The sequence below is a fragment of the Bos grunniens genome, chromosome 1 (assembly GCF_055505025.1).
Source record: "Bos grunniens cultivar Pamir isolate PY7600 chromosome 1, Bosgru_T2T1.0, whole genome shotgun sequence".
NCBI lineage: Eukaryota > Metazoa > Chordata > Mammalia > Artiodactyla > Bovidae > Bos > Bos grunniens.
In genome coordinates this window covers 125,187,224-125,331,402 of record NC_141165.1, presented here as the reverse complement: position 1 = coordinate 125,331,402, position 144,179 = coordinate 125,187,224, and positions in this window count along the sequence as shown.

Genomic DNA, 144,179 nt, shown 5'->3' with positions numbered 1-144,179 from the left:
ACATAATTTATTCAAACACGATAATCAGTGAACACAAAAATAATTCAGTGAAGAGTATTAGAATATAGAATATGCACATAATCTCAAAATATTACCTTCCAAATCGCTTATTAATTGAAAAAAAGACAATATATATTTGAAAGACCTTGAGGATAAAATTTAGCCAAATGATCCAATTTTGCATCATTGAAAATGGAGCGTACTGATGCTATGTGTTTTCTGTGATGATGATTGAATAGGGATGGCATTACCAACCAGGTATTATGATTATCTAACTTGAATCTTACAATGAGGAAGGCAATTGACCTAGATTCTTAAACATATACATGTCAGATAAGGTAAAATGGGACGGTACTACTCTAGAAAAAGAACAATGAAGAAACATGACAATAAGATCATAATTTTTGATTTAGAGGTCAAGGGGAAGGGCAGATGGAAAAGTCACTATTGGTAGAATTAGTTAAATACAGTCGTTTTAGTTTGTTATTATACTAATGCTAAATTTTGCATATATGATAATTGTATTGTGATTTTATAGGAGAATACTCTTGCTCTGGGAAATGCATACAGAAGTATTTATAGGGGAAATGCCATGACACTCTCAAATTACTTTCAGAAATTCAGCACAAAACAATAGAAAATACGTATAGGAACTGATAAGGCAAAATACAAACACTAAATCTAGGTAAAATGTATAAGTGTTCATTATACCATTTCTTCAAGTTTCTGTACATTAAAATTCTTTTAAAATAAAGTAAATTGGAAAAAGTACAAGAGATAACATGGTGAACACCATGAAATAAACCTTAGAAACATGCTGAAATTATTAAAAATATTAGGAGATAAATCTTAGAGAAATGGGAGGAGTTTCAACTAGACAGACAAACTTGCATCAGCTCTTGAATATCATAGAATTTTGACACATAAAAAGATAATGTTCAGTAGTATCATTTCTATCAACAATAACAGCTACATCTTATTATTAGCATGTTCAATACATTAAAACATCTAGGAAAACTGAGATAAATTAGCTAATACATTGAAAGAATTAGTGACAGCTTTTGCTAAGGTAATACTAGGTTCCAAATAAAATCCAAGTAAGTTTTCAAATACTATGCACCTTAGTTTTAAGGTACAAACCAGCATATTCTACAGCAAAGTGAAGCAATTATAGTTTCTGTTATACATAATACCTATACAATTAAAAAAAATGGATTACAAGTAGCCATAGTTATTTTACCCAGAAACAATAGCTTATATACAGTGTGAGTTTTCAAAAATTGGATACATCAATTATCTTACAGATTGGCTATGGTTATGCAGATGATTTAGTGTATTCCCTACATAAATTCAGATTTGTTTTTATAAGTAAGTGTTTTCTTCCATTGCCAAGTGCAATATTTATGTAGGGGAGGTTTTATATTCATGCATAGGGAAACTGTTGCTTTTAGTCACTATTCTCTTAGATAATATGGGGCTTTCTAATATTAAAGTTCCCCTCCTTCAACACAACCACCAATCACAACTACCTGTTACTACAGTACTGAATGGATTTGTTTGGCAACACACCCTTTAAACTCATCCCTCTAAATTTTCTCATAATATGTTAATTTGTGCTCTATTAAAACCAAACTATTTAACACACATACACTCTTCTGCTACTAAGGATCACCTCTGCTTTGCTGCTGCTGTTGCCAGTTATTTTCATTGAATGGTCTAGAATAAAATGCCCACCAAAATGTCAGTAACAATCAATCAGAGGTCTGACCTTGGGAATTGATGGCCTGGAAGATGGCCTAGGTTATTGTGGATTTTTATGTGCTTTTTGTATATAAATCTTGTGTATCTTCCTAGCTAAATAGCACAAGCTCAGATACATATTATAAATTCTTAAAATCCCAGTTCCAGTACTGTAAATTACATGTGAAAAATGTTTATTTCTCAAATACTTGAATATGTTATTTTCCTTCAGTATAATATTTGGCAACTTGCTACAAAGTTGAGAACTTGTTCCTACCTCCCAAACTGGCCTGTTTGGAGCACCCCAAGCCAAAAAGTATATATCTGTGAGGAAAAATTCCCTTATATATTTGATTGCTTTTTTTTTTTTTAATTTCTTGAAACTCTCCATATCCAGGGAACTCTCAGAATACTTCTAAATGAAGGTTGATTCTCTTGGAAGATACACATAAAAGTTTTCCTTTATCTATTCTTCCCAAAGATTCTCATAATAAAAATGCTTTTGAACTCTGAAGAGTTTAATAGCAAATATCCTGTTCCAAGAAGCTCACCTTGAGTGAAGTGGATCTTAAATTTTCCTAGACCTCCAAAAAGGTTCAGTTCAGTTCAGTTCATTTCAGTTCGGTCGCACAGTTGTGTCCGACTGTTTGTGACCCCATGAACTGCAGCACACCAGGCTTCCCTGTCCATCACCAACTCCTGGAGTCCACCCAAATCCATGTCCATGAGTTGGTGATGCCATCCAACCATCTCATCCTCTGTCATCCCCTTCTCCTCCTGCCCTCAATCTTTCCCAGCATCAGGGTCTTTTCAAATGAGTCAGCTCTTCACATCAGGTGGCCAAAGTATTGGAGTTTCAGCTTCAACATCAGTCTTTTCAGTGAACACCCAGGACTGATCTCCTTCAGAATGGACTGGTTGGATCTCCTTGCAGTCCAAGGGAATCTCAAGAGTCTTCTCCAACATCACAGTTCAAAAACATCAATTCTTTGGCATTCGGTTTTCTTTATAGTCCAACTCTTAACATCCATACATGACCACTGGAAAAACCATAGCCTTGACTAGATGGACCTTTGTTGACAAAGTAATGTCTCTGCTTTTTAATATGTTGTCTAGGTTGGTTATGGTTTCCTCCCAAAGAGTAATGTCTTTTAATTTTATGGCTGCAATCACCATCTGCAGTGATTTTGGAGCCCAGAAAAATAAAGTCAGCTACTGTTTCCACTATTTCCCCACCTATTTGCCATGAAGTGATTGGACCAGAGGCCATGATCTTCGTTTTCTGAATGCTGAGCTTTAAGCCAACTTTTTCACTCTCCTTTTTCACTTTCATCAAGAGGCTTTTTAGTTCTTCACTTTCTGCCATAAGGGTGGTGTCATCTGCATATCTGAGGTTATTGATATTTCTCCCAGCAATCTTGTTTCCAGCCTGTGCTTCCTCCAGCCCAGCATTTCTCATGATATACTCTGCATATAAGTTAAATAAGCAGGGTGACAATATACAGCCTTGACATACTCCTTTTCCTATTTGGAACAAGTCTGTTGTTCCATGTCCCGTGCTAACTGTTGCTTCCTGACCTGCATACAGGTTTCTCAAGAGGAAGGTCAGGTGGTTTGGTATTCCCATCTCTTTCAGAATTTTCCACAGTTTATTTTGATCCATACAATCAAAGGCGTTGGCATAGTCAATAAAGCAGAAATAGATGTTTTTCTGGAACTCTCTTGCTTTTTCGATGATCCAGCGGATGTTGGCAATTTGATCTCAGGTTCTTCTGCCTTTTCTAAAACCAGCATGAAAATCTGGACGTTCACAGTTAACATATTGCTGAAGACTGGCTTGGAGAATTTTGAGCATTACTTTACTAGCGTGTGAGGTGAGTGCAATTATGCGGTGGTTTGAGGATTCTTTGGCATGGCCTTTCTTCCAAAAAGGTAAATCACCCAAAAGTGATTTCTCTCTTTCTGTCCTTTCCCTCCTCCTCTTCCTCCGTTTCTCCCCATTTGTTTATCAATGCCCCTTTTTAAATAAATGGTTTGGATAACTTTCTACTCTAAAGAAATGCACACAGAGCAAATCAGTCTGAAATAGTGGAACTACCTGAGTTTGCTCCCCAGTCCCAGTGTGTTTTGCTCTAACAAAATTTCATGATCTTTATCATGTAAAAGAAAAATAATAAACAGAAACTTTAATTAAATAGAGTCTGGAGATCAGAACTAGGGGGGTGTTCTCACACCCTGGGAAGACAGCAGCAGAACCCAAAAGGAAGAAAACTCTTCTCCATGGACTCTGTTTACTCTTGCTTTTCCCAGTTTCCTTTTCCTCTTTGTAAATGTTCTTCTTCCCATGCTGTGCAGGAACTTGCATGTGGTTCTCCATAGACCCCAAGTAGCAATTTTCAGCTGATCCTGAATAAACTTATCTTCGCTAGAGAAACAACTGACAACCTATTTGTTTTAGATCAACAATCACTCTGTCAATTTGCTTACCTCTGAAATCAGTGGTTTTAGATTTGTCTGTCACTACTATCATTGTTATTGTCATCAGGGAATGCCATCCTTTCCAAAACAAACACTATCACATTTTGATGGCTAGCTGCTGCTTTCTATAGTGGAAAAATGTGAAGGCTGCCCCTAATTTCATGATTGAGCACTGCTAAGCAAGCAGATTTTTCAAAGTGGTCACAAAATTTTACAACACTATCAAATGTATTAAACTAGGTTTAGTGAATATGATTCACAAATCTGTTTTTCCAACAATCTTTATTATGCAGACTTACAACAGAAACCAAGCCAAATCTAGCTCTTAGCAACTTTCCTGTCTTGCATTCAGGTCTTTAATTTAGTTTCAATTGCTAAAATAAAAGGAAAAATAAGATTTTTGACTTTAAAAGCCAAATTTTCAACATGGATATAAAATAATTCAAATTGGCCATGTGGTCACATACTGTGTTCTACACTGTAGTACATGTTGCTCCTTCTATGATCCAAAGATTCATTCTGTAGCATTACTGCATAAAGATTTATTTATTTATTTATATCATAAAATCCACAAAAGTTGAGGGGCCATTTTCCATCCATTATGCCAAAATATTTACACAAATAGGTAAGTGAGTAAATAAGTAAATAGTTCCACTTATGATAGAAACCCTAGTTGTACACAGGGAATATTCACTAGCTCACAGAGCTGAAGTAGGACATAAAATACCAGAAACTCAAAATAAACGATCTAGTGTGGGATTTGTCAAAGGCCACTGTTCCTCATGTTTAGCACAGATGGACTTAATTTAATTCACTAAAAACAAACTTTGCAAACAAAACCATGCATTTCCCCACTTATTATACTTTTAAATATAAACAATAATACATGATTCCTGAAAAATGATCAAATGAGTTTTTATTTTCACCTCATGCTGATCTAAAGTAAAATTTATTTCTCAATTTAAAATCAAACATTTTCCTCAGAATTTAATGACCATAGTGCACAAAAACAGAGTAACATGTAATGACTCTGGTATAATCATTCTTTTGTGGTTCTCTATTTTTATAACTAGTTGTCCACTTTTTTTAAGATCATTTTTATTACTAATTACTAGTTTCTAATAGAATTATAGAATCCAGGGTAATACTTTTTTTTTTCCCTGCTGTGAAGAGTATTCTTTTCAACCTTTAAGTTTATAAAAGAGAAAAAGATTATGTATCTAAAAAGATTATATATTTGGTTACTTTCTAAATTATTTATATATGTTCCAACTATTTCAAAATTTTATGGTAGAAATGAATGCTTAGTTCAGCACCTTTCTCCTTATTCTCCTGGAAAATACAAAAAAATGACAAAGGGAAAAAGAAAAACAACAACCAAAAAATTAAAACACTCTGGGAAATCAATTTAAAAAACCATAAAAAAATAAACCTTCAGATTCCAAAATAAGCACAAGAGAAATGAGATCTGCCACAAGTCTTGGGGAAAGAAGTGGAATTGAGAAGGAGGGAGAGGAGTGACAGAGCCCAGTTGAATAACAACTTACAAAGTACCAAGAAATAAATATTAATAACTTCTGAAGACGAGGATTTCAGTGCGAAACTGGTCTGTGATTTGCAATAATGAATGTAAAAACCAATATGGGGAAGGCTGGTGCCAGAAGCAGTTTTGTACCTCATTTACTGCTAAAGCAGGAGCCTTTCCAAAGAATCAGACAATATAAATCTACTTCAAGCAAGGAAGTATTTAGCAAACAAAGCCACACATAGATTTAAACAAAGAAACCTCTTGACTATCACTAGCTTCTGAAAATTCTTATTTAATTATATCCAAGGGAAAAATGTAATGTGGATATAATCAACAAAAGTACTTTGAGTAAAACCATGAATGTGAAGGAGTATCAAATCTTACCATCAGATGAAGAGTATTTACTAAAGACCTGTTGCCAAGCAACAAGTGAAAATAATCAAACATTTACAATTAAGTAACCAAACCAAATAAAACTCAATAAAGCTCTCATTCATGTAACAAAGGACCGTGATTCAGAAACATCAGATTCAAAGAAGGGAGCATTATAATAAGAATAAATGCAGACATGGATGAAATATATTAATCAATCACTAAAGGGGGAAGGAGGAAATCAATAACATAAACTTTGAACTGGATAGAGCATAAGACAGAAAAAACAATACAAGAAACATATGGAAAGCCATAACTATAAATATCTACATAAATCAAAAATAAAGACCAAAACCAAATAAGAAACTATCCAACTCAATAAGATTAAAACTATATATAACATAATAATTTAAACAAGTATAATAAAAAAGAACACTAATATACATTATAAAAAATAAAAAATACTATATGCAAACAAAAGCTGACCTGTGAAAGAGATTTACATAAGTATTACACACATATATATAATATACAATAATATAATAATAATGTGATCATCCATTACCCACCCTTAAGAAAAATGTGGAGTAAGCCCAAGAGCACTTGAACACAAGAATGATTTGGGAGGAAAATCACAGATGAGAAAACATTTTAAATCTTTTTTCTCAACTCTGCAAATGCACTTCTTCCTGAATATCTAGGGCAATAGTTTATCAAAATACACTACACAGAAGATGGAAGAGATAAACACATGAATATTTGTATCAGAATTGAAGAATATTGTCAAAGAGTATACACTCCTCCCGAATCATCAGGCCCAGGCAGAGTCACAGAATGATACTATATATCCTTTTTAGTTGCATAATTATAATACTATTTAACTAGTAAGAACATATAAGAATTAAAAAAAAAAAAAGCATTTCCATAGTATTTGTAAGAAAAAAAATCTTCATAAACCTTTGCTTTTATTCCTGAAGACATCTAGTAGCATATTAAAACTATAATTTATTGTGACATATGTGGATTAGTCCTGGAATGAAAGCATGGTTCAAAACTAGGATATGTATTATTATATTGTATCATTATGGCAGATGAATGGAGACAAATTATATAATCATTCTCAAAGATGCCTTTAAACACAAAGTGTTGAGTTGACAAACATGAACTATACAAATTATATCAAGTTTTCTGATATTTCAAAGGTTACAAGCAATGCTATGACATAAGAGTTTAAAACATGCCCATTTTGGAGAAATCAGAGATTATTGGACACAGTTCCATAAAATGCACCCCTTCCCCTTTTCTTGCTTCCATGAGGATGCATCTTTATTTCAGATTTAACAGACAAAATTTTATTAAGCAATGTATGTGGAGACATCAACCACACAAAGGAGCCATTTCCATTTATGGAATTCTTCATTTTATATTCTATTAATCGCACAGGTTACATGATTTTCAAACCAACCATGCTCCCTAAATCCATATATGCCTGGATTATTTACAAGTAAAAATCTGGGTAGATGTGTTCTACTAAAAACATTTTATTAAAAAGTTTAATAAGGAGGTTTGAGCAGTGATCATTAGCTGTTTTACAGAGATAGCTGATTGAGATAATGTATACCTCTCTTGTATCTGAGAGGGAGAATATATAGGCCTACTATTAGCAACTTCCTATCCAGATGCTAAAAAGACATTTGATAACATTCACAACACTTTATAAACTAGAAGTATAGGTATTCTCAGAGAAGGCAATGGCACCCCACTCCAGTACTCTTGCCTGGAAAATCCCATGGATGGAGGAGCCTGGTGGGCTAGAGTGCATGGGGTCACGAAGAGTCGGACAAGACTGAACAACTTCACTTTCCCTTTTCACTTTCATGCGTTGGAGAAGGAAATGGCAACCCACTCCAGTGTTCTTGCCTGGAGAATCCAAGGGACGGGGGAGCCTTGTGGGCTGCCGTCTATGGGGTTGCACAGAGTTGGACATGACTGACGCGACTTAGCAGCAGCAACAGCATAGGTATTATAAAAAATAAAGAAAGATGGTAACGATAACCCTGTATGTGAGACAGCAAAAGAGACACAGATGTATAGAACAGTCTTTTGGACTCTGTGGGAGAGGGAGAGGGTGGGATGATTTGGGAGAATGGCATTGAAACATGTATAATATCATATATGAAACGAATCGCCTGTCCAAGTTCGATGCATGATACTGGATGCTTGGGGCTGGTGCACTGGGAAGACCCAGAGGGATGGTACGGGGAGGGAGGAGGGAGGGGGGTTCAGGATGGGGAACACGTGTATACCTGTGGCGGATTCATGTTGATGTATGGCAGAACCAATACAATATTGTAAAGTAATTAGCCTCCAATTAAAATAAATAAATTTATATTAAAAAATAAAGGTAAATCATCAGAGATTCAAAAAAGATAATTGTATCTTTGAGAAATAAAGAGAAGGAACTATAATATTTTAAATGAGACAAATGATTATTATATGAAACTATTGCTTTCATGCATTTCAAAATATAGTAGATTAAAATACATTTCTCAAAGCAGCAACAAATTATAATTTACAAATAAATTTAAGATCTATATAATGAAAAGTTTAAGACATTCATGTAGAATACAAACATTTCAAAACATACTTATGCAAATTTTGAGCAACAACAAAAGGTTCAGATCCATTCCATGCAGTTAATTCAAGACAGAACATATCTATTTTTCTCTCCCAAAGCTCATTAAGATTTTTTAATATCTCTATAAAAGACCAATAGATTTCTCTAGAATTGAACAATTTGTTATTAACATTTATATGTAAAAATGAGCTAAACATAGATTGTAGGAAATCTTTGAAAAAGAAATTGAATAAGGGAAGACACACAATACTAAATGAGAAAACATTTTAAGTTCAGTTCAGTTCAGTTCAGTTCAGTGGCTCAGTCGTGTCCGACTCTTTCTGACCCCATGAATTGCAGCACACCATGCTTCCCTGTCCATCACCAACTCATGGAGTTCACTCAAACACACATCCATCAAATTGGTGATGCCATCCAGCCATCTCATCCTCTGTTGTCTCCTTCTCCTCCTGCCCCCAATCCCTCCCAGCATCAGAGTCTTTTCCAATGAGTCAATTCTTCACATGAGGTGGCCAAAGTACTGGAGTTTCAGCTTTAGCATCATTCCTTTCAAAGAACACTCAGGACCGATCTCCTTTAGAATGGACTGGTTGGATCTCCTTACAGTCCAAGGGAATCTCAAGAGTCTTCAACACCACAGTTCAGAAGCATCAGTTCTTCAGTGCTCAGCCTTCTTCACAGTCCAACTCTCACATCCATACATGACCACTGGAAAAACCATAGCCTTGACTAGACGGACCTTTGTTGGCAAAGTAATGTCTCTACTTTTCAATATGCTATCTAGGTTGGTCATAAATTTCCTTCCAAGGAGTAAGCATCTTCTATCAAGCTTTAAATATTAAACCAGTGTTGCAAAAGCTCATGAATAATTTGATACATTAAAAATAAAACATAAATCCCAGAAATAGACTAAGGAAAAATTATTGACTAAAATCATTGGAGAAAAGTAGTGGAAAATTAAATACATTCTAAAAATAAATAAATAAATTCTATTTATCAATATGGATAGGTCTTCATTAAGAAAAAAGCAACAAATGATTAAAACTGTATATCAGTCAGTTCAGTCACTCAGTCATAACCAACTCTGTGTGACCACATGGACTGCAGCATGCCAGGCTTCCCTGTCCATCACCAACTCCGGGAGTCTACTCAAACTAATGTCCATTGAATCAGTGATGCCATCCAACCATCTTATCCTCTGTCCTCCCCTTCTCCTCCTGCCTTCAATCTTTCCCAGCATCAGGGTCTTTTCAAATGAGTCAACTCTTCACATCAGTTGGCCAAAATATTGGCATTTCACCTTAAATATCAGTCCCTCCAATGAACACCCAGGAATGATCTCCTTTAGGATGGACTGGTTGGATCTGCTTGCAGTCCAAGGGACTCTCAAGAGTCTTCTCCAACACCACAGTTCAAAAACATCAGTTCTTCTGTGCTCAGCTTTCTTTACAGTCCAACTCTCACATCTGTACATGACCACTTGGAAATTCATAGCCTTGAGTACACTGACCTTTCTTGACAAAGTAATGTCCCTGCTTTTCAATATGCTGTCTAGGTTGGTCATAACTTTCCTTCCAAGGAGCAAGTGTCTTTTAATTTCATGTCTGCAGTCACCATCTACAGGGATTTTGGAGCCCCCCAAAATAAAGTCTGCCTCTGTTTCCATTTTTTCCCCATCTTTTGCCATAAAGTGATGGGACCAGATTCCATAATCTTAGTTTTCTGAATGTTGAGTTTTAAGCCAACTTTTTCACTCTCCTCTCTTACTTTCATCAAGAAGGTCTTTAGTTCTTTGCCTTCTGCCATAAGGGTGGTGTCATCTGCATATCTGAGGTTACTGATATTTCTGTCAGCAGTCTTGAGTCCAGCTTGTTTTTTATCGAACCCAGGATTTCTCATGATGTATTCTGCATACAAGTTAAATAAGCAAGGTGACAATATACAGCCTTGACTTGCTCCTTTCCCTATCTGGAACCAGTCTGTTGTTCCATGATGTATGTCACCTCATATTCATGGATAAATTACAAATGGATGAATGATATAAATGAAACTTTAACCATCAAACTACTAGTTGAAAATATGTGAACAGATATTTTGTTAGCTTTGAACATGGAAATGCCTTTCTAATTATGACTCAAAACCCATAAAGGAAAATAATTATGTATGACTAAAATTTTTCAATGATAAGATAAACATAAACTAATGACTTACTGGAAAAATTACTGGCACTCAAAATAAGTTCACACTGCTCTCAAAAATTTCCTTATTTATAATAGAAATGTAAATTACCCTTTAATCTGATAAAATGTCAAAAGTTTGGGACCAGTTTGTGAGGCATGGGAAAATGGACAATCTCATATATAGCAATTTTAAAGTTGTGATAATCTTTCCACTCAACACAATTTTTATTGTTGTTGAAGATAGAGAAAGTTCTCAGTGTACTCACGAGATGTCTTAAGGATACAATAATATATTTTATGTGAAAAGGAGGGAGGATACTTTATTCCTATTTTCTTATATAACCTAAATGTGTGAGGAATATTAAAAAAATATATATCAGCCAAAAACAGTTAGGATCCCTGGTAGCTCAGATGGTAAAGAATCTGCCTGCAATGCAGGGCACTCAGGTTCAATTCCTGGGTTGGGAAGATCCCCTAGAGAAGAGAATGGCAGCCCAGTCCAGATAGAACTGAGCAACTAACACTTTTACATTTCAAGAAAGATTAGCTATGATGGATTCCTGAGTTGGTACTGACAAAATAGTTGACTAAGGAGAGAGGAAATATTTCTCTTTCTATACTTTATATTTAACATATGATGTCATTTCCTAATTCATAATTCCATGATTTCTATATCCATTAGCCAGCATTTTTGTTCAAAAAGTTATTTTGTGGTTATTATTATTATGTTGTTGATGTCTTTATAGACTTTTGTTTCTAAAATGTATTATTATATATTACCATCACTGTATATTTTATATATGTGGAATATAAAAATGTTTCTTAAATTTATTAAAAACCAAAATTAAGAGGGACTTAAACAATGAAAATTAATTAAATTAAACTGTAATTAATATAATTAAACTTTAATCTCAAATTTTATAAATCTAATCAACATACATAAGAATGGAATATATTAAAATATATTTCAAAGTAATTATAAGCACCTTCTAAGTAACCTTGAAAAATGTATTCTCCCCACCTCACTTATTTAACTTATATGCAGAGTATATCATGAGAAATGCTGGGTTGGAAGAAGCACAAGCTGGAATCAAGATAGCTGGGAGAAATATCAATAACCTCAGATATGCAGACGACACCACTCTTATGGCAGAAAGTGGAGAAGAACTAAAAAGCCTCTTGATGAAAGTGAAAGAGGAGAGTGAAAAAGTTGGCTTAAAGTTCAACATTCAGAAAACGAAGATCATGGCATCTGGTCCCATCACTTCATGGGAAATAGATGGGGAAACAGTGGAAACAGTGTCAAACTTTATTTTTGGGGGCTCCAAAATCACTGCAGATGGTGATTGCAGACATGAAATTAAAAGACGCTTACTCCTTGGAAGAAAAGTTATGACCAACCTAGATAGCATATTGAAAAAGCAGATACATTACTTTGCCAACAAAGGTCCATCTAGTCAGGGCTATGGTTTTTCCAGTGGTCATGTATGGATGTGAGAGTTGTCTGTGAAGAAAGCTGAGCACTGAAGAATTGATGCTTTTGAACTGTGGTGTTGGAGAAGACTCTTGAGAATCCCTTGGACTGCAAGGAGATCCAACCAGTCCATTCTAAAGGAGATCAGTCCTGAGTGTTCTTTGAAAGGAATGATTCTGAAGCTGAAACTCCAGTACTTTGGCCACCGCATGGGAAGAGTTGCCTCATTGGAAAAGACTCTGATGCTGGGAGGGATTGGGGGCAGGAGGAGAAGTGAGTGACAGGATGAGATGGATGGATGGCATCACCAACGTGATGGACGTGAGTTTGAGTGAACTCTGGGAGTTGGTGATGGACAGGGAGGCCTGGCATGCTGCAATTCATGGGGTCTCAAAGAGTCAGACATGACTGAGAGACTGAACTGAACTGAACTGACATTTGAAATTACTTTGTTTTGCACCTTAGTGTTTTTCTCACAAGTTAATAAATGAAAACTTTTATTAGCTTTTATTTAAAAAATATACATGTTCAAATATCATATTTGAAATATAAGTGTTAAAAGTGAGGACATGATATTAATGAGGCAAGTACCTTTTTTGTCTTAATTGGTATATATTTAGAAGATGTTGCTCATTTTTATCAATTAGGTGGGAGGGGGTTTCAGGATGGGGAACACATGTACACCCATGATGGATTCATGTTGATGTATGGCAAAACCAATACAATATTGTAAAGTAATTAACCTCCAATTAAAATAAATAAATTAAAAATAAATAAATAAATAAAATAAAATATCTTATGAAATGATGGCCCTCATCTTCCAATGAAAATTATTAAAACTGCATAAATAAATGTATTAATTTATAAATCATCTGAAGACACAGGCCTGCTGAGTCCCAGGCAGATAGTAGTTATGTGCCCTGATTTGTCCACTATCAACATTTTCACCTATATAATATTTTTCTCCCAAAGTAACCCAGAGTGTCCAAAAGAATCAATTACTTTCTTGGGGCCTTTTTTTTTTTTTTTTCCCAGCAGAAAATATTCTCTTTATTTATATATAACTAAAACTTTCATTAATGAGGTTGTTTTGTTAGTCGGAGTTCCCAGAAAGTTAGGAAAACACTTATCAGCAGTAGTTTATTTAGGAATATTAACCCAGGCAACAGAGATGCAGTGAAAAGGAAGAAAACAGAGATGGAGAGAAAGTCAGTACAAAATGGTAATATTGAGTTTGCATGGTTTTCCACTTGCCAAAATCTCATAAGCAGTTTTATAAACTGTATTTCACAACTGTTCACCTCAACCCCTTTCCTGGAAGAAAAGAAGAAAGCATTTATCCTCATCTGCCGTTCATCAAGGGTTTTAACACTTCCACAGAAGTTAACTACTCTTCCCTTTCTGGCTCTGGTGGTTCAAATGGTAAAGAGTTTGCTTGGAATGCAGGAGACCAGGGTTTGATCCCTGGGTCAGGAAAATCCCCTGGAGAAGGAAATGGCAATCCACTTCAGTATCTTCACTTGGAGAATTCCATGGGCTCAAGAACCTGATGGGCTACAGTCCATAGGGTCACAAAGAGTTGGATATGACTGATCACAACTAACACACACACCTTTTCTGGCTATGAGTGAATACAAGTGTGTAGGCCAGAGTTCCTCTTCTTATATGAGAGCAGCCCAAAAGGGAAAGTGGCCTGGTTGAAGTAAGCTGCAGTCTAATTTTACTTGCACTAAACTGAGCAAAGTTTATATGAAACTAGTCAACACTCAATCGGTTAGAGTAAATAGTAGGGCAAGAGGATTATGAAATGGCATACAATTGTTTTTGTATTTGTATGTTGTTTCATTTTCCTAGAATAAGATTTCCCAATATGAATTCAAGTTGCAAGCTCTTACAGTAAAGGGATCTACTAGATTATTTGAAATACATTTTCTGAATTTTGAAATTCCTATAAGTATTAAAATATGAACATTTTAGGGCATATTTTATTTGAAGCTCACAAGTAAACACTCTACCCTCTACCTACCATTCTTCACATCTGTTGGAATCCCACTGACTGGAATAAGTAAGTATCTGAAAGCCCCTTCACACCAAGGACACAAAGCTCTGAAACCCAGGTAGCTAACAGTACCTGTCTCTTGGTACTTAGTGAAAAATAAAAACACTTGCTTTTAACTATAATACATGATTATGAATGATTAGTACCTTTGCTACTTCAGAGGATTTGAGGTATTCTTTAATATTCATGTCCATTTTTTATTCTAACATTTTTGAGTAACTGTGTATAATTCTATGAATATAAAAAAAAAAACAAAGGATCCTGGAATTCCAGCAATAGGATGTAAAATTATTTTGAAGCCTACCACAGTGTTAACTTATCTTATAGCCCATGCTAATTTCTACCCTTGATTTATAAGTTTAAAAAACTATCAGAAATGTAAAAATGATAAAATTATGCTTATGCTACCATAGTTCTCATTTAAAAAGCGTATTTTTGCTTTAATGCATCTTTCAATTCAAATGAAAGACTTGAACAATTTCAAACTAGAGATATTCCAATATGTCATCCCTATCCTTCTAGAAACAGATCAACATTAAAACTTTTGTTCTATTTCTGTCAAGTTTTATCCTGATTGAGGAGATAGGTATCGCTCTTCTAGGCACAGAGCTTTTGATATTTAAAGTAATCAATGAACTTAAGGTGATTTTTAAGGAATGCTTCATATATATTACATTTAAAACTCAAAACTGCTTACACAATGAAGAAGCTAAATCTTTTATGGATATCAGTGAAAAAATACAGTGGGAGTATTAGCAGGCAGAGAATAAAAATAAAATTGAGGGGGGAGGAGCTAAGATGGTGGAGGAGTAGGACGGGGAGAACACTTTCTCCCCCACAAATTCATCAAAAGAATATTTAAATGCCAAGTAAATTCCACAAAACAACTTCTGAATGCCGGCAGAGGACGTCAGGCACCCAGAAAAGCAACCCAAATCTTCGAAAGGAGGTAGGAAAAAATATAAAAGACAAAAAAAGAGACAAAAGAGGGAGGGATGGAGTTCCATCCCGGGAAGGAAGTCTTAAAAAGAGAGAAGTTTCCAAACACCAGGAAACCTTCTCACTGCCGAATCTGTGCCGAGCCTTGGAAGCACAGAGGGCAACATAACAGGGAGGAAAATTAAATAAACAATTAAAGCCTGCAGATTGTGAGCCCTATGGTAACTCCCCCAGCGGAGAAGCAGCACAGATGCCTGCACACACCACTAGCAAGCGGGGGCTGGGCAGGGAGGCACGGCATGGGCTGCATCGCTTAGAGTAAGGATCTGGCCTGAATACCCTGAGCGCTATCTGAGCGAAATAATTTGGGCTAGCAAACCAGACTGTGGGATATCTACCACGCGAAAAGCCAGCCCTAAGCTAAGACACCACCAGGCCCCCGCACGGAGCAAAGGACTGAACAGAGATAGCCAGCTGCAGACCATCCCCCTCCGGTGACAGGCAGCCAGAGCCAGAAGGGGGCAATCGCAGCCCCAGAGAGACATTATCTAGAAAACTGTAAGCAGGGTTTTTTGCTAACTAAAACTTCTTGGGGGTCTGGACGGTCAACATCCGCCTGAGAAGGTGTGCCCGTTGTACACCTAGATAACCGAGCGGCAGGGAGGCGATAAGTCACAGCAATCGTGCTCCCCAAACACCTCATCACCTGAGCTGCTCAGACCTGGGAAGGACACAAAATGCAGGCCCAACCGAGTCTGCACCTCTGAGGACTACCCGAATGCCTGAACCTGAGCTGCTTGGACCTGGGAGGTGCAGGTAGCCCAGGGCCGGCCATGGATGGTTCCCTGCAGAGCAACGTAGAGCCTGAGCAGTGTGGGCAGGGAGGCTACACGTACCGTGAGCGGGGGGCAGACCCAGTGTGGCTGAGGCACTGCGAGCACATGCCAGTGTTATTTGTTTGCAGCGTCCCTCCCTCCCCACAGCATGAATGAACAAGTGAACCTAAAAAAAAAAAAAAAAAAAAGTGTCCACCACCGTCCCCTTTGTGTCAGGGCGGAAACCAGACACTAAAGAGACCAGCAAACAGAAGAAACTATAACAGAGGGAACCGCCTTGGAAGCTACAGGCAATAGATTAAACCCTGTGGTTAGTACCGACCACATAGGAAGGGGCCTATAGATCTTGAGAAATATAAGTCAGACCAAGGAACTAGCCAAAAATGTACTGACCCCACAATACTCAACAAAACCAGAGAAAGTCCTAGATATATTTTTACTATTTTTATGATCATTCTTTCTTTCTTTTTTTTAATTTTAAAAAAAAATTTTAAGTCCTCTATTATTCCTTTAATTTTCACTTTTATAACCTACTATTACTTTGCAAAAAAAAAAAAAAAAAAAGGACCCTATTTTTTTTTTAAACCAAACTTCATATATATATTTTTTATAATTTTTGTGACCTTGTTTTCTTTTTCTTTTTTTTCTTTTCTTCTTTTCTTTAGCATTGTATTTTTGAAATTCCAATCTCTACTCTAGATTTTTAATTTTAGTTTTTTGGTATTTGTTATCAATTTTGTACCTATATTTTCTTTATAATTTTTGGACTATGTTTTTGTTTGTTTCTTTTTCTCTCTTTCTTTTTCTTCTCCTTTTTTTAACATTGTATTTTTGAAATTCCAAACTCGACTCTAGATGTTTAACTTTTGCTTTCTGGTATTTGGTATCAATTTTGTACCTATATTTTCTTTATAATTTTTGCGACTTTGTTTTTGTTTTTTCTCTATTTCTTTTCCTTCTTCTTTTCTTCAACATTGTGTTTTTGAAATTACAAACTCTACTCTAGATTTTTAATTTTTGCTTTTATGTATTTGTTACCAATTTTGTACCTTTAGGAACCCAATCTTCAGTACCCATTTTTCACTAGGGAGCGAGATTACTGGCTTGACTGCTCTCTCTCCCTTTGGACTCTCCTTTTTCTCCACAGGGTCGCCTGTGTCTCCTCCCTAATCCCTCTCTACTCTACCCAACTCTGTGAATTTCTGTGTGTTCCAGATGGTGGAGAACACTTAGGGAACTGATTACTGGCTGGATCTGTCTCCCTCCTTTTCATTTCCCCCTTTTATCCTCCTGGCCACCTCTGTCTCCTTCCTCCTCCTTCTCTTCTCTGTGAAACTCCGTGAACATCTCTGAGCGGTCCAGTTGTGGAGTGCACATAAGGCAGTGATTACTGGCTAGCCCACTCTCTCCTCTATTGATTCCACCTCATCTCATTCGGGTCACCTCTAGCTCCCTCCTCCCTGTTCTCTTCTCCATGTAATGCTGTGAACCTCTCTGGATGACCCTCATGGTGGAGAAACTTGCATCTTTAATGCAGATGTTTTATCAATGGTGCTGTATAGAAGGAGAAGTTTTGAAACTACTGTAAAAATAAGACTGATAACTGGAAGCAGGAGGCTTAAGTCCAAACCCTGACTCCAGGGAACTCCTGACTCCAAGGAACATTAATTGACAGGAGCTCATCAAACGCCTCCATACATACACTGAAACCAAGCACCACACAAGAGCCAACAAGTTCCAGGGCAAGACACCAAGCAAATTCTCCAGCAACACAAGAACACAGCCCTGAGCTCCAAGACACAAGCTGCCCAAAGTCACCCCAAAACCATAGACATCTCATAACTCACTACTGGACACTTCATTGCACTCCAGAGAGAAGAAATCCAGCTTCACCCACCAGAACACCGACACAAGCTTCCCTAACCAAGAAACCTTGACAAGCCACCTGGACAAACCCACACACAGCAAGGAAATGCCACAATAAAGAGAACTCTACAAACTGCCAGAATACAGAAAGGACACCCCAAATTAAGCAATTTAAACAAGATAAAGAGACAGAGGAATACCCAGCAGACAAAGGAACAGGATAAATGCCCACCAAACCAAACAAAAGAGGAAGAGATAGGGAATCTACCTGATAAAGAAGTCCGAATAATGATAGTGAAATTGATCCAAAATCTTGAAATCAAAATGGAATCACAGATAAATAGCCTGGAGACAAGGATTGAGAAGATGCAAGAAAGGTTTAAGAAGGACCTAGAAGAAATAAAAAAAGAGTCAATATATAATGAATAATGCAATAAATGAAATTAAAAACACTCTGGAGGCAACAAATAGTAGAATAACAGAGGCAAAAGATAGGATTAGTGAATTAGAAGATAGAATGGTAGAAATAAATGAATCAGAGAGGAAAAAAGAAAAATGAATTAAAAGAAATGAGAACAATCTCAGAGACCTCCAGGACAATATTAAATGCTACAACATTCGAATCATAGGGGTCCCAGAAGAAGAAGACAAAAAGAAAGACCATGAGAAAATACTTGAGGAGATAATAGTTGAAAACTTCCCCCAAATGGGGAAGGAAATAATCACCCAAGTCCAAGAAACCCAGAGAGTCCCAAACAGGATAAAACCAAGGTGAAACACCCCAAGACATATATTAATCAAATTAACAAAGATCAAACACAAAGAACAAATATTAAAAGCAGCAAGGGAAAAAAACAAATAACACACAAGGGAATTCCCATAAGGATAACAGCTGATCTTTCAATAGAAACTCTTCAAGCCAGGAGGGAATGGCAAGACATACTTAAAGTGACGAAAGAAAATAACCTACAGCCCAGATTATTGTACCCAGCAAGGATCTCATTCAAATATGAAGGAGAAATCCAAAGCTTTACAGACAAGCAAAAGCTGAGAGAATTCAGCACCACCAAACCAGCTCTCCAACAAATATTAAAGGATATTCTCTAGACAGAAAACACAAAAATGGTGTATAAACTCGAACCCAAAACAATAAAGTAAATGGCAACGGGATCATACTTATCAATAATTACCTTAAACGTAAATGGGTTGAATGCCCCAACCTAAAGACAAAGACTGGCTGAATGGATACAAAAACAAGACCCCTACATATGTTGTCTACAAGAGACCCACCTCAAAACAGGGGACACATACAGACTGAAAGTGAAGGGCTGGAAAAAGATTTTCCATGCAAATAGGGACCAAAAGAAAGCAGGAGTAGCAGTACTCATATCAGGTAAAATAGACTTTAAAACAAAGGCTGTGAAAAGAGACAAAGAAGGTCACTACATAATGATCAAAGGATCAATCCAAGAGGAAGATATAACAATTATAAATATATATGTACCCAACACGGGAGCACTGCAATGTGTAAGGCAAATGCTAACAAGTATGAAAGGAGAAATTAACAATAACACAATAATGGTGGGAGACTTTAATACCCCACTCACACCTATGGATAGATCAACTAAACAGAAAATTAAGAAGGAAATACAAACTTTAAACGATAGAATAGACCAGTTAGACCTAATTGATATCTATAGGACGTCTCATCCCAAAACAATGAATTTCACCTTTTTCTCAAGCGCACATGGAACCTTCTCCAGGATAGATCACATCCTGGGCCATAAAACTAGCCTTGGTAAATTCAAAAAAATAGAAATCATTCCAAGCATTTTTTCTGACCACAATGCAGTAAGATTAGATCTCAATTACAGGAGAAAAACTATTAAAAATTCCAACATATGGAGGCTGAACAACACACTGCTGAATAACCAACAAATCACAGAAGAAATCAAAAAAGAAATAAAAATTTGCATAGAAACGAATGAAAATGAAAACACAACAACTCAAAACCTGTGGGACACTGTAAAAGCAGTCCTAAGGGGAAAGTTCATAGGAATACAGGCATACCTAAAGAAACAAGAAAAAAGTCAAATAATTAACCTAACTCTACACCTGAAGCAACTAGAAAAGGAAGAAATGAAGAACCCCAGGGTTAGTAGAAGGAAAGAAATCTTAAAATTTAGGGCAGAAATAAATGCAAAAGAAACAAAAGAGACCATAGCAAAAATCAACAAAGCCAAAAGCTGGTTCTTTGAAAGGATAAATAAAATTGACAAACCATTAGCCAGACTCATCAAGAAACAAAGGGAGAAAAATCAAATCAATAAAATTATAAATGAAAATGGAGAGATCACAACAGACAACACAGAAATACAAAGGATCATAAGAGACTACTATCAACAATTATATGCCAATAAAATGGACAGCATGGAAGAAATGGATAAATTCTTAGAAAAGTACAACTTTCCAAAACTGGACCAGGAAGAAATAGAAAAATTTTACAGACCCATCACAAGCACGGAAATTGAAACTGTAATAAAAAAATCTGCCAGCAAACAAAAGCCAAGGTCCAGACGGCTTCACAGCTGAATTCTACCAAAAACTTCGAGACGAGCTAACACCTATCCTAATCAAACTCTTCCAGAAAATTGCAGAGGACGGTAAACTTCCAAACTCATTCAATGAGGCCACCATCACCCTAATATCAAAACCTGACAAAGATCCCACAAAAAAAGAAAACTACAGGCCAATATCACTGATGAATATACATGCAAAAATTCTTAACAAAATTTTAGCAATCAGAATCCAACAACACATTAAAAAGATCATACACCATGACCAAGTGAGCTTTATCCCAGGGATGCAAGGACTCTTCAATATCTGCAAATCAATCAACGTAATACACCACATTAACAAATGGAAAAATAAAAATCATATGATTATCTCAATAGATGCAGAGAAAGCCTTTGACAAAATTCAACACCCATTTATGATAAAAACTCTCCAGAGAGCAGGAATAGAGGAAACATACCTCAACATAATAAAAGCTATATATGACAAACCCACAGCAAACATTATCCTCAGTGGTGAAAAATTGAAAGCATTTCCTCTAAAGTCAGGGACAAGACAAGGGTGCCCACTTCTCCATTACTATTCAACATAGTTTTGGAAGTTTTGGCCACAGCAATCAGAGCAGAAAAAGAAATAACAGGAATCCAAATTGGAAAAGAAGAAGTAAAACTCTCACTGTTTGCAGATGACCTGATCCTCCATATAGAAAACCTTAAAGACTCCACCATAAAATTACTAGAACTAATCAATGATTATAGTAAAGTTGCAGGATATAAAATCAACACACAGAAATCCCTTGCATTTCTATACACTAATAATGAGAAAAAAGAAAGAGAAATTAAGGAAACAATTCCATTCACCATTGCAACGGAAAGAATAAAATACTTAGGAATATATCTACCTAAAGAAACTAAAGACCTATATATAGAAAACTATAAAACACTGGTGAAAGAAATCAAAGAGGACAATAATAGATGGAGAAATATACCATGTTCATGGATTGGAAGAATCAATACAGTGAAAATGAGTATACTACCCAAAGCAATTTATAGATTCAATGCAATCCCTATCAAGCTACCAACAGTATTATGCACAGAGCTAGAACAAATAATTTCACGATTTGTAAGGAAATACAAAAAACCTCGAATAGCCAAAGCTATCTTGAGAAAGAAGAATGGAACTGGAGGAATCAACCTACCTGACTTCAGGCTCCACTACAAAGCCACAGTCATCAAGACAGTATGGTACTGGCACAAAGACAGAAATATAGATCAATGGAACAAAATAGAAAGCCCAGAGATAAATTCACACACATATGGACACCTTATCTTTGACAAAGGAGGCAAGAATATACAATGGTTTAAAGGCAATCTCTTTAACAAGTGGTGCTGGGAAAACTGGTCAACCACTTGTAAAAGAATGAAACTAGAGCACTTTCTAACACCATACACAAAAATAAACTCAAAATGGATTAAAGATCTAAATGTAGGCCCAGAAACTATAAAACTCCTAGAGGAGAACATAGGCAAAACACTCTCCGACATACATCACAGCAGGATCCTCTATGACCCACCTCCCAGAATATTGGAAATAAAAGCAAAAATAAACAAATGGGACCTAATTAAACTTAAAAGCTTCTGCACAACAAAGGAAACTATCAGCAAGGTGAAAAGACAGCCTTCAGAATGGGAGAAAATAATAGCAAATGAAGCAACGGAGAAACAACTAATCTCAAAAATATACAAGCAACTCCTACAGCTCAACTCCAGAAAAATAAATGACCTAATCAAAAAATGGGCCAAAGAACTAAATAGACATTTCTCCAAAGAAGACATACAGATGGCTAATAAACACATGAAAAGATGCTCAACATCACTCATTATCAGAGAAATGCAAATCAAAACCACTATGAGGTACCGTTTCACGCCAGTCAGAATGGCTGTGATCCAAAAGTCTACAAGCAATAAATGCTGGAGAGGGTGTGGAGAAAAGGGAACCCTCTAACACTGTTGGTGGGAATGCAAACTAGTACAGCCACTATGGAGAAGAGTGTGGAGATTCCTTAAAAACCTGGTAATAGAACTGCCTTATGATCCAGCAATCCCACTGCTGGGCATACACACTGAGAAAACCAGAATTGAAAGAGACACGTGTACCCCAATGTTCATCACAGCACTGTTTATAATAGCCAGGACATGGAAGCAACCTAGATGTCTATCAACAGATGAATGGAAAAGAAAGCTGTGGTACATATACACAATGGAGTATTACTCGGCCATTAAAAAGAATACATTTGAATCGGTTCTAATGAGGTGGATGAAACTGGAGCCTATTATACAGAGTGAAGTAAGCCAGAAAGAAAAACACCAATACAGTATACTAATGCATATATATGGAATTTAGAAAGATGGTAACAATAACCCTGTATACGAGACAGCAAAAGAGACACTGGTGTATAGAACAGTCTTTTGGACTCTGTGGGAGAGGGAGAGGGTGGGATGATTTGGGAGAATGGCATTGAAATACGTACAATATCATATATGGAATGAGTCGCCAGTCCAGGTTCCATGCACTATACTTAGATGCTTGGGGCTGGTGCACTGAGACGACCTAGAGGGATGGTATGGGGAGGGAGGAGGGAGGAGGGTTCAGGATGGGGAACACATGTATACCTATGGCGGATTCATTTAAATATTTGGCAATACCAATACAATATTGTAAAGTTTAAAAATAAAATAAAATTTTAAAAAAATTTAAAAAATAATAAAATAAAATTGAAAGTTAATTAAAAAATAATAAGTGACATCTAAATTTTAGGTTAAGGGAAAAGTTTTGTTATTTTTCTGATGTTCCAGCTATCTTATATTATCTTAGCAATTAACTCCAAACAAATAAAAAAGTGACAAATTTCTAATGGTATAACTGAATGTTTGACTCAGTGTATGTGTGTTTTCAAGGTTAAAGAGAACAAATATAAAATCAATCAATGATTCAATGAGGAGGTAAAAATTCTGCAAAAAGAGAGAACAAAATGCTCATAATTATATAGAAATAATTGGGTTTTGAGGTTAGAGACAAAAATCATGGACCTTAACTTCTATGTTAGGAGAACTTTTTTGGCCTTATGTTCCACAATATTAATATGGCTTAGAGCAATGTAAGTGTGATACCTCAGTTCACTCAGTCATGTCGAACTCTTAGCAGCATGCAAGGCTTCCCTGTCCATTACCAACTCCCAGAGCTTGCTCAAACTCATGTCCACGGTGTCAGTGATGCCATCCAACCATCTCAACCTCTGTTGTCCCCTTCTCCTCCTGCCTTCAATCTTTCCCAGCATCAGGTTCTCCCCAGTGATTCAGGTCTTCATGTCAGGTGGCCACAGTATTGGAGTTTCAGCTTCAGTCCTTCAAATGAATACTCAGGACTGATTTCCTTTAGAGTGGACTGGTTGATCTGCTTGTAGTTCAAGAGACTCTCAACAGTCTTCTCCAAAACCACAGTTCAAAAGCATCAATTCTTTGGCACTCAGCCTTCTTTATAGTCCAACTTTCACATCCATAAATGACTACTGGAAAAACCACAGCTTTGACTAGACAGACCTTGGTTGGCAAAGTAATATCTCTGTTTTTGAATATGCTGTCTAGGTTGGTAATATCTTTTCTTCCAAAGAGCAAGTGTCTTTAAATTTCATGGCAGCAGTCGCCATCTACAGTGATTTTGGAGATCAAGAAAATAAAGTCTGTCACTGTTTCCAGTCTTTCCCCATCTTTTGCCATGAAGTGATGGGACCAGATGCCATGATCTTTTTTTGAATGTTGTTTTGAGCCAGTATTTCACTCTCCCCTTTCACTTTCATCAGGAGGCTCTTTAGTTCCTCTTCACTTTCTGCCATAAGGGTCATGTTGTCTGCATATCTGAGGTTATTAATATTTCTCCTGCAATCTTGATTGCATCTTGTGCTTCATCCAGTCTGACATTTTATATTGTGTTCTTTGTATAGAAGTTAAATAATCAGGGTGACAATATACATCTTTGATGTACTCCTTTCCAAATTTGGAACCAGTCTGTTGTTCCGTGCCCAGTTCTACCTGTTGCTTTTTACTGCTATACATATTTCTCAGGAGGCAGGTAAGGTGGTGTCTTATTCCCTTATCTTGAAGAATTTTCCACAACATGGCTTTGGCGTAGTCAATAAAGCAGAAGTAGATGTTTTTCTGGAACACTCTTGCTTTTTCTATGATCCAATGAATGGTGGCAATTTGATTTCTGGTTTCTCTGCCTTTTCTAAATCCAGCTTGAAAATCTGGAAGTTTGCAGTTCACATAACACTGAAGTCTGGTTTGGAGAATTTTTAGCATTGCTTTGCTAGCATGTGAGATGAGTCCAATTGTGTGGTAGTTTGAACATTCTTTGGCATTGCCTTTCTTTGGGATTGGAATGAAAACTGATCTTTTCCAATCCTGTGGCCACTGCTGAGTTTTCCAAATTTGCTGGCATATTGAGTGTAGCACTTTCACTGCATCAACTTTTAGGATTTGAAATAGCTCAACTGAAATTCCATCACCTCCACTAGCTTTGTTCATAGTGATGCTTCCTAAGGCCCACTTGATTTCACATTCTAGGATGTCAAGCTCTAGGTGAGTGATCACACCATCATGTTTATCTGGGTCATTAAATATTTTTTTGTATATTTATTCTGTGTATTCTTCCCACCTTTTCTTAATATCTTCTGTTTCTGTTAGAACCATACCATTTTTGTCCTTTGTTATGCCCGTCTTTACATGAAATATTCCCTTGGTATCTCCATTTTTCTCAAAGAGATGTCTAGTATACAAATAAATATTTGCATAGTACCTATCACACTTAGTATGAAAATATAAGTGTGATAGGTACTATGCAAATATGTATTAAACAAATTAATTATTTCCTCATCTTATCATTAATTACCTCATTGATTTATACACACTCACACATATAGGTGCCTTTACACAAAGATGACAAAATTTTCTAGGCTCTGTTGTCAATATACATAACTATTATAAATATGGTAATATAATTATGTCCAAGAAGCCATTTCCTAAGCTTCTTGAATGTAGTCATGTGAAATATTACCGAAGAGGAAATGCTTGAAATGTGGTACCATACTGCAGTTAAAAGAAATGTATTCCATCAGGGCATTGGTAAAACTAGTAAGACAGTAGAATGGGGAGATTTAGGAGGTTGTGGGGATATATCAACAAATTTCACCATCTGATAATCTTGATAATAGAGGCGAAAGTCCTGGGAGGAAATATAGACACCTTATCCAGTTAATCAATCAGTTCATCAGCCTTCTGGCACTGACATTAATGGAAGGACACTAACATCAGTGTAATATGATGATAGAGTCATGAATTTGGAGCAAATTGATAATGCAGACAAATGTTAATTATTATTTATTTATTTTTTTACTAATCATACTTTTCAACATATTCTACTAACCAAGTTCACTCAATAGTAAGAAGAGTGGTACTGAAATCCTATTGCTTATTTTCCAAATATCAGTTCAGTTCAGTTCAGTCACTCAGTCGTGTCTGACTCTTTGCGACCCCATGAATTGCAGCATGCCAGGCCTCCCTGTCCATCACCAACTCTTGGAGTTCACTCAAACTCATGTCCATCGAGTCGGTGATGCCATCCATCCATCTCATCCTCTGTTGTCGCCTTCTCCTCTTGCTCCCAATCCCTCCCAGCATCAGAGTCTTTTCCAATGAGGCAACTCTTCGCAAAGATGGCCAAAGTACTGGAGTTTCAGCTTTAGCATTATTCCTTCCAAAGAACATCCAGGACTAATCTCCTTTAGGATGGACTGGTTGGATCTCCTTGCAGTGCAAGGGACTCTCAAGAGTCTTCTCCAACACCACAGATCAAAAGTATCAATTCTTCATTGCTCAGCTTTCTTCACAGTCCAAATCTCACATCCATACATGACCACTGGAAAAACCATAGTCTTGACTAGACAGACCTTTGTTGGCAAAGTAATGTCTTTGCTTTAGAATATGCTGTCCAGGTTGTTCATAACTTTCCTTCCAAGGAGTGTCTTTTAATTTCATGGCTGCAATCACCATCTGCAGTGATTTTGGAGCCCAGAAAAATAAAGTCTGACACTGTTTCTCCATCTATTTTCCAAGAAGTGATGGGACCGGATGCCATGATCTTCGTTTTCTGAATGTTGAGCTTTAGGCCAACTTTTTCACTCTCTGCTTTCACTTTCATCAAGAGGTTTTTTAGTTCCTCTTCACTTTCTGCCATAAGGGTGGTGTCATCTGCATATCTGAGGTTATTGATATTTCTACCAGCAATCTTGATTCCAGCTTGTGCTTTTTGCAGCCCAGCGTTTCTCATGATGTACTCTGCATGTAAGTAAAATAAGCAGGGTGACAATATACAGCCTTGAAGTACTCCTTTTCCTATTTGGAACCAGTCTGTTGATCCATGTCCACTTCTAACTGGTGCTTCCTGACCTGCATATAGGTTTCTCAAGAGACTGGTCAGGTGGTCTGATATTCCCATCTCTTTCAAAATTTTCCGCAGTTCATTGTGATCCACACAGTCAAAGGCTTTGGCATAGTCAAGAAAGCATAAATAGAATGTTTTTCTGGAACTCTCTTGCTTTTTCGATGATCCAGCCAATGTTGGCAATTTGATCTCTGGTTCCTCTGCCTTTTCTAAAACCAGCTTGAACATCTGGAAGTTCACGGTTCATTTATTGCTGAAGCCTGGCTTGGAGAATTTTGAGCATTACTTTACTTACTAACGTGTGAGATGAGTGCAATTTGAGCCTTCTTTGGCATTGCCTTTCTTTGGGCTTGGAATGAAAACTGACCTTTTCCAGTCCTGTGGCCACTGCTTAGTTTTTCAAATTTGTTGGCATATTTAGCGCAGCACTTTCCCAGCATCATCTTTCAGGATTTGAAATAGCTCAACTGGAATTCCATCACCTCCACTAGCTTTGTTCATAGTGATGCTTTCTAAGGCCCACTTGACTTCATATTCCAGGATGAACTATGGACGGAGGTTCGTGACATTGTACAGGAGACAAGGATCAAGACCATCCCCATGGAAAAGAAATGCAAAAAAGCAAAATGGCCGTCCGGTGAGGCCTTACACATAGCTGTGAAGAGAAGAGAAGTGAAAAGCAAAGGAGAAAAGGAAAGATATAAGCATCCAGTGTAGAGTTCCAAAGAATAGCAAGAAGAGATAAGAAAACCTTCCTCAGTGATCAATGCAAAGAAATAGAGGAAAACAACAGAATGGGAAAGACTAGGAATCTCTTCAAGAAAATTAGAGATACCTAGGGAACATTTCATGCAAACATGGGCTTGAAAAAGGACAGAAATTGTATGGACCTAACAGAAGCAGAAGATATTAAGAAGAGGTGGCAAGAATACACAGAAGAACTGTGCAAAAAGATCTTTCCAAATATAATCATTTGAAAAGATCCATCATTTACATGTTATATTTATCAAATCAAAATAATATATAAGGAAAGCACTATTATTAAGATACACTTTATAAAACATAAAAAAATGTCAGAATTGCCTCAGAGTTTTAAAGGGCTATCAGATTTGAATATTTGGAGGAATTTTAGTAGAAATTTTTATTCCAAACTGCGTTATCCAATTAAATTCTTAATGGTCAAAGAGACAAAAATATGAATTTGGCTTATTTCTACACTTTTCTCTTGCAGCTCACATTCAACATCGTCTCATTAGCTTTCTTATACCAATTTGTAAATTGCTTGTCTTTGCACTGCTTCTTCTCTCCTTTTTAATAGAATTAATTGTTTGTTACAGGCAAGTTTTAAAAATCAAATCTCTACTACTACATGTTCTCTCATTTCTTTTTGCTAAACTTCTCATTATTTTAACACTTCTTTAATTGATTATTATCACCTTTTATTAAATGAGAAGCATAAATAAATCTCGTTTTCAAAGTTGGATTTAGATTATAGAAGCTTAGAAATACACCACGTTTGCAGTCAATGTCTTACCAGACATAAAATTTCTTTCTCACTAATATATGCATTAATATATAAATCAACAATTCAGTTCAGTTCGGTCACTCAGTCACGTCTGACTCTTTGAGACCCCAGCTGCAGCTGGACCCCTGTCCATGTCAAATCCCGGAATTACTCAAACTCATGTTCATTGAATCAGTGATTTAACCCAACTATCTCATCCTCTGCCATCTCGTTCTCCTCCCATCTTCAATCTTTCCCAGCATCAGGGTATTGGAGTTTCAGCTTCAGCATCAGTTGTTCCAATTAATATTCAGGACTATTTCCTTTAGGATGGACTGGTTAAATCTCATTGCTGTCCAAGGGATTCTCAGTCTTCTCCAACAGCACAGGCAAAAACATCAATTCTTCAGGCACTCAGACTTCTTTATGGTCGAAATTTCACATCCATACATGACTACTAGAAAAACCATACATTTGACTAGATGAACATTTGTTAGCAAAGAAATGTCTCTGCTTTTTAAAATACTGTCTAGGTTGGTCAAAACTTTTCTTCCAAGGAGCAAGCATCTTTTAATTTCATGCTGCAGTCACCATCTGCAGAGATTTTTGAGCCTGCCAAAATAAAGTCTTTCACTGTTTTTATTGTTTCCCCATCTATTTTCCATGAAGTGATGGGACCAGATGCCATGATCTTAGTTTTCTGAATGTTTCATCAAGATGTTCTTTAGTTCTTCTTTGCTTTCTGCCATAAGGGTGGTGTCATCTGCATATCTGAAGTTATTGCTATTTCTTCCAGCAATCTTGTTTCCAGCCTGTGTTTCATCCAGTCCAGCATTTCTCATAATGTACTCTGCATGTAAGTTAAATAAGCAGGGTGACAATATACAGCCTTGACGTACTCCTTTTCCTATTTGGAACCAGTCTGTTGTTCCATGTCCAGTTCTAACTGTTGCTTCTTGACCTCCATACAGATTTCTCAGGAGGCAAGTAAGATGGTCAGGTATTCCCATCTCTTGAAGAATTTTCCACAGTTTGTTGTTATCCATGCAGTCAAAGGCTTTGGGGGAGTTAATAAAGCAGAAATAGATGTTTTTCTGGAAGTCTCTTGGTTTTTTGATGATCCAATGGATGTTGTCAATTTAATCCCTGGTTCCTCTGCCTGTTCTAAATCCAGCTTGAACATGTGCAAGTTTATTGATCATGTACTGTTGAAGCCTGGCTTGAAGAATTTTGAGTATTACTTTGCTAGCATGTGAGATGAATCAATTGTGCGGTAGTTTCAGCCTTCTTTGGCATTGCCTTTCTTTGGGATTGGAATGAAAACTGACCTTTTTCAGTCCTGTGACCACTGCTGAGTTTTCCAAATGTGCTGGCATATTGAGTGTAGCACTTTCACAGCATCATTTTTTTAAAGATTTTAAATAGCTCAACTTGAATTCCATCACCTCCACCAGCTTTGTTTATAGTCATGCTTCCTAAGGCCCACTTAATTTCACATTCCAGGATGTCTGGCTCTAGATGAAGGATCACACCATTCTTATTGTCTGGGTCATGAAGATCTTTTTTTGTATAGTTCTTCTGTGTATTCTTGCCACTTCTTCTTAATGTCTTCTGCTTCTGTTAGGTCCATGCCATTTCTGTCCTTTATTGTGGCCATCTTTGCATGAAGTATTCCTTGGTATCTCTAATTTTCTTGAAGAGATCTCTTGTCTTTCCCATTCTATTGCTTTCCTCTATTTCTTTGCCTTGATCCCTGAGGAAGGCTTTTTCATCTCTCCTTGCTATTCTTTGGAGCTCTGCATTCAAATGGGTATATCTTTCCTTTTCTCCTTTGCCTTTCATGTCTTTTATTTTCACAGCTATTTATAAGGCCTCCACAGAAAATCATTTTGCCTTTTTTTTTTTTTTTAATTTATTTTTCTTGGGGATGGTCTTGATCCCTGCCTCCTGTACAATGTCACAAACCTCCATCCATAGATCTTCAGGCACTCTATCAGATATAATCCCTTGAATCTATTCGTCACTTACACTGTATAATCATAAGGGATTTGATTTAGATCATACCTGAATGGTCTAGTGCTTTTCCCTACTTTCTTCATTTTAAGTCTTAATTTTGCAGTAAGGAGTTCATGATCTGAGCCACAGTCAGCTCCCAGTCTTGTCTTTGCTGATTGTATAGAGCTTTTCCATGTTTGGCTGCAAAGAATATAATCAATCTGATTTTGGTATTGACCATCATCCCAACTATATAAATGATTAAATACTTTTGTTTTTCTATTTTCTAAACAATTTAGTCATTAGTATAGTTATTAAATAGCATAGTGACTATAGTAATATAGTTATTAAATACCTCTAAGTTACCCATTTTATAGCTGATATCTGAAGTACACTCAGATTAAGTGACTCACTCAAGAGAGTAACAATCCAAGGACTTAGAAGTAGGATTGGAACTCAGGAATTTGTGGTTTTAGAACCTAAATATTAAACACTCTGCTCTGAAATTTCAAAATATATTTTTAAAATAAAGAGGAATGAAAACAATATTTTATAAAAACTCATGTTTCTAGAAATCTATTCTCTCTTTCCTTTACTAGTTACATGTAAAATATTTTCATTTTTTGGTCATCTAATTTTTTTTTGAACCTTGATACTATAATTCATATTTGCCTTAGACTCAGAAACAAGCAAATACTGACACACAAGTGGCTTGCTGCCAGATGAAGGGCAGAAGGCCTTTTATGGATGTCAATGTTGAGTCTTCTGAGACAAAGAATCAGTAGGCAGAGAAATCCACTGGGACCAGAAGATGGATTTGTGCTAAAGATCAGCATTTATAGTATAGTGTAAACAGTCAGAAAGAAAAACACAAATGCCAGGGGTTGGGATAGACTAGGACTCAGATTTGAGTTACATGGGCGTTATAAGAGTATGTGTCCCTACTAAAAGAAATGGGAAGGGATATGCTTAACTAAAATATAGCAATACAAATTATTAGTACTAACAATGTTCTATCAAGGCTTCCTAGTCTATGTATGAAAATAATTCCTCATCAGTATTTTTCAATCAAAACCACCAACAATATTTATTATAGTCCTTACCAGTGAATTTTTAGCCACTGTTGACCCACCCCCTCTCATGGTGAAGTATTTCATCACATACAACATGATATAAGTACTTCCTCAGATAAAAAAGACTTACTCAAGAATCTCTACTGGAATTTTTCTATAAAACACACATTACTCTCCCCCTCCCATACCAAATAGGTTTTTAAAACCATTATAGTAATACATGCATGTTTGCTTATAGAAAGTTGAAATTTGAATTATATAATAACATGTGAATAGGCATAATTTTAATTGATCCGCTATATTTTAAGAGGCTGATTATTCAGAGGAATCACAGTTAAGTCTATTGTATACACACACACATAAATATGTACACCTGAGAAGCTATTTGTTTCATTTTACTTTTTGAAATAATCAATATAAATCCTAGTGTGTATATACTTGAAGATTCAAATTTACTTTGAAGCAATTTTAAAATAAAATGCAAACCAATAAAATCTTGTATTGTTTTTTTATTTTTATTGTATTTTTTATTTTTATTGTATTGTTTAATTGGAGGTTAAAATAAATAAATTTCTCCAATTAAAATTAATAATTAATAAAATAAAATTAAATAAATTAAATATTAATTAATTAATTTAAATAATTAAAAATAAATAAATTTCTATTTAAAATTTATAAATGTTATAAATAAATTTCTATTTTTTAAAAAAAGACTTTAGGATAAAGTTCTAGATGAAATGATAAAATTAGTATAAAATAAAACACTAGTTGTAAAGCAGAGCATTTAGTGGTTATGCTATGCTATGCTATGCTAAGTCGCTTCAGTCGTGTCCGACTCTGTGCGACCGCATAGACAGCAGCCCACCAGGCTCCGCTGTCCCTGGGATTCCCCAGGCAAGAATACTGGAGTGGGTTGCCATTTCCTTCTCCAATGCATCAAAGAGAAAAGTGAAACTGAAGTCGCTCAGTCGTGTCCGACTTAGTGGTTATAGCTAATAGATTATAGACTAAGGTCATAGCTCCAGGATTTTAATTTGTCAGTAGTCAGATATGAATGAGAAGGAAACTACCATATTCTTTATTCCATATTCAGGGAATTGATTTGCTAATTTGTTTGTACATTTGTGACAGACACTATGAGGCTGGTATGTTTCCTATAAGCCTTTCTTACAAAGTTTAAAGTGAATTTCTGCAGATTTATCTTACAAAATGAGGTGTATATGAACATGTACTGGTACAGAAATCAGATTTATCTGATTTTTTTGTACATGTCAATAAAAGAAAAAATTAAAAATCAATTAAGTAAAATTTAAAAACCTATTAATATACTGAATAGTTTGAAAAAGATGGTTATAAATGAAATAAAAATTTCTGGGCAATTCAGTTATAGATTCTGGGAATTTTTCTTTCAAAAAGATGTGATACAAATTTACAGCTTATAGAAAAAAATGACATCAAACTTTGAGTAATGATTGATAATTGATATGTCATTGTTATATACAGTTGTTGAAAATTTAATAGTTGAATATTTATCTCCTTTAAATGATACTTTGATTTATGTTCCTAAAGCAATCAAAATGTTAATGAGAAAATAACTAATATCACCTTGTCTCTATTATATCATCAAACTATTTATATGCTCATAATATCAGATATCAAAAAGTATTCAGATAATCTATATTTAAGTGTAAAGTTAAATTTATAAATATAATTCTTCTAATTAAACTTATATTGAAATGCCAATGGGGATTTCATATTTTTGTAATAATACATATTATATTTCCTATACTATACAAAGAGTTGAAATTAAATTACTTTAAAAAAAAGCATCTTAATGCTTTTTTCCCTATGGACTTCTTTATTCTGTTATCTATTCTTGTGTGTGCAGGGGTTTGTGGGGAATAGCATTAAAATATTTTGGTTTCATAACAAAATTATGTAAATATTACATACTGGAAGTAATGAAAGCTCAAGTGAATATTTCCTGATGGAGAGAATAAGTTTAAAAAGCTTAAATAAAATTTTACAGTGGTCTATTACTTCCTTTGCTTAGTCTTTTAGTTCAGTAACAAATCTATTAAATATTTCCTTTGAGAAATTCTTACCATTGTTAACTTATAATCATAATATTTCATGTTTTCTAATTCAGTGGAAAACCATTTAATGAAGACTGGACATCAGATGGAGCATGATCCAAAAGCAAATCATGTTGCAATTCTTTGAATGTAAAAATGGTCCAGATATAACTTTAAGTGATGAATTAATATATTTGGATCCTGTTCAAGTAACACCCGTTTATAAATTGGGGTTCTTGACAAGATTCAAAAAAATGAAATATACTTCATGTCTCGCTTTTACTGATAAGAAATTTCTAATCAGAGGAACTATAAAAATTGTCTATAGAAAATTATTCTATAAGATGTTATAGAAACTATAAAAGTTTCTAAGGAGAGGGTGAGATGTATGAAAAGAGTAACATGGAAACTTACTTTACCATACGTAAAATAGATAGCCAATGGGAATTTGCTGTATGGCTCAGGAAACTCAAACAGGGGCTCTGTATCAACCTAGAGGGGTGGGATTGGGAAGGAAGATAGGAAGTAGTTTTAAAAGGCTGATTCACGTTGAGGTTTGACAGAAAACAGCAAAATTCTGTAAAGAAATCATCCTTCAATAAAAAATAAATTGATTTAAAAAAAGAAACTTTTTTGAATTTTAGTAAATCTTTTTACAAAATTAAATCGAATAATAAAAGAAGTGACATAATCGGTGGTAAATAACCAAGCTGACATTTATTAAGTGTATATAATATGCTGGCACTGTTCTAAAGAACTTAAGATATATACATATACATTTTTCTTTTAATTTTCATATTGATTGCATTAAATTGATATGAATGTTGGCTTCTGGTTATAGATAATGCTACTGAGGCACAGAGAGTGCAAGAAGCTTTTCATGTCAATGTATGGCAAAACCACTACAATATTGTAAAATAAGTAGACTCCAATTAAAATAAATAAATAAATAAATATTTATGCTAAAAAATATTTTAAAAAAGCTTTCCAGAGCTTGTTCAGCTAATAGATGGTAGGGCCAGATCTTGAATCCAGGTACCTTGGCTCAAGAATTCATGCATACTAACAACACATAGGAGAAATGAAATTCTTAGACAGGGAATAGCTTGTGGAGGGATAAAAGTGTCTATCACATGTAAGCAAGTCAATTATTGATACTCTAAGAACTAGAATACAAATATTCATAAAACTATATTATATTGAATGATATAATGATGATGTATGATAGTTTATATATATTAGGGAACAAATTGGATCCAATTTGATATAATACTCACTTATAGTTACAAAATAAAGAAAATGATCCTTAAAATATAAATGACTCATCTACTTCCTTTTCCCAGATACTGTATATTTTATTCAATCCTTGGAGCATATGGGAACACATAGCTTACTAACAAGCAGAGGAAGAAAATTTATATGATGTCACACATTATGCTCTTTTAACAAATGATTATAAGCTAAAGGATTTACTTTTCTCTAGATACATCTTTAATGTAGACTCAGTTCTCTTTTTCTTCTTTACTTCATCATGCTTTGGGAAGCTCAAAATTTTTATACAATTTCAATCTATAACATAAGAATTCTAAATCTCTTCTATCCTTCTTTGCATTAGCACTGAATCTTTTATCTCTGTGTACCCATAAAATCTGTTGATTTCATCATTTTGTTAAATTAAGAATGTACAGTAAATTTCAATAAGTGTCAATAAATTCCTGATTTACCAGGTAGGAATTAAAGGCTTCCTAAAAAGAAAAAATCAAATCTGCAATCTGTGAATCACAGATAGTGATATCAAGTATTATGAAACTGGATTGCTTTAAGTGATCTTACAGAATATTATTTGCATTAAAACTTTTTTAGGGAAAACTTTCAAGATGGCAGAGGAGTAAGACAGAGAGATCAGCTTTTCCCCTACAATTACATCAAAAATATATCTGCTTGTGGAACAATTCTCACAGAATACCTTCTGAACACTGGCAGAGGACCCCAGACTTCCAAAAAGGCAAGCTAACCTCTGCAGAATGATGTAGGACAAAAGATACAGGAAAATAAAGAGACAAAGGTCTTGGGATGGGGACCCTCACTTCGAAGAGAGCCTTGAAGAAGGAAAAGTTTCTACATGCTTGGAAACCCCCTCACAAGCTGTGATGGGGGCCGGATGGGGGAGCTTTGTACCCTCATAAGGGAACACAGCAACAGGTTCTCAGAAGGCAAAATAGAGAGACATCACCACAGAGATCATTTCCGACCAACCCTTCCCAGCTGAGAAGCTGTTTGCACACATCTTGGGGTGAGTGGGCCCTGGGTGCTGATGCTCAGGCTTCCAGGATTGGACCCCAGGAAGAGGACCAGCATTGACTGCTGTGAAGATACTCTGAAGATACAGCTGAGGGATCCAGGGAAAGGCTTGGGCCTCCCAGAGAGGCAAGGGATAGTTGTTGCCAAGACCCTCTAACTCCACATGCTTGCCTATTGTAGGACCCCAACTTCATAAGTGTCAATACATGGGACAAGTCTTGGCTGTGAACTGCTTACTCCAGAGGTATATAAGCCAAATCTGGCACTAGTGCCATAGGGAGACTACCCACAACTACAGTTTGTTATCCCAGAGGGACCACCTAGTGCTGGCATGGGTGACAGAGGTTGAGGACAGGAGGCTGCTGTGGTCTCAACATCAGGGGCACAGCTGCCACCAAGCTTTGAGAGTCACGGGTTGTTACCCATATTCTGCTGGGAGCCTGTGCAGCTTAGTTCTGCTGAGGGGCCAAGGCCAATATCCCTGGGGGAATGCATGACTGTCCTCAGACTGTGACAACTTCCCACAGGTCCAGACCACAGCAGACACTCCTCACATAGCCAAACTATGTCTGCCATACCCCCGTCTCTCCCCAGCCCAACTGAGCAAGTGAACTCTAATAAGCTGCTATGTTCGTCCTCTTCTGTCTGGACAAGGAACAGACAACAGAGGGCAGCCTCTACAAGCAGAGGCTGGCCCATAACCAAAGCTGAGCTCCAGGGGCTGTGTGACCAAAGAAGAGGAAGGAAATGCACTCCTGCAGCAACAGGTGCCATAGATTAAATCCCCATAATTAGCTTCAGTCTGTGGATCTTGGGGGTGATTGTGGACTTTGGAAGCAAGTACAAGCTGGAGTAAGGCCAGATCTGAGTCTGAGATGAACCCACAGTACCCACAGCAAGTACAGAGACCTTCTGAGAAATATTGGAGGACTTTCTGAGTAGGCCAATGGGCTGGTGCTCACTGTGTGGTGAGGACACAGGAGGACATTCTTCTTACTACATATCTATATATATCTATGTCTTTTTTTTTTGTATTGTTCTATTTTTGTTCTTTTTTATTATTTAATTTTTATTTCTCACCTTGCTTTTTCCTTTTCTAAAAGCTTTTATTTTTTAATACATTGTATTCTATTTTCCTATTTTTACAGTACTCTTCAGTTATATTGCATTTTCCCCACGTTTTTTATTTTGGTTTTTTGCTAGTATAGTTTTTAGTATTCATTATTATATGTGTGTTTATTTATTGCCTTGATTGATCGCTTTGTTTTTGGTTCCTGTTTTTATCATTCCCCCCACGTGCCCCCCGCCACCTCTTTTTTCTCTCTTTGTGAATGTGTCAGTTTTTGGGTGTTCTTGTCTGTTGAGTACTGCTTTCACCATTTGCTTGGGCTTTTGCTGTCCTTTGTTTGTTTCTATATTTGATTGACTTCTTTTTTTCCCCTATTTTCCTCTATCTCTTTGTCTTTTACTCTGTTCTGTGTGACTTTGGGAGTCTTTGAATTAGAGTAAGGAATCAGGCCTGAAACTCTGAGGTGGGAGACCCAAGTCCAGGACGTTGGACCACCAGAGAACTCCTGATCTCATGGAACATTAATCAGTGAAAGCTCTCCCAAATGCCTCCAGCTCAGCACTAAGACCAGACCCCACCCAAAGGCTACCAATTTCCAGTGCAAGATTTCTCATACCAAATCATCAGTAAACTAGGAACACAATCCTGCCCATTAACAGACATGCTACCCAAATCCATACCAAGTTCACAAACACACCAAAACACACCTGTAGATGTGGCACTGCCCTTCAGGGGGACAAGATCAAGCTCCACCCACCAGAACACAGGCAACAGTCCCCTCAATCAGGAAACCTGCACAAGATACTGACCCATCCCTACCCACTGAGGGCAGACTCCACACAATAAGAGGAACTACAACTTTGCATCCTGCAGAAAGGATATCCCAAATACAGTAAATCAAACAAAATTAAAAGACAGAGAAGCATGCAGCAGATGAAGTAGCAATGGTAAAAACCCCTAAGACCAAACAGAAGAAGAGGAAATGAGAAACCTACCTGAAATACAATTCAGAGTAACAAAGATGATCCAAAATCTTGGAAATAAAATGGAGACACAGATAAATAGAATGGATACATGGACTGATTGAGAAGATACAGGAAATGTTTAACAAAAACCTAGAAGAGATAAAGAATAGACAATCACCAATGAATGACACAATAACTGAGATTAAAAAAAACATACACTAGAGAGAACCAACAGCAGAATAACCAAGGCAGAAGAATGGATAAGTGAGCTGAAAGATAAAGAATGGTGGAAATAACCGAAGCAGAGCAAAATAAAAATTTATTTAGAAATCAATTACTGATAATACACATATTTTGTATACACACATATACAAACATACACATATGAATGCATATGTCACATTGTTATATTTTAGCTATTTTGTGAACTTTAAAAAATGAACTACCTGGTGTTGATATCAAAGATTACTATGTTAATATATGTATATAAAACTAATATATCTAATCTACACTTTTAATCAATATTTTAACAATATCAGTTATAAGACCATCACTAAAATAGAACATTAGCTTTTTTCAATACATACTAGGAATTTATTAAATAGCTAGTGGATAAACAAATGAGGAGAAGGAAATGGTAACCTACTCCAGTATTCCTGCCTAGGAAATCCAGTGGACTGAAGAGCCTGCCTGGCTAGAGTCCATGGGGTTGCAAAGTTATTCCATGGACATAACTGAACAATTAAGCACACAAACAAATGAGGATATCAATTAATGTGAAAGTTAAATGTTTTTAAACTTGTATATTATATGCAGAGTACATCATGAGAAATGCTGGACTGGAAGAAACACAAGCTGGAATCAAGATTGCTGGTAGAAATATCAATAACCTCAGATATGCAGATGACACCACCCTTATGACAGAAAGTGAAGAGGAACTAAAAAGCCTCTTGATGAAAGTGAAAGTGGAGAGTGAAAAAGTTGGCTTAAAGCTCAACATTCAGAAAACTAAGATCATGGCATCCGGTCCCATCACTTCATGGGAAATAGATGGGGAAACAGTGGAAACAGTGTCAGACTTTATTTTTCTGGGTTCCAAAATCACTACGGATGGTGGCTGCAGCCATGAAATTAAAAGACTCCTTGGAAGGAAAGTTATGACCAACCTAGATAGCATATTCAAAAGCAGAGACATTACTTTGTCAACAAAGGTCTGTCTATTCAAGGCTATGGTTTTTCCTGTGGTCATGTATGGATGTGAGAGTTGGACTGTGAAGAAGGCTGAGTGCCGAAGAATTGATGCTTTTTGAACTGTGGTGTTGGAGAAGACTCTTGAGAGTCCCTTGGACTGCAAGGAGATCCAACCTGTCCATTCTGAAGGAGATCAGCCGTGGGATTCCTTTGGAAGGAATGATGCTAAAGCTGAAACTCCAGTACTTTGGCCACCTCATGTGAAGAGTTGACTCATTGGAAAAGACTCTGTTGCTGGGAGGGATTGGGGGCAAGAGGAGAAGGGGACGACAGAGGATGAGATGGCTGGATGGCATCACTGACTCGATGGACGTGAGTCTCGGTTAACTCCGGGAGCTGGTGATGGACAGGGAGGCCTGGCGTGCTGCGATTCATGGGGTCGCAAAGAGCAACCCCATGACTTTCCCCATGACAAGGACATGACTGAGCAACTGATCTGATCTGATCTGAGCTGAGCTGATATATATGTGTATATGTATATGTATATGTATATATATATATATATATATATATATATATATATATATATATATATAATCAGTATCCCATTACTTCCAAAAACAATTTTGAAATTATAGCAGATGACAGTTTTAGGATCTTTTACTAAAGATTCGCTCAGTCGTGTCCGACTCTTTATGACCCCATGGACTGTAGCCCACCAGGCTCCTCCATCCATGGGATTCTCCAGGCAAGAGTACTGGAGTGGGTTGCCATTTCCTTCTCCTTAGGATCTTGTAGGGGTTATCATATGTTAGAAAATTACAATTTTAACATCTTGTAGGGGTTATCATATATTAGAAAATAAGGTTTGATTAAATATAGTATTTCAGTTAAAACCATGCTAGGCATTTCATTCTAGAGAATATTTACACTGAGATGAAATTTTAGACAAAATAATTTTTTACATGGGACTTACAGTCATTTACAAACCAGTTCCCCATGAAGCATATTCAGATGAAATTTTGTTTACTATCACTGATAAAGTGAATTGCATTTAGTAATATTACAATACATATAGTGTATTTTACCTGTTATAAAATTTTATTTTGTATATTTTCTATTTACTGAAGTTTCATGTTTAGTTGCAAGTCTCTAAAACTAGGACAAGGAATAGCCAGTCTTTTAAAGGAATCTCTAGGGCATAACCTTTCTAATCTGTATGCTTTCAGTCTTATAATCAGGGACACAACTAAATCAGCACATGCTGACAATTATGCTTATGCAGCCTTCATAGACACTGTCCAGAACTAAACTGAGAAGAGTAATTCTGGCATAAGACATGGAGGCTTTTCCTTTAACTAGGTCTCTCCATTTTTGTCCATTTTGCCTTTCTTGTTTGATCATTAGTCTTTGTTCAAGGATGCTATATAATCAATGAAGGCAAAAGAGCCAAGAGCCCATAGTTAGTTAGTCAAGGAAAATACTGTATCACACAGTGCAAGCACAAATCGACATTTTAAATAGTTTCTCTGAAAATTGCTCACTGGAAAAATAATCATTATCAGTGCTAGAACTAGACTTTACATACAGTAAATACTTGATAATTGTGTGTACATTGTGAAGATGGACAGTCACCATATGATATCCCAAGAAATGAAATTTCTTTCTGTAACTTTAAATAAACACAAAAAAATAATTTGTCAATACATAATAGCTCTCTGGCTAAGGTAAGTTTACATTATTTTAAATAATTTTACATGTAAAGATCTATGAATAGATAATAAACATATGCCAAAATGTTCAATCTTTCCTCAAAACACCCACTGCTATTATTTTTAATATCATAGATTATTTTTCTGTTATTTAATTTTGTATAAATAAGAATATGAATTCTTAACCTTTTGTGTTTAGCTACTTTTGTGCAACATTCATATGTGAGGTTCACTCTTGCATGTGTTCTCAGTCACTCAGTCATGCCTGACTCTGCAAATCCATATACTGTAGCCTGCCAGGCTCCTTTGCTCGTGGCATTTCCTAGGGAAGAATAGTGATGTGGGTTGCCATGTCCTCCCAAGGGGTCTTCCTGACCTAGAGATTGAACAGGCATCTCCTGTGGCTTCTGCATTGATAAGCAGATTCTGTACCACTCATTCACCTGGGAAACAGTATATATATATATATATTTTTTTTTTTTAGTGTGGAGGAAAGAGCATTTTTCTTTTCTTTCTGTTTCTTTACATTTGAAAGAACAGATTGTGGAACCCACCAGGACAGGGCAGCGATTCATTTGTAACTTCCTATTGCTGTTGTATATAAAGATTAATTGCAGTTTGGAACTGTAACATAATAACATCTTTAAAATTGTATACAGATGTTTTAGTGTACATTTGTACATATTTTTGTTTGGTTCATACTCAGAATAGAAATCCTGGTTCAAGAAACATCTACACTTTAACAGTTACTATACACTGTAAAATTGTTTCCTAATGTAATTGCAACAATTTATACTACCACAGTGCTTCGCTGGTGGCTCAGAATGTAAAGCAACTGCCTGCAAAGCAGGAAACCGAAGTTCGATCCCTGGGTCAAGAAGACCCCCTGGAGAAGGAAATGGCAATCCACTCTAGTACTCTTGCCTGGAAAATTCCATGGATGGAGGAGCCTGGTGGTCTACAGTCCGTGGGGTCGCAAAGAGTTGGACACAATCGTGTGACTTGACTTTCTTTTCCTTTCTTTATACTACCACAGGTAGTTAAATAAATTCTAGTATTTCATATCTTCAACAGCACTTGAGATTATCCAATCTTTACAGTTTCATCATTTTTGATGAGTGTAAAGTCACACTATACAGGGTAACATTTTAGATTTTTCTTATACTAATGATTGAGTGCAGCACTTTCACAGCATCATCTTTCAGGATTTGAAATAGCTCAACTGGAATTCCATCACCTCCACTAGTTTTGTTCATAGTGATGCTTCCTAAGGCCCACTTGACTTCACATTCCAGGATGTCTGGCTCCTGGTGAGTGATCACACCATCGTGATTATCTGGGTCGTGAAGATCTTTTTTGTGCAGTACTTCTGTGTTTTCTTGACATCTCTTCTTAATATCTTCTGCTTCTGTTAGGTCTGTACCATTTCTGTCCTTTATTGAGCCCATCTTTGCATGAAATGTTCCCTTGGTATCTCTAGTTTTCTTGAAGAGATCTCTAGTCTTTCCTATTCTGTTGTCTTCCTCTATTTCTTGGCATTGATCGCTGAGGAAGGCTTTCTTATCTCTCCTTGCTATTCTTTGGAACTCTGCATTCAAATGAGTGTATCTTTTCTTTTCTCCTTTGCTTTTTGCTTTCCTTCTTTTCACAGCCGTATGCAGGTCAGGAAGCAACAGTTAGAACTGGACATGGAACAACAGACTGGTGCCAAAAAGAAAAGGAGCATGTCAAGGCTGTATATTGTCACCCTGCTTGTTTAACTTATATGCAGAGTACATCATGAGAAATGCTGGGCTGGAGGAAGCACAAGCTGGAATCAAGATTGTTGGGAGAAATATCAATAACCTCAGGTATGAAAATGACACCACCCTTATGGCAGAAAGTGAAGAAGAACTAAAGAGCCTCTTGATGAAAGTGAAAGAGGAGAGCAAAAAGTTGACTTAAAGCTCACCATTCAGGAAATCAAGATCATGGCATCCGGTCCCCTCACTTCATGGCAAATAGATGGGGAAACAGCGGAAACAGTGGCAGACTTTATTTTGGGGGGCTCCAAAATCACTGCAGATGGTGACTGCAGCCATGAAATTAAAAGGCGCTTACTCCTTGGAAGGCAAGTTATGACCAAGCTAGACAGCATATTAAAAAGCAGAGGCATTACTTTGCCAACAAAGGTCCATCAAGTCAAGGTTATGGTTTTTCCAGTAGTCATGTATGGATGTGAGAGTTGGACTATCAGGGAAACTGAGCCCTGAAGAATTTATGTTTTTGAACTGTGGTGTTGGAGAAGACTCTTGAGAGTTCCTTGGACTGAAAGGAGATCCAACCAGTCCATCCTAAAGGATATCAGTTCTGGGTGTTCATTGGTAAGACTGATTTTGAAGCTGAAACTGCAATACTTTGGCCACCTGATGTGAAGAGCTGACTCATTTGAAAAGACCCTGATGCTGGGAAAGATTGAGGGCAGGAGAAAAAGGGGATAACAGAGGGTCAGACGGTTTGATGGCATCACTGACTCAATGGATATTGGTCTGGGTGGACTCTGGGAGTTGGTGATGAACATGGAGGCCTGGCGTGCTGCGGTTCATGGAGTGGCAAAGAGTCAGACACGACTGAGCGACTGAACTGAACTATATTAATGAATATGCTTTCATATTTTATTGATCATTATATGTCCTCAGATTTGAAGTTTCTGCTCAAAATTTTCGTTCATTGAAAAAACTTAAATTGTGTCTTTTCCTTCCTGCTTTTTATATAACTTACTAAGAAATTTGTGTACAAATGTTCCAATCTCATAATGGGTTTCATTTACTTTCCTTTTAATTCTGTCTGCTATTTTTTTTTTTTCTTTATACATTTGAAGTTAAGTTATTAAGAGTTTACTCTGTCTTCCTGGTAAAACCACCTTTTTATCATAATGAAATGTTCCTTTTTTCAATAATATCCACTTTTACTCTTTAAATCTACTTTATCTGCTATCAACATATTGCATAATTTCTCTATTGGTTAGTGTTTACAGTAATAGTTTTTCCATCCTTTTATGTGTGTTTTATTGTTGTTGTTGTTTCCTTGTTTTGTTTCTATCCAGCCTGAAATTTGGAAAGTAAGATAGATTTTATTGCAGTGTTATTATCTTTTTAAATATATTAAACATATTTTTCATTCATCACAATTTTAAAATTATTTGAGAACACATTGTAATGTGAGATATATCCTTTAATAATCAAACTTTACTTGTGCTTTAAAATACACTTGTCAAAAGAAGCCAAAAATTATATCAGACTGCTAATAAAAAATAATAATAAAAAGGTCCCCCCAAAACCCCAGATGCTCAGTTTATCTGAGCTGGATTTCATTCTGCTGAACCAAAGTCCATAATTCTTCACTACTTTGTTCATTCTCTGCTGCCTCCAATCATATGCTGCTGCTGCTGCTGCTGCTAAGTCGCTTCAGTCGTGTCCGTTTCTGTAAGACCCCAAAGACGGCAGCCCAACAGGCTCCCCCATCCCTGGGATTGTCCAGGCAAGAACACTGGAGTGGGTTGCCATTTCCTTCTCCAATGAGTGAAAGTGAAAAGTGAAAATGAAGTCGCTCAGTCGTGTCCGACCCTCAGCGACCCCATGGACTGCAGCCGTCCACGCTCCTCCGTCCATGGGATTTTCCAGGCAAGAGTACTGGAGTAGGGTGCCATTGCCTTCTCCGTCCAATCATATAGATCCTATTATTTTGAGGACTTAATAATGTTTCTCAGCGAGGGATAGATTTGACTTACTTTATCCAATATCACTAAAAAGCACTCATATTTTCATATTGGACGTTGATCATAAACAGGTGAGTCATTGCTTATTGAATCCTGCTATCTTCTTGAATTCTCCTACAATTTTTGAAATTTTTCAGGTACTGTTTTAGGGATTTCTAGGGACAGAACTGCATGATATCTAAACAATATATGCCTCCCATTATATATTTAATATTTATATGTAATTGCTTTGTATACTATTTTTCAACAACATTTAAAAACATTGACAAAAAGATTATATTGTTCCTGACAATAACATTAATTCATCTTACATCATCAATTATTATGATTCTCTTTTTTATTTTAATATTAATAAAAAATCAATATATTCTTACTCCTATTCCATTATTGATAATCAGAAGTGGATTCTAAAATTTATCACACATTTTTAATATCTATAAGGATTAATTTTTATTTACTATTCAGTTGGTTACTATATAACTAGATTTCCTAATATTTCATTACCTTTGCATTCCTGCATTGAACTATTCTGGCCATGTTTTATCCTTTTTGAAATACAATGATAGATTCTTATTAGTGTTTTATGCAATTTTTTTTGCCTCTGTTTATGAGTGAGGTACTTTGGTATATTTTTATCTGTTTTTATCTTTGCTAATTAGCTACATGATTATATTTTTAATTCAAATCATAGAACACATTTTTAATCTCTCATATTAAGAGAAATTTTAAGAATTATACATAGTATATCTTAATACTACTTCTAGGGATTCCCAGGTGGTTTAGTGGTAAAGAATCTGCCTGCTCATGTAGGAGACACAAGAGTCACAGGTTCTATCCATGGGTTGGGAATATTTACTGTAGGAGGAAATGTCAACGCACACCAATATTCTTGTTTGGGAAATCCCATAGACAGAGGAGTCTGGCAGGCTACAGTCCATGAGGTCACAAAGTCAGACACAACTTAATGAAACAATAACAAAAAAGAATACTTCTAACTAAGAAAAAAAAAAGAAACTAAAATTATTATTTATAACAAAGTATTATTAAAATATACTATTTTTAATTCTTAAAAATCAAAATTATGAAAATAATTCAGACTATATTCTCTATTTGTCTTTGCTATCATCTAAAACGTGAATGAAGATCAAGATTTATTTTTGTGTTTTATGTACTTTTATGTATTTGTATTCATAAAAGTATTTCAAATATTCTGAAAGAAAATAACAATATAATAATAGCTTTTTATCTTATACTAGAAGATGTTGTTGTTCAGTCTCTCAGTCGTGTCCAACTCTTTGTGATCCCATGGACTCGAGCACACCAGGCTTCCCTGTCCATCACCATCTCCCAGAGCTTGGTCAAACTCATACCCATCAAGTCAGTGATGCCACACAACCAGCTTGTCCTCAGCTGTCCCTTCTCCTGCCTCCAATCTTTCCCAGCATCAGGGTCTTTTCTAATGAGTCAGCTCTTCGCACCAGGTAGCCAAAGTACTGGAGCTTCAGCTTCAGCATCAGTCTTTCCAATGACTATTAAGGACTGATTTCCTTTAGGATGGACTGGTTGGATCTCCTTGCAGTCCAAGGGAGCCTTAAGAGTCTTCTCCAATATCACAGTTCAAAAGCATCAGTTCTTCAGCACTCAGCCTTCATTATGGTCCAACTCTCATATCTATACATGACTACTGGAAAAACCATACGTTTGAATATATGAATCTTTGTTGGCAATGTCTTTGCTTTTTAATATGCTGTGCGACTTAGCAGCAGCAGCAGTAGTGGGTTGGTCATAGCTTTCCTTCCAAGGAGCAAGTGTCTTTTAATTTCATGGCTGCAGTTACCATTGGCAGTGATTTTGGAGCCCAAGAAAATAAAATCTTTTACTGTTTCCATTCTTTCCCCTCTATTTGCCATGGAGTGATGGGTCCACATGCCATGATCTTCATTTTTTGAATGTTGAATTTTAAGCCAGCTTTTACACTCTCCTCTTTCACCTTCCTCAAGAGGTTCTTTAGTTCCTCTTTGCTTCCTGCAATAAGGGTGGTGTCATCTGCATATCTGAGTTTATTGATTTTTCTAGAATAGTACTCAAACATCATTATAAGTATGTATAAGCTTCTTATTATTTTTCAAAAATTTTCTTCCCATTGCTGGGGTAAAATCACTTTTTATGTAGTTTATGGAAATGTAGTTTGACTGAAGTATGCATTTAGGATTAGGAATCCAAAATGTGATTTTTAGGTTTGTAAATGAAGAAGTACAAAAATTTGAGAAAATTTTCATCAGCAAACATTTTAGCAAGCACACACACACACACACACACAAGGAAGTGTTTCCCTGGTGGCTCAGTGGAAAATAATCTGCTTACCAATGCAGATCTGGGTTCAGTCCCTGGGTTGGGAAGATCCCCTGGAGAGGGAAATGGCAACCCATTCCAGTATTCTTGCCTGAGAAATCCCATGGATGGAGGAGCCTGGCGGGCTACAGTCCATAGGGTCAGAAAGAGTTGGGCATAACTTAGTGACTAAGAAACAACAACAATATACAAAAAAGAAGGTTATGAATCATTTCCAAACTCAATTAGACATTTAATTTTCCATTCCCTTTGCTAGAATCTAAACCAGAGTTATGGGAGTCACAAAGTTAAACACATGTCCCATTTCTCCTCATATCTTAAAGCAAATCTTATGGAATGCAGACAAAATCAATGATGAGCCAAAATTAAGTTAACCAAACAAAACAAGACAATCAAAAATACAATCCACATATGTAAAAGAAGTCTTGAGACATCTACCATGTGTACTAAGTTGCTTCAATCATGTCTGACTTCTTGCAACCTATGGACTGTAGCCTACCTGGCTCCTCTGTCCCTGGGATTCTCCAGGCAAGAATACTGGAGTGGGTTGCCATGCCCTCCTCCAGGGGTCTTCCTGATCCCGGGATCGAACCCGAGTCTCCTGCCTTCCTGCATTGCAGGTGGATTCTTTATTCCTGAGACACCAAGGAAGCCCTACTTGACCATAGATAACATATAATTATTTAAAGGTATATTGTCACATTGTTGGGCTTCCCTTGTGGCTCAGCTGGTAAAGAATCCACCTGCAATGTGGGAGACCTGGGTTTGATCCCTGGCTTAGGAAGATCCTCTGGAGAAGGAAAAAGCTACCCACTCCAGTATTCTGGCCAGGAGAATTCCATGAACTATATAGTGTATGGGGTCTCAAAGAGTCGGACATGACTGAGCAACTTTCACTTTTACTTTCTGACATTGTTTCAAAAAAACTATGCTCTTTCAGAGAGTTGTGTTGTGAGTCACAAGACTTAGTTACTATTTGTTCAAAGAAGCAGAATGAAACATTTTCAGACATGGATTTCTTCATATTGCTTATGAGACTGATACCCACCCCCCCCCCTTAGTTCCATTCTATCATAAAAAGAGGAATTTGAGATTTTATCTCTAAAGTCTACCATTAGCTTAGTTTAGAAAACAAAACAGGACCAAATGCTCAGAACAATTTAAGGTAAAATTTATTTCATAAAATTGTAGTTTCATTATGTGCTTGCATGCATGTGTGTTCAGTCATATTCAACTCTTTGAGACTTCATGGACTGTAGCCTGCCAGGCTCTTCTGTCCACAGGATTTTTGAGGCAAGAAAACCAAAGTGGGTTTGGGTTGCCATTTCTTTCTCCAGGGGGTCTTCCCGACCCAGACATCCAACCCAAGTCTCATATGCCTCCTGCATTGGTAGGCAGGTTTTTTATCAGCTGAACCACCAGGGCTTTTCATTATATGCTTACATAATCTAAAACATAATCTCAAACATCTAGAAGTGAAGCTACACAGTTCTTCCTAATGACTCTTTCTTAGTACATTGGGCTATATAATTCTTGGTTTAAGCTTTCACCATAGAATTATTGGTTAATAGTACAGTTTTCTGTAAGTTACCCTGATGGATTTTTGAGCCAGAGTTAAAATTCCAATTTTCTATTTTTATCTTAAATAATTCTGCTTTGTAACTTAGTCATGTCTTGTAGACGATTTGCATATTAGACAGTTTATGTGAGTGTGTTTCTTTGTCACTCTCTTCTCTTAGGTTTTTAAGAAAGTATTCAGAATTGCCTACCACTCTCCATATTTAACAGAGAATGTGCTATTCAGTCACCTAATATTGTCACAATTAAGCCTAATTAGCCAATTCTTTGACTTTTAAATTTTTGTTCCTGGATAGATTCCACCTTTCAGTGTTTAGACTGATTCTTCTGCAACCTCGATGGAAAGGATACTAATCCCATTGTATGCTATTAGATATAACATATGTTGCTCACAAATACATGTCACTAAATATTACTCTTTATTTCTTCACATTTTTCAACAGAAAAACAGATCACAAATTAATAATCAGACTGATAAAGTCATCCAAGAACAATCCAAACTGAAAATTTTGTTCCCATAACACTAGCACATTATATATTTAACAGAAAAAATTTTCCTCATCTTTATTTATAACTTTATCTGTTCATTGTTTAAATTTTTGTTCTGGTCGTAAGAAAGAATAGCAGCGTGAGTAAAGAGCAGTTAGTGAAAGCAACTGGACTACGTGATATTTTCTCAAATTATTTTAATAGTTTATTATATAATAAAGGAAAATGTGTATTATGTAGCTCTTAGCTCAATGTCATTTGGATACATGAATTATTAAATTATATACATGAAGAATAAGTGTAGCTTGCTCTGACTTTCAAGCTTCTGTTATCTAGCTGAGCATATTCACATGAGCTCTAGACAATCTATAGCACTATCTTAAGACCCTAAATAAAATAGGAAATGGATCCAAACTGTATTCATATTTACCAGACCTCATAATATACCACATCCAAGGCATTGATCTATATTTATGTGAACTAATTCTTGTATAGATTATTCCCTTTAATCAACATAAAGTGTAACCCTTGAACATAAAACAATACAATCTACCATTTGGACTGGCAAACCATGTCATTCTTTATGTCTACCTTCCTTTACTTCTTTTATAAATAGATATAGAATACAACACACACACATATACACTATTTTTTCTAAAATCCTAATTTTTTTCATAAAATATACTTTCATATTTTATGCTCCCTAGATTTTGATTCTATTGCATTTGATCATATACTCCCTCAAGATATAGTTCCTTTCATTTACCTTAGAGGAAAACCACAAACTCCTAAAAATCATCTCAATAAATGTATCTTTACTCAGTAAGAGCGATTTTTCTATTTTCTGTGTTACTATAAGTTTACAGGATTTCTAAAATGTTGCTTGTATTTGACAGCATTTTTTGTTTGACTTGATTAACAAATACACATGTGCATGTGTGTACACACACACACACACAGATCTTTTCAAGATAAATTAGTCCACGACTGCAGTTCTCAAATACATTAAAATGACCTTGGGAGTTCTTTAAGTAGTCGCTCAGTCATGTCCGACTCTTTGAGACCCCATGGACTGTAGACCTCCAGGCTCCTCTGTCCATGGAATTCTCTAGCCAAGAATACTGGAATAGGTAGCCATTCCCTTCTCCAGGTGATCTTCCAGACCCTGGGAGTGAATCCAGGTATTCTCCACTGCAGGCATAATCCCAGAGATTCCTATTTAATTTCAAGGGTGAGGGTAAAATGAAAGAGGTTTGAAAACTCAATCTGGTGTTTACAGCATACAGTCAGAGTATGAGCCACTGAAGTAGACATGTTACTATGAGAATTAAAGAACTTGAATTACTAGGAAAAGCTAGTATCTTTTTATCTTTCATAGAGACTTGCATAGAGCATTTATTAATTTGCATATTAATAGAAATGTTGGAGTTATCTAAAAGGTGAGGACTTGAAGAGAATATGGTCTCTCTGATTTTTCTGACTCTGAAGGCTCTTATCTCAGCACAGACCACACTATCTCCTACAACAGTAACATAAATAAAAGGTAATTTTAAAAAGAAAAAAAAATGTGTAGACTTCTGCTTCTAGCCAAGTAAGACAGAAATTTCCTTTTTGCTGAAACCAAAAGATAGGAGCTAACAACTGCCATAAGTTTTTGCCTGAAGAGAGTTTGTATGCCTGGCCAAAGGAGAGGAAATCAATAGAGTTCAGAGGTCTCTCTGGGTTTAGGTGATGGAGCTTGTAGTATAGTGTATAGGACAGAGTACTGGAGAAGAAAGAGCTACACAGAGAGAAAGAACTGGCTGTCTGCCAAAGGACCTCAAGTCTTCAGCTGAGTATTGACCACTCGTGCATATTAGGAAAGAAGCTGAGTCTAGGGGGGAAAATAACCCAAAAGAATAAGAGAAAACAACTACGAGCATTCACAAGAGCTAAGAATAGTTCCTTTTCCCATCAGGCATAATAGAAAAACTCATAATTGATTGTGCTCAGGTAGATTTTCCCTCAGTAGTGGGGCAAAAATAACCCAAGACTAAAGGCTTTCTTCATGCTCTAACAAAGCTTAAACAAGACCCAGCTCTCAAGCAGTGATGATGGAAATGTAAAGTGGGACAACAACTTTGAAGGAGTAGAATCACTGGGTCATTTTTAAGAAACTGACACTTTTTCTTCAAAGTTGAAACAAGATGAAATAATCTTAAAACAATTATGCTTCATGAAGAAATGTGGAAATAAACCATTATATTGATTATGATTTGAAGTATGAAATTCTGGATCCCTGAAACTTATCTACAAATACAGAAAGCAGACTAGGGTTGTCTTTACCTGCAGGAGTGGAATACAGTGGTCTGAGAGATAAGAATTACAAAGGGGCACAAGGAAACTTTTGCTGGTAAAAATCCCAGAAGAAATCTAACTCATCTTATAATGTCTTATGTGGGTGAAAAAATTTTCTGGATTAAAATATAGTCTGCCAATTCAATAGAAGTTAGTTTTGTGCATCATTTTAAAATCACCTTTCACAGTATACTGAAATTACACTTATTTGCATTCTAAAATAGAAATGTGTGCCATACATTAAGTAAAGTATTTTTGGTTTGTTGTTTGTTTTTTCCTAAATCACTTCTTCTAAACATTCTGTCTTACTTGCTTCTGTTTATTCTAATCTTCCAAAAAGGTAACATAAGAATGTTTCTCAGGAAAAGTCATTATTCTGCAAAATTCAAAGGCAATCTTTTAAATCCTCAGCCTTTTCTTTTGAAACATTATTCCTTCTTTTACTTGAAAGTTTTGCATCATAACTAGGTCAGGCTATCTTTCAATACCCAGTAAGGCTTTTATTCCACACAAAACCTCACCTTCAAATGACATGCCATTGATTTTATTACCCATAATTGTTGCTAACTCTCAAAGTAAAATTAAGAGGCTTAATAAATACTTAATAATTTTATAAAATGAAAACAACCAGACTGCACTTTTTTTTTTTACTTCTATTGAATCCCTTCAGTTGACTAACTTATATTTATATTTTATTTTTATTAAAAGTTTCTTCAAGAAAAAAAAATTCAGTAAATCAGCAGGGAAATAAATATCTTCTTAATCAGCACTTAAACTGGTTTCAATATTTGTTAAGTGAATTAACAGGAAGATATATAATTTTTAATTATGAGAGAGAATTTTGACAGAAAAATTATTTTTTACTAAATTAAGAAAAATAAGCATCAAAAAACATAAAAAAGTTCAAAATATTTCTCTATTCCTTATATATTAAAAGATTATTTCTATCATAATATCATAATATAAATTATTTGCTTAAATAATTTTAAAGTACTTAGATGTATTAAAAAAGTGAAAGAGATTCTGAGCCAATAGGTATAGATAAACCATGGCAGTCATTTAGAAAATGCTATTAGAAATGTAAACTGAAGTTAGTGGACTCAAAGCCATATTTAAAGACTGATTCTCTAAAAAAAAAAAAAAAGAAAGAAAGAAAAAAATAGATCTCTAACAATTCAGACATTCTATCTACTGTGTTATATAGTTTATCCTTATGGGAATATAATAAACACAATAGCTAATAATTATATAATACTTTCTAGGTGATAATGATTTTCATCTAGATTTTCTTCCTTTTTAAAAATACAGTACCTGATTATTATTATCATTCCCTTATAACTAATGAAAGCAAAGTTCAGAAACATGAAATAAATAGCTGAACACCGCAAATTTGTTAATGTTACCATCAGATCCCAAGCTTAGGGCATAAGGCTTAAATCTCTAAACTACCAGAGTCATGGGGAGGACAGGTTTGAGGTTGTTGTGAACAGGAGAAAAGCCAAATGAGGAATTCCTGGGCACGTAGTGGCACATAATTTCTCAGTAGTGTTGATATGAGCTGAGATACATTCTTTATAAGATCTTTAGATCTTTCTAAAGGATCTCATGTAATACTTAAAGGAGGAGGTGGGGTAGGGAAGGAAGAGAAAGAAAAAGAGTCTAATATTCTCTGATATGTTCTGCCAAGTAAACAGAAATCAGCCAATGTTCAAATATTTTAGAAAGTAGGTAAATATCATAAGTGATGAAACCAAAATAAAATGACTTAAAAGGAAGCAACACTTTTTTATTATAAATTTATTTATATAAATTTTGAAATCATATACTCTTGTACATATTAAGTAGTTCTAAAGTGTCTCTTTGAATCTGCATCACCACATTTAGGAGGCAAATAATCAAGTTTGGAGTCTCAGTTTTCAGTTGGGTAGAAAGCCATGGTGCATAAGTCATTTTAAAATTACAAAAACTAATAGTATCACTTTCTTTCGTTAATGATGTTATGGAACTGAAGATATGGTTATTGTTTCCTGTATTTATTTCCAATCACAGTTTGTTAAGCTCTCCATGACACTGAGATAGCAAGGTTAGAATGGATTTTTTGACACACAGCGTCATTGTGTTGTGGAAAGATACAGAAGCTGATCATTTGAAGGCACATTAATAGGCCCTTTTTAGTACGATGTGATCTGGGTACAGTAACCAATAAGGGATGTTAATGCACACAGGCTCTATCAACTGCAGAAAATCAGTATCTCCCTAACCCTGAAGGAGCAAAGAGAAAAAGAGATGTTAACTAGGGCCCAGTGAGAGCTGGTTATAGGAAGGAAGACTACTCAATAGAAGACATCCCTTTAAAACTCAAACTAGAAGTGAGTAAATAAACAACCTGGCTCTGTTCTCTCTCTAATCTCTAAACTCCTGTCATCTATTCTTTTTGGTCAAATCCAACTTGAAGCCAGAAGGCAAGGACACTTAATCAATGCAGTCCAAAATAGTCAGTCTCCCAAAACACAGAGCAGGGCAGAGGAGGGCAGGAAGGTTAACTAGACATTTTTCAGTCCAACACCAGTATGTATTATGATGCAAGGTAATCCAGACAAGGCCAACTGGGAAAAGGAGTGGGATGGTATAGTGTTGACATACTCATATGCAAGAGTATATGAGTACATGACATACTCACATGCAAGAGTACAGCCATCCTTCAGTACCTGTGGGGGATTGGTTCCAGGACCTCTAGGGATATCAAAATTTGCAGGTGCTCAAGTTCCTTATATAAAATGGTATAGTACGGCAGGCTTTCTGTTATTCATGGATATACAGAACTTGCAGATACAGAAAGCCAACAGTATATGAGTTCAGTAACTGTTCAGTTCTCATTAAAACACTTATCTTTAGTAGATTTCAGAAAGAAGAGACTTTCTGTGAGGGACTGAATGATAAGAAAAAGTTCTCGCTTTCTCTAAATAATTCTGAAGGAAGGTTTGAGAGGAAAGAGTTGAATGTGGCGCCTGTGTTAGTGTGTTAACCTGTAACCATATTTCATCAGATGCTGGTATTGCTCAGTGACCTAACTGCTGAGGGAAAACCAACTCCAGTGCTTTGGAGTAGCTTATTGTCCAGTTGTGTTTTCTATCTCCAAACATATCATGAATTATTCTTCTTGTAAGATACTGATGGATATATTTGGCAAGCAAATTTCCCTCTTCTTATCAGCCCAATACTTGGCTATTCACTGTGTGTTCATTGCTCTCAGAGTATATGAGTTATCACTCAGTTCTTAACTGTAGAAGCAGCCTACATTTTGCCTAACTGTATCCCCTCTAAATTTATTTATAAAACAACTAAATTATTTCTACAATTACTCAGAATTTGAAACAATTACTACATTAGGTCAGCTTCATCACCTAAATACAAAACTTTTATTTCATCTCATCTCATTGATTGGTTGGTTGATTGAATGAGAGCTCAAAACTCTCACAAGTCTTCCAACTTTTAAGCAAAGTACAGTTACCCATGGTTTGTATTTAACCAGAATATATGTTTAAGCAAGAAATATTTATAATCTATTCTATAGTTTTAGTCTTTTCATTTTGTTTTTCCAAGTCCTTTCTTCCTCACTACCAAAGTCATTTCCTCTCAGTTTCCTTCTCTTTAACCACTCCTCACATTGAATTGTTTTAATATTTCTATTCTAACATGTTTCCTTTTTGCATAACCCTCCTTCTTTCCCTCCCTTCTTTCCTTCCTTCCTTTTCTTCTTGTTTATATACCTTTCTTTTTTCACTTTTATAGTCTTAGTATTCCACCTTCCTTCTTTAATCTTTTTTTGCTTACTTTCCAGACTTATAAAACAGTATTTTATATAATATTCACAAATAACAAAATAGAAAGGTACATTAAATATTTATGAGAATTAAAACAAAAAGAAAGTAATATCAACAACAGTATGTCAAACCCAAAAGACATTACACTGATATTCTTTAATAGCTACATATATAACAACTATTTGATCTTGAGTCTCCTGATAGTCAAAGAAGGAAAGAAGTTATAAGACCCATAGTGTCTCTGAAAGTGTCAGTCACTCAGTCGTGACTGGCTCTCTGTGATCCCATGGACTATAGCCAGCCAGGTTCCTCTGCCCATGGAATTCTCCATGCAAGAATACTAGAGTGGGTAACCATTCCCTTCTTCAGGTGATCTTCCCGACCCAGGGATCAAACCCAGGTCTCCCGCATTGCAGGCAGGTATTTTACCATATGAGCCACCAGGGAAGCCTTCTTGTCTGTGGTGTCAAATAAAAAGCTACCTGAGATCTGAAAGAATATCACTGACTAATTCATTCTCCATGAAAGTGTATATTGAGCACTCATCAGGTGCCAGGAATTGGTCTTGGTTCCTGGATATAGAATTTGACAATTTAGCAAAATCCAAGCCTTCATGAATGTTACATTTTAAAATGACAGGAAAACAACAAATACAATAAACATAAAATATGCTGGACTGTGATGAGAAATAGATAAAAATATAAAATGTGAAAACAATCATCTGTCTTAAGAATACAATGTGGTTTCTCTAGGGAATTCATAAACAACATATTCTTTAAATATGCATGCAAATATTGCTTCAAATTGTTTATTGAGAGCTATTGAACTTCACCTTCTCAAATATCAATGATGTTGCTAATTAAAAAGAGAAACAAAAACAAAAAGCTTTTCCAAACTGAAACTCTGGAAATGTAGTTTGCTTTTTCTTAGAGAAAATTAGGAATTTTAACCAAAATTCAGGCTTATATTTAATGACTACTCAAGGTTCTTCTTTGTTTTTTTTTTTTTTTTTGTTTTTCCTTTGACATAGTTGTGTTTGTGTTTAGGTTCTGGAGACTTACCAGATTTTCATCTATCACAAAATTTAAAGACTATTAATTCCTATCAACAATGGAAACAGTGAGAGACTTTATTTTTGGGGGGCTCCAAAATCACTCCAGATGGTGACTGAAGCCATGAAATTAAAAGACTCTTGATCATTGGAAGAAAAGCTATGACCAACCTAAATAGCGTATTAAAAAGCAGTGACATTGCTTTGCCAAAAATGGTCCATCTTGTCAAGACTATGGTTTTTCCAGTAGTCATGTATGGATGTGAGAGCTGGACTATAAAGAAAGCTGAGTGCAGATGAATTGATGCTTTTGAACTGCAGTGTTGGAGAAGACTCTTGAGACTTCCTTGGACTTTAAGGAGATCCAACCATTCAATCTTAAAGGAAATCAGTCCTAAATGTTCATTGAAAGTACTGATACTGAACCTGAAATGCCAATAGGTTTCGCCATGTGATGTAACTAATTGACTCATTTGAAAAGACCCCGATGATGGGAAAGATTGAAGGTGGGAGGTTCTCCCAAGGGGATGACATAGGATGAGATGGTTGGATGGCATCTCCAACTTGATGAACATGAGTTTGAGCAAACTCCAGGAGTTGGTGATGGACAGGGAGGCCTGGTGTGCTGCAGTCATGGGGTCGCAAAGCAACTTAGTGACTGAACTGAACTGAATCCCTTTTCTAACAATTGTTCTTTAAATGCACCATTTCACAAAGAGAAAAAGTCATCAACAAATACACTTAAAAGTAAAATATGCTGATATCTTGCCCAGTCACTCAAAGAAACATAACTGTCATAGGTTTCAGGTAGAGAGAGTTTTTTCAGACAGTGAAGCTTATTTTTGTTTTCTACTCTAAAATTACATATTGATCCCTGTTAGTAAAAACTGTTAAAAAATCTTTTTTAAAAAGGTGCAATTTCTGGCAGTTAAATGATACAGTTGAAACAAATACACTTGAGGCTCTTTGTGCCAGTCTCTTCTGATTGAAGAGAAAACAGGAATTAGAATACATATACCCTTTTGTCCCATGCTTTTTAGTTACTGTGGTAGAAGTGGTGACATTTTTATTAATTCTTCAATTTGGGGTTGGAGTTTGAGGAGTATATTATCACTCTATCAAACATTCAAAACCAGATACATAATTATCATTGTATATTAGTATCCCTCAAGGAGGAATAAGTTCATGCAGTGAGGGTAAAAAAGTTTCTCTTACTTTTTCCCTGGCTCTTTTCCAACTTACAGCCCTTATACAGCTCTATTAGGCTGTCTTTTCCACCTACACACCTGCAGGTTCTAGTGTAAGTACATCAAAAACACAGGGATTAATGTACAGTAAATATATCTCATACTCCCCATACCTCATACTCCTCATAGTTTTACTATGTTCTGAACTGCCTTATTTCATATATATGACAATGCAGACACATTGATACTGCTGGAAACCCTCACTAGAAGAAGTCACTTGAAATGGGGTTTCAGGAGAAAGGCAGCAAGATGTGAGAAGGCATCAAGAATCCAACAGGATGTGAGACAAGGATGGAGCTAAGCGTTAGCCACTCTTTTTGTTCTGATGGTAGAAATTATCCACCCTGGGCAATGACTTTAGCTGCTGCAAACAGCTCCAGAAGGCAGCACTTTTATCCCCATTGTAGGTTAATGAGCATATTTGCATGGTAGGAATTATTAGCAACTAGGCCTGTCCCCAGGAGAGTATCCATGATGCTATTCACAGACCATTAACAGCAGAGTTCACCCATGACCAGTAGAGGCTGTGAAGAAATGTTCTCTCCTTGGGAACAACCATTAATGGACAAACGTCATTCTCTTAAGACATATTTCTTATTTACTTGTACAAGTCTTACAGATTTCTATAAATCTCATACTAAACCTAAAATATTTTTCATGAGCAGACATGATACTGAAGTTTTTCTTGCTTTTTTAATGAAGCTATTTCATAATCTTTATGATACACAAATGTGTTTGTACATGTTTGTTTTAATTTTTTTCTTTTTTTTTTTTAACCTCTCTTTATTTTTAAAGTAAAATCACTGAATGGAAGCATTTAAGGAATTTGAACAAATCAAGGAATGCCTTGTCTTTTAATAAGGAAATTTATCCTAAAAATGTGGGAATGAACCCATGTATAAGACTCCTTAAATAGAATGGAAAGAAGCAAATTTAGTCTCCTGAGGAAAAAATATTGATTGATACATAAAATCGAGAATGCAGCACACTGGTTTATAAAATACTTTGCAAATTGGTTCTCTGCAAAGGAATCCGATGCCTCTTGCAATCTAGATATTATACATCTATGTAGGGTACATTATCTATGTCTTACCATACTGTATTATTATTTGGGATAGGAATTTGTTCAGAAGGAATGTTGAACTTTAACCAAAGTTTAAAAAAATACAAGCAGAAAGGAAAAGTGCCAGGGTCCAGCCCCGGCTGATCCAGGGTATTCGAAGGAGAGATGGCCTAGGCGACTATTTATATGCTAATTAGAGATATAAGAGTAATAGAATGAGGATAGCTTAGTAGGAAAACTCAGTGGAGAAAAGAGGCTGAGTAGCTTGGTTTACGCGAGAGACCAATAAAACTTCAAGACAAGAAGTTTGCACCACTTATGTAGGCCGCAGGCGCCCTCTCGAATAGCGGAAGGTGCCCCACCCTAGACACCTTCTCGAGTGGGTCTTAGAAGCCCAGGTATAATTAGTAAGCATGGTGGCTTCCGCGCTCCGGATGGAGACTCAGCCAGAAGTTAAAGGGAAGAATGACATGGGAAGACCAAGTGTTGGTGAGCAAGGCCCATAGCTTTATTTTTAACAGGGGCTTATATACCCTAAGTTACACATTAGAGGATAATAGGGGATGTAAAGTCAGCAGTTTTTGATCCTTATCAAAAACCAGGGTTTCTTTCCTGCAAATTTATCCTATACAAATGGTTTAGGTGATTTACATCATCTTCTGGCCAGAAGGTCTATTAACATTTTATGACTCTTGACAAGGACTTATCAACAAAGACTTATTTTCTCTAAGAGTAATTATTTTAAGGTTTGGCGCCATCTTCCGAAGATAAAATTGCATTCCTATAGGGCGGATGTGTAATGGGTTTACAACAAAGGAAAGAATTTATTACCTTAAGGGTCTAAAATTACTAACACCAAGGCCACTACTTATTTTTTCTATATACCAACTATATTAATTAATACACATTCAAGGATACAATTCAGGGGATGTGAAAACTTGGCAGCAAGTATTGGCTCATCAATGAAATCTTTTACTAGTTTTATTCTGACAGTTTCTAACTCTCTGAGAGGCTCTAAGCTATTTGAATATCTTAAGCTTCCCGTGCCTCTCAAGGCTGGGAGACTGTAAACAATCGTATGCATAGCTGTAGGAGTCCGGGTAAACTTGTCAGGCGAGTTAGAGAGCCATCTGAGGGGTTTGGATTTAAACACTCCTAATTGTCCAGGAACTTTTATTAATTGGAGCTGTAAGTTAACTCTTTGACAGAGAGAGTGAGATGGTGGTAGGGGACAGCCCCCAGTAAAGTCAGAGGTGAGAGCACAAAGCAATAAAGTAGGCAGACTCTGGTTTTTTGGGGGTAGATGCTTGAGAATATCCGGGGGGACTCCTGAGGCTCGATCCCGCCTTTGCGTATGCCGAGCCTCCTTCTTCATGACCTTTGTCACGAGTGGAATGTTTCTCGCCGGCTCCCAGCAGAAAAGTAAGATAAAAGTTATCTTGAAAAATGAAAGGGGGCAGAGATAAAGTTTGACTATCATGGAACTAGAATTGACTTTCAGAGATCAGTTGGTTTTGCCCTGTCTTTGGAAAGGGAGTAAGGGTACCGCCTCACAAACCAAATGATGTTTTGTTTCAAGCACTGCCTTACTATGAGAAGTCGTTGACATTCACTGCTTTGACTGGAGTCTTCATGCAGTATATTGAAAATCTTCCAACTGAGCCATATTGTTTTTCCTATGTATTGCTGGACTTATTTGCAGTAAGCCAGGGTTTTTCAATGTGACAAAATATCATTAATGTGAATGTTTTCTTGCTTTCTACCAGATTATGGCTCAGAGTTTATCATACTGAATACATTTAAAGGTAATTTATCCAAATTATCAATCATAATGTTCCTTCTATTGTTTTCACTGGACAGGGCACTGAGATAACATTCTTCCTCTTATCCACATCCTCTGGTTTTATTCATGCTTCTCACAGGTTACACTGTCAAGCCATTGCCCAGAACCCCCTTGGTAGTTGAGAAAAACTTTACTAGATAATATCAATAACTGCAATATGTTTTTTTCATTCACTCAGTGTTATGAGAATTATGAAATGGTGAAATGACTATAACTAAAATAATCCTGTAGAGTGATTATTGTGAAGAGCTTAGAGAACCATTCATTCTTAAAATATGTAAATTTAAGACTCAAGAACCATGAGACTGAAGTGTATTTTCACATGTAATAAGAAGAATTGATGTTTGCTCTTCTGTCCCATGGATCGGGGACCCACATACTATGTCCGAAGGTAAAATATTTTCACAGCATGTACCTCATTCTGCAGAGAGTACCCCAAACTCAGAGTGTGTTGTCTTTCAGGTGACACCGTATTTGAGACTGAAAAATCAATGTTAAAGTACAATATAAAAGTAAAGAAAAAACTAAAGGAATCCACAATACTGATGTAATCAGAAGCAAGGCAGAAAGAAAATAAAACCAAAATCCAAACTAATTGCCTTTCCAGTGAGGTATAGCCAACCTGACACTAGGTGGCTGGTTGATTCCTGCAAGACATGGTCCTTTACTAAGGGGACATGAATGCAGATGCTGGCATATTGGGCCCTTAGTCATAGCAGAAGACAATGGCACCCCACTCCAGTACTCTTGCCTGGAAAATCCCATGGGTGGAGGAGCCTGGTAGGCTGCAGTCCATGGGGTCGCTAAGAGTCTGACATGACTGAACGACTTCACTTTCACTTTTCACTTTCGTGCATTGGAGAAGGAAATGGCAATCCACTTCAGTATTCTTGCCTGGAGAATCCCGGGGACAGAGGAGCCTAGTGGGCTGCCGTCTATGGGGTCGCACAGAGTCGGACACGACTGAAGAGACTTAGCAGCAGCAGTCATAGCAGCAGCCAGAGTTGACCTGGTAAAGCCAAATGTATTGAATATATATCAATTCTGGATCTCTGGAACCAAGACTGCTTTAAGAAAGAGAATGGTTATATTCTACTGTCTGAAAATTTGTGTCCCCTACCCAGTCAAATTCTCATAGTGAAATCCTAAAGCCCAAAGTGATAGATTGTGGGGGGAGGCTTTGGGAAGTGCTTAGTTCAAGAAGGGAAAACCCTCACAGAAGGAATTAGTGCTTTTAAAGGAGATCACACAGAGATTCCCTTTCACTATGTGAAAACACACTAATAAACTGACCATCTATAACCCAAAAGAGGGCATTCACCAGAACCCAACCCTGCTGGCACTCTGATTTTACCTCGAGAACTGTGTTTAAAGTGAATTTCTATTGTTTATCAGCTATCCAGTCTATGATATTCTGTTAGAGAAAGCTGAATGGACTGAAAACCTGGATACTCACAGAGTGGATCTTTTATCTTCATGTGGATATTAAGTGTTCTTTCACAAAACCAGCTTCTTTAATACTCAGAAATCAAAATGATTTTAAGTGGCCCATCCACTTATTCACAAACCTTCTTAATTGCTTTTTATTCTTCAAGTACTAGGAGCCTCATTATCAACTATCTTACCTAGAAAATTCTACCTTATGACATCTTGAATTGGTTTCTGTCACTCTAGAATAAATTGTAATATATAGCCAGATACTGACATATAGAGAAAACTGAAAGGAAATATTATAATAAATTATTATTTTGAGCTTTTGTATTGGGAAGGGAGATCTTTTTTCCCAATAACAATTTGGATTGGAAATTCACAAAATTAAAAGTGAAGTCAAAGGAAGGACAGCAAAATTTAAAATGTACAATGTCCAATACACCAGATTGTATCTTTTATAAGTAACTGAAAATCAAAATTAAGTTTAGATATGTTCTAATATGTCATTGGTCTATTATAATTCAAACCATTTTCTCTAATTCTCATTTATCAACTTTTTAAAAATAAAAGTCTTAAGCTAAGTCTTATGATGGAGTCATCATTTGCTCCTAGAATAAGTATAGGTTGCATTACATTCTTCATCTGAAATTGAAAGAATAAAGTAATAGATGTGGCACATTATGGCATTTGAAGTTTAAAGCATATGAAAAGAAATAAAAAATTCTATACAGAGTGAAATGGAGATAAAAGACAAAAAAAACACAATGTGATTATGGGAGCCAGATATATCTAAATAGTACCATGGAAGACTGTTTTGCTTATCTATATGTTCTTAAATATTTTATCAACACTTTAAACTTAGTCACTATGTATTATAAGAGTTGATACCATATATACATATGATATTATGTATAAATTTTGATACTATATACATATATCAGTTGCATAAATTGTTTAAATAGTCACTTACAATTTTAGGAAAATAAGGGACACTTTTGTTATGGCTGTTGTTCTAGAAATATTCTGATGGACAAGTGAACTGAATTACTCACCAAACCACTCTTACTCCAGGACAAAGTCTGAAAGGAAAGGAAAAAACAAAAAGAATAGCAAATTGTTTTGTATAAAAAGTAACCAGCCATCTTGGGGAATTGATCATAATAGCTGAAGATTTGGGTGTGTGGTTTTGAAGATGACACATCTGGTAGATGAGGAAATTTATGAGGATAAAGGGAGAAAAGAAAATGAGAGAGTAAGATAACAGAGGAATAGGAAAGACAATTTTTGTGATGTGAAAATACAGACACGTTTCTACAAATGGAAGAATTTAAAGTTGTGGTATGTCTTGCATTGTAATTATATTTGGCCATCCAGAATCATTCAATATGTTTTATACATTCAAGGACACTTTAAGGGGATGAAGGAAAGAGATATATCCACAACATGAAGAAGGAAGTAAGAAGAGAAGATGACAACCATGAACAGGGATTACTAAAACCAGATTGCAGGGTCAGAAAAGCAGGAGGCTGAATGAACCAAACAGGAAAAATCTTACTCATTCAGCCCTGTTTCCTCTTAGGTCTCTTAGAAATATAAAGGTGCAGTATGTAACTGCTTGGACTGTATAGAACAAAAGTTTGTGAAATTCTATCTAAACTGAAGGAAAATGTATCCTCAAAAATTGGAAAATTGGTGATACAGATGTGTCTTATTATGTCCATGGGCCACATGTGAGTTTGTGGAAATGATTATCTCATACAAACACAGCTCTTTATGATTGACTTAACTATCTAACTCTCTTATTTGCCTTTAGATATAACTATCTTGAATTAAAGAAATTCCTTGGGAATGATAAGGAGATGATAAACAACTATGAGAGACTATTAAGTGCAGGATTATCACATACATTTTCTGTTTCAGTCTTCACAGGAACCTGTATTTTCAGACTCTTCCACAAAGTTTAATCTATAATTCATACCATTGTATTAAATATTTATTGCCATGATAATATTCTATAATAAATTTTTAATAACATACAACAATAGCATCTATTGATCATGAATCTTGGATTGTTGGATATATGAGTCTGCTGTTATAAACAGCACTTGCCCACATGTCTGTAGGTCAGCTGACCATTGACTATTGTAGCAGACGTCTGCTGAGATGATGAGGGGAACTTGACTGCTTTGTGGCAATCACATTAATCAGCAGAGTGGTTGGTATATGTCAACATATACCAAGTAGTATATGTAACATATCAAAATTTAAGAGGCATGTTTTAATGTTCTATTTTCCACTTTATAGCAGCAAAATATGTCTTTTTAGGTCACTCAACTTTAAAAATTGATACAGTCAAAAACACTTAAAAAATATTTTTATTGAAACTGCAATGGCCACTAAAGTGAAAAATTAAAAGACAGAAATGGTCAATCTAAATCATACTTTGAATGTTTATTTCAGCATCTCATTATCTCCTTTTATAGCAGGAAAATGCTAGCACTAGAACTCTTTTGAAATTCTCCTTTTCAAATATAAAAATTAATATAATAATGTTTTAATGATAATTATACCAATTCAACCTTTATTGTTTGTCTATATGCCAGTAAGTGCCAGTGTATAAAAGGGGAAAAGAGAGGAAAATTAAAACCTACAGCAATATTTTTAACCTTAGTATGATTCCACTAACCATAAACAAACACTAATCAATACAAAAGAGTTAACTATTAACCTTAGTAAAATTTTAATTAGGAGGTAATAAAGAATAGACAGGAACTGCTAGACTGTGAAAGATTTCACAGAAGAGAAAAAATAGTGCAAAATTCAGAGCAATCTTAAAAGAAGCATGGAATTCTGTAGTCTTTTTATTTAGAAAGGGAGTAATAAGTTATATTCTATGAAGAAAAAAATTAATATGGATAAATTTGAATAAAGAGAAACAAACATTTTGGGGAAAAACAATACATAATTATTTGACTGAATATTGTAGGTACAAGTTAGAACATTGCCATGCTGGTCCCTTTGATTTTGACGCCCTTGATATTCTTGACTCTCAGTGCATGTAAACTAAGTTCCTTCAGTCGTGTCTGACTCTTTGTGACCCCATGGGCTGTAGCCCGGCAGGCTCCTCTTTCCATGGGAATTTTCCAGGCAAGAGCACTGGAGTGGGTTGCCATGCTCTCCTCCAGGGGATCTTTCTGGCCCAGGGATCGAACCTGCATCTCTTACATCTCCTGCATTGGCAGGTGGATGCTTTAGCACTAGCACCACCTGGGAAGTCCTGAACTCTCAGTATCTACACCAAATGAATTTCTGAGAGATCATTACTTAGGCTGAAGCAATGACCATTACATATTGTTTATTTTGCATTGTAGTGCTTGTAAACATTTCTTACCACAAGATTTGATCCAAAATTACCTGGAAAAAGAAAAACAAAACAACTATGATTCTTGTCTTCATTTTGTCTCCGTTTTCCTTTCTCAGCTGTCTGAAGATTTATTTATTGAATAATCCAATCTGTAGAACTAGTTTATTAGCCATTCAACATGATATAGTCTGGAAAAAATCAAGAAACACATCATGGACTTACTGACACCAGCAAGACTTAGGAACCAGCCAGTACATTCCTGCTACTTTACACTTTAGCTTAGGATCTGGGATACCTCAATCAAGTATGGGTTCTCAGCCACTCAACACTTTAATATTGTATTTTGCTGCCAACCTAAGGACACACTGCCTTTATTGTTAGTTGTACCATGATCATTTCCCAGTATCCCCACTTTATTCCATTTCACTTCATTTATAGCTCAGGAATGAAGCATTTTTCTAAACTCTTGACAAAGAGTGAAGCACTGAAATCCTGGAGAATCTTTCTTACTTCAGTTCAGTTCAGTTCAGTCGCTCAGTCATGTCCGACTCTTTGCGACCCCATGAATCACAGCACGTCAGGTCTCCCTGTCCATCACCAACTCCCGGAGTTCACTCAGACTCACGTCCATCGAGTCAGTGATGCCATCCAGCCATCTCATCCTCTGTCGTCCCCTTTTCCTCCTGCCCCCAATCCCTCCCAGCATCACAGTCTTTTCCAAAGAGTCAACTCTTCACATGAGGTGGCCAAAGTACTGGAGTTTCAGCTTTAGCATCATTCCTTCCAAAGAAATCCCAGGGCTGATCTCCTTCAGAATGAACTGGTTGGATCTCCTTGCAGTCCAAGGGACTCTCAAGAGTCTTCTCCAACACCACAGTTCAGAAGCATCAATTCTTCCGTGCTCAGCCTTCTTCAAAGTTCAACTCTCACATCCATACATGACCACAGGAAAAACCATAGACTAGACGGACCTTTGTTGGCAAAGTAATGTCTCTGCTTTTGAATATGCTATCTAGGTTGGTCATAACTTTCCTTCCAAGGAGTAAGCATATTTTAATTTCATGGCTACAGTCACCATCTACAGTGATTTGGAGCCCAAAAAAATAAAGTTTGACACTGTTTCCACTGTTTCCCCATCTATTTCCCATGAAGTGATGGGACCAGATGCCATGATCTTCATTTTCGAATGATGAGCTTTAAGCCAACTTTTTCACTCTCCACTTTCACTTTCATCAAGAGGCTTCTGAGTTCCTCTTCACTTTCTGCCATAAGGGTGGTGTCATCTGCATATCTGAGGTTATTGATATTTCTCTCAGCAATCTTGATTCCAGCTTGTGTTTCTTCCAGTCCAGTGTTTCTCATGATGTACTCTGCATATAAGTTAAATAAGCAGGGTGACAATATACAGCCTTGACGTACTCCTTTTCCTATTTGGAACCAGTCTGTTGTTCCATGTCCAGTTCTAACTGCTGCTTCTTGACCTGCATACAAATTTCTCAAGAGGCAGGTCAGGTGGTCTGGGATTCCCATCTCTTTCAGAATTGTCCACAGTTTATTGTGATCCACACAGTCAAAGGCTTTGGCATAGTCAATAAAGCAGAAATAGATGTTTTTCTGGAACTCTTGCTTTTTCCATGATCCACCGGATGTTGGCAATTTGATCTCTGGTTCCTCTGCCTTTTCTAAAACCAGCTTGAACATCTGCAAGTTCACGGTTCACGTATTGCCAAAGCCTAGCTTGAAGAATTTTGAGCATTACTTTACTAGCGTGTGAGATGAGTGCAATTGTGTGGTAGTTTGAGCATTCTTTGGCATTGCCTTTCTTTCGGGTTGGAATGAAAACTGACCTTTTCCAGTCCTGTGGCCACTGCTGAGTTTTCCAAATTTGCTGGCATATTGAGTGCAGTGTTTTCACAGCATCATCTTTCAGGATTTGAAATAGCTCAACTGGAATTCCATCACCTCCACTATCTTTGTTCATAGTGATGCTTTCTAAGGCCCACTTGACTTCACATTCCAGTATGTCTGGCTCTAGGTCAGTGATCACACCATCGTGATTATCTGGGTTGTGAAGATCTTTTTTATACAGCTCTTCTGTGTATTCTTGCCACCTCTTCTTAATATCTTCTGCTTCTGTTAGATCCATACCATTTCTGTCCTTTGCTGAGCCCATCTTTGCATGAAATATTCCCTTGGTATCTCTAATTTTCTTGAAGTGATCTCTAGTCTTTCCCATTTTGTTGTTTTCCTCTATTTCTTTGCATTGATTGCTGAAGAAGGCTTTCTTATCTCTTCTTGCTATTCTTTGGAACTCTGCATTCAGATGCTTATATCTTTCCTTTTCTCCTTTGCTTTTTTCTTCTCTTCTTTTCACAGCTATTTGTAAGGCCTCCCCAGAAAGCCATTTTGCTTTTTTGCATTTCTTTTCCATGGGGATGGTCTTGATCCCTGTCTCCTGTACAATATCACGAACCTCATTCCATAGTTCATCAGGCACTCTATCTATCAGATCCAGGCCCTTAAATCTATTTCTCACTTCCACTGTATAATCATAAGGGATTTGATTTACAGCATACCTGAATGCTCTAGTGGTTTTCTCCACTTTCTTCAATTTAAGTCTGAATTTGACAATAAGGAGTTCAGATTCTGAGCCACAGTCAGCTCCTGGTCTTGTTTTTGCTGATTGTATAGAGCTTCTCCATCTTTGGCTGCAAAGAATATAATCAATCTGATTTCGGTGTTGACCATTTTTTACTTATCTGTCTCAAAGAGGAAGCAGAGGCAAAGAAGCATGGTTGATCAATGTTCTGGGTTATTGCCAAAAACTTTCCTTAAATTTATATCCACTCATTGTGGCATTAGCCAACCATAGTATATTCCTGAGTTGCCTTTCTAGGTCGAACATTTTATAAATCTAGTGAGTAGAATGTGGCTGTAATATTATTTATTGCCTCCAAGTAGTTGACTAAGAGGGTTTCCCAAGTGCCTCAGTGGTAAAGAACCCACCTGCCAATTCAGGAGACATAAGAGAAGTGGCTTCAGTCCCTGGGACGGCAAGATCCCCTGGATGAAGGCCTGGCAACTCACCCCAGTATTCTTGCCTAGAGAATATCCATGGACAAAGGAGCCTGGTGGGTTAAAGTCCATGGGGTTGAAAAGAGTCAGACGCGACTGAATGACCTAGTACACATATAGTTGACTAAGATACCCAAAAAGATTACCTTCAAGGTAAATATTTACCTTCTAGGTAAAATGTTTGAACCCTATTTTCTCATTCATTAGGGATCATGGAATTAGGAATAGGAAGCATTGGTTTAATTTGAAAAAAAATATTTTGCTTTTATAGGAGATCACTCAATAAATGGACCCTACTATATTTTGGCTTGTGTAAACAATTTGCCATCATTTACATTTGTGGAGGCATATTTCCTAATTTATACAGTGATTGTAAAGTTTGCATTCTTTTGGCCATTCCACTGTTTCTCCTATTTGCCTTGTCAGACTTTTGCATGAGGATTTGGTGAAGGAGGAAGGTGGATCTCAGTGAAGTAGTGTTTGGTACGTACATGACCTCTTTCTCTGATATAAATCTACTCTGATACTTAGTACTATGGCATTTAGTACATAGAAGATTATTTAGAAGTGATTAATTATGCCAGTTCTAGATGTCAAAGATCGGAGAAGGCAATGGCACCCCACTCCAGTATCTTGCCTGGAAAATCCCATGGATGGAGGAGCCTGGTAGGCTGCAGTCCATGGGGTCACTAAGAGTCAGACATGACTGAGCGACTTCACTTTCACTTTTCACTTTTATGCATTGGAGAAGGAAATGGCAACCCACTGCAGTGTTCTTGCCTGGAGACCCCAGGGACGGGGGAGCCTGGTGGGCTGCCATCTATGAGGTTGCACAGAGTCAGACATGACTGAAGCAACTTAGCAGCAGCAGCAGAAGCAGATGTCAAAGATAAGATTGAAGTTTTTAACTCCCCATAAGTGAATATCTCCATTATTGCTGTTGTAGCTACAATGGAGTGAGTATTTCTTGAGTCAAATACACTGAAAGAAAGTACAGTAATAGTAGTGTTAGTTGCTCAGTTGTGTCTGACTTTTTGTGACTGTTGCCTGCCAGGCTCCTCTGTCCATGGGATTCTCCAGGGAAGAATACTGGAGTGGGTTGCCATTTAGTTCTCCAGGGCATCTTCCTGACCCAGGGATCAAACGTGGGCTCCAGGGTTACAAGCAGATCCTTTACCATGTGAGCTACAAGGAAGTTATGAAAGAAAGTATATTTGAAGGCTTTTCTGGGACTTTATGGTCAGTTTAGTTGCTCAGTCATGTCTCACTCTTTCTGACTCCATAGACTGCAGCATGCCAGGCTTCCCTGTCCATCACCAACTCTCGGAGTATGCTCAAGCTCATGTCCATCAAGTTGGTGATGCCACACAAACATCTCATCTTCTGCCATCCCCTTTTCCTCCTGCCCTCAATCTTTCCCAGCACTGGGGTCTTTTCCAATGAGTCAGTTCTTTGCATCAGGTGGGCGAAGTATTGAAGCTTCAGCTTCAGTCCTCCCAATGAATATTCAGGACTGATTTCCTTTAGGCTGGACTGGTTGATCTCCTTGCAGTCCAAGGGACTTTCAAGAGTCTTCTCCAACACCATGGTTCAAAAGCATCAATTCTTTGGTGCTGAGCTTTCTTTATGGTCCAACTCTCACATCCATAAGTGGCTACTGGAAAAACCATAGCTTTGACTAGATGGACCTTTGTTGGCAAAGTAACATCTGATTTTTAATATGCTACTTAGGTTGGTCATAGTTTCTCTTCCAAGGAGCAAGTGTATTTTAATTTCATGACTGCAATCACCATCTGCAGTGATTTTGAAGACCAAGAAAATAAAGTCCATCACTGTTTCCATTGTTTCTCCATCTATTTGCCATGAAATGATGGGACCAGGTGCCATGATTTTTATTTTCTGATTGCTGAGCTTTAAGCCAACTTTTTACTCTCCTCTTTCACTTTCATCAAGAGGCTCTTTAGTTCCTCTTCACTTTCAGCCATAAGGATGGTGTAATCTGCATATCTGAGGTTATTGATATTTCTCCCAGTAACCTCGATTCTAGCTTGTGCTTCATCCAGCCAGGCAGTTCACCTGATGCACTCTGTAAATAAGTTAAATAAGCAGGGTGACAATATACAGCCTTGACATACTCCTTCCCCAATTTGGAACCAGTCTCTTGTTCCATGTCCGTTTCTAACTGTTGCTTCTTGACCTGAATACAGATTTCTCAGAAGGCAGGTAAGGTGGTCTGGTATTTCCATCTCTTGAAGAATTTTCCACAGACTGTGATCTACACAGTCAAAAGCTTTGGTGTAATCAATAAAGCAAAAGTATATGTTTTTCTGGAATTCTCTTGCCTTTTCTATGATCCATCATATGTCAGCAATTTGATCTCTGGTTCCTCTGACTTTTCTAAATCCAGCTTGAACATCTGGTAGTTCATGGTTCACATACTGTTGAAATCTGGCTTGGAGAATTTTGAGCATTACTTTGCTAACATGTGAGATGAATGCAATTAACTTTATGATACTAAATATTAAGTTCTTTAAGTTAAATACTGTTGATTTACTAGTTCAGGAAACATGGTATTAACATGAAGTGAAGTGAAGTGAAGTGAAGTGTAGTCCCTCAGTCGTGTCCGACTCTTTGAGACCCCATGGACTGTAGCCTACCAGGCTTCTCCGTTCATGGGATTCTCCAGGAAAGAATACTGGAGTGGGTTACCATTTCCTTCTCCAGGGTATCTTCCTGATCCAGGGATTGAACCCAGGTCTCTCGCATTGCTGGCAGACACTTTAACCTCTGAGCCACCAGAGAAGCCCCTGTATTTACATAATACACCTGTATTTACATAATTAGCATAATAGCAGCAGTCTTTGTATGGCTACAAAATTTATAAAATACTTTCACTTGCTTTATCTCCTCCATTTCATTTGATTCTTCTACACATTAGGGTTGAGAACATATTGCTACCATTTACTGATGAGTAAACAAAGGCTCAAACATATTAACTAATATGATCAAGGCTAGACAGTAACACAAGATAAAATAATGTAAAACATATTAAAACTATTTTTTAAACTCTATATGCTAATGAAATAGATAGAACTCTAATCCAGCTTCTGCATATAGGCTTCTCTATTACCAGTTTTAAATGAATTGTTCCGTGTAAACATATATTCTACAGAAATTAAGTTTTCCTGGTTACCAATCTAACCATTATCAGGGTTTTCTCTTAATTTTTAAAAATGTATCCAGATACTGAGATTAACAGTGCTCAATCCAAGTAACACAGTTTAAGTGAATCTTGAAAGAATATAAATTACTATAATTTTAATTAAAGGTTAAGTAATTTCACCCTCTTCTGATTTCTTTACTGGCTTCTCACCAGATACCTTTTTCCCCTAAACTAATTAAAGTTTAGAAACCTCAATTTCCAGGATTGCTGTTGCAGCCATTTATAAGAAATAACTTGTCAACAGATGCAGAACAAATTTTTTAACTACTATACCTTATAATTGGAGAAGGAAATGGCTACCCACTCTAGTATCTTTCTCTGGAAAATTACATGAACTGCGTAGCCTGGTGGGCTATAGTCCATGGGGTCACAAAGAGCTGGATATGACTGAGTGACTGAACACAGCACATATCTCATAATATATTCACTGTAGTCTTTCTTTATAAGAAAAAAAATGACATTAGTGACAGTGATTACACATCTACATTCCATCTCAAACTATACTGTAGACATCTTTGAAGAATGCCTCAGTTCAGTTCAGTTCAGTCGCTCAGTCATGTCCGACTCTTTGTGACCCCATGAATTGCAACATGCCAGGCCACCTTGTCCATCACCATCCCCCGGAGTTCACTCAGACTCACGTGATGCCATCCAGCCATCTCATCCTCTGTCATCCCCTTCCATTCCTGCCCCCAATCCCTCCCAGCATCAGATTCTTTTCCAATGAGTCAACTCTTCACATGAGGTGGCCAAAGTACTGTAGTTTCAGCTTTAGCATCATTCCTTCCAAAGAAATCCCAGGGCTGATCTCCTTCAGAATGGACTGGTTGGATCTCCTTGCAGTCCAAGGGACTCTCAAGAGTCTTCTCCAACACCACAGTTCAAAAGCATCAATTCTTTGGTGCTCAGACATCTTCACAGTCTAACTCTCACATCCATACATGACCACTGGAAAAACCATAGCCTTGACTAGACAGACCTTTGTTGGCAAAGTAATGTCTCTGCTTTTGAATATGCTATCTAGGTTGGTCATAACTTTCTTTCTAAGGAATAAGCATCTTTTAATTTCATATTTCATGGCTGCAGTCACCATCTGCAGTGACTTTGGAGCCCCCCCAAAAAAAGTCTGACACTGTTTCCACTGTTTCTCCATCTATTTCCCATGAAATGATGGGACCAGATGCCATGATCTTCGTTTTCTGAATGTTGAGCTTTAAGCCAACTTTTTCACTCTCCACTTTCACTTTCATCAAGAGGCTCTGTAGTTCCTCTTCACTTTCTGCCATAAGGGTGGTGTCATCTGCATATCTGAGGTGATTGATATTTCTCCCAGCAGTCTTGATTCCAGCTTGTGCTTTTTCCAGCCCAGCGTTTCTCATGATGTACTCTGCATATAAGTTAAATAAGCAGGGTGACAGTATACAGCCTTGATGTACTCCTTTTCCTATTTGGAACCAGTCTGTTGTTCCATGTCCAGTTCTAACTGCTGCTTCCTGACCTGCATACAAATTTCTCAAGAGGCAGGTCAGGCCTAGTACAACAATATTTGCACTTTCCTCAATCATCAGGCCTTGGCAAATACTTTACATATCATCAAATATTTTACCAAGCAAAGTGTACCTTTTAAAATGGACATCAGTCACCAAATTACACTAAAATTGAATAATATACAGAGAAGCAACAGGTTGCCAGCTGCTGGTCATGCATAGAAATAGGGATTTGAGTAATCATATATTATCCCTGATCAACAAAAAATAAGCTAATCAAAAATTTGCATTTGATGATAGATATAAAATTAATCTAGTGAGGAAATGCTACAAATTGTAAAAAAATATATTAAAAAATAATATCTGTTGCTTCTGCATATAATACTTTAAAGAAATAGCTTAAAACCATAGCATCAGTTCAAAATTAACAATAACAATGCAAAAATTTTGTCTAAAATTAATTAAACATTATTATCAAATTTGAATAATATAAAAATAATACTAATAACTATTCTATTATCAGTGGATAGAGATTTTTATACATACAATATAACCTTTGTGATGATATGCAAAATTAAAAATCATAATACAATTTGCAGTACAGGGAATATAAATTTCTTCACAAATTCAATAGTTATATCGAATCAGTATGTGTTATTAAAAAAGGGGGTAATTTTTTAAAAATTGAGTGAGAAATCCTATTAGAAACATGATAGGATTTTCTTGAGTCTTCAGTATCTGAGGCTCATCTTTTCTCTATATGAACTATATAACCTTGGGCATGTTAACCTGTCCAAGCCTGAGAATTGCACTGAAAATATGGGTGGTAACTATCTTCATACACTAGTAGAAGTGAATATTACATATATATGTAATATATATGTTATATATATGTGTGTTATATATATATATATGTAATATATATGTAATATATTGGACACTGACTGAGCAAGTAAAACTTCAAGCTACTCTAAAAGTCTGTATTGATTCTTTTTGTTGTTCTTCAATTCTCCTTTAATATTAACTTTTAAGCATGGAAATATGGAAAACTTATTTTTGTTGTCATGGAAGATTATTTTGATTTAGTGGGTCATTGGAGATGGACCATTGAGTTTCTCATATTAAGTTTAAGTGATTTTTTAAAAATATATTCTGTCACAGAAACTAAATATCTAGTTGTTTTGAGAAAAATAACATTCAAAAATGTTAAATAAAGCTGTTAATGATGATAATTCTGAGCTATTAATTTTGGGGGTGTAGTTCTCCATGAAATACATATATAGCAAGTAGTGTTTTTTCTTTTTCCTGATTTAATTCATTTCATCCCAAGTTCAGAGGGTACAGTTATGTGAAAATGCTATAAAAATAACTCTGTACTATAAAATAATTTTGCTATCAAGCAGTCTGTTGAATACAGATACCAAATAAATGAAAATGCTTACCAACAAGAAAAGGCTTAGATTAAATATGAATACATAATGCAGTTATTTTCTCATATATTTCAAAATATAAATACAATGTAGACATTTGTACTTAATTTTATAGTGTATAAATATATATTTTCTCACATATTTAATGATTAAACTTAATGATTAAGTTGCTTCATTAATTTTTTTTCAATTCCCTTGATATTAATTTGTATAAGGTCAACAACTAACACTCGTTTATATTGACTCTCCACAAATGCCAATTAATTTACATTTTATCATAATTACCTTTGTTTTCCTATTCTTATTTTTCCAACCCCTGGGCAATTTACAAATTTTAGTAACAACAAATTCATAATAATATGATAGCATGACTTCTTATGCTATCAATTTAGTAGGGATTATGCTTAAGTCTATTATTTCCAATGTATTTCTCTTATATAAAAATTTCATATTTTATAGTACTGTAGCCTGCCTGACTCCTTGGTCTATGGAATTCTTCAGGCAAGAATACTGGAGTGGGTAGCCATTCCCTTCCCCAGGGGATCTTACTGACCCAGGAATCAAACCTGGCTATCCTGCATTGCAGGCAGATTCTTTATCACATGAGCCACCAAGGAAGTTCATTTGATGACACTGGAAATAAAAAAGATGTAAAGAAAGAGAAAAACAGAGATGAAGACAAAAGAGCACATGCAAAAAAAGTTTAGGGACAGAGAAAAATGAATTATTTAGACTCTAAAATCAAAATAAAAAATTGAAGCCACATACAACTGAAATAGTGGAGTTGCATAAATTTATGAAGTATATATTATTACATTATTGTATGTCATATAGCACACAATTATAGTTTGTGCTTACAGTGAAGTAGAATATCTTTGTGGGAAAGAAGATGAAAATGAACCTAGGCATACATAGATTTTAATATGTTCACCTTTAAGGAATAAAGTAACCTGTAAATAATAATAATAAATTGTTAATATGCTTATATACTAAGAATACATATTATTTATTACTAAATTATTGATCACAAATAATAATAAGTAGATAATAAACGATAGAGTAAAAAAAACAAGACATGATGAAATGATTCAACATTACATGCAAAAGATCTGCAAATTAACATATAGTGGATGCAGAGACAATAGAATAGTGATTAAAGCTGAGAAACAGTAAATGTAATTGATCAAAAGAATAAATTGTTGATTTAAATTTCACAGCCATATGTTGTGGCAGAAAGCTCTGCTTTCCTTGGACACTTGGATTTCTGCTACGCACTGCCACTCATTTGGCTTCAAATGAGTAACAAGACTAGAGAACTGTTTCCTCATTTCCAGTGTGAAGTAACTATATTATATGGCTACTAGACCAATTTAACAAAGATGATCTGTCAATCTGTCCATCTACATATCTACCAATTACTACATCTTTTTCTAAATGTCTATCCATACACACCTGTAATCCCTACTCTAAATATGCCTGTATATATAGGATCTGAGTGTCACAAGCTGGCTTCCCTAGAAAAGCTAAGGCTGACATAGTGTTTAGTGCTCCTGGGATCAATATTCATGGGGAGAAGGGAGTGTAGCAAGATTAAACAAAGAGTGGGAGTTAAGGAACAGACATAAGAAATCAGTGGACCCCACAGGGAGTGCCAAAGGTGGCTCTTCAAAGAGATTCTAACTCAAAGCAAGAGAGCCAGGACTATATACTCTTTGTTTAGAAGACCACAAATACAAACTGCCAGGGCAGGGGACATGTCTTTAAGAAAAGTAATTTCTAGCTGAGGAAATTCCTCAAGAGAACTGATACCTTGGACCGGCAGACAAGAGCCTTCTCAACAGTTTGGATAAGATCCTCAGAACTGAAGAAGGGATCTGTAAGTTGCAGCACAGTGTCCTGATACAGACAATACTTGAGGTATTCCAGTTTTTCAAAGAGATCCATCTATCTCCTTGAATATTCAGGGTGTGAGCAGTAATAACGGGTGTTCAAAGCTCTTTTAACAAAATAACCAACTCCATCAGTGAGGTATGATATGACAAGCTAATTTCTATTTTAAGTTTGGTTATGGTATAAATTCCTCAGAATTTATAAAGTTTATGAGTCAGAACTCTCCAGTGTCCTTCTAGAGAGATTCCTCTATTCCTCTGAGGAAGTAGTTTTCATAGACACAACACACCTTTTCATTAAAAAATAATAATAATCTTAATGCCTTTTTTATTACTTTGAAATGAAATCCATAGATAATATAGCCCATCTGTAAATATAATTTCAAAGGATGAATATGATACAACTATAAGGAGAAATAAGAGAAAATTCATTTATAATAAAAATAACATGAATTTTAATATGTAAATATTCAGGTGTGACAAAATCAGAAGAAATTATGTAGTCAGCTACATGCACTGTAAGTTGACTACAACAAACACAGCTTTATGGTGTCCTGCATTGGAAAATCAAATACCAGTAGAGGGATTACTATCAATAGTCTAGTACCTAAAATTAAGGACAACTCTAAATTCCTGAACAAAACAAATTAAAATCTTTTTTCTCACTACTAACATTTGTATTCCCTGGAAACTTGTATCTTAAAACTGAAAAAAAAATGTATTCATATGTAAAGAAATTTAAATTCTACATCCGGTTTATCATAAACATGTTTTTCATCTCTATGACTGCTGGACATTAAAATCACATATGAAGCAAGGAGCAATTCCCCATGCATGACAATGGTTGCAGACTGCATTCTTTGCCAACCCATTAAGTACCGGTATCCTTCAATCACTATGAAAACTAAAAATGCTCCCTATATTTATTTAGGGGTTTCGCAGGTGATGGTAGCGGTAAAAGAATCTGCCTGCCAACAAAGGAGACACAAGTGAAGTGTGTTCTATCCCTGGGTCAAGAAGATTCCCTAGAGAAGGAAATGGCAACCCACTCCAATATTCTTGCCTGCAGAATCTCCATGGACAGAGGAGTCTGTCAGGGTACAGTTCATAGGATTGCAGAGTCAGACATGACTGAAGAAACAACACTCATGCATTTGCTTAATGCTTCCAAGCACCAATATCCCACAGTCAAGCATTACACCAGAACGCCTATTTAGTTATATAGAGAATGGAGGAATTGCTAACCACTGATCTTACTTCTTGTTTTCATATATGAAATTACAGTCAAGTCTCTTCATCCTCTCTCTCTTTTAGGACTGGGCATGCTTACTCTGAATTAGTTTATTTGTTAAAGAGTTTACAAGGAATCCCCTCTTCAGATTTTGTTCTCACTAGAAATGAGATAAAGGCAATCAGTTTGCTTGAGCTTCTTGTGCGGACATGGTGTTGCCTGATATATATTGAGGACCTAGGTTTAAATCCCTATTTTTCTGCTCAAGACTTTAGGATTATTAGAGATTAAATGACTTTGAGAGTCAATTCTCCTATCATTTAATTAAAAATGAAACTAAAATCTATTTGCCATGAGAATTAAAAGAAATAGTGTAGACAATTTGACAGTTAACATAGATTATAAGCAGCACATAGTTCCTGATGCTAAAATATTATGATACAACATAGGAGAGGATAAATATAGACAGAGAAGTACCTAGATAGAAAATGTAGAGTGAAGAAATTGGATTCTAATATTGCTGTATGACCATACCCAATGATTTCTCCTTATCATAACCCTGGCATATCACCACATCTGATAGGTATGGAAACCACAGAACGTATTGCTTAGCAGGCAAAAGATTGGAAGGAAAGGGGATGATGTAAACAATTACACTAGAAAAATAGACATAACCTAGGAGGGCACCATGTAAATTAGGACCCATGGACACCATAATTAAAGTCTTATCACCTGACTCAATTGCGGACATGGTAAAAACAGTCATGACATATTTGACATTCTTCTTATATTTTATGTCATGACATGTTATTTTAACCTAAAATTTGGCAACTTGCAAATTTTAAAATTGTTACTAAATGTAGGCATATCTTATTGTTAACCTTTGTGTGTATTACATACAAACTGTTACCTTCAAAAATGTAAATAGGCCATTATTTTTTGAATAACATATACTTAATAATAGTGTTAGGGAAAACCACTTGACCATTCAGGTATGACCTAAATCAAATCACTTATGATTATACAGTGGAAGTGAGAAATAAATTTAAGGGACAGGATCTGATAGATAGAGTGCCTCAAGAACTATGGACAAAGATTCGTGACATTGTACAGGAGACAGGGATCAAGACCATCCCCATGAAAAAGAAATGCAAAAAAGCAAAATGGCTGTCTATGGGGGTCTTACAAATAGCTGTGAAAAGAAGAGAAGCGAAAAGCAAAGAAGAAAAGGAAAGATATAAGCATCTGAATGCAGAGTTCCCAAGAATACCAAGGAGAGATAAGAAAGCCTTCTCAACGATCAGTGCGAAGAAAGAGAGGAAAACAACAGAATGGGAAAGACTAGACATTTCTTCAAGAAAATTAGAGATACCAAGGGAACATTTCATGCAAAGATGGGCTCGATAAAGGACAGAAATGGTATGGACCTAACAGAAGCAGAAGATATTAAGAAGAGATGGCAAGAATACACAGAAGAACTGTACAAAAAAGATCTTCATGACATAGATAATCACGATGGTGTGATCACTCACCTAGAGCCATACATCCAGGAATGTGAAGTCAAATGGGCCTTAGAAAGCATCACTACGAAGAAAGCTAGTGGAGGTGATGACATTCCAGTTGAGTTATTTCAAATCCTGAAAGATGATGCTGTGAAAACGCTGCACTCAATATGCCAGCAAATTTGGAAAACTCAGCAGTGGCCACAGGACTGGAAAAGGTCAGTTTTCATTCCAATCCCCAAAAAAAGGCAATGTCAAAGAATGCTCAAACTACCACACAATTGCACTCATCTCACACACTAGAAAAATTATGCTCAAAATTCTCCAAGCCAGGCTTCAGCAATACGTGAACCGTGAACTTGCAGATGTTCAAGCTGGTTTTAGAAAAGACAGAGGAACCAGAGATCAAATTGCCAACATCCGCTGGATCATGAAAAAAGCAAGAGAGTTCCAGAAAAAAAATGTCTTTTTCTGCTTTACTGACTATGCCAAAGCCTTTGACTGTGTGGATCACAATAAACTGGAAAATTTGAAAGAGATGGGAATCCCAGACCACCTGACCTGCCTCTTGAGAAACCTATATGCAGGTCAAGAAGCAAGAGTTAGAACTAGACATGGAACAACAGACTGGTTCCAAATAGGAAAAGAAGTACATCAAGACTGTATATTGTCACCCTGCATATTTAACTTATATGCAGAGTACATCATGAGAAATGCTGGGCTGGAAGAAGCACAAGCTGGAATCAAGATTTCTGGGATAAATATCAATAACCTCAGATATGCAGATGACACCACCCTTTTGGCAGAAAGTGAAGAGTAACTAAAAGGCCTCTTGATGAAAGTGAAAGAGGAGAGTGAAAAAGTTGGTTTAAAGCTCAACATTTAGAAAACAAAGATCATGGCATCTGGTTCCATCACTTCATGGGAATAGATAGGGAAACAATGTCAGACTTTATTTTTTGGGGCTCCACAATCACTGCAGTTGGTGATTGCAGCCCATGAAATTAAAAGACGCTTACTCCTTGGAAGGAAAGTTATGAACAACCTGGACAGCATATTCAAAAGCAGAGACATTACTTTGCCAACAAAGGTCTGTCTAGTTAAGGCTATGGTTTTTCCAGTGGTCATGTATGGGTGTGAGAGTTGGACTGTGAAGAAAGCTGAGTGCCGAAGAATTGATGCTTTTGAACTGTGGTGTTGGAGAAGACTCTTGAGAGTCCCCTGGACTGCAAGGAGATCCAACCAGTCCATTCTAAAGGAGATCAGTCCTGGGTGTTCATTGGAAGGACTGATGCTAAAGCTGAAACTCCAGTACTTTGGCCACCTCATGCAAAGTGTTGACTTATTGGAAAAGACTCTCATGCTGGGAAGGATTGGGGACAGGAGGAGAAGGGGACGACTACGATGAGATGGCTGGATGGCATCACCAACATGATGAATGTGAGTTTGAGTGAACTCAGGGAGATGGTGATGGACAGGGAGGCCTGGCGTGCTGCGATTCATGTTGTAGCAAGGAATAGCAACGAGTTGGACACGACTGAGCAACTGAACTGAACTGAACTGAACTGAATAATAGTGTTTGGAGAAGGCATGGCAACCCACTCAGTACTCTTGCCTGGAGAATCCCACGGGCAGAGGAGCCTGGTAGGCTGCAGTCCATGGGATTGCTATAAGAGTCAGACACAACTGAACGACTTCACTTTCACTTTCCACTTGCATAAATTGGAGAAGGAAATGGCAACCCATTCCAGTGTTCTTTCCTGGAGAATCACAGGGATGGGGGAGCCTGGTGGGCTGCCATCTATGGGGTTGCACAGAGTCGGACACGACTGAAGCGACTCAGCAGCAGCAGCAGCAATAATCGTGTTTATGGAGATGAAAGCAAAAAATTATTGAATCAAGACATTCTAATCTTTGGAGTCATCTGACAATATCACTAACCTTCTGTTTTCTTACTAGATACATAACCTTGATCAAATTGTCTAACCTCAACTAATTTGAGTTTCTTCCTCTGGAAAATGGGGATTATAACATCTATCCTGTATGGTTGCTTAAAAGAAGATTAAGTTATTTAAACATTCAATATCTTCATTTTTAAAATTTTAAACTCTTAAATGAGGTAAATGAAGTTTGGAAAATTGTTACCTTTTAGAGTTGATGAAATAATCTTTTCATACTATATATATATATATATATAAATGCTAAATCATTGTATCTTCTCCCATGAATTAAACTACTGTTTCTATGTCAATAATTCAATACTTTTATCTTCAGCAAATATTTCCTATTAATAAATTCCAATACTTTGGCCACCTGATACTAAGAACTGACTCATGAGCCCCTGATGTTGGGAAAGACTGAAGGCAGGTGGAGGAAGGGATGATAGAGGATAAGATGGTTGGATGGCATCACTGACACAATGGACATGAGTTTGATTCAGCTTAGGGATTTGGTGATGGACATGGAGGCCTGGTGTGCTGCAGTCCATGAGGTCACAAAGAGTCAGACAAAACTGTGCAACTGACCTGAACTGAACTAAATTCCAAGACCATAAACACAATGCCATACTCCAAAGTTCTGAGTATTGGACAACTGTCTCAAATTCAAAATTTTGAAATTAAACTCACCATCTCCCTCTCAACACTACCCTCAGCCTACATTCCAGAGCTCATAAATGGCATTATGACTTCCTTTGTTACCCAAATTAGAAACCAGAAGAGATTCTTCATTACTCCCTCACTATTATTGCTCTATATCTGCTGCTGCTGATGCTAAGTCGCTTCAGTTGTGTCCGAATCTGTGCAACCCCACAGACGGCGGCCCACCAGGCTCCCCTGTCCCTGGGATTCTCCAGGCAAGAATACTGGAGTGGGTTGCCATTTCCTTCTCCAATGCATGAAAGGGAAAAGTGAAAGTGAAGTCGCTCAGTCGTGTCCGACTCTTCACTACCCCATGGTCTGCAGCCTACCACGCTCCTCTGTCCATGGGATTTTCCAGGCAAGAGTACTGGAGTGGGGTGCCATTGCCTTCTCCTGCTCTATATCTAGTTGGTATTAATAAACGAAGCTGGTTAATTTACATTTCTATAATAAATGAATATTTCTTTCTTTCCAACGATTTTATGAACTCAGTTCAGTTCAGTTCAGTTGCTCACTCATGTCGGACTCTTTGCGACACCATGAATCCCAGCACACCAGGCCTCCCTGTCCATCACCATCTCCCGCAATTCACTCAAACTCAAGTCCATGGGGTCAGTGATGCCATCCAGCCACGTCATCCTCTGTCGTCCCCTTTTCTTCCTGCCCCCAATCCCTCCTAGCATCAGAGTCTTTTCCAATGAATCAACTCTTCGCATGGGTGGCCAAAGTACTGGAGTTTCAGCTTTAGCATCAGTCCTTCCAAAGAACACACAGGGCTGATCTCCTTTAGAATGGACTGGTTGGATCTCCTTGCAGTCCAAGGGACTCTCAAGAGTCTTCTCCAACACCACAGTTCGAAAGAATCAATTCTTTGGCACTCAGCTTTCTTCACAGTCCAACTCTCACATCCATACATGACCACTGGAAAAACCATAGCCTTGACTAGATGGACCTTTGTTGGCAAAGTAATGTTTTTGCTTTTCAATATGCTATCTAGGTTGGTCATAACTTTTCTTCCAAGGAGTAAGCGTCTTTTAATTTCATGGCTGCAGTCACCATCTGCAGTGCTATTGGAGCCCCCCCCCCGCCCCGCCCCGCCAAAAAAAAAGTCTGACACTGTTTCCACTGTTTCCCCATTTCCCATGAAGTGATGGGACCAGATGCCATGATCTTCGTTTTCTGAATGTTGAGCTTTAGGCCAACTTTTTCACTCTCCTCTTTCACTTTCACCAAGAAGCTTTTTAGTTCCTCTTCACTTTCTGCCAAAAGGGTGGTGTTTTCTGCATATCTGAGGTTATTGATATTTCTCCCAGCAATCTTGATTCCAGCTTGTGCTTCCTCCAGCCCAGCGTTTCTCATGATGTACTCTGTATATAAGTTAAATAAGCAGGGTGACAATATACAGTCTTGATGTACTCCTTTTCCTATTTGGAACCAGTTTGTTGTTCCATGTCCAGTTCTAACTCTTGCTTCCTGACTCGCATATAGGTTTCTCAAGAGGCAGGTCAGGTGGTCTGGGATTCCCATCTCTTTCAGAATTTTCCACAGTTTATTGTGATCCACACAGTCAAAGGCTTTGGCATAGTCAGTAAAGCAGAAATAGATGTTTTTCTGGAACTCTCTTGTTTTTTCTATGATCCAGCAGATGTTAGCAATTTGATCTCTGGTTCCTCTGCCTTTTCTAAAAGCAGCTTGAACATCTAGAAGTTCAGGGTTCACGTATTGCTGAAGCCTGGCTTGGAGAATTTTGAGCATTGCTTTACTAGCGTGTGAGATGAGTGCAATTGTGTAATAGTTTGAGCATTCTTTGGCATTGCCTTTCTTTGGGATTGGAATGAAAACTGACCTTTTCCAGTCCTGGGGCCTCTGCTGAGTTTTCCAAATTTGCTGGCATATTGAGTGCAGTGTTTTCACAGCATCATCTTTCAGGATTTGCAATAATGCAACTGGAATTCCATCACCTCCACTAGCTTTGTTCGTAGTGATGCTTTCTAAGGCCCACTTGACTTCACATTCCAGGATGTCTGGCTCTAGGTCAGTGATCACACCATTGTGATTATCTGGATCGTGAAGCTCTTTTTTTGTAGTTCTTCTGTGTATTCTTGCCATCTCTTCTTAATATCTTCTGCTTCTGTTAGGTCCATACCATTTCTGTCCTTTATCGAGCCCATCTTTGCATGAAATGTTCCCTTGGTATCTCTAATTTTCTTGAAGAAATCTCTCGTCTTTCCCATTCTGTTGTTTTCCTCTCTTTCTTTGCATTGATCACTGAGGAAGGCTATCTTTTCTCTCCTTGCTATTCTTTGGAACTCTGCATTCAGATGCTTATATCTTTCCTTTTCTCCTTTGCTTTTCGCTTCTCTTCTTTTCACAGCTATTTGTAAGACCCCCATAGACAGCCATTTTGCTTTTTTGCATTTCTTTTTCATGGGGATGGTCTTGATCCCTGTCTCCTGTACAATGTCATGAACTTTTGTCCATAGTTCATCTGGCACTCTATCTATCAGATCTAGTCTCTTAAATCTATCTCTCATCATTTTTGTGTGAAATTTTTTTTTTCACATATTCCAGACTGATAAATAACTGCACTATTTTCAATTATATCCTTTTAATATCCTTGTTCTCATTGTGGCTGGAATAATCTTCAAAATGCCACCATCTCTCCCCTGATTTCTTAGCCACATACCTTCAACAAAATGTACTGACCTCTTTCTATGGCATCCAGAGTCTTTATTTGATTTGGTCTCCATTATCATCATTTGGTATTCCCTATCCCTGCATTTTGCAGTCTACTCTGAATAATTCCAATTGTGGAAATCCTGTTTTAATCTCATTAGGAAATGTGTGGGCCCCTATTCTTCAGCCCCATATCTTTATCTTATTTCTCAAAACTCAACTTCTGACTTATCTCATCAGTAGGTTTCCAGAAAAAAATGCAGGATTCCCCATGAAATTTGTACTTTATATAAATAATATTTCAATATAATATATACCATGTAATATTTTCAGCATTCTTATGCTAAAATATCATTCATTCTGTATCTTATTTGTTAAATCTGGTAAGCTGTTTCCACAAGGAAGTCTTTCCCTAGAGCTCATCCAGATTAATTGCCATGTTCATGCATTAATAGCACATCTACCCCATCACATATCTGTTTGTGTTGAATGTATTTAAATGCCTTTAAATGCCAATAAACTGAATAAATGAAATAACTAAATTGTGAAATTTCTATTTTAAAACATTCTAAATGAAAAGGAAAACTGCATCTGACAAAGCTAGATTGAATCATATATGCAACTTTACTGTTCTATATTGATAACTATTTCCTTACTATTTATATTTTAATCCATTTGACATTATATAACCTTTCTTGTTTTTCTTATAAGAGCAGTGAAAAGCTGTATAACAAAAATAAAGGATTATTTCTTTTTTACAAGTTTTTTTTCAAGGTTTGTAAAGAGATTATAAATGATTTTTCTGGAGTCTTTTTTCATATCTATGGGACACAAGTACAAATGTCAAAAATATAATCAATTTATGTACAAATGAGTACTTTTATTAATGCAACTAATGATGTTTTATTGATGTGAAGAAAATATTATGGGTAAATAAGATTAAATGAAAAACATTAGTTTGTGAATGCCTGTAGACATAAGAAAATCTGGTTTCAGAAAATATTTATAGGTGGCAGTTCTAAGCAAGCACAGTTGGATATTTTGCCACCAAATACTGTTTGATTAATTGGGGTGGTTGTAGTCTTAGAGTACCTACAAATTAATTCATAGTGGAAAACTTTTTAAAATTGATAGCATAGGATGCAAATAAAAATTCTTATACCAACTGAAGATTGACTCTAGGCTTAAACCATTGTGATAATATACCATTGATAGAATATGTATATTTCTGCTTTACTTCTATTTTTTCCCCTGTAGTTAACAGGTTAAAATTTATCCAAACTCATATTTTTATGCTATATTCTACATATTTTAATATATATAGTACTGTGTGTATATGCATATGCACTTATATAAAGAGCCTTAAAGCTAATGGTTTAAGGCTGATTCTTAGCATATTTTACAAATGGGGAAAAATGGAAACAGTGACAAATTTTATTTTCTTGGACTCCAAAATCACTGTGGACAGTGACTGCACCCATGAAATTAAAAGATGCTTGCCCGTTGGAAGAAAAGCAGTGACAAACCTAGACACATATTAAAAAGCAGAGACATCACTTAGTTGACAAAGGTTCATAGAGTCAAAGCTATGGTTTTTCCAGCAGTCATGTATAGATGTGAGAGTTGGACCATAAAGAAGGCTGAGCACCGAAAATTGACGCTTTCAAGTTGTGGTGCTGGAGAAGCCTCTGCGAGTCCCTTTGACTGCGAAAAGATCAAGCCAGGCAATTTTAAAGGAAATCTATTCTGAATATTCATTGGAAGGACTGATGCTGAAAGTGAGTTCCAATACTTTGACCACTTGATGCAAAGGTGGACTCATCGGAAAAGACTGATTCTGGGGGAGATTGAGGGTAGGAAGAGAAGGGGTGACAGAGAATGAAATGGTTGGATGGCATCTTCATCACAATGGACATGAATTTGGGCAAACTCCAGGAGATAGTGAAGCACAGGAAGCATGGCATGCTGCAGTTCACGGGGTTGCAAAGAGTCAGACAAGACTTAGTGACTGAATAACAACAAAAGCATATTTTGTACCAGTTTAGAATTAAACATAGATACTTCGAGTTAACTTTCAAGTACAATAAATTATATTTACATCATTGTTAAAGTCACGCGGTCATATCTGACTCTTTGCGACCCCATAGGCTATACAGTCCATGGAATTTTCTGGGCCAGAATACTGGAGTTGGTAGCCTTTCCCTTCTGTAGCGGATCTTCCCAACCCAGGGATCAAACCCAGGTTTCCTGCATTGCAGGCAGATTCTTTACCAGCTGAACCAAAATGGAAGCCCATTCGAAAGGAAGAATTCTATAAGAATTAATTCTAATATGTATTGATCATGTTTTATATTTTGTATTTAGCAGATTCACTGAATTCTGTGACACTCAAATGTATTTCCATTGCTTTTTCTAGGATTTTCTAAGAAAAACATAATCTTGGTATAATAGAATTTTAGGCAAATTACAATAAGGTTAGCTATATTTTTAAGTGCACCACCTGATGACTTTTGATAAATGGAGTAATCCATACCCCAATCAAAATGTTGAACACATCAGTTCAGTTCAGTTCAGTTCAGTCACTCAGTCATGTCCGACTCTTTGCGACCCCATGAATCGCAGCATGCCAGGCCTCCCTATCCATCACCAACTTCCGGAGTTCACTCAGACTCACATCCATCAAGTCAGTGATGCCATCCAGCCATCTCATCCTCTGTCGTCCCCTTCTCCTCCTGCCCCCAATCCCTCCCAGCATCAGAGTCTTTTCCAACGAGTCAACTCTTCGCATGAGGTGGCCAAAGTACTGGAGTTTCAGCTTCAGTATCATTCCTTCCAAAGAAATCCCAGGGCTGATCTCCTTCAGAATGGACTGGTTGGATCTCCTTGCAGTCCAAGGGACTCTCAAGAGTCTTCTCCAACACCACAGTTCAAAAGCACCAATTCTTTGGCTCTCAGCCTTCTTCACAGTCCAACTCTCACATCCATACATGACCACTGGAAAAACCATAACCTTGACTAGACAGACCTTTGTTGGCAAAGTAATGTCTCTGCTTTTGAATACGCTATCTAGGTTGGTCATAACTTTCCTTCCAAGGAGTAAGTGTCTTTTAATTTTGTGGCTGCAGTCACCATCCGCAGTGATTTTGGAGCCCAGAAAAGTAAAGTCTGACACTGTTCCCACTGTTTCTCCATCTATTTCCCATGAACTGATGGGACCGGATGCCATGACCTTCGTTTTCTGAATGCTGAGCTTTAAACCAAACTTTTCACTCTCGTATTTTACTTTCATCAAGAGGCTTTTGAGTTCCTCTTCAATTTCTGCCATAAGGGTGGTGTCATCTGCATATCTGAGGTTATTGATATGTATCCCAGCAATCTTGATTTCCGCTTGTGTTTCTTCCAGTCCAGCGTTTCTCATGACGTACTCTGCATATAAATTAAATAAGAAGAATGACAATATACAGACTTGACGTACTCCTTTTCCTATTTGGAACCAGTCTGTTGGTCCATGTCCGGTTCTAACTATTGCTTCCTGACCTGCATACAGATTTCTCAAGAGGCAGGTCAGGTGGTCTTGTATTCCCATCTCTTTCAAAATTTTCCACAGTTTATTGTGATCCACACCGTCAAAAGCTTTGGCATAGTCAATAAAGCAGAAATAGATGTTTGTTTGAAACTCTCTTGCTTTTTCCATGATCCAGCGGATGTTGGCAATTTGCTTTCTGGTTCCTCTGCCTTTTCTAAAACCATTGAACACATCAATTACTCTCAAAGTTTTCCTCATGTCCCTTGCCAATTAATTTCTGCCTCGTTGAAGACAACTGCTGTTCTGGTTTCTATCATCATACTCTGCCTATTCGAAAATACAGATGAATGGAACACTATAACATTTACTATTTTATGCCTGCCTACCTTTCACTTAGTAATGTTGCAAAAATTCACTCGTATCATGTGTTAATAATTTGCTCATTTTATTTATGAAGATATTGCATTGACTAAATATACTACAATTTATTTATCCATTCTTCTGATAATGAATATTAGGTCATTTCTAGTTTGTTGCTGTTATGGGAAACAGCAACATTCATACACATACCTTTTTGTATACATATATTTTCATGTATATTAAATCAAAACCTAGCAGTGCAATTGTTGTATCATGGATAAAAATATTACCTTAGTTTTACAATATTAATTAACCATTATTTATTTCTACAGTAATATACGAGTTTCATTTGCTTCCCACTCTTGCCAATATTTTGTATTGTCAATGACTTTTTAAACAATTGGCATTGCAAAGAGTGTATATAACTGTATCTTCCTGAGGTTTTAAGTATCATGTCCCTAATGAGTATAATGTTGAAAAAATTTCATGTGGATATTGTAAAGTGTATATTCAACTCATTTATCTATATTTGTTTATTTTTTCATATTTTATAATTGAGTTATATTATTTCTTTATATTTTCTGAATAAAAGGATTGATTTGTCAGAGATACATGTTACAAACAACTTTTCAAAGTGTTGCTTTATAAATCACTATCAAAAGTTTCTCTTGAAAAGTTTCAAATTTTTATGAAAATCATTATGCATATTTTTTTAAAGAATGATGATTTCTGTTCCAGTCCAAGATATCTTTGCAACCTACACAAAGATCATGATAATTTTGTAAGCTTTCTACAAGGCCTTATGGAGTTTAATTTTTAAGTTTGTGGCTACAATCTATCTGCAATTAACTTCTGTGTTTGAAATGAGACAGTGGTTGACATACACACACATTTATTTTTTTTTCCGTTTGCTCATCCAGTAACTTAATCTCCTCTTGTTGAAAATATTTTACTTTTATACATTGTATTGCTTTGTATCTTTATTGAAAATCAATTGACATACCTTTGGCTTTAGACTCTACTGTTCTTTTTTCTCTTTTCATATCAATGTCACACTGCCTTGATTACTACATTTTTATAGTAATTCTTAAAATCAGGAATTGTAAGTCCTAAAATTATTTGGAAATAATTTTGGGTATACTAGGTCCTTTGCATTTACAAATGGATTTTAGAATATGCTTGTCTTTTTAAACAAATTGCCTGTTGGGGTTGGATTAGTATTGCAATAAATATAGACATCAATATGGAGAGAATTATCATTGTTAGTAACATTTTGATGTTAAATCAAACTATTAAGATGAAGACAAACACTATATGTGGAATCTGAAAAAAATGTTTAAATATAAATATGCATGAATATATAAAGTATATTTAAATATGTATATATAACACAAATATAAAATATATAAAGCAAACCATTATGCCAAAACAGAAACAGAATCCACATACAGAGAACAAACTAGTGATTACCAGAGGAGGGAAGGGTGAGGGGAGGAGCAAAATAAGTGAAGGGAGTAAAGAGGCACAAACTACTAGGTATAAAATAAGCAAATTACAAGGATATAACATATAACACATGAAATATAGTCATTACTTTATAACTTTCTATGGAGTGTAATTTATACAAATATTAAATTACTCTGCTATACATGTGAAATTAATATAATATAATAAATTAACTATACTTAATTAGAATGAAGGAAAGTTAACTTGAAAGTATATTTTTGACATAGCACTGAATTGATAGTATAGATTTACTGTAAGTCTCATTCAGATATTTTCTGATATCTTTTAATAAAATTATTACACTCCCCTCAAAATCATATATTTCAAATTTCTGAGCTGAGTTTGAAATATTTAGGTGATTTCCATGTAAATACCTGAAAAATACTCTCATGAGAATCAAACATACAGAGAAATAAGAGGGATAAAATACATAGCCTTTTAAAAATGGAATATTAATCTTTGTGGGGTGAATTATCTCTTGAAGGTGATTATTTGTCATCATGTTTACTTAATATCTCTGTTAAAAAGATGTGTTATCTTTTCTTAAATCTTTCAGTACAACAGTGGTTATAATTCTTATTCTAGTGGCAAAAATAAATATTTTTGTGTTAACCATACAACAAAATATCACTTTTTAAATATTGCAATTAAAGCTCTTTCAACTTTAGTTTGGTAATGCAATTTGAAGCTTTCTTTATGAAATAGAAATGTTAGAACTATTTGTACATCACTAGAAAGCTTTGTGTTATCTGATGGAAGCATTTGTGTTATGTAATTAAACTGAAGTGTCAATATCATTTTAATTACATTCACTCTTCTCACATGGTGAACTTTAACATTGATCTATCAAGAACCTCCTGAACTAGTTTTATAACCAGAAGCAAATTAACTTTAATTATATTGTCAAGGTCTCTTATAATTTTAATTTCCTTGATATATCAAGTTTATAGATAACTATTTAGATCCACTGAGGGAAAATTCTTCAAAAGGAAAGTATCATTTCTTATTTGTAATATTGAATATTCCTATTCTTACAATACCAAAGCTTCAAAAATGTCATTAGCACCCCCTCTCCATTTCCCTTTATTTTATCACAGGCTATTCCCATATAGGCTGACAATATCCTGTTACTCTGAGAATGTATTTGGTCTTTAGAGTATGTTCTGCCTGATCACCAAGTAGCTCAGCTATGCCAAGGAATTAATGCAGCAGGGACAATACTAAAAATGTGTAATGAGGGATAGTGGGTAAATACCCCAATAGCCTCACCCTTCACTGTAATTCTAGATATGTTCCACAAGGTTCTCAGAAGATATCTAGTGGGATTAAATGCCAGTTGGCTTACACATATACACGTCCTTGGCTTTCCCCCTTTCTTGCCTTGCCCATTCCCTCAAAATTTCTTCTGGAATCACCTTCCAAAACAATCTATTTATAACCAATCCTTTCTCAAGACCTACATTTGAAGAACCCAAAATGAATCCACTAGTTTTGAAACATTTTTTGTTGATGTTAGCCATTCAAAGGCAAAATTAAATGAATGTTTATCTAACATGTAATATATTCTTACTAATTACAAAACCATACAATGTGATTTTTAGTCAGGTTTCTCTAGAGAAACAAACTAGAAAGATATATACTGGAAAGTATTTACTTTGGGGAATTGACTAATGCAACTATGAAGGTTATGAAATCCCATGATTTGCTGTCTGCAAAGTAGAGACACCCAAAAGACAGTAATGTAATTCACAGTGAATTAGAAAGTCTGAGAACCAGGGTAGCCAAAGATGTACATTCCAAACTAAATTTGAGTGCCTGAGAAATAGGAACACTGAGTTTAAGAACATGTTGATGGACCAGCTCAAACAACCAAACAGAAATAGGCAATTTCTTCTTTCCTCTACATTTTTGTTATTCTCAGGTTGTCAAGAGGTGGGATAAAGCACACCAACACTAAGGAGGACAACTGCTTTACTGAGTAAACAAATTCTAATACAACTTTTATTCAGAAACATACTACAGACACACCCCCAAAATGTTTAACCAAGTATCTAGGCATCCCATGATTTAGTCAAAGTGAGAACACTTTGCAATCCCTTCCATGAGACAAACACAGTTTAGTCACTAAGTCCTGTCCAACTTTTTCAGGACCTCATGAACTGTAGCCCTCCAGGTTCCTCTATCCATGAGATTTCCCAGGCAAGAATACTGGAGTGCGTTTTCATTTCTTTTTCCAGGGCATCCTTCTGACCCAAGGATCAAGCCCATGTTTCCTGAATTGGTGAGCTGATTATTTACCACTGAGCAACCAGGGAAGCCAGAGGCAAGCATTATCCAGATGTCAAAGCCCAATAAAGAAGATATAAAGAAACTTCAGACCAGTATATTTTATGACTATGGTTGCAAAAATCCTCAACAAAATTGAATACAAGAGCCTATTAAAAATATTCTTCACCAAAACCAAAGTGGAATTTATTCTGGAAATACAAAGATGATGTGATTATGAAAATCAATCAATATAATACACCATATTAATAAGAATTTTCTTTTTTCATAAAGAAAACTCATGATTATATCAACAGACATATAAAAAAAAAAACTTTGACAAAATTCACAATATTTCATGCTAAAAAGAAAAAAAACACTCAATAAAGATAAATACAGCTTTTCTCCTAATTCCTGGAACAAGACAAGAAAGTCTATTTTTACTTCTATTCAGTAATATACTGGAAGTTCTAGCCTCTTCTATTTGGCTGGAAAAGGCAATAAAGGCACCCAAATTGGACAAAAAGAGGAAAAATTATTCCTGTTCACACATATCTATATCTTGGATATAGCCATAGATCTCCTAAAGAATTCACAAAAATGTTAGAGGTGTTAGAGGTAAAAAGTTATTTCAGCAAAGTTGCAAAATGGAAGACCAAAATGCAACAATTAGTTTAATTTCTGTAACTTGCAATGTAGCAGAAGATGAAACTAAGAAAATGATTCCTTTACAATAGTTTCAAAAAGAAGAAAAACTTTGGAAGAAATTATAGCAGAAAGTATGAGACTTACAATTAAAAATATAAAACACTTTCAATGAAAAATATAAAAGTATAAGACTTGCAATGAAAAACATGCTGAATTAAATAATAATAACCTAAATAAATAGCATATACCACATATTCATCTATTGGAAGACAATATCACTAAAAAAAATCTTGTCTTATCAGATCTATAGGGTTAATGTAATACTTTCAAAACATTAGTTTCCTCTTTTGAAGAAATAAAAACTATGATCCTAAAATGCATATGGAATTGCAAGGTCCAGAAAAGTTAAAAAAAAAAAAAAATCTTGAAATAGATGAACAAAGTTAGGGAACTCAGACTTCCCAATGGCAAACTTATTTCAAAATTATAATAATCAGAACAATGTGGTATTGGCATAAGAACATACAGACATTTAGATTAATGGAATATAACTAAGAGTCCAAAATTAAACCCATACTGCTATGGTCAATTGATTTTTAACAAGAGTTCCAAGATAGTCAATGAGGGAAAGAACAGTCTTCAGCAAACGCTTCTCAGACAATTGAAAATGCACAAGCAAAGAAATGAATCTGGACACTTATCTCATATCTTATATAGAAACTAAATCAAAATGGATGAAAGATGTAAACGTTAACAGTTTAAACTACAAAACTTATAGACAAAACATACTATGTAAGTTCTGTCACCTTGGATTAGACAATGTTTGTTTAATGTAACACAGGCACACACAAATCAACAAAAATAGATAAATTTTACTTCATAAAAATGAAAACTTTTTACCTCAAAACATACTATGAGCAAACTGAAACACACACACACATACACACACACACACATACACAAAATGAGAGAAATTCCAAATCATACATCTGATACAGGTTTACTATCCAGAATATATCATTAACTCTCATAACTCACCAACAGTAAAGAACTTAGGAATTCAAACTAGGCAAATGCTTTAGCTATCTCTCCAAAAGATTTACAAACAAACAAAAAAAATCACAGTAAATTATAACTAACATCATAGTCATTAAGAAATGAAAATTTAAAAGTACTTCATGGTCATCAGGATAGTAGGAAGAGAATAAGAAAAAAACAGGAAAAGAAAGAAGAGGATGAAAGGATAAGGAAATGGAAGAGGAACAAGAAATAGTAGAAAGGGGTGGAGGGAAAATAATAAATGTAGGCAAGGGTGTGGAGAAGTTGGAATCATCATAAATTGCTTCCTCGTCAGTTCAGTTCAGTTCAGTTCAGTCACTCAGTCGTGTCCGACTCTTTGCGATCCCATGAATCACAGCACGCCAGGCCTCCCTGTCCATCACCAACTCCCGGAGTTCACTCAGACTCACGTCCATCGAGTCAGTGATGCCATCCAGCCATCTCATCCTCTGTCGTCCCCTTCTCCTCCTAACCCCCAATCCCTCCCAGCATCAGAGTCTTTTCCAATGAGTCAACTCTTCACGTGAGGTGGCCAAAGTACTGGGGTTTCAGCTTTAGCATCATTCCTTCCAAAGAAATCCCAGGGCTGATCTCCTTCAGGATGGACTGGTTGGATCTCCTTGCAGTGCAAGGGACTCTCAAGAGTCTTCTCCAACACCACAGTTGAAAAGCATCCATTCTTCAGCACTCAGCCATCTTCACAGTCCAACTCTCACATCCATACATGACCACTGGAAAAACCATAGCCTTGAATAGATGGACTTTTGTTGACAAAGTAATGTCTCTGCTTTTGAATATGCTGCTTCCTCATAAATCCTCATAAATTAGAATCCTCATAAACTGCATTGTAACATGGTGCCCTGCTGTGGAACCAATATGACTGTCCCTTGAAATTTACCTGTAGAATTACTATAATGCAGAAATTCTATTCTTAGGACATACCAGATATTCATAACAGCATTATTCATACTAATCCCAAAGTGAAAACCACCAACAATCTATCACATGAATGAGTTGAATGTGGTCCAAGATGGTGGCACTGGAATATCTTGTACTCACATTCTTCCATGGACACACCAAATTTACAGGTATACAAAGGAAAATTACTGCAGAAAAAGAACTGAAAATTAGCTGAACAGGTTCTAAACAAAAGGGTGTGAAAAGGCTACATAGAGATGGGTATGAGAGGCAACATGTGTTCTTATCAAAAACCTCACCCTCAGCATGATGACCACAATAAAGAGAAATCTCAAGGGTCCAGAGCTATTCCCTGGGGAGCGAGGGGTTTATGTTCCACACCAAACATTTCAATACTTGGGTGAACTGGAGAGATGAGGGCCCCAAAGCGTCCAGTTTTGTAAACTAATGGGGCTTATATCAAGGAGACATGGTGGGGGGCTATGGGCATAGGGGATACTCATTTGGAGGGGATCATGCACAATATCATTTGTCCTGGGACCCAGGGCAAATGCCACAGTTAGAGAAATGCTTGAACTAAATGTGTAGGAGATTTATTTGTTAATCCTAAAGCACCTACCAGAAGGGCAGGGATGGAGTTTCTTTGGGGTTAGAGGCCCTGGAAAGTACCATTTTTTGCACTGTCCTTGCTGCTACTGCTGCTGCTAAGTCGTTTCAGTCGTGTCAGACTCTGTGCGACCCCATGGACTGCAGCCCATCAGCCACCTCTGTCCATGGGATTCTCTAGGCAAGAGTACTGGAGTGGGTTGCCATTGCACTGTCTTTAAACCTGGCTAACACAGGTAGGCTTCCACAGACACAGACCTATTAAAGCTGTGAGCATGCCCACCCCCAATTCACTTTCCCTGCCTTCCTAAGGCTGTGAATGTGCCCCACCCTTAGTACTTTCCCAAAGCCTCACTATAGATGGTGAGTGGCAAAGTACAAACAGGAGATGTGCCTTGCTAACTTGGCACTTGTGGCTAGAAAGGTTGCACTCTAGGGGTTCATGAGACTGTAACAATCAGAAAGACAGTTCTGGCAGGCTACCACACCCAGAGAACTTCACAGAGAGCAGACTGAAACACAAAACCAAGCTATCCATGATAAAGGCCAATTTACTTGCTCTAGAGCGTCAACCTGAAGAACAGGATTCAGGTTTGCCAACATCTGGAGGGTCAAGAGAAACTCCCAGGAAATGTAGACAAGGAGACACCATTATTATGCTCTTCACTGGCCTTACCAGAATTTACTGGTACCTTCCAGAAAGGAGCTTATACACCAAAACCTCAATTTTTGCAACTGCTACCCAGGAGATACCTCCAGATCTCCTGGTCTAGAAGTCAGCTGAATTATGGTTGCAGTTCCACATGACTATATGTAATTGCATATTTTAAAGTTACTGGCTGAGTAGCTGACTCCCAATCAGCCTGAAACTAGGTACTGCCTGAGATCTCTTCCCCTGGAACACTGACAGGTCTTGTCCCTCAACTACTGGGACCTGTCAAGAATAAGTCAGGCTATTTTAGAAATTCACAAAAGTTGAGAGACAATCAACAGCTAGAAGAAAGTTAAAATAAGATTCTTCTCTTAAATAAGGCAAAAATCATTGCATATGGTGGTTGCAACCATGAAATTAAAAGACATTTGCTCCTTGGAAGAAAAGCTATGACCAACCTAGACAACATATTAAAAAACAGAGACATTACTTTGACAGCAAAGGTCTATCTAGTCAAACCCATGGTTTTTCCAGTAGTCATATATGGGTGTGAGAATTGGACTATAAAGAAAGCTGAGCACTGGAGAATTGATGCTTTTGAACTGTGGTGTTGAAGAAGACTCTTGAAAGTCCCTTGGACTGCAAGGAGATCAAACCAGTCAATCCCAAAGGAAATCAGTCCTAAATATTCATTGGAAGGACTGATGTGGAAACTCTAATACTTTGGCCACAAGATGCAAAGAACTGACTCATTAGAAAAGACTGATGCTGGGAAAGGTTGAGGGCAGGAGGAGAAAGGGATGACAGAGGATGAGATGGTTGGATGGCATCACTGACTCAACGGACATCAGTTTGAGCAAGCTTATGGTGATGGTGAAGGACAGGGAAGCCTGGTGTGCAGCAGTCCATGGGGCCACAAAGAGTCAGACACAACTGAGCAACTGAACTGTACTGAACTGATTCTTTCAAGATTGGGAGAATTAGATATTCCACAAAATACACAGAAACAAAGTCAAGCAAAATGAGAAAGCAGGAATATGTTCCAAAGTAATAAGATCAGATTTCAGAAAAGACCTAATTAAATAGAGATAATTAACCTACCACATAAAGAGTTTTAACAGGAATTGTCATAAAGATGCTGAATTGAACTCGAGAGGAATGGATGACCAAAGGGACTGATAACTTCAAAAAAGACAGAGAATATATAAGAAAGCACCAAATATAAAGCACAGGTAAGAGAAATACAGCAATTGACCTGAAAAATAAACTAATAAGTTTCAGCAGAATACATGATGATGCAGCAGAATGGACCAGCAACCTTCACTACCAGGCAGTAGAACTCAGTGAATCAGAGCAGGAAAAAAAAAAAAAAAGGAATAATAGTTTAAGGGGTCTATGGGACAATATCAAGTAGAATAACATTCAAACTACATAGAGAAAAGGGGGTAGATAATTTATTTGAAGAAATGACTGTAAGCTTTCCTAATTTGGAAACACATCCAAGTTTAGGAAGCACACAGAATTCCAAATAACATTCCATTGATAGATGACCTTGATACTACCATGAAATCAGCTGTGAGAAATTAAAGTCCAAAGCTGATTTTGATGTTTTGATAATGTTACTGTTCTCCATAGAATGGAAGGTAAACCTTACAAAAATTCAGGGGCATGTCATGCCAGGAAATTCATAAGGGTCCAGTGGTCTGAAATACCCCTTCAAAATAAAGGACACAATATTATATCTTGTACTACCTACTACTACAAAATATTATATTTTGCACTACATACTGGGCTTCCCTGGTGGCTCAGATGGTAAAGAATCTACCTGCAATGTGGGAGACATGGGGCCGATCCCTGGCTCAAGAAGATCTCCTGGAGAAGGGAATGGCTACTCTGAGTGTTAAAGAATTGATGCTTTCAAAGTGATGTTGGAGAAGACTCTTCAGAGTCCCTTAGACTGGAAGGAGATCAAACCAGTCTATCCTAAAGGAAATCAACCCTGAATATTCATTGGAAGGACTGATGCTAAAGCTGAAACTCCAATACTTTGGCCACCTGATGTGAAGAACTAACTCATTAGAAAAGACCATGATGCTGGGGAAGATTGAAGGCAGGAGGAGAAGGGGACGACAGAGGACAAGATGGTTGGATGGCATCATTGACTCAATGGACATAAGTTTGAGTAAGCTTCTGGAGATGGTGAAGGACAGGGAAGCCTGGTGTACAGCAGTCCAATGGGTTGCAAAGAGTTGGACATGACTGAGCAACTAAGCACAGCACAGCACAGCACAGCATATGATATTTATCTTTCTCCTTCTGACTTACTTCACTCTGTATAATAGGCTTTACGTTCACCCACCTCATTTAAAGTGACTCAAATGTATTCCTTTTTATGACTGAATAATATTCCATTGTGTATATGTACCACAGCTTCTTTATCCAGTTATCTGTTGATGGCCATCTACACTGCCTTCATATTCTAGATATTGTCAGTAGTGCAGCAATGAACATTGAGGTAAATGTGTCTTTTTCAATTTTGGTTTCCTCCAGTATACGCCTAGTAACAGGACTGGGGTCATATGGTGGTTTTATTCCTAATTTTTTAAAGAAATCTGCATACTTTCTTCCACAGTGGGTGTATCAATTTATATCCCCACCAACAGTGCAAGATTTTTCCTTTTCTCCACACCCTCCCCAGCATTTATTGTTTGTAGACTTTTTGATGATGATCATTCTGACTGGTGTGAGGTAATATCTCCTTGCAGTTTTGATTTGTCTATAATAATAAGTGATGTTGAGCATCTTTTCATGTGTTTGTTAGCCATCTATATGTCTATGTGTTCTTTGGACAAATGTCTGTTTAGGTCTTTTTCCCACTTTTTTATTTTTATTTTTTTCTGGTATTGACTATGAGATGCTTGCATATTTTGGAAATTAATCCTCTGTCAGTTTTATCATTTGCTATCATTCTCTCACATTCTGAGGGTTGTCTTTTCACCTTGTTTATAGTTTCCTTTTCTGTGCAAGTTTTATTGTGTTGATTTTAATAGCCAAATCTTGAAAGCAAACCAAATACTTAAGAGATTTTGTTAAATATATTATGATGAAGCTAATGGAGTATGTCAGACTTCCCTGGTGGCTCAGATGGTAAAGCATCTGTCTACAATGTGAGAGACCTGGGTTCAATCCCTGGGTTGGGAAGATTCTCTGGAGAAGGAAATGGCAACCCACTCCCGTACTTTTTGCCTTGAAATCCCATGGCTATTCAAAATGTTGATTGACTGATTTATATAACTTATTTAGTTTTCATTATAAAACATTCTGCATTAAATTTTGATAGAATCACCAACATAAACATGGAGCTCAGTATACTCTTTAAATATTTTTTAATGAATCAGAAGGAACAAAGTGACTATTCTTTCATATGTTGAAATATAGCATAATACCAAGGCAAATAAATGAGTCAATACAAATATATTAAATTTTGCCTGACTATGAAAATGAAAGTTGCTCAGTCATGTCCAACTCTTTGTGACCCCATGGACTATACAGTACATGGAATTCTCCAGGTCAGAATACTGACGTGGGTAGTCTTTCCATTCTCCAGGGGATATTACCAACCCAGGGATTAAACCCAGGTCTCCAGCATTGCAGGCGGATTCTCTACCAGCTTAGCCACAAGGGAAGCCCAAGAATTCTGGAGTGGGTAGACTGTCCCTTTTCTAGCGGATCTTCCTGACCCAGAAACTGAACCAGGGTCTTCTGCATTGCAGGCAAATTCTTTACCAACTGAGCTATCAGGGAAGTCTTACCCTGACTACACTACCTCTAAACGTTCCATATTCAAATGTATATCCAAATCTAAGTCACCACTAAAGTTGTATTTGCTCCTCAAATAATTGATTGGACTAAATGTGATATCAAGTAGTTTAAGGGTTAATTCTGTTATAATGTTTTATATTACTATAACTGTAATCCAAAAAAAACCTGAGAAAAACTAGTGTTAGATTGATACAGTTTATTTCATCCTACTAAATATGTCACTATAAATAGAAATATCTATTGTTTCAAAAGTATTTCTTTTTCAGATAATTTTATCATCACAAAGCAATCATAATTTCTAATATTGTCTAAAATGTGCAGCATATGCAAACAAGCAACAAAATTAATTGGTCTAAATCTCATATTTATCCAAAAAGTGTATAATAAGATATATAGCTAATTGTACATGTGAAATTGAAATGATAAATGTGAACCAAAAATTACTAAATTTAAAAATAGCATTAATGATGACCACTACACTTCAAATTTAGTCCCAAATTTTTAAAATAAATTTGATTTTACCTTTAATATAAATATTAAAAATATAACTCTGATTGCCAAACAAAACATAACAACATAAAATAAATTGCCATATTGTAAACAATATTCATGGCTATGTTTAAAATTATACTCTCCTTTTTGTGACAGTTTTATTCTCTTCAGCATATGGATTCTTGATACAATATAATATTCTTAACTCCTAACTTTTCAAATGCATTTTGTATTTTAAAACTAATTTTTACAATGCTGACAACAAATGTATCTCATAATATTTGCCCCTTTTAAGTGTGAATACAATTTAAATTTTTCTCTCCGGTAAAAGTTTTTGTTTTAAGATTGTGAGTGATGATTTTAAGTAGAACAAATAAACACAGTAATAAATCCCTTGGTTTTAATTGACTTTTTGCTTTTACTGCAAGTAGTTGTGTATAATTGCTATCTTTCCAAGAGATAATAAACAAAAAAAATCATTAAAATAAAGGTACTTTTCAAATCAAAGATTACCCTTGAGTGATTGTTCCCATAACAATTACTGATTGCATTTGGATTTGTCATCTTTTCCATGCAAACAAATTATGTGTGTCATTTAGCCAAACTTAGTACAGTTAATATCTGTTCATAATACTCTACTGCAAGTATTTTATAGAAGACACTAAAGAAATAGGGTACATTATATTTACAGAAAAAATAAAGTGAAAGTCAAAATATTAAAGGTTTAACTACTGTTAATAGAAAATAAATTTCTAGAATACATTTTAATTTATATTTGTCTATTTTGAGTTATGTATTTTCAAGTATCTTAAAATTATCATTGTGTTTTTTAAAATAAAATACATATCATATGGAAGTGGAAGAGGACATGGGTTTTATAAGAACACCAGCAACAAATGACTTTATGAACAATAGTTTAAACAAAAGTATGTTAAAAAATAAAATGGTTATCATGGAAGTACATAAGAGAAGGGAGTTAAATTATAAAGAACCAATTAAGGCATGCAGGAAAAAGATAAAGACAAGAATAGTAGGCTGTGTCAGTTATTTCATTCAAAAGTGATAGAAGTGGTTTTAACAATTATATCAGAAAAAAAAGAGAATCACCAATACAAAGAATTGTAAGAGGTATAAAATTATATATATATAATTATATATATATCTATATAAATATATTTTATATAAATATATCTATAAGAGATATAAAATTAAAATTATTTTAAAGTGTTAACTCAGGCCTTCAGCTTCATATTATTTTAAAGCAGGCAAACAAACCAGGCAAACAAAACATCTGAAATTGTAGGAAATTTATACAAAATAATTGTTATTTTTTTCATAGATATGTAACAAATTGCTATTTAGGAAGAGAGAGGAAAATATCTATAGAATAATAAATGTGTAAATACAAATTCATGGTATATTTGCCTTAAAATTAATGGTCAAATATTTTAAATTTATGATAATTCTACATATAATACCACATGTAAATCTTTTAAAGGTTAAAATAACTACAGATATTTTGAAGGTATATAATTGAACCACAAAAATAAATGATACTCTTTTTTTTTTTTAATCATATCTAGCTTTCTAATGAGTTACCCTGGGAATATGGTCTAATTTGAATTTTCTAGCTTCTTCATGAATGAAATAAGAAAAATAAATAGGACATCATTTTAAATCTTAAGTTTTGCTAAGTTAGGATTTGCTAAAAATAGAAAGGTATTAAGATGAGATCTACAGAATAGAAACAAATTAAGGTATTAAATGGCAAAATGTTAACAAATTTAGTTTGCTAAGTTTGTGAACTCTGTGTAAAATCATGAATAAAATCCAATATCTTACATTAGTTCTATTTCTTTTGAATAAATATTGAATTTATATCTGTGGTTCAATAGAGGTGAGGAATCTTCAGGAATTATTTAAATCTGATTTGTGGGGTTTTTTTTGTTGTTGTTGTTTATTTAGATGTAGTCTCCTTTACAACTGTCCAAAGACATTAGGATTACAATTACTTTTACTAAACTTCAAGAGTTCTTTATCCTGTAATTAATCCTTTTTTTCCCCCAAAGGAGAAGGAGAAATGTAGATATGACCTTAATTAACAAATTCAGTCTAAAACAATAATATAATTTTAAAATAGCTTGGTAAAGAAAATAAAAAGTAAGAACACAAACATCTGGTTTAAAATGTAATGAAATTTAAAGCATTAGTCACTCAGTCTTGTTTGACTCTTTATGACCCCATGGACTATAGTGCACCAGGCTCCTCTGTCCATGGAATTCTTCAGGCAGGTCTACTAAGTAATATGTCTAACCAGCTAACCCAACTTCATTCACCATAGTGTAGAAGCTGTATTCTACATGATATGGCTTAAGTAAATTCAGAGAGAGCTGTTTCATTTAAACAGGAGAAATGCTTTTTTGCAAAATACTATGTATGTGTGCAGACGATATGTTTTACTAGTAGCATTTACTTAGCAGACCTGGATGCTCTCAACAAAACATGCAATTTTGTGAAAAATCTTTCAGCTTTGCTAATACAGTATCACAGGGTAATGGACTGCCAATTTTAAGGTATAAAGTGCAGCAATTCCTTATAAATTTACATTCATACTTTTATTTTATATACAGAAAAACCTGACAGCTCATGGAAATGTCTTTCTTTCTCTCCCTCTTTCACTCTATTTCTTTCCTCCTTTCTTTCTAACCTGGGATAGCTTCTTAAGGAACTATCAAGTTTTAAAGAGCTTACAACTAGCCTAGAAAATGTAGGTAATAACTATGAACTCTAAATAGAATAGAGATTGCTCATCTAATAACACTTTTTATTTCTAATTTTTCATGGCTTTGTCTCCAATATTACTAATTTCCACATTTTAGCTATGTAAAGACTTTCACTAGCAGATGTAAAAAATTCATGTAGGTTAATATTTTAGTGTGTGTGATACATTGCTTAATATAGCACAATATTCTTGTCTTTAAATAATAATGGAAAGACTTTTGGACTATCAATTCCTTTCATACCTTGTCTACTGTGCTCTGGAATGGAAAAAAATGAATCTAACATTTTAATTCTAATATTTAATGTAAAATTACTAAAAAATATTTTGACCAAAGTGACTTTCCTGTGGGTTAGAAACATGTATGCATCATACAGTAAGTAAAGAATAATCATTTCATCCTAGGCTATAAAACCTTCTCAAAAGTATCACTAAATAAGTTTATGGTTAGATAAGATTTTAGAGAAAAAAAATTTCATTAATTGTGCCAATGACACGTTTTACTGATAAGGATTTTTCTTTTTTATTCAAACTACTTTTCAATGGTGTTAATTATATTGAAATATGTGAATCAGCCCAGCCATAAAAATCAGCACTGAACCGTGTGTTTAGGGTCCAAAAGAAATCAGGGCAACCTAATGAAAAAGGTAAAGAGTCTCAAGAGGATAAGGAAGTAGGTGGAATGAACAGTACATATCGCTTGTCTTTTCCAAAGCTCTTTATGTTGGTGTTTATGGCAACCTATGGGGGAATTCTCAATGTATCTAGCAAAGAAAAATATTCATGTGTTCTCATTTAAAAAAAAAAAAAAAACTTAAAATCCTACAAGGAGCAAAGGCAGAAGAGATAAAGAAAAGAAGTGATATGAATATGAAGAGTTGCAATAACAATTTTTTTTCTTTTTCAGATTTTATTTTTTAATATAAATTTATTTATTTTAATTGGAGGCTAATTACTTTACAATATTGTATTGGTTTTGCCATAGATCAACATGAATTCGCCACGGGTGTACATGTGTTCCCCATCCTGAACCCCTCTCCGACCTCCCTCCCTATACCATCCCTCTGTGTCATCCCAGTGCACCAGCCCCGAGCATCCTGTATCCTGCATCAAACCTGGACCGGCGATTCATTTCACATATGATATTATACATGTTTCAATGCCATCCTCCCAAATCATCCCACCCTTGCCTTCTCCCACAGAGTCCAAAGACTATTCTATACATCTGTGTCTCTTTTGCTGTCTCGCATACAGGGTTATTGAGTAGAATAATGCAATAACAATTTTTTTAATCAAGTTTCCCCAAAATCATTATTTAATTTCGACTAAAATGTTTTATATACAATGTCTTCAAACAAAGATGTACAACAGATAAACATAATTCACTGGTTGGTGGCTACTGAAACTTATTAAAAGTATTAAAAAATGATCCAAATACATCTTTTATAAAAATGATTAATATTTAGACATTAAAATATTATACTGATAATATACAATTACCTCAAAATATGAATTTCTGAATTTGTAATAAAACATGAGCTTTGTACCCCCAGAAAGTGATTTTCTTAGATACAGCAAGTGATTAGGCCTATATAAAAGAAGAAGTACAAACAGATTCACTATTTTGAGAGACATTTTCTGTGAGGTACAGGTCGGAAAATAGAAAGAACTCTAAGTTCAGGCTTGGTATATGATTTTAGGACCTTGTTTCTTTCTTTGTAACGTGTGTGTGTTATGGAAAATGTATTAGAGGAATTGATGGGTGAGAATACATATGAAATTTTAATTAACATTTCTTATTCTAATAATCCCAGTTCTAAAAATAGACTCTCAAAAATAAAACAATAAGCTATTTATGAACAAAAAAAGTGAAATATAAAATTACATAAGCATATAAGTGAATATCTGGTCACAATCTGTGTTTCCCTAAGATGTGTAGAGTGATGTTAGGGGTGACTGTTCCTTCTAATTTTTTGTCACATTGTTCATACACAAAGTAAAATGTAAAATTTCTTCCTTAAAGCAGGGATTCAATAATAGAAAAGTTGTCTCAACATTATAAAACAGCATTAGAATTCCAACACTCTCCTTTTTTATTTTTATCAAATTATATGTTTCTTCCTTTAAGTAAACTGAACCACATAAGAAGAAAAAGTGAATCAGAATTATTCATAAATCTGACTCTTAGCAAAACTATGGCAGTGGCATGTAGAATATTCCATAAGGAAAGAAAATTAAGAAAACTGATAAATCAAAAAAGCATTTACTTCTTAAGCATGTACCAACAGACTGTGAAGACTTTTGTTAAGCATTTTAGCCTGTTGCATTTTTATAAACATGGGCCTGATTTTAAAACAGCATTGGACTTCAGCAGTATCTCAACAGCATGACTTTATATGAGAGATTTATTTGGATTGCTATTTAGTTGTAAAATATTTGTAGTAGCTTTATCTATTCTTTGGATGAGTTACCTTGTATGAACTAGAAATGCATGCTGAAACTGCCAGCTACTGCATAAAATATTTCATTAACATCATGACCTCATTTGTTAGATTGTATTGCAGTCATTTTGCCAAATTTCCCCCACAGATATATTCTATTTTAGAAAAATCGAATACAAAAAGACACAAATGAGAAGACAATTAATTCATATCTGTGAAACTTAGAATGTCTGAAATACAACTATTAGGGCTGTATATGACATAAAACCTGCAATTAAATTTCTACTTTTATTAAAGTTTAGGTAACAAAACTACCACACACTTTGTAAACTTCAAACTTCCTTTAATGGCAGAGAGTGATTCAAATCAGATATTCCCTCTTTCTTTCTCTGTCTCTGTCTTTCTGTTTCTCTGTCTCTTTGACTGTCTATGTGTGTGTGTATGTATATATACATGCATATATACTTGTATATGTATATATATAATTTAACAACACTGTTACAATATTATAAAAATATTTATATATTTAATGCAAATTATTATTTTAAGAGAAAATATTTTAGATATTATAAGACTATTTCTGTCATGTTAGAATATAACTTCTAAATAAGGATTATTATCATTATTCAACCTTGACATACATAATAGTAATAGAAAATGAAGGTGCCAATGCCAGTTGTATATATTAGGGATTCCAACTTTACCCTGACCTGTGTTTGCTGCAGTGACCAAAATATCTGATGAGGTGAAAGATTACTCATAGCAACAGTCAGTTTTTAAAAGCAGGTTGGCATAAGGCTCCATGTAGTCAGTCCGAGACAATGAAAGAGTCTGCAGCTAATAAGGAAACAGCAGAGGTTTCCCAATTTCAACCGTCTTATAACTCTTTGAACCTAATGGAGGATAAAGCTGAGGAAGCATTTTCCAGAAGGGTTTTACATGATTCTGGAAAATGCATTGACTTTTGGTCACATCTGAAAATGTGTAATGTTAGAAGGCAAAGGGAACATTCTTAGTACTCTTGGATAGATCAGAAAAAAAAAAAAAAAAAAAACCTCAGCATATGGAGGATTCTAGAAGAAAAGAGCACCAGCATGTTCAGTTGAGTTCAGTCTCTTGGCCGTGTCCCACTCTTTGAGACCACATGGACAGCAGTGTGCCAGTCTTCCCTGTCCATCACCAACTCCCCGAGTTTGCTCAAACTCATGTAAATCAAGTCGGTGATGCCATCAAACCATCTCATCTTCTGTTGTCCCATTCTCCTGCCTTCAATTTTCTCAGCAACAGGGTCTTTTCCAATGAGTCAGTTCTTCACATCATGTGACCAAGGTATTGGAGCTTCAGCCTCAGTATCAGGCCTTCCAATGAATATTCTGGACTGATTTCCTTTAGTATTGACTGGTTGGATCACCTTGCAGTCCAAGGGACTCTTAAGAGTCTTCTCCAACACCACAGTTCAAAAGCATCAATTCTCTGGCACTCAGCTTTATTTATGGTCTGACACTCACACCCATACATGACTACTTGAAAAACCATAACTTTGAATATACTGACCTTTGTTGGCAAAGTAACATCTCTGCTTTTTATATGCTGTCTAGGTTGGTCATGGAGAAAGCAATGGCACCCCACTCCAGCACTCTTGCCTGGAAAATCCCATGGACGGAGGAGCCTGGTGGGCCACAGTCCAAGGGGTCACTAAGAGTTGGACATGACTGAGAGACTTCACTTTCACTTTTCACTTTCATGCATTGGAGAAGGAAATGGCAACCCACTCCAGTGTTCTTGCCTGGAGAATCCCAGGGACGGGGGAGCCTGGTGGGCTGCCGTCTATGGGGTCGCACAGAGTCAGACACGACTGAAGCAACTTAGCAGCAGCAGCAGCAGCAGCAGCAGTGATTCTGGATGTGCATTTTGGAGCCTGAGAAAATAAAAGTCTCTCACGGTTTCCATTATTTACCCATCTATTTGCCATGAAATGATGGGGCCAGATGCCATGATCCTAGTTAAATGAATGTTTAAATTTAAGCCAGCTTTTTAACTCTTCACTTTCACTTTCATCAAGAGGCTTTTTAGTCCCTCTTCCCCTTCTGCCATAAGGGTGGTGTTATTGGCATACCTGAGGTTATTGGTATTTCTTCTGGCAGTCTTGATTCCAGCTTGTGCTTCCTCTAGCCTGGTATTTCACATGATGTATTCTGCATAAAAGTTAAATAAGCAACGTGATGATATACAGCCTTAACATACTCTTTTCCCCATTTGGAGCCAGTCTGTTGTTCCATGTCCAATTCTAACGGTTGCCTCTTGACCTGCATACAAATTTCTTTTCTTTTTTTTTTTAATTTTTTTATTTTATTTTTAAACTTTACATAATTGTATTAGTTTTGCCAAATATCAAAATGAATCCATCACAGGTATACATGTGCTCCCCATCCTGAACCCTCCTCCCTCCTCCCTCCATACCATCCCTCTGGGTTGTCCCAGTGCACTAGCCCCAAGCATCCAGTATCGTGCATTGAACCTGGACTGGCATCTCATTTCATACATGATATTTTACATGTTTCAATGCCATTGTCCCAAATCTTCCCACCCTCTCCCTCTCCCACAGAGTCCATAAGACTGTTCCATACATCAGTGTCACTTTTGCTGTCTCGTACACAGGGTTATTGTTATCATCTTTCTAAATTCCTTAGGAGGCAGGCAAGGTGGTCTGTTATTCCCATCTCTTTAAGAATTTTCCACAGTTTTTTGTGATCCAGACAGTCAAACGCTTTGGCATAGTCAATAAGGCAGAAGTTGATGTTTTTCTTGAGCTCTCTTGCTTTTTCTATGAGCCAATAGATGCTGGCAATTTGGTCTCTGGTTCCTCTGCCTTTTCTAAATCCAGCTTGAACACCTTGAAGTTCTTGGTTCACGTACTGTTGAAGCCTTGGTTGGAGAATTTTGAACATTACACTGCTTTTTGAAAATTATTTAGGTTTGGGATGATGTGATCAAAATCATAGTTAGGAAGAAGTCCTAACTTGGCAATAGTTCAGAAGAACTATTAGTTCTTTCCCCTAATAATTCAGTGGCAATAGTTCAGAAAATAGATGACAAACCATAGAGTGGAGTATAAAGTTTAGAGGTATTTAGTAGACATTGGAATAGAATGAGCTCATAATAAATTGAATTTAATTAATGGAATAATATTTTAATACATATTCTTGATACGTACTCATATGCTGTTATGATATTCTGCCTCTGTAAATCTGCTTACCCATACTGGAGATTTACTGTGAACTTGGAGTGAGGAGAGATTTGGATAGTATACTAATATGCATCAGTTTGCTGACCAAAGTCTGTATAGTTCAAGCTATGTTTTTTCAGTAGTCATGTATGGATGTGAGAGTTGGACCAGAAAGAAGGCTGATCACCAAAGTAGAAGAAAGGGGAGACAGAGGATGAGAAGGTTGAATGGGATCATGGACTCAATGGACATGAATGTGAGCAAACTCAGGGAGATAGTGAAAGATAGGTAAGCCTGGTATGCTGCAGTTCATGGGGTTGCAAATAGTCAGACATGACTGAGAGACTGAACAAATAAACAACTCACATGCAAGCAAATAGTGAAGAAGTTGTGGGCAAATGGAGTGAGATCTGGGTTTATTCAATGTTTTCTCAAATGTTCATTATTAGACTCACTGGACCTAACAGGATCATATATGGAAAAATTATAGAAATGAGTTTGGTGCATGAATGCTCAGTTGCTCAGTCATATCCAACTCTGCAACCCCACTGACTGTAGCTCACCAGATTCCTCTATCCATGGAATTTTCCAAGCAAGAATATTTGAGTGCATTGCCATTTCCTACTCCAGAGGGTCTTCTCGCAACCAGAGATCAAACCCACATCATTTGTATCTCCTGCATTAACAGGCAGATTCTTTACCACTGTGCCACTTGGGGATCTCTGGTAGGAAATTAGTTCAGTATATATCAAAATAGGAATCTGTATTCCAACTGTGTATTTTTAAATTGCTACACATAATACTAAAAATTAAGATATTTACAATTGTAATTTCATTATAGAGTCATTTTTTTAAAATGTCAACCTAAATTTGACAAAAGGTGTGAAGGACATATCTTACATAAAAGGAAAGGACTGACAGCATAAGATTCTAAAGGAAAAATATACCTAAATTTTGATTCACTATCAAGTATGCTGATAAGAAGAACATTCGGAATTTTGTGAGTCATGAAACTTTATCTCTAATTTAAATTACAAATTAATTTCTGCCAAATCTAAAAGCTTTTTGAGGAATGAAGAAATCCTTATACATATTTTGAATTCCACCAATCACAAGGCACAAGTGGAATCTTTAAGAAAACTTTGTGTGTGAGTTATCTGCTGATTTTGCTTTTGTTGAACCTTGAAATCATTTAGGGATATTTTTAAATGAGATCCACAATGTCTTCAATGCAGCAAACCTTCAAAATGCTCACTTTTTCATGTGTGTAGCAGGATATGAATTGCTTTTATAGTAGTCATCAAACAGTGTTTGATGAGAACTTCCTATTCAACTTGTATCTATTTATAGACAAGTTTTAGATAAAGCACAGGACATCTATCTATATTGATCATCCCTTCATTATTGCCCAATACATAATCTCTTAGTTATACATACCAAATGACATGAGATGGATATCCATTGGGGATATCCAATTTACATAGAAATTATATCCATTCTTTACTTTAAGATCCTGTTTATCCAGGTATTATTTTGCATTACAAAATCGAGACATGCAGGTTAACTCTCATTGAAGGCATGCAGAATACCTCCCACCTTGATTCTCCAAAGAAAGCAGCAAACATTTTTGTAGCCTACAATTGTCACCTCCAATTCCCAGGAATAGGTTTTATCATGGAATTCATTTTCACTGTCTTTTCAAGGGTATGAGATTGCTTGAATTGCAGGTTGCAGGGGATCCCAGTAATTTTTCTCATACAGAAGCCCTGCAAAATTCACCGCCTGCATGAGAAGATGATTCAAGAAATGAAAGGGTAGCAAGGATTTCAGACTTACAGGGAAGAAAACTATTTGTTTTTAATTGTGTGTTGGTTTGTGTTATAACAGAAAACATTTCTACTGTTATGTGATATGTACACAATAAATAGGTTTTCAGAATGATTAAACGCCTTAGCCTCACTTCAACTATTATTTTCAAAACCCATTTATTTTGGGCATAGTAGAAGACTATAGCAAATATTTATGAAATAATTTGACTCCAGTACTATTGCTATGAGTATCTTCAATATTCTCATATTTTGTAAATAATATGCATCTGATGTTTTAAGTGACAAGAATACAATTCATATCTTCTATAAATTATTCATTAATAACAAAAGCATTTCTGATTTCTTACAGACACTATGACCTAATCATTTTTCCATTCTCTCAAAAAAGCAGAATCCAAGAGAGCTTAAAAAAAATGACTGAAAAAGTTTTGGAAGAAAATTTGGTAAAGAGACAGTTGAACTCCAAAGATATTCCAAAGAATGAACCAAAAAGGCATTATAGTATATCATCTGTGAATGGCAAAGATGTTATTTGATTTTATGAATTTTGCATTCTTAAAAATACCAGGTATAATATTACTTTATGTGAAGAATTTATCTAACATTGTCCTTGAAAACATTTTCTTGGTAATTTACTAACTAGAGAGGAAAAGTTATAATTTTATTTCTCCTTATCACCATTTCTTCATCTATACACTAAGTCTCCTACATATGAACTTTCAAGTTATGAACTTTCAAAGATACAAACTTGTATTTGGGTGTCTAATCATGTAAATTAGTTCACAGGTCTGGTGTGTATTGTCATGTACCTGCATCCTCTAGAAGTGGTTGTGCTTCTGTGTTCTTACTGTACAGTTCTGTATAGACTATAGAATCTGTATTTCAAGCCTAGGATGTCCAGAAGCAAGCATAAAAGCAGCAGTGATGCAGCTGGTACTGCTAAGAAGTATCAACCAATAGCAATGAAAGCAAAAATGAAAGTTATTGAGAAAGTGGAGCAAGGAATAAAAATGGTAGACATCACTTATTCTTATAACATGAATCATCCAACTATTTGCATGATTCTAAAAAAGAAGGACAAGATCATGGAACACGTGAAACCTGCTGTGCCAAAGATGTCAAAAATGATGTTGATGAAGTGTGGAAAAGTGATGGAGGAGATGGAGAACTTCTCAATGTGTGGATGCAGGATCAGCATCAGGGTCAAGTCCTGCCCAGCTTAATGCTGATTCAAGAGAAAGCTAAAATCCTTTATGAAAACTTGAAGAAGAAACAATGAAGAATCAGAGGGTGTATCTTTTAATGCCAGCCACAGCTGGTTTCATCAGTTCATAGCTAGAGTCAACCTTGAAGATATAAAAGTGACAAGGTAGCAAGTGCAGATGTGGTAGCTGCTCAGGTATTTCCTAAAATGCTTCAAAAAATGATGGATCATGGAGGAACATGGTGGAGAAGCAGGCAGATGTGGAGTGCATCTCTCTCCACAGATACATTAGAAATCCACCTTCAGACACAGAGGTGCTTGCAGAATACCAGCCGAGAGTGGGCAGGAGTACCTGACCATTGGAAAAGAATACATAGTACCATGCAAAACTCGGTAGGACATAGGAACTAGGGAGAAAAATAGGAGAGTTAGTAGGACAGGACCGGCCCTCAGCAGGTGGGGAAACTGAAGCAGGGCTCCAATCCCCACATCGGGGCAATAGCTGGGGTCAGAGGAGAAACTTTTGAGGCTGAAAGTGAAGCAGCTGATCTGAGACAGCCTAAATGGAATGAGAATCGTACAATCTTTGCTACCACCATACATGCCCTGGACAAGGACGCTGGTCCCCTAAAAGGGACAGAGGCTGGGAGCTGGATCTTAGAGATTACAAAGCAATCCCAGGGGGAGGTCTGCTGTTGCTGTGGAGACACAGCCAAGGAGACATGAGGGAAAGATTGTGATGGGAAATGCCCATGCAGGAAACCCAGGCAGCCATGGAATCAAGGCGATGCTGCTGAGTCATGCATAGTGGGTGGAGCCATCATCATAGCCTCTCCTTCCCCATTCTACAGCACTGACACCTGAACAATAGAGAGGCTGGCCCTACATGCATCTGAGGTGCCAAACACCAGAGCTGGTCCCCAGCCAGGGGGACCCCTTCATGTGCCTGATATGCTGAGAAACAGAGAAGGACCCCAGGCAGGGGAGCCCTCTAAGTGCCTGAATGGGCAGAGCAAGGGAGAAGGACTAGCCAAAAAGGCCTTTTGATTGCCAGCTGCCAGAGGCTAAAAAAAGACTCTGATAGGGCCATAGCTCCTGTAGCAGAGACAGTCCATGTCCCTGGATACTTGGTGCTGCCAGGGTCCCCGCAGTCCAAGCAGCTGTGCCACTTTCATGCTCAATCCTCAGTGGGGTAGAGCTGCCACAGACTAGAAAAAGGCCTGTGGGGTAGCTTCAGTTGTATCCTACTGTTTGTGACCCTGTGGACTGAGGTCTGCCATGCTTCTCTGTCCGGTGGATTCACCAGGCAAGAATACTGGAGTGGGTTGCCATACCCTTCTAGAGCACCATATTTCTTGCTGCCCTAGCCACCAACTCCTCTGAGTACCTGATGGTGCCAGAACCCCTGCAATTCAAGCAGCTACACCACCTCCATACCTGGCACTTGCTAGGCCAGACCCAAATTCTCTAGGGCAGTCTCAGAAGCAAACCCAGTGGACGACCTACATGCAGAGGTGGAGATAAAACCAAAATTGAAACCCAGGGGCAGTGTGACTTAGGAAGAGGACCCCAAACCTTTCCAACAGCTATAAAAACTGTAGATTAAATCCACAGGATTAACTAAGCAGAATCTGTGTCTATGGAATATATAAAAGGACATTGAGAATTCTCACAAAAGAAAACACACTGGTCTGACAGCTGTGGATATTGGAGGCAAGAACACATAGGAGTAGAACCAAATTAGAGTCTGAGCTACCCCCACAGCAGGTCCAGAGACCAGCATAGTGTTGAAGGGCATGGTGGACTGTGATTCCCAGTGAGGAAAACGACACTGACAGCAGACACTTAAGAAAAATATTTATTATTCTTACATTTTGACTTGCTCTGTAGTTTCTTCTGGATTTTTTTTTCTTTCTCTTTTTTCCCCACACTGTTGCTGTAGTTGTCAATTTTATTAAAATATTTTATTGAAGTACTATTAAATCTATTTAAGCTTTGGAGATTTTTTTAATCACATTTTTTATTTCTTTTTCTTTTTTTTACAGAAAACATTTTTTTTTTTAAATCTCATAGTACACTACTTTGAAAAGTACAGTAGTATAATACAGCAGCTGGCATGCAGGGGCTGGAATATCAGGCAAGAAGAGTTACCAACAGGAGGAGGGAGAGAAAGTGGGAGATGGTAGAGCTGAAGGATTGTCACCAGTAGGAGATGGAGAGTAAGCTGCAATTTCACTCTTGCCTGATGTTTATGGAACACACACTCACATCTTTGAAAGTTTGCATCTTGAAGGTTCATATGAAGGGGACTTACTGTAATTGAGAGGCCTCAAACTGGGGACCTTCATGTTTGATCTCCACATGTTTTAACATATATGAATTAGATACCAGACTTTTAAAAGTTGAAGAATTTCAAGTGGAAATCTAGATTTGGGGCATCTCTTTACAAATCACAAGAGTTGGCATTGTTGCTACATACTAAAGATCTAGTGGAGCTGAATAGGAGCTTGTCCGCCACCACCCACCCCCCTTTTTTTTTTCTTTTCAAAAATTTCGTAACCATATTCTCTAGTTTGCCACAGTTTCCCACTTGCTCATATCACTCCTTTTAAAAAATATTTATTTTAATTGGAGGCTAATTATTTTATAATATTGTGGTGTTTTTTTGCCATAACACAGGTATGAATCAGTCACAGGTGTACATGTGTCTCCCCATCCCAAAACTCATTCCCACTCCCTCCCCATTCCATCTCTCTGGGTTATCGCAGTGCACCAGCTTTGAGCGCCCTGTTTCATGCATTGAACTTAGACTGGCACTATTTCACATATGGTAATATACATGTTTTTCAGTGTTATTCTCCCAAATCATCCCACCCTCACTTTCTCTCACAGAGTTCAAAAGTCTATTCTTTTTATCTGTGTCTCCTTTGCTGTCTTGTATATACTGTTGTTGTTCCATCTTTTTAAATTGCATATATATGCATTAATATACTGTATTGGTGTTTTTCTTTCTGACTTACTTCACGCTGTATAATAGGCTCCAGTTTCATCCACCTCATTAGAACTGACTCAAATGCATTCCTTTTAATAGCTGAGTAATATTCCATTATGTATATGTAACACAACTTTCTTGTCCATTCTGTTATATACTTCTGCCTCTACTTTGGCCTTTTGCTGTCCTGTGTTGTTGTTGTTATTTTCCTTTTCTTTTATTTCTTTTTCTCTTTTATTAAATTTAAATTTTTAAATTTTTAAAATTTATTATCTTCTATACATTTGTTCCTTTGTTTACTTTTCCTACTGTTTTCCCACTGGGATTAATATTTTATATATATATATATATTAATCTGACTCTATTTAACTTTGCATTTTTATTCTTTCTTTCTTTACTTTCTTTTCCTCACCATGTTTGTTTGCTTTGTTTTTGTTACTTTATTCTCCAGTTTGTACCTTGCATTAGTTTTGTTTTCCAGTTTGTGCTTTAGTTATTTTTGTTCCTAACTGATGGATATCATTTTTTATTTCCTTTATTTACCAGGTAAATTTATTTTACTTTAATTTGTTGGACTGTTTTCATTTTGCTTATGGGTATATACATGTGTATATATATTCCATTATTTTAGTTATTTTCCTGATTTTGTAATTGTCATTTTTCTGGGGTGCCTCTTTTGTTTCTCCTTTTTTATATTGTTTTAATCCCACTTAATGCCATAATAAACCACCTGTGGAATCTCCATTCCATCAGAGATCAAACCCTGCCTGAGCCTTTGGAGTGGGAGTAGAGATTCCAAGACCCTAGACTACCAGGGAACTCCTAACCATAGGGAGTATCAAATAATGAGAACTCCCACAAAGGCAACCACTTGAATACAAGACCTGACATCACCCAACTGCCAGTAGCATCCTGTGCAGGATGCTTCATCCAAATATCAAGCAACACAAAAATACAAAGCCAATCATCAGCAGACAGGATTACCACTTCACTCAGCCCTGACCATCAGAGGGAAAAACAAACAAACAAACAAACAAAAACTCACTTTATCCCTCCCTACATGAAGCTTACACAAACCACTGGATCAACCTAATGAGGGCAAAAATTAAATGGAAGAAAGAATTCAACCATGAAGCCTGGGAAAAGGAGACATCAGAGTTTTTTTGTTTTTTTTTTTTTGTTTTTTTAATAAAATGAAAAGGTAGAGGAGTACTGCACAAATGAAGGAAAATCCTAGACAAAGATACAAGTTCAAAGAAATGAAGAGGAAATAGGGAAATTGCCTTAAAAAGAATTCATAATAATGATAGTAAAGATTATCCACAATCTTGAAAATATAATGGAGAAAACACAAAAATCAATTAACAAAGACCTATAAAAATTAAAGAATAACCATTCAGAGACAAACAACACAATTAGTGAAATTAAAAATACTCTAGAAGGAATCAATAGCAGAATATATGAAGCAGAAGAAAGAATTCGTGAACGTGAAGATAGATGGGAGAAATAACTGCTGAAGAGCAGAATAAAGTAAAAAGAATGAAAAGAAGTGAGGATAGTCTCAGACAATTGGGACAATATTAATGCACCAACATTTGAATTCTAGGGGTCCCAGAAGAAGAGAAGAAAAATAGAGAGTGTAATTAAATTTTTGAAGATATTATAGTTGAAAATTTCTTCAACATGGTTAAGAAAATAGGCAATCAATTTCAAAAAGCACAAAGAGTCCCATACAGGATAAAACCAAGGAGAAATACATCAAGACACAACTAATTAAACCAGCAAAGATTAACCATAAAGAAATAATATTAAAAGCAGTAAGATCAAAGCAACAAGTAATATACAATGGAAACCCCATATGTTTAACAGACCTTTCAGCAGAAACTCTGAAGGCCAGAAGAGAGTGGAAGGATACATTTAAAGTACTGACAGGGAAAGAGACCTGATGTACAGAACAGTCTTTTGGACTCTGTGGGAGAGGGAGAGGGTGGGATGATTTGGGAGAATGGCATTGAAACATGTATAATATCATATATGAAACGAATCGCCAGTCCAGGTTCGACGCATGATACTAGATGCTTGGGGCTGGTGCACTGGGATGACCCAGAGGGATGGTACTGGGAGGAAGGTTGGAGGGGGGTTCAGGATGGGGAACACGTGTATACCTGTGGTGGATTCACGTTGATATATGGCAAAACCAATACAATATTGTAAAGTTACAAAATAAAATAAAATAATAAAAAAAATAAATAAAGTACTGACAGGGAAAAAAAATCTACAGCAAAAATTACTCTACCTGGCAAGGATCTCACTCAAAATTGATGAAGAAATAAAAAATTTTGCATACAAGCAAGTTAAAAGAATTTATTACCACAAAACTACTTTACAAAAAAATGTTTAAGGGACTTATATAATCAGGAAATACAAAAGTAGAAAAAGATATAAAAAAACGAACCCCAAACACTTAAGAAAATGGTAATAGGAATACATATATATCAATAACTACTTTAAATGAAATGAATTAATGCTCCATCCAAAAGATACAGACTGGCTGAATGGAAACACACAAAAAAGATCCATATATATATGCTGTCTACAAGAAACACACTTCAGTCCTAAAGACACATACAGACTGAAAGTGAGATGATGGAAAAATATATATAATGCATATGGAATTCAAAAGAAAGCTGGAGTATCAATCCTCATATCAGACAAAACAGTCCTTAAATTAATGAGTATTACAAGAGAGAAGTAAGGACACAGCATAATGATCAAGGGATCAATCAAAGATGAAGACATAACATTTGTAAAAATCTATGTACCCAAAACAAGAGATGGTAAGAGTGAACATCGACATTCTAGGAATCAGCAAACTAAAATGGACTGGAATGGGTGAATTTAACTCAGATGACCATTATATCTACTACTGTGGGTAGGAATCCCTTAGAAGAAATGGAGTAGCCATCAGATCAACAAAAGAGTCCAAAATGCAGTACTTGGATGCAATCTCAAAAACAACAGAATGATCTCTGCTCGTTTCCAAGGCAAACCATTCAATATTATGGTGATCCAAGCCTATGCCCCAACCAGTAACGCTGAAGAAGCTGAAGTTGAATGGTTCTATGAAGACCTACAAGACCTTTAGAATTAACACTCCCAAAAGATGTCATTTTAATTATAGGGTTGTGGAATGCAAAAGTAGGAAGTCAAGAAACACCTGGAGTAACAGGCAAATTTGGTCTTTGGGTACAGATTGAAGCACAGCAAAGGCTAATAGAGTTCTGCCAAGAGAATCACTAGTCATAGCAATCTGCCAACAACACAAGAGAAGACTCTACACATGGACATCACCAAATGGTTAACACCAAAATCACATTGATTATATTTTTGCAGCCAAAGATGGAGAAGCTCTACACAGTGTGCAAAAACAAGACTGGGAGCTGACTGTGGCTCAGATTATGAATACCTTATTGCCAAATTCAGACTTAAATTGAAGAAAGTAAGAAAAACCACTAGACCATTCAGGTATGAACTAAATTAAATCCTTTATGATTATACAGTGGAAGTGAGAAATAGATTTAAGCAACTAGATCTGATAGACAGAGTGCCTGATGAAATATGGATGGAGGTTCGTGACATTGTATAGGAGACAGGGATCAGGACCATCCCCATGGAAAAGAAATGCAAAAAAGCAAAATGGCTATCTGGGGAGGCCGCACAAATAGCTGTGAGAAGAAGAGAAGTGAAAGCAAAGGAGAAAAGAAAAGATATAGCATCTGAATGCAGAGTTCCCAAGAATACCAAGGAGAGATAAGAAAGCCTTCTCAGTGATCAATGCAAAGAAATAGAGGAAAACAACAGAATGGGAAAGACTAGAGAGCCCGTCAAGAAAATTAGAGATATGAAGGGAATATTTCATGCAAAGATGGGCTCGATAAAGGACAGAAATGGTATGGACCTAACAGAAGCAGAAGATATTAAGAAGAGGTGGCAAGAATACACAGAAGAACTGGACAAAAAATATCTTTATGACCCAGATAATCACAATGGTGTGATCACTCACCTAGGGCCAGACATCATGGAATGAGAAGTCAAGTGGGCTTTAGAAAGCATCAATATGAACAAAGCTAGTAGAAGTAATGGAATTCCAGTTGAGCTATTTCAAATCCTGAAAGATGATGCTGTGAAAGTGCTGCACTCAATATACCAGCAAATTTGGAAAACTCAGCAGTGGCCACAGGACTGGAAAAGGTCAGTTTTCATTCCAATCCTAAAGAAAGGCAATGCCAAAGAATGCTCAAATTACTGCACAATTGCACTCATCTCACACGCTAGTAAAGTAATGATCAAAAATCTCCAAGCCAGGCTTCAGCAATATGTGAACTGTGAACTTCCAGATGTTAAAGCTGGTTTTAGAAAGGGTAGAGGAATCAGAGATCAAATTGCCAACATCTGCTGGATCGTCAAAAAAGGAAGAGAGTTCCAGAAAAGCATCTATTTCTGCTTTATTGACTATGCCAAAGCCTTTGACTGTTTGGATCACAATAAACTGGAAAATTCTGAAAGAGATGGGAATCCCAGACCACCTGACCTGCCTCTTGAGAAACCTATATGCAAGTCAGGAAGCAACAGTTAGAACTGGACATGGAACAACAGACTGGTTCCAAATAGGAAAAGTAGTACATCAAGGCTGTATATTGTCACCCTGCTTATTTAAATTATGCAGAGTACATCATGAGTAACACTAGGATGGAGAAGCACAAGCTGGAATCAAGATTGCCAGGAGAAATATCAATAACCTCAGATATACAGATGACACCACCCTTATGGCAGAAAAGGAAGAGGAACTAAAAAGCCTCTTGATGAAAGTGAAAGAGGAGAGTAAAAAAGTTGGCTTAAAGCTCAACATTCAAGAAACTAAGATCATGGCATCTGGTCCCATCACTTCATGGGAAATAGATGGGAAACAGTGGCTGACTTTATTTCTTGGGGCTCCAATATCACTGCAGATAGTGACTGCAACCATGAAATTAAAAGACATTTACTCCTTGGAAGGAAAGTTATGACCAACCTAGACAGCATATTAAAAAGCAGAGACATTACCTTGCCAACAAAGGTCCATCTAGTCAAGGCTATGGTTTTTCCAGTGGTCATGTATGGATGTGAGAGTTGGACTGTAAAGAAAGCTGAGCACCGAAGGGTTGATGCTTTTGAACTGTGGTGTTGGAGAAGACTCTTGAGAGGTCCCTTGGACTGCAAGGATACCCAAGCAGTCCATCCTAAAGGAGATCAGTCCTGGGTGTCCATTGGAATGACTGATCCTGAAGCTGAAACTCTAATACTTTGGCCACCTCATGCAAAGAGATGACTCATTGGAAAAGACTCTGATGCTGGGTGGGATTGGGGGCAGGAGCAGAAGGGGACTACAGAGGATGAGATGACTGGATGGCATCACTGACTCGATGGACACGAGTTTGGGTAAACTCTGGGAGTTGGTGATGGATAGGGCGGCCTGGCATGCTGCGATTAATGGGGTAGCAGAGAGTTGGACATGACTGAGTGACTGAACTGAACTGAACTGAATGGAGCCAAAATAGGAGCACCTCAATACAGAAGACAAACACTAACAGAAAAAAAAGGAGAAATTGACAGTAACACAATAATAGTAGGAGACTTAAAGACCCCACTTACACCATTGGAGAGATCATCAAAACAGAAAATCAATAAGGAAACTCAAGTTTTAAATGACATATTAGGCCAGATGGATCTCATTGATATTATTAGGACATTCCATCCAAATGCAGAATAATACATCTTCTCAAGTGCACAGAGAATATTCTCCAAGATAGACCATATCTTGTGTCATAATTCAAATCAGTAAATTTAAGAAAATTGAAATTGTGTCAGTCATCCTTTCTGACCACAATGCTATGAGACCAGATATCAATTACAAGGGGAAAAAAAAAAAAAAAAAAACCTGTAAAAATCACAAACACATGGAGATTAAACAACATGTTTTTAAATTATGAACAGGTTACTGAAGAAATCAAAAGGGTATCCAAAATTTTATAGAAATAAATGAAAATGAAAACACAATAACTCAAAACCTATGGGATGCAGGAAAAAGCAGTTATAAGAGGTAAGTTCATAGCAATACAATCATACCTCAAGAAACAAAAATAACATTGAATAGACAACCTAACTTTACACCTAAAACAGCTGGAAAAAGAAGATCAAAGAAACCCCAAAGTTAGCAGAAGGAAAGAAAACATAAAGATCAGAGCAAAAATAGATGAAAAGGAAATCAAAGAAACAATTTTATAGATTAATAAAACTGAAAGCTGGTTCTTTGTGAAGCTGGACAGAATAGACAAATTTTGAACAACTCAACAAGAAAAAAAGATTAATCAAATCAACAAAATTAGAATGGAAAAAGGAAAGTTTACAACAGACATTGCAGAAATACAAAGGATTATAAGAGACTATTATGGACAACTATATGGCAATAAAATGGATAACCTGGAATAAACGAACAGATTCTTAGAAAAGTTCAATCTTCTAAGACTGACCAGGAATAAATAGAAATTATAAACCACCCAATTACAAGCACTGAAATCAAAACTATGATCAAAATCTCCCAGAAAAGAAAAGCCCAGAGCCAGGTGGCTTCACAGGTGAATTCTACAATTTACAGACTAGCTAATACCTATCCTTCTAAAACTCTTTCAAAAAATTGCAGAGGAAGGAACATTTCCAAACCCATTCTATGATGCCACCATCACCCTGATACCAAAAGCAGAAAAAGACAACACAAAAAAAGAAAATTACAGGCCAATATCACTTATGAACATATGTGCAAAAATCCTCAACAAAGTTCTAGCGAACAGAATTCAACAACACATTAAAAAGCTCATACACCATGATCAAGTTGGCTTTATTCCATTTATGCAAGAATTCTTCAGTATATGCAAATCAATCATTGTGATACACCATATTAACAAATCAAAAGACAAAATCCATATGATAATCTCAATAGATGCAGAAAAAGCCTTTGACAAAATCCAGCACCCATTTATGATTAAAACTCTTTTAAAAATGGGCATAGAAGGAACCTACCTCAATATAGTAAAGTCCATATATGATAAACTCACAGCAAACATTTTTCTCAGTAGTGAAAAACTAAAATTATCCCCTCTAAGATCAGGAACCAGGCAAGGGTGTCCACTCTTATTACTATTATTCAACATAGTTTTGGAAGTCCTAGCTATGGCAATCAGAGAAGAAAAATAAATGAAAGGAATCCAGATCAGAAAAGAAGTAAAGCTCTCACTGTTTGCAGATTACATGATACTATACATAGAAAACTCTAAAGATACTATCAGAAAATTACTAGAGCTAATCAGTGAATTTAGCAAAGTCACAGGATTCAAAATCAATACATGGAAATCACTTTCATTCCTATATACTAACAATGAAAAATCAGAAAAAGAAATTAAGGAATCAATCCCATTCACCATTGCAACAAAATAATAAAATATCTAGGAATAAAGCTACCTAAGGAGACAAAAAACTGTATACAGAAAATTATAAGATACTGATGAAAGAAATTAAAGATGATAAAAATAGATGCTCCTGGGTTGGAAGAATCAATATTTTGAAAATAACTATACTACAAAATGCAATCTACAGGTTCAATGTAATCCCTATTAAATTACCAATGGCATTTTTCACAAAACTAGAAGAAACAACATCACAATTCTTATGGAAACACACACACACACACAAAAAAACCCAAATAGCCAAAATGTTCTTGAGAAAGAAGAAAGGAGCTGGAGGAATTAATCTTTCTGACTTCGGATTATCCAACAAAGCTACAGTCATCAAGACAGTATGGTACTGGCACAAAAACAGAAATGTAGACCAATAGAACAAGATAGAGAGCCCAGAAATAAACCCATATACATATGAGTATCTTATTTTTGACAAAGGAGCCAAGGACATACAAAGAGGCAAAGACAGCCTCTTCAATAAGTTTTTATGGGAAAATTGGGCAACTACATGTAAAAGAATGAAATTAGAATGCTTCCTAATACCATGCACAAAGATAAACTAAAAATGGATTAAAGATGTAAGTGTAAGACCAGAAACTATAAAACTCTTAGAGGAAAGCATAAGCAGGGCACTTGATGACATAAATCAAAGTAAGATCCTCTAAGACCCACCTCCTAGAATAATGGAAATAAAAACAAAAATAAACAAGTGGGACCTAATTAAACTTAAAAACTTTTGCACAGCAAAAGAAACTATAAACAAGGTAGAAATACAACCCTCAGAATGCAAGAAAATAATAGCAAATGAAACAACTGGCAAAAGATTAATTTCCAAAATATGCAGTATCTCATACAAGTCAATACCAGAAAAACAAACAACCCAATCAAAAAGTGGGGGAAAGACTTAAACAGGCACTTCTCCAATGAAGACATACAGATGGCTAACAAGCACATGAAAAGATGCTCAAAAATGCTCATTTTTAGAGAAATGCAAATCAAAACTACAATGAGATATCATCTGATAGCAGTCAGAATGGACATCATCAAAAAGTCTACAAACAATAAAAGCTGGAGAGGGTGTGGTGAAAAGGGAACCCTCTTGCACTGCTGGTGGAAATGTAAATTGATACAGCCACTATTGAAGATGGTATGGATATTTCTTTAAAAACTAGGAATAAAACCACCATGTGAATCAGCAATCTCACTTGTAGGCATATACCCTTAGGAAACCAAAATTGAAAATGGCACATGTGCCCCAGTGTTTATTGCAACACTATTCACAAAAGCTAGAATATGGAAGCAATTTAGATGTCCATCAACAGATGAATGGATAAAGAAGCTGTGGTACTTATATACAATAGAAAACTATTTAATTGTAAAAAGGAACACATTTGAGTCAGTCCTAATGAGGGGATGACCTTAGAGCCTATTATACAGAATGAAGTCAGAAAGAGAAAGAAAAATATCATATACTAATGAATATATATGGACTCTAAAAAGATGGTGTGTGTGTGTGTGTGTGTGTGTGTGTGTGTGTATGTGTGTGTTAGTTGCTCAGTCATGTCTGATGGTTTGTGACCCCATGGGATGTTGCCCAAAAGGCTCCTCTATCCATGGGATTTTCCAGGCAAGAATACTGGAGTGGGTTGCCATTTCCTTCTCCAGGGGATCTTCCTGACCCAGGGATGGAACCCAGGTCTCCTGCATTGCAGGCAGACTCTTTACCATCTAAGCCACCAGGGGAACCCATGGAATTTGGTACTGATGAATTTATTTAAAGGGAAGCAGTAGAGAAACAGACATAGAGAACAACCTTAAGGACACTGGGGATGGGGAGGAGAGGATTAGACGTATGAAAAGAGTAACATGGAAACTTACATTACCATTTGTAAATAGATACCTAATGAGAATTTGCTGTATGTCTCAGGGAACTCAAACAGGGGCTCTGTAACAACCTAGAGGGGTGGGATGGGGAGGCAGATGGGAGGTAGTTTCCAGAGGGAGGGGACATATGTATGCCTGTGGCTGATTCATGTTGATGTTTGACAAAAAGCAAAAAATTCTGTGAAGCAATTATCCTTCAATTAAAAAATAAATAAAAAATAAAATAAATTTTTGATGAAGGCACGTATTTACCTAAGCAGGTTTTTAATGTGCCTGAGAAAGGACTGGACTGGAAGTGAATGCCAGACCAAAGTCACATCAGTAAGGAGGAAAACTTCATGCCAGGCTATAAAGCAACAAAGGATAAGCTAACTCTGTTGTTTGGTGGCAGTGTTTCTGGTAATATGAAGGTGAAGCCTCTCTTAGTTTATCATGCAGAGAACCAAAGAGCACTGAAAAGCCGAGTTAAGGACACTCTTCTTGTTGTGGGAAGAATAACCCTAAGGCCTGGGTTACACAGACTATTTTCCAAGACTGTATTTTCCAACACTTTATCCTGGAGGTAAAGAAATAATGCTTGGAGAATTATGTCTCATTGATTATTCTTTCACTGCTCAATAGTGCTCCATCCCACCCCACATTCATGAATGATTTTCACCCTAATGTCAAAGTAGTGTTTCTGGAACCAAATAGTGGATAACTCATCCAACCTATGAATAAGGGAGGGGGGGTACAATGACTTTCAATAAATACTATTTACATCAAACTTATCATCAAACAGTAAAGGTAAGTGTTGAATCAGGAACAATCTTGTGACAATTTTGGAAGGACTATAAATCTACAAGGCCATAAAATAACTGACTTTGCTTGGTTTGAGGTTATGATTGTCACTATGAATGGGGTTTGAAAGAACACTTGCCCAGTTTTTTTTTTCCCCCACAATTTTCATGGATTTGAGAAAGTGAGTGAGGAGTCGAAAGTGGTCTTCAGCAACTTAATGACCCTCAGTGAGAAGCTGGAACTAAATATGCAAGAAGATGGCTTCACTGAACTCCTTGCTATGCAATATGAGAAGCTTACTATGAAGAAGCTTATTTACTACAACACCAACAAGAAGATCTTGTGGAATTGGAGGTCAAGGGAAAGGTCAACGAGAAACAAGAGGAAGGTGAAGTGGCTGAAGAACCAGATATTCATGACACAGGAAATGACATGGGGATTTTCTTTATTTGAGGAGGCACTGTTAGTTTTCAAGGCATAGGACATGAAAGTAAAATGGTTCACAAAGGTTGCGACAGCCACTGAGAATGCAATCCAGAGCTACCATGTCATCCATGTTGAGGAAAAAAGAGATACTACCTAGATATCCCTGGGTCATTCTTTCAAGAGGGTAGATGGAATTGAATCCAGCAAGAAACCAGAACCAGAATCCAGATGGCAACAGAAACAGTGCCATCATAATCAGGTGTATGTGAAACTATAAGCTTGTCCTCCATTTCCTTTTGCTGACAGTCCTTCAGCTCTACCATCTCCCATCTCCTCTCCCTCCTCTAGTCAATAACTCTTCTTGACAGTAAACTCAATGCCAACCCCTGTATGCCAGCTGTTTTACTATATCACTGTACTTTTCAAGGTACTATGCAGTAAGATTAAAAGTGTTTTTTTATTTTTATTTGTTTTTTTCTGTATTATTTATGTGAACAGTATTGTAATCCTGTTATATTAATAGCACAGTACTATATAGATGATTGTGTTAATTGGGTACCTAGGCTAATTTTGTATGACTTATAAACATACTCTCAGAATGGAACTCATTCGTATGTTTAAGACTTACTGTATTTTGTAATTAAAAGATAACTTTGTATTTCAGTAAAAAAATAATAATAATAAAATATAATAGCAGTGACTCAACAAAACAAAGATCTATACTTCATTCTACCCATCCACCACAATTAGGCTGTAGGCTTTGTTCCACATAGTAACACAGAAAACTACTTGCATCTTCTGGAACATTTAGTCTCCTGGACCTATGTAGGAGAAGATCAACTGGAGAGGTATGTGCCAGCACTTTTATTTTTTTGTCCTGTAATTAACATACACCATTGTATCCACAATTCATTCACATATCTATCATTATAATCCCTAACTAATCAAGTGAATGTTGAAAAAACCAGGTGAGACTGTGAATATTTGTTGATGTTTTAATTTGACATAATAATTAAGAAGAAAGATGTAGGACCAGATGTACCAAGACCCTACAGTTATAACACTGTGTGTGTGTGTGCGCACACATACACATGTGCACTCAGTCATGTATGCCTCTTTGCAACCCCATGGACCTCGCCAGGCTCCTATGTCCATGTGATTTCCCAGGCAAGAATAATGCAGTAGGTTAGTGGGTTGTCACCTCCTTTTCCTGGGCCTTCCTGACTGAGGAATAGAATTCATGACTCTTATATCTCCTGCACTGGCAGGTGGGTTCTTTACCATCTGAGATATCAGAGAAGCCCTATCATCTTACCTTTTCATATCATGTCACTCCCACACATACTGGCTGATAAACCCAATAGATTCTGTAACAGACCCTTAGATTTTGAACATATCTCTACATATATTAAAAATGTAGTTTACTTGCCTAACACTAACCCACCCTTGCTAATTTAAATGCACATTTCTCCACCTGATTTTTTTAGAAATGTGTGCTTTGTTCTTCTCTTGTACTGTAATATCCCTAGCCTTAGAATAAAGTGTCTTAATTCCTGAATCACACATCAATAAATTTCAAAAATATAAAGTAATTACTGTATATACAGATTTCTTCATTCATTCATCTGCCAATGGGCATTTTAGTTGTGGTACATATGTACATGGAATATTACTCAGCCATTAAAAGGAACAAAATTGAGTCATTTGTAGAGATGTGCATGTCAGAAAACAACAGTTAGAACTGGACATGGAACAACAGACTGGTTCCAAATAGGAAAAGGAGTACGTCAAGGCTGTATGTTGTCATCCTGCTTATTTAACTTATATGCAGAGTACATCATGAGAAATGCTGGGCTGGAAGAAGCACAAGCTGGAATCAAGATTTCTGGGATAAGTATCAAGAACCTCAGATATGCAGATGACACCACCCTCATGGCAGAAAGTGAAGAGGAACTAAAAGGCCTCTTGATGAAAGTGAAAGAGGAGAGTGAAAAAGTTGGCTTAAAGCTCAACATTTACATATATATATAAAATAATTGGGGGTATAGTTGCTTCACAATGTTGTGTTAGCTTCTGCTGTGCAATAAGGTGCATATGTATACACAAATCTCTATGTATACACAAATCCCCTCTTGGACCTCCCTTTCACTCCCACTGTTTCACCCTTGTAGGTCAAAACCACAGAGCACCGAGCTGAGTTCCCTATGCTATACCACAGGTTCATGCTAGCTATTTTACACATAGTGCTGTATATATGTCAACCTCAATCTCTCAATTCTTCCCATCACCACTTCACCACCCACTTGGTGTCCACACATCAGTGCTCTACATCTGCATCTCTATCTCTGCCCTGTAAATATATTCATCTGTACCATTTTTCTAGATTCCACATATATGTGTTAATATTCAATAGTTTTTCTCTTCCTTACTTATTTCACTCTGTATGACAGTCTCTAGGTCCATCTCAGTCAGTTCAGTTCAGTTAAGTTGCTCAGTCGTGTCCGACTCTTTGCAACTCTATGAACCACATCACATCAGGCCTCCCTGTCCATCACCACTCTTGGAGTATACCCAACTCATGTCCATTGAGTCGGTGTTGGCATCCAACCATCTCATCCTCTGTCATCACCTTCTCCTCCTGCCCTCAATCTTTCCCAGCATCAAGGTCTTTTCAAATGAATCAGCTCTTTGCATCAGGTGGCCAAAGTACTGGAGTTTGAGCTTCAAGGTCAGTCCTGCCAATGAACACCCAGGACTGATCTCCTTTAGGATGAACTGGTTGGATCTCCTTGCAGTCCAAGGGACTCTCAAAAGTCTTCTCCAACACCACAGTTCAAAAGCTTCAATTATTTGGCACTCAGCTTTCTTTACAGTCTGACTCTCACATCCATATATGACCACTGGAAAAACCATAGCCTTGACTAGATGGACCTTTGTTGGCAAAGTAATGTCTCTGCTTTTTAATGTGCTGTCCTGGTTGGTCATAACTTTCCTTCCAAGGAGTAAGTGTCTTTTAATTTTGTGGCTGTAATCACCATCTGCAGTGTTTTTGAAGCCCAAAAAAATAAAGTCAGCCACTGTTTCCACTGTTTCCATCTATTTCCCATGAAGTGACAGGACCAGATGCCATGATCTAAGTTTTCTGAATGTTCAGCTTTAAGCCATTGTTTTTCACTCCCCTCTTTCACTTCCATCAAGAGGCTCTTTAGTTCCTCTTCACTTTCTGCCATAAGGGTGGTGTCATCTGCATATCTGAGGTTATTGATATTTCTCCTGGCAATCTTGATTCCAGCTTATGCTTCTTCCAGCCCAGCGTTTCTCATGATGTACTCTGCATATAAGTTAAATAAGCAGGATGACAACATACAGCCTTGACGTACTCCTTTTCCTATTTGGAACCAGTCTGTTGTTCCATGTCCAGTTCTAACTGTTGTTTTCTGACATGCACATCTCTACAAATGACTCAATTTTGTTCCTTTTAATGGCTGAGTAATATTCCATGTACATATGTACCACAACTAAAATGCCCATTGGCAGATGAATGAATGAAGAAAATGTTGTAAATATATAGCAGAAATTAACATACATTACATAAAAACTTTATCATATGACTTTTCAAGGACCAATTTGATTTTCTTGATTCTGCTCATTCTTCATAATATTTTAAAGAAATATAAGATAAAAGTCTATTTGTAAAAGTCTAATATAAACATCTAATAAAATTTGCTTTTATTAGATTTGGGGATGGAAATACTCTACTAAGCTTAACAGTAACTGTTGTTTATAAAAGTATGATAAATAAATTATCATAATTTTTCTATTGCCAGTCAGTATTTATACCTATATTTTCTCAATTAATCAACTTTCCTTATATTTTAAGATTATTACATGAAAAAATAAGTCTATTCCAGAAATAAAATGTCCCTAGAGATAACAAATAAATGCTACCATAAGTAGTCACATTTTTATTATTATGCCAAGTATTTATTCAAATCCAACTGTTCTTCCAATCAGTTAGTTCCACAGCCTCTTCCACTGTTAGTAGAGCATTTTAAAACATAATAACTGACTTTAACTGTGATGCACAATTAATTTCCAAATATTAAGGAGATTTGGGGAAAAATGAACTTCCAATAATAGGTAAAGATATCATTAATTCTTACATCAATCTTTTTGTTTCTTTAAACTAGGTATTAGGTTTTTATGACAGATCTGATTGCTTGTTTTGGAAAGCAGAAAAGTGATTGATCATTGATTTTATAAAGATAATTTAATTCTATAATCACATATTGATACATTAAATATTATGTGTTCTTGTATGTAATAATGAAATATATGTATACATACACATATGTAACATATATACAAACATATTCATGTGAATGTACATTCATTTAACAACTACAAACTATATTATGCAATAATTTGTTTTATATATTTATTATGACCAATATTAACTGACCAAAATTCCTGTAACCAGGCAAATTCACTCATTAGGTCCAACAGGTGGCTCAGTGGTAAAGAACCCACCTGCAATGCTGGAGACAGGAGAGGTGGGTTCGAGCCCACTGGAGGAGAGCATAGAAGCCCACTCCAGTATTCCTGCCTGGAGAATCCCACGGACAGAAGAGCCTGGTGGGCTACAGTCCATGGAGTTGCAAAGAGTGGGACAGGACTGAAGCAACTTAGTATTCATGCATGCAAGCTGACTTATATTCATATAGTTTTAGAAATTAATTAAGATGACAATTTATTCATATTGATAGTATTCTAGAAATATTAAGAAATATTTTCATAATCACTATATGCTACATTTGAATATTATAGGATAAATATTTCTCAACTTTAAATGGTAAAAAATTTCTATACTAAAATAATGATGAAATGGAAAAATTGCAAATATTTTCACCTCTTGAATTCACTCAGAGCAAAGTTTATTGACATAACAATGGATTCAGTAGGCAAATATTTCTTGCGTAAAAAAAAAAAAAACAGTTCTCTATAGGTGGCATATTCAAGTACATTATAATTATGGTGCTATAATAGTGATTTTGACTCTCTGGGGACTAATTTGTAGAAGATTTCCCTTCTAAACCAATAGAAAATATATGGACAATTAACTTAAGTTCTGTTCCTACCTAGGTATGCATGAATAAAAATTGAGACAATTTAATCTGAGTCCCTTATTGTTATAATACTAAAAGCACATAAGAATATGCTTGAAAATTTTTTCTACTTATAGGTACATTGAACTAAACATATACTTTAATTGCTTTATGTGTTCTCACTTGCACTATGGTTAATGAGCTTTTAAAAGTAATGTAACTTCTCCCCTTGTGAGTAGATTTTAAGTGTTTCACAAGATATAAATCAGGTATATATTTCAAAAAAATTCTTAGAGATATTTAATCATATTATTATATCATTCTTAGGAATAGATCACCAAAGGTATACTATATCTCAAACATAATTACAAAAGTTAAACTATCTTAAGAAATTCCCTGATAGAAGATTAGGAGGCTTAGCTTCCATTCTGTGGACATTTATTATAGGTAAAATCTCATAATCAAGTAAGCTCTGAGCATTGAACCATATTCATGGAGCTCAGCGAAAGTAGATACAATTATAGTTTACCTTAAAACAAGTTTCATTGCTTTTTGTCACCTTTGTTCCCAGATATAAATAGAAATTTAAAATAATAGAACAGTAGAGAAATCAAAATTTTTAAACGTTTTCCTTGTATTAGGAAGACCTTAACTATGTTCATTAATCTTTTTCCCTTCCCTTTTAAAGTTATATACTTAATGAAAGCCTTACTGTATTTTTATAATTCTCTATTAGCCTCATATTTTATTAGAAACTGGAAATTTGCAATTTCTTCCAAATGATGAAATCGTTTTTGCCACCTATAGGAAGTACTCATTTCAAATGAGTACTTGATTTCTATCAATCCATTCTATCCTGTAATTTATCAAATAATATTTGTATTTTGCTTTTAAAAAACTTAACTCCGAAATTCTGTTTCTGGCTGTATATATTTATGGCCAGATATTTTTGAAGGGATACAGGCCATAAGTATTTCAAGAGTAGTTCAACCATTGCTCACCAACTCAGACATCATTATTCCCACTCTAAAATCTTGGCATCTTTATCCTTAGTGGAATAAATTAGAAACACAGATGGATAATCTGGGAAATATTCCACATGAATATTTTTAAAAACACAATTCTTGTCGAGCACATATTTTATAAGATGCTGTTTATAGTTTTAAAAAACAAGAGTTTTTATTATTAACTGTATAATTTTCAAAATCAGATAAGATATGAGGAGATCTTTTATATAATGAAGATTTACATAGCTGAACGGCTTTAAGAATCATTTCAAAATCCATGTTGTTCTTTTCTTTATGGTATTGAAAAGCAAAGTGAGTTTGACTCGGGAGAAAAAAGTTTTTGTGTTTGGCAATTTAAGAGCCACATTTAAATCTATTCCTTTAGGAGAATGTTCAGAAATGCTCACTGCTCTGTGAAAAATATTAACTCAAATTTAAGTGTGACATTGTAGTTCTCATATTGCAACTTATTTTTTAGTATCCTAGTAGTGATACTATGTTTTTTATCTTAACTTTTTTCCAGTCAGATGCCTTATTCCATTTATATCCCTTTCCCTTTATATTCCTACTTGATGTCTGAAAGAGTGATTAGTTAGTTTGCTTCCTTTAAACATATTACCAGAATGTAAGAATGTAAGCAGTGATTTTCTCTCCTCTTTATTCCCCTACTGCACAAATCATAGAGAGGAATCTCACAGAATAAGAGATCTTGGCAAAGGTTCCAAATAAGTAATTTAGCATTCTCAACAAATTGGGGTAAACGAGGTATAAGTGAGAGAGTGAAGTGATATATGGCTATCTGGTGGGTCTTTAGGAGTTCCTGTAGTCTTCTTTAATCTCAAAACTTTAAACAGACTAAAATATTTCAAATGAAACTTTGAAGAATTAAGGTCATTATTTATGGAAATGAGTACTCAATATAGATGAGATAATGTTTTCTTAATTTATTAGAGAAAAGATAGTTTATAGATAATTAGCAGTGCATTTTGAACAGCTGATGTTGAACAAGAAATGGTTATTAGTAAATACTGTGAGCTAGATATATTTTGTTTCCTTACAGATTCACTCTTGATCCAGATAATTACAATGGTGTGATCACTCACCTAGAGCTAGACATTCTGGAATGCAGTCAAGTGGGCCTTAGGAAGCAACACTATGAAAAAAGCTAGTGGAGGTGATGGATTTCCAGCTGAGAAATTTCAAATCCTAAAAGATAATGCTGTTAAAGTGCTTCACTCTTGGTCTTTTTCTATATTATAAGAGCCTAAACTCTACAGACATTTTAATCTGAGGTCTGTTGACCTCTAACTTCCCATTGTTTTGATCCAATGGGATTCACTGAGAGGAGATCAAAGAATAAGAGGAGAAACCAGTGATGCATTTGTTCTCTTAGTGTTCACTGGGGCCTGTAGATTGGCAGTGGCCCCAATCTTCCACCTAACACCATGTTTCTGTATTATAGGTGTTCTTTAAAGATTGATATGCCCATTTGAATGCAGAGTTCCAAAGAATAGCAAGGAGAGATAAGAAAGCCTTCTCCAGTGATAAATGCAAAGAAATAGAGGAAAACAATAGAACGGGAAATACTAGAGATGTCTTCAAGAAAATTAAAGATACCAAGTGAATATTTCATGCAAAGATGGGCACAATAAAGGACAGAAATAGTATGGAACTTACAGAAGCAGAAGATATTAAGGACAGGAGGCAAGAATACATAGAAGAACTATACAAAAAAAAAAAAATCTTCATGACCCAGATAATCATGATGGTGTGATCACTCACCTAGAGCCAGACATTCTGGAATGCAGTCAAGTGGGCCTTAGGAAGCAACACTATGAACAAAGCTAGTGGAGGTGATGGATTTCCAGCTGAGAAATTTCAAATCCTAAAAGATGATGCTGTTAAAGTGTTTCATTCAGTATGCCAGCAAATTTGGAAAACTCAGCAGTGGCCACAGAACTGGAAAAAGTCAGTTTTCATTCCAATCCCCAAAAAAGGCAAAGCCAAAGAATGTTCAAACTACCACACAATTGCACTCATCTCACACGCTAGCAAAGTAATGCTCAAAATTCTCCAAGCCAGGCTTCAATAGTACATGAACCGAGAATTTGAGGTGTTCAAGCTGGATTCAGAAAAGGTATAGGAACCAGAGATCAAATTGCCAACATCTGTTGGATCATCGAAAAAGAAAGAGTTCCAGAAAAACATCTACTTCTGCTGTATTGACTATGCCAAAGCCTGTGACTGTGTGGATTACAATGCTGCTGCTGCTCCTAAGTACTGTGGAAAATTCTGAAAGAGAAGGGAATACCAGACCACCTGACATGCCTCTTGAGAAATCTGTATGAAGGTCAAGAAGCAACAGTTAGAACTGGACTTGGAACAACAGACTGGTTCCAAGTCAGGAAAGGAGTACATCAAAGCTATATATTGTCACCCTGCTTATTAAACTTGTAGGCAGAGTACCTCATGAGAAGTTCTGGACTGGATGAAGCACAAGCTGGAATCAAGATTGCTGGGAGAAATATCAATATCCTTAGAAATATCAATAACCTCAGATATGCAGATGACACCAACTTTATGAAAATGAAGAAGAACTAAAGAGCTTCTTGATGAAAATGAAAGAAGAGAGTGAAAAATTTGGCTTAAAACTCAACATTCAGAAAACTAAGTTCATGGCATCCAGTCCCATCACTTCATGAAAGATAGTTGGGGAAAGAGTGGAAACAGTGACAGACTTTATTGGTTTGGGCTCCAAAATCACTGCAGATGGTGACTGCAGACATGAAATTAAAAGACACTTGCTCCTTGGGAGAAAAGTTTTGATTAACCTAGACAGCATATTAAAAAGCAGGGACATTACCTTGCCAACAAATGTCCATCTTGTCAAAGCTATGGTTTTTCCAGTCATTATGTATGGATGTGAGAATTGGACCATAAAGAAAGCTGAGCGCTGAAGAATTGGTGCTTTTGAACTGCAGTGTTGGAGAAGACTCTTGAGAGTCCCTTGGACTGCAAGGAGATTTAACCAGTCCATCCTGAAGGAAATCAGTCCTGAATATTCATTGGAAGGACTGATATTGAAGCTGAAACTCCAATACTTTGGCACCCGATGCAAAGAACTGACTCATTGGAAAAGACCCTGATGCTGGGAAAGATTAAAGGCAAAAGGAGAAGCGGATGACAGAGGGTGAGATAGATATTTGGATGGCATCACTGACTCAATGGACATGATTTTGAGTAAACTCTCGGAGTTGGTGATGGACAGGAAAGCCTGGCGTGCTGCAGTCCATGGAGTTGCAAAGAGTCAGATGTGACTGAGTGACTGAACCGAACTTAAAGACTGACTCTCTCAGCAGATAAATATATTAAATTTTGGTGGATTGGTAAAGTGTACCTATTTTTTTTTAATACTCTCTTGGTTAGTTCAACATCACTTGTTGGTTATTTTAACCCTGTTCTCACCTTGTGTACAGTTCCAGCAATGAAGTGTCCAAGTGTCCAATGTTTCCTTTCAAGTCCCTGTAATACACTTATGGTAGTTCTTGGCATAAAGAAGATGAATTAACATTGTATAGTTTGGATTATCCTCCCCTTCGAAATATTGATATAGAATAGAAAGTTTCTCTTTGATACCACCATTCTATAACTGAAAAAAGCATTCCTTATGTCTGAGTGATTACCAGAAATATTGTTGAAAATATTTTTGGATGAAATATTCAAAATCAGTGTCTTAACTAGCCATATAATTGAACTGTTTAAAAGCAAAAAACTCACCTAACATTCTTGTTTTATATAAATTTTACTTTTGTGCACCCTGAAATAGATTTGTGATTTTTAAAAAAATTATCTGATGTTAAAAAAAGAATTCCATGGTAACTCAGTCAGTAATAATGCCTCCAGTGTAGGAAACCCAGGTTTAATTCCTGGGTCAGGAAGATCCTCTAGAGAGGGAAATGGCAGCCCACTCCATATTCTTATCTGGAAAATCCAATGGATAGAGGAGCCTAGCAGGCTACAGTCCATAGGGTCACAAGAATTAGACACGACTTAGTGACTAAACCACCATCACACCTCTGAAAATAGTATTTATTGCCTGTATTTGCTGAGGAGAGAAATGTTAGGAGACTTTTTATCTAATAACTGTAGAAGAAAGACTCCACTAGTTTGCATTCTTCTATACCATGTTATCGGAGAAGGCAATGGCACCCCACTCCAGTACTCTTGCCTGGAAAATTCCATGGATGGAGGAGCCTGGTAGGCTATAGTCCATGGGGTCGCTAAGAGTCGGACACGACTGAGCAACTTCACTTGCACTTTTCACTTTCATGCATTGGAGAAGACAACACTCCAGTGTTCTTGCCTGGAGAATCCCAGGGGCGGGGGAGCCTGTTTGGCTGCCATCTATGGGGTCGCACAGAGTTGGACACAACTGAAGCAACTTAGCAGCATATCATGTTATGATCTCCAATTGGAACTTTCTTTTCTTTCTTTCTTTTTTTTTTTTTTAATGTTGGCATTGGAGATAGTTCATTTGAGCATTGGCTGAGATGTAAACATATATTAAGCCTATCTGAGGGACAAGCTATGTAGGTTTGAAAACCAATCTTCAGATTCAGTATAAAGGCAAACCAAAATTATCTTTAGGAATGACTTCATGGTGTCTGCTTCCTTAAATAAATGTCAATTCTTTCTTGGTGTCCTGAAGAGACATTTAAACTTCCAAATGTTCCTTCAAAGTTCAAATGACAAATGTATGCCATCTGCAAACTGCAATTAAGGACATTAAAATATATCTAAAAGGTTACTTCTTGCTTACTCTTAGGTTGTTAAAAGCAGAAAAAGTGTTCCTTTAAACCAGAAAGAGTCAGAAGATCTCAAAATCAGAACTTCTCTTGAACCCATCAGAGAGCTAAGGTTAAGACACCTAAATAGCCTTAGAAGTACCATCTTCATTAAATAAGAAACCTGGTACATTGTTCTATTGGGATAATAGAACAATCTCTGGGGTGCAATGCAAATGAATAAGAATTCAGATAAAATTTTTCATTAACTGTTAAAGGCTAAATGTCTTTCACAAGAATGTAGAACCTCAGGGAACCACAGGAAAAAAAAAAAAAGAGCATTTGCACTACTGTAATGGCCCCACTTCATAGACTTTCACTGATAAACATAATAATTTTGGAAAGCAGGATAGGAAATCAGAGACAGTGTCTTCTCAGTGGCACATGTCTGAGAGAGGAAAGTGCTGCTTGTATAGAAAAGGCAGGAGCTCTGTTCAAAATTTTCACCTAAAGAAAAAAAAAAGAAAGAAAGAAAGAAAAAAGGGCTGTCTTAAGAAAGACAAGAAAGAAAGAAGAGACAGGGCTGTCTTGAGCCCCCTGTCTTGAGCTCTTTCTTTGCGGGATGAAGGGCTGCAAACCTTTTCTCTTTCTGAGCACAGATTAAGAACCACTGTTGCTGAAAAAAGGAAAGCTGGAGAGGAGAAATGTGAGCAATCTTAACCCCTGAATGAGAAATAGTAAACTACCTTGAACCCAGACGATTAGTGATAGGCCAGGCAATGGCACCCCACTCCAGTACTCTTGCCTGGAAAATCCCATGGATGGAGGAGCCTGGTAGGCTATAGTCCATGGGGTCGCTAAGAGTCGGACACGACTGAGCGACTTCACTTTCACTTTTCACTTTCATGTGTTGGAGAAGGAAATGGCAACCCACTCCAGTGTTCTTCCCTGGAGAATCCCAGGGACGGGGGAGCCTGGTGACATGCCGTCTCTGGGGTTGCACAGAGTCAGACACAACTGAAGCGACTTAGCAGCAGCAGCAAAGTTACAAAGGGGACAGATCACTGAGAAAGGCCTCTCAAACTGAAAGACACTAAACTTGTCTAAAAATAAGACTAGATCAGGACACAGGACACATGAAAACTGTCCCTAATAGTTAATAAACTTTCCAAAATAAGATCTAGAAGAAAGAGAAGGAGCATGCCAGTTTTCAGGCATAAATATTAAGTACCTCAGTCTCAATAGCCCTACAGATGCTGGCAATCCTCCAACTATAAATATATGAAACAGGCACAAATATATATACACACAACCCATGAGCGAAACTCCACTTGTAAGAGAAAACTAATCAAAAGAAATAGAGGCAAATAGGCCCTAGAGGTTTGAAACATCAGATGAGAATTTTAAAATAATTATGACTGTTAAAATCTTTAATTGAAAAAGTAGACAATATACATTAACAAAAGAGAAAATATAGCATAATGATGGAACTATAAAATGTATTTTAAAAAATGAAATATTAGAAGTTCTTCTATGGAAGAAATATGATACAAAACAGAAACTTCCCTCGTGGCTCAGATGGTAAAGCCTCTGTCTACAATGCAGGAGACTCAGGTTCGAGCCCTGGGTTGGGAAAATCCCCTGGAGAAGGAAATGGCAATCCACTCCAGTACTATTGCCTGGAAAATCCCATGGACAGAGGAGCCTGGTAGGCTACAGTCTATGGAGTCGCAAAGAGTCAGACACAACTGAGTGACTTCACTTTCATTTTCATCCAAAAGCAAACAGATACTCTTCATTACAGTCTCAATTCCCAGAAAAGCAATAGTCAGGGGAATCATAAGAGGTAAAATGTAATATTTCAACAGAGGGGAATTTCCCCAATATTTTTTTAAAAAGAAAATACAACCAACACAATTTTCCTGAGTACCCTGTTGCTGGCCAAATAAGTAAAGCCATTTCCTGATGGTCACTGAATTAAATCATGTTAGCATAGAGAAGTTAAAGAAATGTGTCCAGAGAAAATGAACATTAACAATTTTTAAATTTTATATTGAATTGTAGCTGACTAATGATGTTGTGATAGTTTCAGGTGAACAGCAGAGTGACTCAGCCATACATATACATGTATCCATTCTCCCTCAAACTCCCCTTCCATCCAGGCTGTCACATAACATTGAGCAAAGTTCCATGCAATCTACCTTAGATCCTTGTTGGTTCTCCATTTTAAATAGAGCAGTATGTACATGTCAATTCCAAGCTTCCTAACTATCCCTCTTCCCCATATTCCACACCCCCTACCCCCGCCCCAGCAACCAAATTCATTCTTTAAATCCATGAATTTGTTTCTGTTTTGGAAATAAGTTCATTTGTATAATTTATCTTTTTTTTTTTTAGATTCTGTATACAAGAGATACCATATGATATTTCTTTTCCTCTCTCTGATTTACTTTATTCAGTATGACAATCTCTAAGTTTATTCATGTGGCTGCCAATGGCGTTATTTCATTCTTTTCAATGTCTCAAGTAATATTCCATTGCATACATGTACTATATCTTCTTTATCTATTCATCTGTTGATGGACATTTAAGTTGCTTCCATGTCTTGGCTATTATGAATAGTGCTGCTAAGAATGTTGTGGTGAGAATGTCTTTTCAAATTATGGCTTTCTCCTGATATATGCCCAGGAGTGGGATTGCTGGATCACATGGCAGCTCTATGTTTAACATTACTAGCAGTTCAGTGAGAACTGCCACTAAAACTGTTGTGGACACTGAGAACAGTATCAATATTCTGTTAAAAATAAGCAAGTGATTTAAAAAAAATTGAGAAAATATTAATGCGATACAATCTGAAGTGGAATATACTAAGATGTATTGTACAGGTTCGATGCATGATGCTGGATGCTTGGGGCTGGTGCACTGGGACGGCCCAGAGGGATGGTATGGGGAGGGAGGAGGGAGGAGGGTTCGGGATGGGGAACACATGTATACCTGTGGCGGATTCATTTTGATATTTGGCAAAACTAATACAATTATGTAAAGTTTAAAAATAAAATAAAATTGGAAGAAAAAAAAAGAAAAAGCAAACATTTTAATTCAGTGAATTTGCAAAATTTGTACAAATGTAAGTTTCAATTATCCATTATATTACTCATTTTCAGGTATTTTGTAGAAAAATGTCAATAAATTAGGTATAATTGAACCAGTTGTGTCAGTGATTACCCTTTATTTGTTTTCACAGACTTAAAGCATCATCAGTTACAGAAATGCTTGTGATGCAAAGAAAATGAACATCCTGACTTGTCCTAGCACACAACAGTTCAACTATTTAGAAGTGGTAAAGTTTCATGTGACTTTTAAAGTTTAAAGCCAAAAGTATTTATGTATTTCTGAATAAGAAGAACAACCTCAACCAAAATTGAAGTGAAGTGAAAGTCACTCAGCCGTGTCTGACTTTTTGGGACCCAATGACCTGTAACCCGCCAGGCACCTCTGTCCATGAATATTCTCAAGGCAAGAATACTGGAAAGGGGTTGCCACGCCTTCCTCCAGGGGATCTTCCCAATTCAGAGATTGAACCCAGGTCTTCTGCATTGCAGGTGGATTCTTTACCATCTGAGCCACATGGGTAGCCCAAGAATACTCAAGTGGGTAGCCTATCCCTTCTCCAGGGGGTATTTGACCCAGTAATCAAACTGGGGTCTCCTGAATTACAGGCAGATTCTTTATCAACTGAGCTACCAGGGAATCTCCCAACCAATATGAATAATATTGAATTGCTTTGAGAATTTTCTCTTATTTTCCCTAAATAGCTTATGATGTTCCTGAATAAATCTGAAAAATTATAAAGCAAAACAAGCTTCTATGTAAAAGCTGTGCCAAAATAAGTCACTTAGAAGACAACTAATACTGTTTAAATTACAATTCCAGGCTTTTTAACACACTTGTACTGTCAAATTTTAAAATAATGTGATATATACTAAAACTTTATGGTGACTACTCAACTAACAAAACAAAGCTTATGACTAACAAGTGGACAAAAGATAAAATATAAACATTAAAATAATAATTAATACAAAATTATTAAGGAAAAGAGGAACTGAAAACAAATACCAATAGGAATTGAAAAAAAGAAAATACGATATATTTAACTTAATCAAATCAAATTAATATAAATAAATTTTAGAATTAAAAGGAAGAATTTGTCAAAATGTATTAAGTAAGAAAGACTCAACTATATGCTACCTAGCATCCGGTCCCATCACTTCATGGCAAATAGATGGGGAAACAGTGGCTGACTTTATTTTTCTGGGCTCCAAAATCACTGCAGATGGTAATTGCAGCCATGAAATTAAAAGACACTTGTTCCTTGGAAGGAAAGTTATGACCAACCTAGATAGCATATTAAAAAACAGAGACATTACTTTGCCAACAAAGGTCCGTCTAGTCAAGGCTATGGTTTTTCCAGTGGTCATGTATGGATGTGAGAGTTGGACTATAAAGAAAGCTGAGCACTGAAGAATTGATGCTTCTGAACTGTGGTGTTAGAGCAGACTCTTGAGAGTTCCTTGGACTGTGAGGAGATACAACCAGTCCTTCCTAACAGAGATCAGTCCTGGGTGTTCATTGGAAGGACTGATCTTGAAGCTCAAACTCCAATACTTTGGTCACCTGATGGGAAGAGCTGACTCATTGGAAAAGAGCCTGATGCTGGGAAAGATTGAGGGCAGGAAGAGAAGGGGATGACAGAGGATGAGATGGTTGGATGGCATCACTGACTCAATGGACATGGGTTTGGGTAGACTGGGAGTTGGTGATAGACAGGGAGGCCTGGCGTGCCATGGTTCATGGAGTCTCAAAGAGTCGGACATAACTGAGCGACTGAACTGAACTGATAGCAAACACTTTAACTACAAAAGAAAAAAGTAGAAGGATGGAAAGCATATACCATGATAATACAAACAAAAATAAATGGATGGCTATATTAATGTCAAACTGAGTAAATTTCAGATCAAAAATATTACCAAGGATAAAGAAGGTCACCTTATAATGATAAAGTGATACATTCCCCAAGAGGATAATAAAAGATACAACTAATAAATTTTTAAACTACATGAAATAAAAACTGATAGAACTTCAAGGAGAATAGGTAAATCCACAATTATAGTCAAAGATTTTAAAATCCCTCTGTCAATAATAGAGAGAAAATTAAATAGAAAATCCATGAGTCCAACAAAGATTTGAACAAACTATCAACCACCGTTACCTTCCTAAGAATTATGAAAGTCTTTATGCAAAAATAGCAAACTTGTTTTTAAATATACACAAACCAGTTGCAGAGATAGATCATATTGTGAACAATAAAATGAGTGTCTATGAATTTAAAATATCAAATAGGTTGGCAAGATAGTGGAATAGGTGGTTAACTGCTTATATCCCTCCTCAGCAACAATAATTTGACAGCCATCCATGGACAAAAGTACACTTGTGGAAGCTTTGAGAAACAGGTAGGATATTATGACCTTGGTGGAGCACAAAATAAAGGGGACACTTTGTAAAGCCAAGCCCATACCAAGGTGCAGATTTGACCACTGCTGTCCTGACTACAGATAGAAAACACTCCAATCCCCCTGTAGATTCTGCTATAGCCTCATTTGATATTATTCTAGCTACCAGCACAATCTATCAAGGGACATGGCAGTTGTCACACCCACCTGTAACAGTCCTGTCTACACAGTCTTGGTTATGGACTCTGAGGCAGCCCATACTCAGTTTCAGTTCCTTAGCTGGTGGTTCTGTTCATTTAGGTACAGGAGGCAGTCCTGAACATCTGGTCCCTACAACCTTGATCTGACTGCAGGTCCAGAAACAGCCCTGTATTGGGGCTCCAGGCTCTCTCAGCAAGTCCCAGGACCCTCTTGCCCACTTAAGGCTCTGCAAGAAGACATGCCAATCATGCTCTGAGGTAGGTCTTTTGAATTCAGTCTGTCTATGGATCTTAATACTGACTTGTATCTCAACTTTGGCCCTGTTCAGTCATAGACTGAAAACACTCCTGCCCACTCAGGAGCCTGGTAAAAGACATACTCATTCATACCCCTAAGCCAGGCCATGTGACCTTGATACAACTGTGGGTCTTAGAGCAGCCCTGTAAACTGGCTCCAATTTCTCATATCCATGATAAGGCAATAGTCCAGCCCACCCAGGAACCTACTGGGAGATGCACCTGTCCATGACTTAGAGCTCAGTTTGGCAAACTTAGTCCAACTGTAAATCACAAAGTGATACTGTAGTCTAGCTGCAGCCCCTCAAGGTCATTGTCCAGGAAAGGTTCTGCTTTCTCAGAGACCCAGAGGAATGCATACCTAACAACTTTGGTTCAGGTGAGGATCCTAAAGCACTACTGTGACCCAGCTCAGGTTCTACTCAGCTGTGCTCAAGGCAGTCCTGCCCACCCAAGAGCCTGTGAGGAGGCTATCTGTGCTTTCAGTCTGCAAATTTTGGTCTAGACTGTGGTCCCTGAAGCGGGCTTGCTAATTCATTCCATTCCCTATCAGCCATAGTGTAACCCCAATTCTGTCCACCCAGAGATCAGCCAAATGACCTGTTAGAAGCTCTCCCAGAGACTAGGAAGCAGACACACCCATCTGAACACCTGGTAATAGACCCACTGTAATTCATGAAGCAGACTTTTGTTTCAGCACCAGCCCCAATGACCAAGGTCCTGGAAATAGTCCTGTCCACTCAAAGACCAAAAAGTTTTCATGGCCATCTGTGCCCCTGGTAACAGGCCCCCAACTGTAAACTCTACTGTGGAACCAGCAGCAACTACATAATCCAGCTCCAGCCTGCTGGACTGTGATCCCAGAGACAATATTATCAACACAGGGGTGTGATAAAAGAAGACTATTACTCACTAAAATCAGTCTGTAAAGTCAGATGAGGTCTTTGCTCCCTCAAATGCATAGACATGAACAGAAGGCTGCACAGAACACAAAGAATCATGCAAACATGACATCACCAAAGGAGATAAACTCCAGTAACCAACTCCAAAGAAATGGAAATCTACATATTGTCTGACAAAAAATTAAAAGCAAAACCAATACAATATTGTAAAGTTAAAAAAATAAAATTAAATTAAATTAAAAAAAAAAGAAATTTAATGAGATGCAAATGAACAGAGAGACCCCTAAAGAAAACCAGGAAAACAATGCATGAGGAAAATGAGAAGCTTAGTAGAGAAATAGAAATCGCAAAAAGAAACAAAGAGAAATCTTGGAGCTAAAGTGTGTAACAACAGAACCAAAAAATGCAACATAGAAGTTCAACATCAGACATGAACCCTTGAGGTGGGTGGTGGAAATTAGTGAACCAAATGCAGGTCATTTGAAATTAGCCATTTAGAAAAGAAAAAGTAAACAATGAGAGTGAAGTAAGCATATGAAACACAGGAAATTACCAAGTGAACTAAAATCACAGTATGGAAATCTCAGAAGGAGAAAGAGAGACAAAGGGGAAGAAAACTTAAAGAAACATCTGAAAACTTTCTAAATTTTAGGAAGGATATGGACATTTAGCCACAAAAAGTTCAAAACCAAAAGCAAGATTAACTCAAATATTACCTTGAGATATATTATAATCAAAGTGTCAAATTCAAAGACAAAAATGGAATTTTGAAAGCATTTAGAGGAAAGAGCGGAGAAGGCAATGGCACCCCATTCCAGTACTCTTGCAAGGAAAATCTCATGGATGGAGGAGCC